The 114,027-nt window shown below is 41.3% G+C and overlaps 5 protein-coding genes across 10 annotated transcripts; 2 read left to right on the top strand and 3 right to left on the bottom strand.

Moving 5' to 3' along the window:
* Positions 1-1,520: 1,520 nt before the first annotated feature.
* Positions 1,521-29,520, bottom strand: ATP7B (ATPase copper transporting beta). 3 transcript variants are annotated; one of them, XM_086481923.1, is made up of 21 exons: positions 29,272-29,520; positions 23,271-24,498; positions 21,301-21,537; positions 20,005-20,168; positions 18,943-19,104; positions 17,442-17,518; positions 16,897-17,071; positions 16,103-16,336; positions 15,841-15,932; positions 15,574-15,701; positions 14,263-14,417; positions 13,912-14,046; positions 12,975-13,169; positions 11,156-11,338; positions 9,384-9,582; positions 7,893-8,039; positions 6,439-6,581; positions 4,398-4,601; positions 4,170-4,287; positions 3,270-3,372; positions 1,521-1,785 (listed from the first exon to the last, which is right to left on the bottom strand). In XM_086481923.1, the coding sequence occupies exons 1-21, from the start codon at positions 29,518-29,520 to the stop codon at positions 1,521-1,523; spliced, it is 4,593 nt and encodes a 1,530-aa protein (XP_086338049.1). The 3 variants fall into 3 exon arrangements, with proteins under 3 accessions (XP_086338049.1, XP_086338050.1, XP_086338051.1); XM_086481924.1 differs by lacking the exon at positions 29,272-29,520 and having other exon boundaries at positions 9,432-9,582; positions 21,301-21,497; positions 23,240-24,453; XM_086481925.1 differs by lacking the exons at positions 15,574-15,701; positions 15,841-15,932; positions 16,103-16,336; ... (4 more) ...; positions 21,301-21,537; positions 29,272-29,520 and having other exon boundaries at positions 7,893-8,030; positions 23,271-24,453.
* A 14,393-nt stretch (positions 29,521-43,913) lies between these two features.
* Positions 43,914-49,329, top strand: ALG11 (ALG11 alpha-1,2-mannosyltransferase). The gene is made up of 4 exons (XM_086481922.1): positions 43,914-43,951; positions 44,973-45,206; positions 45,943-46,874; positions 49,037-49,329. The coding sequence occupies exons 1-4, from the start codon at positions 43,914-43,916 to the stop codon at positions 49,306-49,308; spliced, it is 1,476 nt and encodes a 491-aa protein (XP_086338048.1). The 3' UTR covers positions 49,309-49,329.
* A 15,250-nt stretch (positions 49,330-64,579) lies between these two features.
* On the bottom strand, positions 64,580-76,960 carry LOC104342286 (serine/threonine-protein kinase Nek3-like). Of its 2 annotated transcripts, none has more exons than XM_086481920.1 (15): positions 76,791-76,960; positions 75,881-75,974; positions 75,565-75,662; positions 74,528-74,611; positions 73,801-73,868; positions 73,596-73,682; positions 72,463-72,517; positions 70,257-70,457; positions 69,838-69,907; positions 69,193-69,239; positions 68,199-68,298; positions 67,674-67,820; positions 66,485-66,619; positions 65,692-65,818; positions 64,580-64,750 (listed from the first exon to the last, which is right to left on the bottom strand). In XM_086481920.1, exons 1-15 carry the CDS (start codon positions 76,905-76,907, stop codon positions 64,684-64,686), a joined length of 1,497 nt encoding a protein of 498 aa, XP_086338046.1. In that variant the 5' UTR covers positions 76,908-76,960; the 3' UTR covers positions 64,580-64,683. The 2 variants fall into 2 exon arrangements, with proteins under 2 accessions (XP_086338046.1, XP_086338047.1); XM_086481921.1 differs by having other exon boundaries at positions 67,674-67,796.
* A 2,693-nt stretch (positions 76,961-79,653) lies between these two features.
* CKAP2 (cytoskeleton associated protein 2) lies at positions 79,654-92,053 on the bottom strand. Of its 2 annotated transcripts, none has more exons than XM_086481918.1 (9): positions 91,993-92,053; positions 89,788-89,875; positions 87,326-87,404; positions 84,510-85,324; positions 83,286-83,472; positions 82,532-82,699; positions 81,909-81,981; positions 80,789-81,182; positions 79,654-79,891 (listed from the first exon to the last, which is right to left on the bottom strand). In XM_086481918.1, the coding sequence occupies exons 1-9, from the start codon at positions 92,051-92,053 to the stop codon at positions 79,654-79,656; spliced, it is 2,103 nt and encodes a 700-aa protein (XP_086338044.1). The 2 variants fall into 2 exon arrangements, with proteins under 2 accessions (XP_086338044.1, XP_086338045.1); XM_086481919.1 differs by having other exon boundaries at positions 87,326-87,401.
* Positions 92,054-92,439: 386 nt separating this feature from the next.
* Positions 92,440-113,594, top strand: VPS36 (vacuolar protein sorting 36 homolog). 2 transcript variants are annotated; one of them, XM_086476462.1, is made up of 14 exons: positions 92,440-92,508; positions 93,779-93,847; positions 97,342-97,412; positions 98,881-98,995; positions 101,122-101,211; positions 102,524-102,610; positions 105,894-105,926; positions 106,037-106,114; positions 106,542-106,676; positions 107,590-107,655; positions 108,217-108,281; positions 108,726-108,810; positions 111,273-111,349; positions 111,432-113,594. In XM_086476462.1, exons 1-14 carry the CDS (start codon positions 92,440-92,442, stop codon positions 111,523-111,525), a joined length of 1,134 nt encoding a protein of 377 aa, XP_086332588.1. In that variant the 3' UTR covers positions 111,526-113,594. The 2 variants fall into 2 exon arrangements, with proteins under 2 accessions (XP_086332588.1, XP_086332581.1); XM_086476455.1 differs by having other exon boundaries at positions 92,440-92,535.
* Positions 113,595-114,027: the final 433 nt, after the last annotated feature.

Below are 114,027 nucleotides of genomic sequence, written 5' to 3'. Positions count from 1 at the left end.
TGAAAATAAGTGGTTATTTCACATTGTTTAGCATAGTAATTCCTCTTCTTTCACTTTTTAGATTAGACTATAAAACTCTGGTCTGCTTACTTCAGAGTCCCACAGTCGAGCAACGCAGCACCCAGGGACAGGATTCAGTGTGCCAAAGCTGTCAATTCCTACCATCCTGACTAAAACGTGTCAAGGGATGAATTTGACATTCACAGTGATAAAGTTACTTTGGTAAAGACATTAAAGTGAAAAAAAGGGTTGGTCAGCACCTTGATTTCTCATTAAACTAGAGCAAAGAGAGAAATTAAAACCAATTCAAAATATGAACACAAATTTACATTAAAATTCCAGCTATTACAAATCTTCTTAGTTCATGACCTGCTGTCATCAGAAAAGGTTATTTATGCGGTAGCAAAGGCCATTTTTTCTCCTTCACTATTTAAACTTTTGGCTCCATTTTAAGCAACCAGCAAGCTGGGGTTAACTTATGCAATAAACTCGCTCCATTCAGCCATGCTGGAGTCACACCAGTGCTAGATCTGCTCTCAGTCACACCATGGTAAATACCACGTTTGCTCACACTGGCATAAATTCTTCACTCTGTCAGAGGGAAATGTCCAACTGTCAGGGGCTTCACAGGGTCCTGCAAGGTATCCACAGAAAAATGGTATGCTAACTTGGACCAGGAATTGGTTTGCCTTTGGGGACTTCAACAGGAACAGAAATGTTCCTGGTGACTTAAAGGAGTTTGTCCCAAACAGGAATATCTGTAAACACAATAATAACTCACAGAAGATATCTTGTGCAAAGAAAGCAGAAAAAAGAGCTCATATGGAGCAAAACAGAAACTCTAGGAGAGCAGTGGGAATGACAGAACAAGTTTAGAAATGGAAATGTGCATCAAAAGGATGCAATATTTGAAAGCAAGTGAAAAATCTTTGAAAGAGACCTTTCAAGAGAGTTATAGTCAGTGAAACACCGAAGCATTTTTGGTCCAAGGAGATGCGTATGAATCCTAAATACAAAGTGCTCTCCCAGTGACATGACTAGTTAGGATTCTGTGTAAAAATACACTTTTGACCACAGAACTCCTTATGCCATGGCTATTTTCACTTGGACAGAGAAATTAATATTTGGCAGCTCTGCAAATACTTTCGCTCCATGTGGTCTTGAAAGAATAAAGTTAGAAAGAGTGAAAAGTATGAAATTGAGTGCCCAGCAAACAGTCCAGAAGCAAGAAACTCTTTTAGACTCTGAAAATTACAATTTTACATTGTTTCGCTAATGGCTGTGTGCAAAGGAGCCAGTTCATTATAGAGCCACAGATTCTTTCCATGACTAGAAATAACTGGTGACCTGAAAAAAATCCACAGTCCGTACAATCCGTACAACATCGAGCTGACTTGCAATTGTTTTGTGAGCTGAAGGAATGACTTCGCTGACAGCCTTGAAGCTCTTGATGAAATAATTCAGTCCCTCCCATCAGCGGTGAGGAAGAACGCTTCCTCCTCTATTCATAATACAGTGTTTCAGATGTACTGTTCTTCATCTCCTCCGTTCATGAGCAATGACCACTTGTCCCCTTCCTCCTCAACAAAACCATTACGTCTCGGCAGCTTGTCCGAAGTCAAGGAAGAGAGAGACACTTGGCTAATCTGATCCCAAGGAGCTGGTCTGGATGAATCCCTCCTCCTATCATCCATTCCAATATGAACACTGATTTGGGAAGGAGTAAGTGGCTTCATGCGGCCTTGAGCTTGTGCTTCATAACTTTCTGTGTCTGGCTTCTTATAACTAAGAAGAGAAAGAGAAAAGACGTTTAGTATCAAGAAATCAATGTGTAGAACCATCTCCGGCATTAGAACAAATCAGAAACTTCTGGTAACCTAAATGTTACCTGCACTTCAGACACAATGTTAAAGGCTAAGAATAGTGGTCACACAGCATTAAGACATTTCAATAGTAAAAAAGAGGGACTCTCAGAGTGAAGTTCTTTAAGAAGAATATGAGTTTGCTGAAATATGAAAGGGTTCATAGTACACAATTGCAGGGGAATGGACTTGATGACCCAAAAATTACTTTCTAGTCCAATGTATTCTAGGTCAAAAAAGCCCAGCAATGACAAGTATGCATGGTCTTCTTCACATATATATATTATCGTGTTCTTTGTAATCTGAAGTTCTGTTCAGCTGATGTGAAGCTTCAAGAAAGATTATTGTCCTACAGAGCATACTGTACCACAGCTTCCATATGTCTGAAGCCAAGTATATTTTGAGGGGTTCTCAATATCTAACCACAATGGTGTCGGATACTTAATGTATTCAGCACAAGATCTGGAAAATAAAGGAATCCCCTTACAGAAATTTCTCATCCTTTGGATAACTACACACAGAAAATTTTTAGGATGAAAATCCTGTAGAGGTAGGGCTGATTCTGCAAACAGACATGAGCATCTAGGTAGTTTTTATGCTAGACTGTGGTCTCATTGAGCATTTGCAGGATCAGACACATGATGCAGCAACAGGTTGCTATATTAGTTTATACTATACTGTATTATACTATACTGTATTATACTACACTACACTATACACTGCAGAAGACCCCAGCTACAATAGAAACATATGAAGGTTTGGACTAATTTCAGAGACCATAAAAAGTCTTATTTTTGAAAAATGTTTGATAACAGTGCTGTTAAAAACAGGTCCACTGTAACTGCACCCAAAAAGGGCGCCCAGAAAATGTAGCATAAAAAAAATTAATAGAATTTGAAAAATCTTGCTATAGTTCAGAAATTGGTTCGCTTCCGAAAAAACAGAGCAAGGTACTTTATCTGTAGCAAGGTACAAAAGAATAAATACACTGCTTCTCTGTTTCTCTTTGGCTAAGCTAAATAGAAAATAAAAACAGGTACAAGTCTTTTAAAACACATCTACTGCTCCACTATGGGGAACTCTCTTTTGAATTATTTGTTCACTTGACATTCACAGCAGAACCACTGCTGGTCACTGGGTACTGAACTAGATCTCCAACACAGGTGCCCAGGTGGCATCCAGTCACACTTTTAGCTCCTAGTTAAAGAATGCTCAGTACTGCCTTAGTCCGGTGTGTTCATAATAGTGACACCGGTCTCTTTTGGAGCCAAGGATTAGATAGAACAACCCCAACCTAAAGGACTGTCAGGTACTTTTACATATACAAACCCCAAAGTAACGTCTCACTTGAGTCCCAGCAGCAGCGTTGCCTACGGTTGCCCAACTGACTAGTATAAAACAACTTGCCATTTCAGCTGCAGGGAAGACAGCACGACAGACACAGAAGAAGCTGCCATCGCAGCTGATCCCATCCAAGGCTGAAGCACAAGGCCAACAGGCATGAACACACCTAGGAAAAAAACATATGGGCATAAGCCAGAGCCACCTGCTCCAATACAGACATTTCTGTCCCTGCATACCATAGAAGAGATCAGCAGCTCTACAGCACGACTTTCTGAGACCTCCATAAACACAACCAGATTGATATGTGTTTACTCACTTATTTTTTAAATATGTTCCTTCCATGGCAAGGGATGACCTTTGCACCAATTCAGCTACAAGAATGCGGCCACAAGGTAAGCCTATTTGTCTCTTCCAGCTATTCTGCACATATGAAACAAAGCAAAAGCAACAGAAAGACAAGGCAATAGTCCAGGCAAAGGAGGGAGAAGTTACTCACAAAGAAAAAGAGGAATGCTTGAAGTAAGTTTTAAGGAGGAATTCGGAGCATGAGAAGATGTCTGACAGAAGTGGAAAGTATGCAAGTAGTAGGAAAGAAAATGTATGATTCAGGGTGAATAAAAGAGGGAGCATCCAGAAGTGAGATGGTACCTCTGATTAGAGCTGGGTTTGAATATACAGAAACTAATCCCCAAGTACTGCTATGTGAAATAAGAGCATGGTTTTAACTTCATCATATAAGAATCTATTCCTAAGAGTTTAAAATTTGGGGAACAGAGATTTTTTTTTCTACAACATGAAAAAAAAATAAAATAAGAGAATGTACTTCTTTTGTCCTCCTTATGCCAAGTTTTAAATACTCTAAGAACATCTCTTTGGTTTCTGGAGAAGGAAATCCTGTGAGAGGCACCACAGAGCTCAACTGTACTGCTGTCTTCAACAAGCTAAGCTCTGGCAGTCACGTACCTGCTGCTATAGGTATTCCAAGCAGATTATAAATTAAGGCAAGAATCAGATTTATTCGTATTCTTCGAACTGTTCTCTTTGATAAGTGAATACTGGCAACTACATCCAGCAAGTCATTCTGCAAGACAGAAGAGCATTGAAAGTTTTCCACATGCAGCCTTCAGAATACCAAGCCAAAAAGAGGAGCGTCAGTGATGAAAGAGGACAGGTCAAGACTGTGGTGCTCACTCGGATAAGAACAACATCTGCTGCTTCAATGGCAACATCAGTGCCTGTTCCGATTGCAATTCCAACATCGGCCCTGGCTAGTGCAGGCGAATCATTGACTCCATCACCAACCATCGCAACCTTCCTCCTCCCATTTTGGAGCTCCTGGACCTTTGCAACCTTGTGAGAAGGAAGCACTTCAGCAAAGACTTTTTTGATCCCAACCTACACGAAAAGAAAGAAATATACCCAGTTGGCGATATGCTTCATGCTAAAACAAAGAGCCATTTGCTGTTTTGGGGGTAGGGGAAACAAAGGAAGATCAACCAAACTGATTCCAGTAGAGGTAACACTTGCAAGCTACACAGAAAGCTGAGAGCAGCATGCCTTTGGCATAAGAAAGGGACTGATGACAGCCCCCTCCATCTTCACTGCAGAGATGCTGTGAAACCATGCTCTCCCCTTCGTGTCATGCCCCACAGGGCTACTGAAGGTCTACTGCCTTGGAAACACAGGTTTGGTGGTTAAAAGAGCCAGTTTTCAGCTAATCATGCTGCTCAATGCACCAATAAAGGTATCAGTGAAATGCAACACAGGAACCGTGTGTGATCAAGCAGTTACACTAGGGGAAACATAGAAACACCATGTGCAAGTCTCAGGGGAAACTATGAAAATAAAGCAGATGGCTGGCTAAACGCTTGCACATCTCAACCACTATGGAGTTGCTATCAACGGCTTTAGTGCTGTAAATGAAAAACAGGTGTGCGTACTAAAGAGGGCTGGAATAATACCCCTGGTTTGGCTGCCTCACCAGGCAGAGATCAGCTTTTTACTACACAAGGTAGAAGCTCTCTTTTAACACTTCAAAAAGTAACATTTAAAAACGTTTTTAGGACTGGCTTACCATTTTTCCATTGGAAAAGAAGTAAGTGCCAAAAATTCAATGAAAATATTGGTTGGCACAGGTTTAGCTTGTTTGAAAACTTCATTTGAGTGCCCAGAACCATAAATCAAAGCTTGTTTCTGAAACACTTCTTCTCTTAACAAAGAAAGGTGGAGTGGGAAAGTGCTTTACCCCAATTGAACACAAAAGTGAAAGTGTGAATCAAAATGAGAGAAGGATTAAAGCATCACACTGAGAAAGAAAACAGACCTCACAACATGTGAGAACATGCATACCACAGTGCTGGCTGAGCTAGGGGTGTTGTGGGATACCTTAGGAAAGCAAGGTGGCACATGGTAAACTAGAAGTAGACCAATGCAAAGGGAAAGAGGGAAACAGAGATGGAGAGGGTGGAAATGTAGCAAGGTAGAGTGAGAATTTGGCTTTTCCTTTGGAGCAACATTTATAGTTCATGATCGAGGGCTTAAAGATAATGACAAATCCCCACTTCCCTTATTGGGAACAGGACTGGACCTTAAAGGAACTCTCCTTTGTCACTAACCAAACACAACTGCCCTTCAGTGAAGGAAAGCAGGAGGCTTCAGTTCAGCAATGGACTAACTACCGCAAAAAACTCTGTACCTCTGGAGAAGTACTGGCTGCTTGTCTTCAGTAGGATCTTAATGCAGCCACTGGCCTTTACTATGCCATTGTTCCTGACCTGATTTTCAGTCCAATTCAAGAAAAGCTAGTCTTCATTTAACATATCCAGGGAAACTCTGAATTCCTGCTCCAAATTCACTGAGGTAAGCAGAGTTTTAGAACCTCATTATTTGCGGAGGGACTTTTTACAAGGGTCTGCGGTGATAGGATCAGGGGTAATCGTTGGAAGCTGGCAGAGGGCAGGTTTAAACTAGATATAAGGAAGAAGTTTTTCACTCTGAAGGTGGTGAGACACTGGCATAGGTTGCTTAAGGACACTGTGGATGCTCCCTCCCTGGCAGTGTTCAAGGCCAGGTTGGATGGAGCCTTGAGCAACCTGGTCTGGTGGAAGGTGTCCCTGCCCACGGCAGGGGGGTTGGAACTAGATGACCTTTGAGGTCCCTTCCAACCCAAACCCTTCTATGTTTCTATGGTTCTATGATCATGTATTTTTCTGAAACACAAAAAAGCAAATACCTGAGTAGCAATGGCTTTTGCAGTTTTTCTGTTGTCCCCTGTTATCAGCACCACATCTATTCCCATGTTTTTCAGAGTGTGCACAGCAAGGGCTGCCTCCTGCTTGACAGTGTCCGCTATTGCGATCATTCCACACAACATGCCTGCACAAAGAAAGATCCTCTGTTGGAGAGCTGTGGGAGGCAAAGTGGCAGCAAGAGAACAGGACTTCCCCTCCATCACACCACGGCAGCTTGTGAAATAATGCATTCTGGGCAATATTGACACTCATAAGCTTGAACAACTCTCTACAGTTTTCTAAGTTATGGTTTCTTTCTTACATACACACACGCTTTTCTCATTTGCCTGTTTTAGATCGAACAACAAACACCCTTGATATTTAGGGACCAGGAGGAAGGGGAGAAGAGGAGGGTAGCTTTTAAATATGCCTGACTTCTAGGTTTCGTGGTATAGACAAGTACGATAGTGGGCCAGAGAAAGTTTTGGTATTTGTGCCCAGGTCAGATGTTGAAGCCTTTCCTCCAGGAGGAAGCATATAGAGTATCTGGTTTTATGTCCCCTCATCTTTCAGGGTTGGCTCTCTATTAAAATTAACTACTTTCATACAGAAGTGTTGCACCTGCCTTCAACTCAAAGGTGCATCCATGTCTCCTTCATTGATTTAAAAAAATCTCACATTGGTTTGTCATTGCATGTTACCTTTCAAAAGTAAGGGCTTAAGTAGGTTTTGCGCCCTGTATCTCTATTTGCTATCACCAGCAGTGATAGGAACACCAGCTGTACATCACGGTCCTTATTTTCATGTTAAGAGCACTTGATTTTGCTGGACTGCTGATGGGGCCCAGGCTGAGACATGCAAATGCCTCTCAAAATTGCTCTCTAGGAGCACCAAGAATATTTATTCAGTAATTGAATCAGAGGCACCGTTTCAAGATCACAGATGCACTGGCAACCCATTGCCGTTACAACAGTTTCTCATATCAAGGTATTGTCTGGGATCTCTTTCTGCATAGCACAGAACAGAACCCTTCCAGCAAAACTAATTTAGTCTAATCTATTATACCTGAATAACCTAATGAATCACCATGTTTATTCATGAAAGGTTTTGAAATCAGTGGTGGGATAGGTTGGCCTGTGGCCCTTAAGTGATGTAAAATCAGGATGGGACATGGCACTGCACTGGCACTGCTTTTCTGAGCAACAGTCCTAGACAACAGGAGGTTCAGAAATTAATACTTAAATTAAAAACTACCCAACAAAATCTTATAAACATTGTTCTGAGGTGAAAGCTTCTTTCAAGAACACCTTGATACTTTGCATTTCACAAGCAGTTCTGCATGAAAACCTGCTTCTTGACACTAAGCCACTGATCAATTTCTCCAGAGTTTGTTTTTATCTGTTTCATGGTAGGATCGATTGATATTTATTAAGTCACTTCAAGGAACAGCAGTTACCATCTATAGCCACTAGTATGGCAGTCTGTCCTTTCGTTTCATGGTCTGTCATTGCATCATTTACATCATTTGCAATATGCAAGCCATTGCGTCGCATCCACTCACGATTTCCAATCAACACCAAGTACGTATGAGAAGCTGATGGACCTTTGTGCACAGACAAGAAGAAAAATGAGCAACTCAAAAACAGTGAACACAAGCCAGAGATATTTGAGGATGACAATGTTAGGCTGCATTAGCTATAGAAAGATACTCTGAAGAGGTTTCCCTATTTTTTTTTTTTTTTTTTTTTTTTTTTGTGGCCCAAACTGGCAACAGTCACACCTGAGACAAACAAAATTAGTCTTGTTGAAGTGCTGCTGTCATGGCCAAACACAAATGCATAGGCACTGCCTGAAGACAGCCTCATAAAACTTTTCTCCTTCGACTCAATCTGTGCCTGTTTATACACAACACTGCACCATGAACTTAATGGCAGTATTTGCCTGTATTTGCCTTTGCCAGTTGGCATTGTTCTTCTGAGTGCAGCATGCACATTTCGTAAATGCCATGCTGCTTTGTTCTCACAACTAATGACTTCTTTCAAATATAGATGATATTTCTGGTAAGAAAAAAGTAGTTTTGTTCTAACAAACAATGAAACAGTATGTAGGGCAACTCATTATGAATTCAATCCAACTTCACAAGAGCTTTATGAAGCAGGTGAGAAAATATTACATTAACACTATTCACAAATGGCACAGTTCTGATGATTAAAGTTCTTATTTTATTTCATTCTTCTAATAGCTTTCTCAAAAAGGTCAGGGGAGCCACAGCTTTCTGAAAAGAAGTGATGAGCTTCTCAAGGAAGGCTTTAAATACTTTTTCTTTCTCTCCTACACTACAAAAGAGCAATGTGGCTTCCACAGAGCCTGAAACAAAAACAAATGTATTGGCCTAATCAAAAACATCAGGCACCAAAACTCAGTTTGCAGATATATGCTTTATTCTGCATCTGCTGAATAGATTTTTTTTTTTTAATTTAAGTGCCTTGAGAGATATATGAACAGAAAACAAAAGGTCCAGGTTAATATGGAACTAAAGGGTAGGATATAAAAAGTTGCAGTAAGAAAACATATGTTAAAGGTAACTGCTCTAAATGGGAAGAAAATGCTAATTGGCAAACTTTGCTGGACCATTCTTCTATCCAAAAGGAATGTTGCTGGGTATACCTTGTCGCCTCTGTATTGTATGGACTTTTCGAGTACCCATCACTGTAGCATCTAAATTCTTATTTAGGTTTCTGAATTGCAGAGAGATTGAGAGTAGGGGAAAGAAAGACCTTCAATTTTTGTTAAGGCGCATTTTTGTCCCTCATGTTCTTTGACTCCTTCTGCCATAAATCCACCTTTCTGTTGTTCCAAGTCCAATAGGATTGTTTTACAGTGGTCAGCACTGTTGATTCATTAGCCCTCTCATTGCGACCAGTAGTCACTTTGGGGACAGACATACCATGGGATTCCGAGAGCGTGATCAGCGCGTTATCTCCCAGAGGAGCACTGCTCTCCCTGCTCCTGTTAGCGTCCAGCTTATCGAGACCCTCCTCAGCTGTGCTCAGGACAGCCTCCACACCTCCGACTTTGCAGCTGATGCCACAGCCCGGGACTGCCTGGAAGTCGGTGCAGTATCCCAGGCTTTGAGTGCCAAGCTCCTGAGGGAGTAACCAGAGTTTATCATCAGTCTGTGCTGCCCATGTGGGGCACAAATATTAGGTAACTCCTGCCAAAAAGAAGCCTCATTCCTGCTCTTGACCTGAACAGCGGCATGGAGTATGAGTAGCATAGAACTAAAAATAAGGATGTTCTGGACATGCTATGGTTTAGACTTCTAGAAAGTGGAATCCATACCGATCACATCCAGGTCTCAGCCCTAGCACCAGCAAACCATAAAGGGCAACTTTTCCGGGTAGTCCAAGGGTGAAGCAGTTACATTGGTGATTCATGACCTCAGCCAAGACCAAGAACTAAAGAGAAAGACTATAACAATAAGCCCTACAGCTTCTGAAAAGATGCAACTTCTAGTTAACCTCACAGACAACTGGCTGTGGGAGAACAGGCCTTTTATATATGTGTAAAAGTACAGTGAAAAACCGTATCTAATTCCTGGAGTGATCTGGCTGGATGACAAAGAAATGGTGTCTCTCTATTGAGTTAGAGAGAGAAGCCAGTAAGTACCTTCAAGACGAGAAAAAGGATTACCAGGACCCTATGAGTTACAAATAGAATGGAGAAAATACTAATCTATAAACAAGTTATTCTGGGTTATCTCTGGAAGTTGTAATTACATGTACCTTTCAGTGACCTTCTTACAACACAGGGATGACAAGGCAGGTGGTAAGAATATTAGCAAACAATAAAGCATTGCAATTCATATAAGCCATGATGCAGTAATAACTGGTGCATGGGATGACCACAGAAGTATCAGGGTACTAAGACAAATTTGAAAGCAGAAAATGTAAAATATGAGAGGCAACTGAATTGTTACCCATACTCTTTTTTCTTCTAAATGTCTATGTTATCTTCTAAATTTTACCACTGAAAGATTTGTCACTTTGTTTGATATATTCTTGCTGATTAATTTCTCCATGAATCGATTAATGACTTGTCTTAGCAGAAAAAAATTTGTATTTAAACCAGGCTTTCTATTTTGGTTACTATTTGTGCTTTCATTCTTCCTGAAACATTTGAGGAACACCTGCAATATACAAGTGACCTTTGAGGATTTGCAAAATTTACAAAGACTAGAGCAATCTATCAATTCATTTGAGAAACTCACAAATATCACAGTTTAATACTCAGGTTTTAAAGTTTTTGCCTAATCTGTTCAGATAAGCAAGTGACTAACAGATGTGACTTTTTTTTTTTTTTAACCTGAATGTAAGATTTTACATTCAGGTAAAATATGAAACGTCACCACAGACATTTGCTTCATGATGCTATTTTAAGCATGAGTATTCCTCCTGTACATATTCCACAAGCCTTATCTTCCCACTAGTTCAGGAAAAACTTTGTAAAATCTTGCTTAAGCATTACCAAAAAAACAAAGCTTAGAATACGTCTTCTGCTATTGTCCAGACTAAGATGCACAAGCATAAAATCTCCCAGTTTTCCAGCCTGTTACCTTTCAGGCAGGCCTGTCCCTCTGGGACTTGCTTTGTTTTATACAACATTGCTGCATTTGCACAGATCCCTTCAGGCCTTAAATGAAATAGGAAGGCTAAGTACCTCTTTGCAATATTTAGTGACAGCCACACCTAAAGGATGCTCGCTGCTGGCTTCTGCAGTGCCAACCACTGCCAGTACCTTCTTCAGAGAGAGCACAGCCGTGTCTCCCAGCAAAAGCACCCTCATGACTTTAGGAACTCCACAGGTGATGGTCCCAGTTTTATCAAACATCACGGTCTTGATCTGCAAGAAATAAACCAGAATTACTGCCTAAGCCCTGCAAGCATAGGGATGCTCATATGCTTTAGGCAGGGACAAGACCTCAATAATCAGTTGACTATATCCACACCAAGACAGAATAAACCTACAAAAGTAGGGATGCCTGTATGTACCTTGAACTATCTGTACAGTAGGTCTCCTTATGCTTTCTTATTCATTCCCCATACAGTGATTTTACTGAAGCTACAACATCATCCGGTACCTTCCTGTACCTGCAAGTGTTCAAGGCCAGGTTGGACGGGGCTTTGAGCAACCTGGTCTGGTGGAAGGTGTCCCTGCCATGGCAGGGGGAGTGGAACTAGATGATCCTTGAGGTCCCTTCCAACCCAAACCATTCTGTGATTCTATACCAAGATCTCAGACAACAGAGTCATTGCAGGACTTGTACTGTCCTTTGTGTGTGCGTGTATGTATTCACATGCAGGATTCACATAACGGCACCTTAATCACTTTTACCAGAAGGTGTATGATGCAAGGAGGGCTTTTACAAATGCTGTTCTAAACAACAATAGCACTGAGGAAAGAGCATTCAGAAAGTCAGCTGGTGATAGAGCAGGTAGGAAGAGTGCAAGAAGCTGCAACATGTTCTAGAAACAACAACCTAACCAAAATCACCCTCATGCAACCTTTTGTTAGCCAGCCCAATGGGTCTTGAGGAATTGGCAGTGAACTACAAAACACAGCCCCACATATACTGAAACCCAAAGCTAAAGTCAATTCTAATCCTGAAAATAAACACAGCACAGAGAAACACAAGAAACAAAACAACTCAATGGCTTTTCCAACCCACCAACCTTGCAGAACCCAACAGGTCACCTAATTTTTCAAGCCCTGACCCTAGCCTCGCTTAGATTCAAAAGGAACAAAGTTCTGACACTAATTACCAGTCATTTTTTTGGTTTTTGCAGAGCCTTGGAAAAACTTCTGGTCTATGCTTTATAATGTCCGGTAAGAACAAGAATTATCATTCTGATTAACTTCTTCTTACCATTCCTTTCACTTAAAATGTTCTGCGTACATCTAATCCAGTCTGCCGTAGCATGGTTTAAACTCCTATTCTTTTCACTGGCTGTGGACGTCAAACCTCCTCCTCCTTCAATCCCCTCCTCCTCTTTTCATCAGTTTTCAGTCTTTGAAGGGCTTTTTCTGCCTCCCTTCCATCTTTTTTCTATACACTAAAACAACTTCAAGCATTCTGGTTTTCTACATTTAAACTGCCGGTCAGGAACAATACGCATATCACAACAGCCCTCTGAGGAAAGAAGGAAAACAATGGATTATTGGGCTCTTTTACAGAAGAGGTAAAGAGTGCAAGAGTCAGAAACCTCTGAGGTCATGCAGAATATTAGCAGCCTCACTGGCAGGAGATTGCAGGAACTGTTGGCTCTCAACACTTTGCTGTGACTGCTTTGAAGAAAGAAGGTCAGATCTGTCTTCTTTATCTTAACGAGCAGCAACCAATAGGAAAAAAAAAACCAACAACTAAACCACGTGCTGTAGTCTTTCTCTGGACCAGCAGGATTTCCTGGGAAATTGTATTTCATGTAGCAACAGCTGGGTAAGCTTCAAAAGTACAGAATGAACTACATGAACTATTAACCTTGTGTGCCATTTCCAGGGGTTTTCCGCCTTTGATGAGAATACCGTTCTGCGCAGCAACTCCTGTGCCCACCATCACAGCTGTGGGGGTAGCCAAGCCTAAAGAACAGGGGCATGCAATGCTCAGCACAGTGATTGAGGTCTGAAATGCAAACCTCAGTATTAGTTCCACTTTTGAAACGTTTTTGTTCTGATTCTGCAAGAAGAGGGAAGAGGCGGGGCAGGGGGAAGAAAGAGAGAGATGTACGATTGGTGATAGAAGATAACATAGATGTACAATCAATCACAGTCATTTCAAAAAACACATTTACCTGGAAACCTCCAGTATAGGAAAGCAATCTATTACTGTTACTGTAATGGCAGAGAAAGGTCAATGTTAAGAATTGTTTATGGCAGCATTTTCTGGATTTTTTTGCTGCTCAAGCACACATATGCTTGAATCTGCTCTCAGGCTCCTGGATGACATTATAATTTGTTGTCATTTCCTTTATAGCAAAGGAGAACCCTGTTTCCAGGTACACAGATCCCCACAGTTGCTGAGTACAGTAAATACATATCCTAAAGATAACAGATTCTCATCTTCTTTCTAAAGCCGAAACCACTATCTGCCATCAGGAACAAGGATGTCCAAAAAATTTCAGGCATGATAGGAATGGCTCAGCTCCTTACAATGCAGCTATGGATCATGTTTGGTCGAGAAAGACTGCCAATAATTTCAGTTTGTAGGAATCCCATGCACAACTAAGGGGTAAATGCAAAGGTAAATTTATACCTGCAGATAGATTTTAATTAGTGTAATTATCTGCTCTGTGTAGAAAACACCACACTGTACAAAAGTATTTGCCAGGTTGCAAAGTCAAACCCTACGCGCAGAAGGTATGTTAATTACACTGGAAGATATCCTAACACCAAAATCCACTTGTAACGAAATTACTTACAGGAAAATATTTTTGAATAACATCAAAATTTATAAAACCAATTGTGATCCATACTATCAATGTCACTGTTGAAATGATGATGATAAATGGAACAAAATATCCACTAAACTTATCTGCCAGTTGTTGGATGGGTGCCTATAAAAAAGAAAACCAAAAAAAGATATTTGCGTGTTTATGGTCAAAACACATAAATATGCAGAGTTCAAGAAAGTATCTAACAGAATTTAACAAATTCTTTTTCGAAGTCTGGAAAAACACAGTTTGCTGAACAAGTAAATATATCAAAATAGAGAATCTTTTTCTTATTTAATCAAAATCTGTGAATAAGGTTTTCTTTTCTATTATTTTTACCTTTGACATTTGAGCTTCTTCCACCAATTTCACAATTTGTGCCAGAGTGGTATCGTTACCAACATGAGTTGCATTAACAAGAACTGAGCCATGTGCATTTATAGAACCAGCAATCACTGTGCTCCCTGGCTTTTTAGTGACTGGCATAGCTTCCCCTAGAAAGAAAAGGTAAAAATAAATGAGCCAATACCCCTAATAACAGTGAACACAGTCCATCAGCACACAGCTCATTGTATGCTACCAAAATCAGTACGCTAAGCAATTATGACCAGATATCACATACTGTATATCTCTGTCTAGTGAAGACATGTATGTATAAGTGGTGCCATACTTCTATAAACGTTTTTCTAGGTTTAGGTTCAAAGCAAATGCTGTTTCCTCGCTCCTAACTCTCCAGTATGCCATCTCTCAAAAGGGCCAGGAGAAAATGGTTGTAAAAGGAACATCTAGGAATTTCTCCAGTTAACACTGCATAGCCATTGGAGTTTGAGCAATCTGTCTTTCTTTCCACCACCCTCAGTTTTCAAAGACTAGAAAAGTTGTGTCTGTAGCAAAGCTCCTGTTCTCATGCTGCCTCTCCAGGAATACTAACACTACAAAATCTTCATTTTCTCTATTTTTAGGGTTAGTGATAATGACTGGTTCTCTTAAACTAAGTGTGTCCCTGTTCCCCAAGCAAATACATAACTAAAACATGTAAGCCAATGCCAATGTAGAGTTTTTATACCCTTTACCTTATTTATAAGAATTGCACGATGCAGTAAACCTTATTATATGTACAAGGGTCCCATGACCATTACTGAGCATCAAGTTGTGAGGATTTCTTTCCCTCTCCTTGCTCACTGCAAGATCCCTGTCAGAAGCCCTGTTCAATGCCCATGCATATACATCCAACATTCAATAATATTTCCCCATCGGCCTTCAGAAGTTTTTTCTGAGAATCATAGTATCATTTATGTTATGTTGGAAAAAACCTTTAAGATCATTGAGTACAACCATAAACCTAGAAGGCACCATCTCTACAAATACATTCCAGAGGAAACTCCCACCAGATCTCCGGAAAATAGTGTTTACACTCTACCTATCCCATCGGCACGTCAGTAAAAGTGACCAAACTGAGGGGAAATTCTTCAGCTTTTTAGGATGTGTGCAGCTGTGGGATTTGGATTCAAGCTTACAAAGGCTGCACACAGCAACCATTAAGGTGGGAAGTTATTCAGACAGCAGCTTTTGTGTTGGGTCTGCTCTCTTTTCTTGTGAGAAAGAGTTCTAGAAGATTTCACTTCTTTGCATAATTGTAAGGGAAGTTACCAGTAATGAGTGACTCATCTGCCATAGAACTGCCTTCGATGACCTTTCCATCCACCGGGAACTTTCCACCAGGAACAACCTTTACAATATCACCCCTTTGAACCAGTTCAACAGCTACCTGCTCCTCCCTGAAAAAGACACAGGTAGAACAGCCAGATTATTTACACCATCAGCTTCAAAAGAATAAGAATGCTTTCACATTTAACTGCATCAAGCCTAGCCTGTGCATCCAGGCAGGCTGAAGAGTTTTGGTTCATAAATATATACCTGATGACAGAGTGGTCAGGTCCAAGAGTCACCACAGTGGCTTCTGTGGCTTGAAGAGATATAAGTTTAGCAAGAGCTTCTGAGGTCTTACTCTAAGAAACAGAGATGAATGTTTAAGATATATTGAGATATATAAACACAATGTACTCCTATATCTTGTATAATATAGGCTACATCAGAAACACCTGACTCAATATTCCTCTGAATAGTCTTATTCTACTCCCATCATAAATACACAATAATTAGCGTGAAGATGAGTTACCTTTGCAATGTGTTCCAGCCATCTCCCAAGGGCAATGAACACAAACAGCATTGGAGGAGTGTCGAAGAAAGTGACAGGGCTTTTCTCTGCCTTTTCAATTATTGCTACCATCAGGATCACACACGAATATACATAAGCAATTGTTGTTGCCAGTACGATGAGCACATCCATATTGGCCGTTCTGTGCTTCAGTGATTTGTAAGCTTGTATGTAAAAATACCATCCACCAAGAAACTGTTGGTGTTAAGCACGGACAGACTTGTATTAAGATCACAGCAGTGAAAGCAGAGAGTACACAATACTGCCTACAGCAGAATTATACACATGTAGATAAGTGAAGGCATTGCTGTCCCATACAAATTTTATATTGATACAACTTCAGCGGTCTACTAGGAGGCTGATTTCATTGTTATCCTCTCACTCACCCCTCCTTGTTCTCAAAACAGCTCTGCCAGATAAATACCATCCTTTTCCTCAGCAATGCAAAGTAAACAAGGCACAGAAGTTGAAGGTATTTACCTATAGCTACCCAACCAGTTTGCAGCTGATCGGGTATTTCTTCATTTTAACACTACCTTCCCCACTTGGAAAACTCTCTGAGGCAACTTTGGCAGCAGTAAGTGCTACGAGCAACTACAGAATGGATAACTTGCAGAAAAGTGCCCCTTCATTCTGCGTGGGTTGTACAGGCAAGAGGGCAGGGCTAATCCGCTAAACCTTTCCAGTCTCCTGTCTTTATCACATAAATGGGAGATGAATAAAAAGCAAACCCCTATGAAGCACCATGGACATACCTGAACAAAAGTGCACAGGACAAAGAAGAGAAGATTTAAAATAGATAATCCAGGAATGAGGTTCTGTTCCAGCACCATAGACCCATGGTGCTCACCGTCAGGTATTAGCATATAGATCATTAGGATTAAGACAGGGATACCAAACAGTAGGCTGCACAAGAAAGATTTCCTCCACCTGAAAAGTAGAAGCTGTAAATCCCTGGTTGTCATACACCCCACAGTACCCAGTGTGCTCACAGTGCAGAGCCTGGGGTATTAGTACTGTACTAACACTTCAGTGTTATTCAGCTTCGGGACATTTGGGAAAGATCCAACACTTTGGGTCAGTTTCAGTGTCTCCTACATGTTTAACTGTATAGACTTCTATCAGTTAAAAAGGGAAATTAACGAAAGTAATAAAAGTACTTGAACCAAATAGCAAATTGTAAAATTAAATATGCTTTACACAAGGATAAGCAAATTAACTGGGAAGAGTAGGAGGGGAGGTGAGTTACAAGAGATGATCTATACACGTTCATTAGAGAGAAAGAAAGAGAAATACTTACTGCTGTATTTCCTTTTTATGATCCAGGTTATGTGCATTTGGAACTCTTCTAGCCACAGAGGCATGAAAGCCAATTTCCTTTTTATTGAAAGGGGAGGGAAGATGAGTTAGTTTTGATTAAGCTAACCATATTACTTACAACATATTTAAATGACACTACTTTTAGAAGAAATGTCAGAAAAGGACACTCTTCCATATTTAATAAATGCCAACTTCTCATTTATTTTTAGATCGTGACAACATGAGAGGATATTTCAGACAGTACTCAAAATGTGGACTGCAAAGGATTTCTGCTACACATACATGGCACAGTGTATCGACGCAGTAAGTGCCCCAGGTTTCTTAGGCACAGGAATGTCCCACTGACAGCTGCCATCTATGCCCTACCATCTCCACTGGAGTAAGTATGAGAGATGGGAAATATCACAAAGAAAGGTAAAAATGTACAAGCCACTGGGCTAGTCAACCTTGTGGGCATCTCCTTAACACTACAGTTGAGTAGATACACCTGAAGTTGAAAATCAAAGTGGCTAGAATTAGTCTAAACCCGTAAAACAACAAACCACAGGGCAAAGCATCTCAGAAACAAGTAGAGGAAAAAGCCAGTTTTGACTGATGCTTCAGTGAGTTACTGCAGTAGAACCTGCACCCCACAAAAAACCCAAAGCACACTCACAAGCAAAAAACATTTAACAAAACATGCTCCTGTGGCAAGATACACTTTACAGAACTACTCTGCCAGCCTAAACAGTCTATTAGTTAACATGTTAATCACTGCTACTGCATCAATTCTGCATTCTAGGAGCTTTTTTCTGAGTAAATACTCTAGAACAAGAAAGGCAAACAGTCCCTGCTGTCCTCCTGACTACTCACTGCCTGCGCCTCATACAGTAAGTTCTCTTCCCTTTTGGCGGTGCAGAGAAGGAAGAAATTTTGTCCACACCTGAGCCATGATAATGGCAGATTTTATGATCTGTGTGGTTACTGGTAAGCAAGGATTTTTTCCTTTAGTGCCTGTATCACAAGCTCTTTTGGTTTAAAAAGTTCTTCTCTGAATTGAAGTGGTAATAAATGCCAGCGTATACAGAGATGTGTAGTACTTGTGGGATGAGCTGTTGCAAAACTTCTTTTACAGCCTCTTTCACTGGCAAGAGAAAGTAGTGTTTTTTTCTGAAGTATCAACACTTCACTGAAATGACTGGAAATCAGAGACACACATGATTCTACACACAGAACTGTAAAGAATGAATATATGAGATTTTTACCAGATATAGATAAAAAAGATTTCTTTTTCTAGTTACTAGGGTGTGTTTTTAGAGTAACAACCTGGGAGACTACACACTACTGTGGAGCACAGCAGCTTCACCACAAGGGCTTAAAAACACACGGCAACAACTATGTCATCTGCAAAAGCCAGTGAAACTTCTCAAATTTCAGCTGCTTTATTTCCTTTTTAACATGACCTAATAAATGTTCATACATAAAACATTTCTAAAGCCTACCTCAATTATTTTTATAATATCTCGAGGTCCAGTAATTTCAGGATCAAACTGGATGTGAGCTTTGCAAGTAGCAAGTGCCACTGAGGCGTAGAATATGCCATTTGTTCTCATGAGTTTGGATTCAATATTGTGAACGCAAGAAGCACAAGTCATCCCTGTAATCTAAAGAAAAGACAAGTTTAGGTACAGTTAACAGTCCCCCACATTTACTCAATATTTGTGGATGAATTTGAGACAAGGCTTCCTCGCATCACAAAGGTTCCAATGACTGTTCAAGCTCTGCTGGTACTGACCCAAGGCCTCAGTATGAAGATCTTGTAGAGCTATCTTAAATGAAACAAAGCTGAGAACAAACCCATCCACATTTATTATAAAATTCTGCAGTCAGAAGTTATAGTCACAACTACATATTTGTATAGCAGCACTCATACATTGTATTAACTGTAACAGTATAACTAATACAGTTCTATCAGCAGCTATATTAACATTGCCAAAGCCAAACCCTGCATGTGTAACTTCACCTCACTTGCTTAAATCTTCCTGTGGCTTCAATAAGTCGTGTTCCCACTTTCTGTTCTATTAGCACTACTGCAGACTGTTGTTATCATCTGTCTTGTAGTAGGTACAGGTCAGAGAATAAAAACAGATTTTTGAAGAATCTGTCCCTCATATAAACAATTTACTAATTTTACCCAAAGTTATCAGACGTCTATACAAACCCCCAGGCAGTATCAACACATATTTGGTGATATGTTCTCAGTTGCTCGAACTCTGTACTGTTGACTGAAGTGCCTTCACAGAAAAGTTCTGTTTCATTTCTCCTTGCTAAGAAAAGTCTATTCTGTACATACAACTACCACTTTCTATTTCAGCACCTTTGGACAGGTTCTTCTAACATAAATGGATTTTGTCTTTTCAGCAATTAGGAAAAAAAAAGTGTCACCAGCCAGAACTGACCTGCTGAAGCCACAACTCCTTAAACAAAAGCATTTGCAAGAAAATGATTCCTCCAGACCTGACTTTTCCAAAACCAACATACAATTTCAAATACGTATGACTTACAAGAAGCTCCACATTTCCTTCTGTTTCTGCATGATCTTCTATGACGGTAGCTTCAAAACCCAAATTCTGGATCAGCTGTGCTATTTCAAGAGGCTGTATGAATTCTGGCTTGTATTTTATCTCTGCTTTACCTGCCATCAGTGCTACCAACACCGAAACAATTCCTGCAGTGGCAATAATAAAAAATATTAGATAATGTAGCTCCTTTGAGGGGAAGAAAAATGAAATATTAGAAATTATTGTCAAAGACGGCTGTAACAACTTAGAGCTGTTATAAGCCTAATGATTTCTCTCTGTCTCCTTCTAGTGTTGTTCCCTAGTCACGACAGTGAAGTTTTTACTGAGATCCAGCCATGCTGCGGATCCCTTTAGCAATGACAGGAACCACAAGAGTTACACAGGGAAGGAGGTGAGTTTTGCTAGGACATAATGAGACAACAAGGATGTTCAGAAGCAATCTTTGCACTTATTGCTGCAAGCTCTACCCTGGGCTCTCTAAGTTTTGAAAGCCTTAAACAAACCTCACAGCACAATGCTTGGCCGCCTTCTTTTCTTGTTTTACCCTTTGTTCATTTTTTTTCTTCTTTTTTTTAATAAATAAAACCACAGAAATCTACATTTAGAATTGAAACGAAAAACATAACAATCTCAGGTAAAAAAATTGCTCTGAAGTGCTAATGGTTTCTCGGATTTTTCAATCAAGGCAGTGAGACCATCCAACAGGAATCAATAAGCAAAACCCTCCAAAGTCCTGCCTACACAAATTAAATCAGGCATTACTAAGACTCATCTGTTCATCTTCTATATGGCCAGAGGAAAGGCAGCTCCAGTCTGCAGACTTCTAACCTAATAAGCTTTGCCATGGCCAAGCTAATATAATTACCAGGCACTGGAGCCACACGTTTGTTCATATCTCGTTGTGCAAATATGCCCTGAAGGGTAAGTTTCACATCACAAACGTGTCAGAGCCCTCAACAGCTCTGGAAGAGATGGATTGCTCTGTAAAGCAATAAGGCCCTGAAAACTAAATGAGAACCATTTCTCTGTTATTATCTTCAGCCTTATTTGAAATTTTGATCACATTACAACAACTTACTGTTATAAGTATGTCCTGGACAGTCTACCAGTGCAGTAGGATAGCTAAACAGTGATGTAGTTACATTAGCACTAAGAAAGGGCATTAAGCTTATTTAACCTCCAGATGTTGTACCACAGCCTCTTCCATTAACCACATAAAATACCTTTTCTACCCCATAGTCCCTTATAGACTTATTATAGGAATCTCAAATTTATTACCGTCTTCTTTCTGCAAATTTCTTTCAATGGCAGACACACACGATGCACAGGTCATGCCTGTGATTTGTAAAAAACACTTCTCAGCTGTCACTCTGCCGGGCTGGCCTGGCCCATCAAGGTGAGGACTGTCTGGAAAGGCATCCGAGGCACAGCCTTGGCGAGGAGGCTCTGGAGCTCGAGGCTGCACGGCAGCATTGCTGGAATCAGGCTGGTGCCTATGTCCTCCAGCAGCAGCATCTTGAATAAATGCACAATAAACACTATTTACCGTGCGATCGGATGGCATAAAACTACAAGCAGGTCACATTTATCCATCATGGAAAGTCTCTTAGATGTTTGAAAGGCGACATGGTAATCCTGGTCTCTTCATGGAAATAATGGATTGTTACTGTGTGTATAACAGTATACACTCACCACTACCACTCACACGACCATTTAACTCTACAGAAATGGTTTTACACTTTCAGATGGCAAATTATTCCCTCCAGTTTCAATGCCTACACCTGACAGCTACCTCCACTCAACAAAGATATATTGGTATCTAGAGAGTCCTTATCCAGCACAAAGAACGTGGTCCAGTCATATCCATCCTGTCCTTGTCATTCTATGCAGGACTCATAGCTCTTCACCTCAAACAAGGAAAAGGACAAGTTTCTCAACAAGTTTCTCTTTATGGCACAATATTAACACTGCAAGTACCGCACAATGAGTAGTGGAATGATTTGCAGCACCCAGAAGACCTCCACACATACAGGCCTGTTGCAATCATTTTTGGTCTTACCAGATACTGAACAGGCACCCAGCAGCTCCAGTTGCATTCACAAACTGCCTCCCTTGGACAGAGGTTTGTGAAAAGGAGCAAGAGTTGCTTTTGAACATGTTAAACACAGGGGCTCCCCTTCTTTTCCACGCATGGATGAGGAGGTCTCCCACCAACAAATTATAAACCAAATAAATCACAATTAAATGATTAAATAAATTGTGGATGCTTCATCCTTGGAAGTGTTCAAGGCCAGGCTGGACAGAGCCCTGAGCAACCTGGTCTAGTGGGAGGTGTCCCTGCCATGGCAGGGGGTTGGAACTAGATGGTCTTTGAGGTCCCTTCCAACACAAACCATTCTGTGATCCTATGATTCTATGAAATACCACATACAGACCCCTCCTCATCTGTAGCAGTTGCACAGATTCAGAGGGACTGGACCCATGAGAAAAGCTAGTAGGATGTGGTCTATTGGGACCAAACTAATTAATTCCAAGTAAACTACATCAGTATCTCAAAGCAAATGTATTGAGTTGAAGCAGATGAATACTGCCACATTTGAAATTCACTAGAGAGGAGATTGTGCACCATAACAACTACTTAAACATTAAGCACACATACAAAATGTAGAAACTGTGCTGCAGTTGACATGTAAAAGCACCTGCTCCCACCAAAGAGCACCTGCATCTTGACACTTACCTCGATTAAAGTAAGTCTTAGTAAAGTAGGGCTAGTAAAAAAACTCAAGAAATAAAAATCAAATGATTAGGACAATAAAAAGAGATTTTAGCTGGGTAAAAAGCAGTCTTAAATGAAAGAGATTTCATTTGAGGATTTTAGTATTTTGGAACATAAATGAAAACATTTGGTTTGATAGACCTGCTTACAGCAGCCTGTAGACCTAGGAGGAAACCTACTTCGGTGATAAGGGGATCAGCTACTTGAAAGACCTTGTACCAACTTCCAAACCTTTTGGCTTCATAATGTAACTCAACTCTTCCACCCACTAGTGCAGTTATTAAGGGCTGAAATAAGGTGCTTCACAGCTGAAATCTCTCTCCCTTGCTAAGTGAGGTCAGATCAGGCCAGTCCCATAGAAAAGACAATGCCAACGTGATGTTTTAAGAGTTTCTCTCCAGAAGAGAGTCTCAACACCAGTGCCACATGGCCCAGCTCGGCATGCTACCCATGGAAGAAAAACCACTGTTACCTGTCAGCACAGAAGCATCAAACCCCATGTCTTCTATGGCAGCTCTTAACTCTTCTCCATTGGTAACAGCTGGATCATAATGTATGGTCCCAGTTCTGTCAGCCAGAGAAACTGCTATATGTTGCACTCCTTGTCGCTCTGATATGGTCCCTTCTATGGACTGTACACAAGAATTGCAGGTCATGCCATCAATCCTAATAACAGCCGTGCCTGTTGTGTCTTGCAGTGGCTCTCTGAAGAGGTCGCCCAGCAAAGCAGGTGATGCAGATGCTCCTTTATTTGCTTCTGAACCATTAGGGAGGCATACTTTAAAGTTTCCAGGTGGAAGGGATTCAATAGCTTGCTGCAAAGCTGACAGGGTAATTAAATTTGGGCTATATTGTACCACAGCACGTTTGTGCTCCAAAGAGACTTTAATACTTTGTATGCCGGGAAGATCTGATATATTTCCTTCAATGTTACTGACACAAGACTTGCAGTGCATGCCTTCTATCTGTACAGCCACCGTAGCTGTGCTACTCATCTCGGTGACCAGCGGATCCACCCCATCGCTCTCGAGACTTGCTGATGTCTCCTTGGAGTTTGCATTCTGCAAGCGCTCGAGATCGAGGACACCCAGCTTCAAAGGGGCTGATTTACTTTTAATGGTGCAGTCATACCCCAGGTTACTGATGTGGCTCTTGAGGTCGTCAGGCTGAATGATGTAAGGATAGTAAGCAATAATTGCTTCCTGGTTACCGAGTGACACCTTGATTTTTGCCACACCGTGCAGTTTCCTAATCTTTCCTTCAATGTTGGTGACACAGGACTGGCATGTCATGCCTTCTATCCGAAGCTTAACTACTGCTTCTCTCAAGCACGACAAATTTACAGTCGCTGCTGTCAACCTCTCTTCTGCTATGTTGGCATCAAAGCCCATATCCTGAATTTCCTGACAAATCTGTTCAGGACTTATTTCCGACTGCAGATACTTTATTACAGCGTTGTTCTGTTCAAGGGAGACTTTAATACTCACAATGCCCTTCACCTTGGAAATTCGGCCTTCTATTGACTGCACACATGATTGGCAAGTCATTCCCACAACATTGACTGCCACGGTGTGTTCTTGGGAAGATGAAGAGGGCATGGTTTCAAAGCTCTCCTCATAACCCATGTTGTCAAAAGCAAAATTGTGTTTCATTGTAGGGTCCAGCTCACAGCCAGGCGGAGAATGAGTGTTAGACAAAGCCTAAGGAGCAAGAGGAAAAACAAAAATAAAATGCACGTATCTTTAGCCCTGTAAAGGCAGCAATATCCTGCATGTGCTCTCAAGCACATACTAGAAGTGCTCTCAAGTCAGTCTATACTACTAAAACGCTTCACATCGTTAACTTAGGCTTTGAATATATTACCAGTGAGCTATGCCCAGGATGATGAATCAGGCTTCTGACACTTGTTTTGAGCAGTAATTTAAAAAATATTCACTAGGGATATAAAAGTAAAATTGTCTCAATATTCTCCACCCCAATTCAATCTTTAAAACTTCAGCTCTCTGCAGCCATGGGGTACTTCCACCATGCAGCCTGAGCCCTGCTCTTCAGAGCATGCTGCCACTGGCACAAAGGGTCAGTGTGTGCTGAATGCCTCTCCACAAGTGTCAGAAGCTGGCTCAGTTTGGTCAACCTGCTACTGCTCAGCAGGAGCTCAAACCAAACCAAACCAAAAAGCTCACAGAAAATAGAATCAAGAATTTCCCGTGAGCCTGAAACAAGCTGTCACAGGGAGGACCGGTTGCATGGTATCTAAAGAGCTATACACATGCACACAAAGGCCTGGGATGTCTGCATATACACAGATCTTTTAAGTTAAAATCTGTACCTGACAAAGACTTTAAAAGACACAGAACTATATGTAGATATTTCCACTATAGTTTAGTTTCATCTCCCTCCTCGTGAGGCACCTAAGAAAGACCACATACTGAGCTACAAGAACTCCCTGGTTTGATCCAACACCGAAGTTCAGGATGTAATGGCCAGTATTGAAGTAGATTGGCCAGAAGTGGACTATCTCTCAGTCAAATCACAGGATCCACAGTACCGGGACTCTACAGTTTAAGACACTCAATTGAAAATGAAATATTAAAAAAAAAATAGTGATAAAGGCAATGCTTCTCACAGAACAGGTAACTGGAGCACAGACTGTGCTGCCAAAGGAAATTGCTGGCACCTAGTGATGAGGAAGATTGAGGAGGACAGGGACAAGTCCCAGATTGTCAGATTTCATGGAAAGAACATCAAATTCACATATGGGACTTAAGGCAGCCTTAACCACTAAAGATCTAGATACAAACCACTACAACAAATCTATTCTCTTGCCTGCAAAGCTGTGGGCTCTCCAGCATTCAATAAAGCACCTGATACTGGGCATTACTGCAGGGAGGGGCTGGAGAAGGGGCCACTGAATCAGGCTCAGTACCACAAATCTTGATCCTACAACCGACAAGAAAACTCCCTCCTTGATACAACACAGATGAGAAGCATTCAGGCTGCTTATTAACACTAGACTGCATCCAGTTCATTTGATGCAGTATTCAAAATTCATTAACTTGATTTTGTTTCACGCTTAGACAGCTTGGGAATAATGAGGTCTGGGGTCACGACCAAAATGGCAAAAATTTAACATGAGAAATTTGCTTTCAGCCTTCTCCATACTGTATTTATTAGAACAGGAGGAGGAATGAGCAACTTCAATTCTCCAGCATTACAGTGCAGCCCCTCACTATCCTGACCCAGAGCTCTCCCCCCCACCCCTGTGCCCCCTCCCTCTCCACTTGGCCCCAAGGCTATGCTCTGGGGATGCTGCAGAAGAAGAGTCACGGGAATATTTTAGCCCTGATATCCTCTTTTACCTCCCTCTCCCACAGGCCTGGCAGCACCCAGGGCACATACCCCTCTCCTTGCACTTCACTTCCCAGAAGTTACTGAAATCCCCAACATACATGGAAATGCACAGCCAGCCCCTCCTTTCAAAACAAAGCATAAAGAGTTAATTGGACCTCCCTTCAGGAAGAGGCAGAGGTTTCTGCTCCCCATCTTGACTGTCCTCAGCCAGCAGGAAGGAAATCATCCAACAGCAATATGCCCTGGGGCTGCACTAACAATTTGGGAAAGGGTGGAGGTGGAGCAGGGCAGGGAGACACTGATGGATCGGAAGCACCAAGTCTCGAGCCCCCGCTTGGCACGCAGCTCTTGGTGTGACAGCATCCAGAGCTTGGCAGCAGGTCTGGCGGGAAAGGTGGTTGTTGCCCACGGCCTGTGCGGCTGGTGGGGCAAAACCGCCCCATGGAGGGCTGCCCTCAGAGGCCTTGCACCAGGCTTCCCCACAACCCCCCAAAATGGGCCGTTTCTTTTGGGTACTCCCATTCAGAAGTGCAAAGGCTGAAAGTTTAACACAGCAGTGGGGGGGATACAGAACAAATGTGAGAAAAGAAAAACTGAGAAAAAACCCCGAAGAAGAAGAAATGACAGCACTGGGCGAGACCCTCATGTACACACACATGGTGACTGGTGTCCTGGCAATGGATGCAGCCCCATGGCTGTGAACTCAAAAAGGTTTGTGCCCTCCTTGGCTTCATGCCTGAGCTGCCAGCTGCCCCTGGCTGGGTCCCCATGCTGCCTCCACCCCTGTGCTCCATGGTCACCTCGTGAAGCAGCTTGTCACCAGGAAAGACACCCCTCTCCCCGTCACCTCCCCTTCCCGAGAGATGCAGTCACCTCCAAAACACCAGTGCAACACTCAGCCTCTGCAGCACGAGGCTGAGGCCATGCCGGGCACACCCCACAGCTCCTCGAGCATCACCCACATGGAGATCCCGCACGGCCGCTGCTCCTCTCTGGCACTCCAGCAAGGCTCTCCCCGCAGGGCTGGCGCTGCTCTCCCGCCCTCCTTCGCCTGGCCTGTGGGGGTGCCGATTTTCACATCCTGAAATTCAAGCACCAGACTCCTCACCATGATGCCAGGCAGTCACCTGGCGAGGAGACAGGGCCTGGCCCATTCAGCGTCTTCCTCTGTGCCTCTCCCTGTCTGCTCATCCATGAATGCCGGATCTCACCGAACCTCTCACCCAGAACCTCCAGAGGTTTTTGGGCTGCTCTTCTCGCTGTACCTCCACAGGCGGGAACCAGCTATCGCCCTTTCGCCTTCGAGCACACAACTGCTGAAGAATTATCTTATCTGTGTTGCTGTTTTAGCTTTCCTGCTTCATTCTTTCACAACCCACTGATTCATGGCTTTGGATTCAGGCAGGCACTAACACACAACTGAAAAGCCACATACTATTAATTAAATGCTTCAGATGCTTTCCCAGTTTGTTATAGGCAGCTAGCGAACAACAAAATGAGGACAGAGCAGCCTCACAAACATCAAAGGTCCCGAGTCTTCAATTTTGTGCCTGTAACAGCAGCACTTTTGAGTGGCAGAAATTCAACCCTCATCCTCCTTAAATTTCAGTGCATCCATCTTGTTAGCGTGTATTGTATAAATGTATTAGATCTTAACCGGTTGTTCTTCCTTCCCTCTTCCCCCAAGCTCAGCTGAGATTAACAAATGTCAGTAGCTACTATTTTCAGGAACTACTTGTAACACAACCTGTTACTTTTCAAACAGTTCATGAGTCTTAAACGTTGGAAAAACCACCCTCTCCACCTGGATGTGAAGATTCAGTGAAAATATTACTTTAAAGCAGCCTTTATGACGCTTTTGTTTTCAAAACACTAAGTTAGTTTCCTTAATGCTTCTGCCAAGGGACTGGCGTTCCCCATCTGGGAAAAGGTTTCTCCAACAGTACGGATGATGGGGAAAGACTGAGGCAGTTGCAGCTGGTCTTACTGAAACGATACCTACACCGTAGTTAACAAACCTTATAGACCTTAATAGGTACTTTTAAATTAAAGGGAGGTAAGTAAACCACACTTGGTTTAGTGGGAAACTGGAGAGTCTTGTTGTAAATGGATTGTTTCTAATTTAGAGTTAAAACAAAGCAAAACACTGTGATGTTCTTCACGGCTCCAGTACAAGCGACGCATATATCCCAGTGAAATGAATACAGAAAAGAGATCCTTCAGCAGAACAAAGCCATGTATGTCATGATTGTTTTCTAGCAAACATTTATAATATAAGAAGTAACTCGAGGCAGAAAAAGCCTTCAGGTATATTTGGTCTGACCTGGCTGTTATTTCATTCCAGTCTGACACTAATTATTTAAGCCATTCTAAGTATATGCAGTTTCAAAGGACACAAAATTTGTTCTGTGAGTTTCTTTTCCTTAAATATTCACAATATTCAGTGATCCAAACTACATTACTGTAATTTACATACCTTTTAAACAGCAAAAACTCTGTTAAAAATAATCAACCTCATCATGTTTTCATCAGCATTGATCTTTCTAAGCCTCTTGTCCACAACAGTTAACCTCCAAAAATACCATCGTTATATACAACACTGAATAAAAAAAAATTTTAAAAAATGTTGCCACAGATCTACGATCAAGAATTTTCACTAGCATTCACTTAAGTAGTAGTTATACATAAACTACTTACCTACAATTAGGACCTTTTACAGTTTCTGCAATTTCTATCATTCCAGAGGATAACCTAGTATGAGCTGCAGTCAAACTACTCAAGCAATTGCAGTTCAAAAGGAGAAATACTAGTATGTTTCCTTACTAAGAATCACCACTCGGTACTATTAGAGGTGGAGCTGAAAAAATGCTCATTAGTTACTACAGCATAACTCATCATTAACATCTGCTTGCAAAGACTACTTTCAGAGGATCTCCAGAGGACTTTGCATTTGTGTACTGCTTGTTAGGGGGCAGGCATCCATGCTGGGGATTAAGACAATTTAGATAAAGAAGGTTTAACCTTCTTTAATATACAACCCGCATCCAACAAGCTTTGTTTTAAATTCTCCAGTTCAGAAAAACCTCTTCCCTCCCAACACACACACACACCAGCTCACCGACCTGTCTTTCAACTGCATTGACTTCTGGCATTCCCATGGAGTAAGTCTGCAAAAGTTTCTCTTCTTTCTGCAAGTTACTGCTTGCTTTTACTGGAGATCCTGTCTTGGACTTTTCACCAATAATCAGTAGTTCAGGCACATCATGAGCTGCCTGCCGCTTACGAATAGACACCAGGGTTATGTTTTTGTTGTTTAAAGTAGCTAAGCAGGAGAGTTCCCTTTTCGTTTTATTGTCCAGTTTTCTCTCCATTATCTTGCTGGGCTTTAAATATTGCAATGCCAAAGTAAAGCTTTACGAGCGCAGTTATTCAGTGTCTTATCAGCCACACTTCTTTCAGCTACATTTACAATGGCTTGAAGAGTTCTGGCTGTCTAATCAACATGCTCATTAGGCATTCATCACGAAATCCCAGATGTAACCTGTGATCCCTGTGTACACTGCTCGCTGCACTCGGCTACCTGCTCTTCCTGCCAGTTTAAATGCTTCCCACCAACTGGCATCCCTTGTGCTCACCGAGCTGCGTTCGGCGCTGCTAATCTTTGCACACGGCAGCGGCGTTGCAGCAAGCTCGGCCAAGGCTGCCTTTCACAAGCTAGTCAAACATGACCTGTGTGCAGCAAGCCAGCGCATAATTAACTCAGCCAGCCAGGCATCAGCTCCTTGTGGCCATGTGCATAATCACAGAATCACAGAATCACAACTCCTACAAAGGCAATGCTATTCCATTTCCTTCTATGAAATTACCAGGGATTTCTTGAATTAAACATGGTGCCATCTAACATTGAAAACATGCCTATGATTATATCATTAGATAAGGTTCCTAGACCAAAGGTCTTCCACTCATTTAGGGCACAAGAACATTCATTCTTTTTTATAACAGGGGGGATAAAAAGAGTGAGTACAATATTTATAGTTTTTAAAATGTGCCTCCCTACCATCAGCAAGCTTTACTAAAAAACAAACAAGCAACCAGAATTAGACCAGCAATTAGTTCCAGAAAGTAAAGCAAAAAAAAGAAGATATTGCCTTTGGCAAACTCAGTCCCCCTTAAATCCTCTGGGCAGCTACAGGAACATCTAATTTAGACAGCCACACACATGACAGGTACCACCACTAGAAGTGTCTTGAGCCAAGCCTGTATAGATTTCTCTATATTTCTCGCCCACAGCAAATTCACAGCACTGTGCTAACTTGGCGAGCGGGATCTCTGGTTCGCTAAGCCCACAGTAGTGCAGTCACTTCTGAAGACACCCCTAAACGGGGACACCTAAAGAACGGCCATGCAGGGAATTTATATAATACAGTCGATGTGTCACCAGTTCACACCCTCCCTGGCTATGCAGTGACCTCACTGCACAGGCAAGCCTTAAAATAATTGGTTTACATTTAATCAGAATCTCTTGAACTTCTTGGAAAAAGTCACCAAACTTTCTCCCATGCGGAGGTTAGCACATAGGGCCAAAATCTCAGCGTATCTCTGCCATGTCACAAAAACCTGAGGGAACAGATGACAGACACTTCACCTGTCTGGCAAGACAAATTCAGATTCTTTTTACTTCCAAAAGCAGAGGCACATCCCCCACACCCCTGCCACAAAGACAGTGGTCCAGAAAGCAACCATGCAGGACATTAGCATCCTGGCTTGTTTTCCTGTCATAACTTCCCCACAAAGATGAATCCTCCGCTCTGCTCACACCATCCAGTTCATGACTCCTCTTCAGAGTTAAGAACCATCTTTGGAAAAAGAAGGCCATCTGCCAGTGAAGCAAAACTCAAAATACTTTTGTAGCACTATTTTGTCTTAATACAAATGATCAGTGAAAACACTAAACTTAAAAAAAGGGTTATTTTGAAAACATTTTGAGAAATGGCCCTTGTAAAGAGTATTACTACAAAGAGTAAAGCAGCTGTGTTTGTTCTGTATTTATCAATGAAACTGATTAAAACCACACCTGAATTCAGATGGAACACTTCTCCGAAAAAGAAAACTGTGTTAAAGGTGAAATATTTTCAGGAATTACTGATTTTAACTGGTTTTGAAACAAGCAGTTGAAAATCATATAATTTGATTTACTTGAAAACATTCCATTACAATGTCTTCAAATACCAACACGACATCTACATACCGAAGATACATGTATATTTAAAATCTGGCTTTGTCTTTCTGAAACAAAACAAATCTAATTCCAAATCAAAAATATTCAGAAATTCAGCTTTGTGTCCTAACGCCGAATAATGGAAATTCCAAATTCTAGAATGTCTTAGGGAACAGAAATTCCCATTTCTGGGCAGCTCTAAAGTATATACTTGGTCCACTCATCTCAGTATCTCTGGTATTAAAAATATCCCAAATCTTACCTAGCATGTTTCTACAAGTAACTAATATTCATGAAATTATTATATGATGAAATACACTGTAAAAACACGGGTTTTTTGCTTCTTAATTTCATGTTCAAATGCAAAGCTCAACTTAGACTGACAGAATAAAGAGATGTTTAGTAAGTATCTTCTCTCCGATTCCGCTCACTCATCCTTTTTTTCACAACTTTTGAGCAACTCTAAGGTAAAAATCTCTTTGTTTTTAAAAGCAGCAGAGAGAAGTTCTTACTTAGAGCCCCACAGTCCTTTGCCTTTGTCAGAGTCCTGAATACTGATTTGGAGGTAGAGAAAAAACACATGAGGTTGTGCTTTGAACACATTCAGTTTACAAGGTATTTACCCACATTACCATATTACCACACAAAAAATTATTTGGCTGGGAAAAAAGTTTGCTATAGTTCTTCAGATGAAAGGGGCATAAGATAGATTTCAACCAGTCTAGCTGATTTAAAACACCCGGTTTAGCTGCAGGCTCAAGCAGAGCTAGATGGCAATGGCAAATGAAACCTGTGCAGCTGATCAAGTTACGAGCACCAGCTCTTGGAGAAGAGGTAGCATTCACAAAGCAGAAACTGCTGAGCACCTTGTAAGACCAGTCAACAATTTCCATTTACCTTAATACATCACACTGAAAGCTCAGAGGTCTTCCCCCACCCCAACCACTCCACAGCTCTTATGGTTCAGGAGGCAGTTCAGGAAGGGATCCTATGTCAGCACCTCAAGGGCAGCAATGTCTGCCAGGGGAGCGAGGCAGTTGCTTGGAGTTAACTGCTGCCATCGGCTGCTGCTGAACTCTGACAGACTCCTGCTAGCTTCCAAACTATTTTCCCAGTTCTGGATTAATTAATTGCCCTTTTAGAGTTGAGGCTAATTGTGTTAGCTATTTTGGTGAAGCCTGAAATAAGAAAGGCAATGTTGCCTGTCCCATCTGATAAAAAGTATCTTGCCCTGATTCAAGGCTAGATTTTGCACAGCTTAGGAGTTTCGCCAGGGAGTCACTTGGTAGCGTGGGGTTTAGATGGCAAATAGAAAACATGCCCACTGCCTTTGCAGCTCTCTGCTAGCGTCAGGCAGAGATTGTTTCATTTTCGTGTCAGAAAATGCAGAACATCCCAGGAAAATTAAATCCCTTTGACTTAAAAACTCAAGAGCTGATGAAACACAAGCTTTCCCCTTTACATTACCCACTACTATTGGAGAATATACTAAACACACAAGAACTATGTATCTTCAGATAAATTATGCTTCCTGGGTGCATTCATCCCTGGCTTTATAGGATGTTCTGGCCTGCTCTGGCTCCTTGCCCAAGGAAAACATCTTAAAATAGTCTTAACAATGCCTTGAAAGATGAGAAGCTTGGGTTCCATGAAAAAACTGGGGACCTTGAATTAAGGGGGTCATATTGCCTTACTCTGATAGACAAGAGGAACCGGTTCAGATGTGCACACCGTGTCACTGCAAATAGGTATTAGTATTAATACATCACTCTAGAAATCCAGTTTGCCTTTGAATGTTAATCACTTTCCTACTCTCCTCCTCAGACATAATTTTAAACCACTGAAATATAATCCATCCTGAGGCATACAAACAATGATCTGAGGCTAAAACCCAAGCCATTTCACATTTGACAGTATTTTGAAGGGTTTTTTTTAATTTGTCTTCAGGATGTAGTCAGCTAATTTTTTTAAATTTTTTCCTCATCATAACAGAGTTAGATTGGTGTTTACACATACAATGCAAGTGCAGGAACTGGAGCTTTAAGGGTAAAAAAAAAAAAAAAAAAAAGGAAAAAAGCAAAGTATTGTAAAGCTCCTAGTCACATCACAAACAACAGAGCTGATAACTCACAGTTATCAACAAATTGTTAACAACATTGCTCGGGTGGGGAACCCGTCAAACACCCAGCCCTTGTGTGAAACAAGTATTTCTCCTCTGTCAGTGCCCTCTTTAAGCCGAAAGAAAAGTAGTTAGTAAAGGTATGCACTTTTTTTTCAAGCAAATCCCTGCCCTTGCTCAGCAGTCATTTTTCAGTCCTATTAAGCAACACAAGCCTCACATTTCCCCCATGAAATCAATCAGTGGCAGCTGAAAGTTCAGTGGAAGCTTGTTCGGATTCGTGGTACGTAACCATGTCCTTGACTCCTTTAAACTAACTGACATACTTACTGCAGAAAATTAAAAAAAGGCCATACCTTTTTAGCATCGAAGAGGCAACAAAACTCCCTCTTTACCTACATTTGCTCCTAGTTTTGAGCCATGCAATCAGAAAGGTAACTCTTTGGCTACAGTCTTAAGAAAAAGTGGCAGCCGCCAGATACACAAGCGTTTCTATAGCATGAATGGTATACACATTTCTTTCAACAGATGAAGAGGCACGATCATAAGTAATATTCTTTCTCACGCTATAAGGAAAAAGGAAATGGTACACAACTCTGAAATACAAGGAAGCGAATTCCTACCTGCCATGAATAAAATTGTTTAAGAGTTGATGGCCTCATTTCAAATCAAATCAGCTCAGACTTTGGCTTCAGTTTTTCAGGAAGCAGACTCAATCTCCTCTAAATATTTAAAAAAGGTTTGTTTGCTCTAAACAAGCAAAACTCAACGGAGTATCTCTTTTGTAACAGGGTCCCAAAACATGTACTAATTTTTTTCAGTCCATGGCTTCTAATACGATTGCAAATTGTGTGGACTTGGTACTTTGTCTGCTTTTAGCAACGTTGATTTCATTATGATAATTTCTGTTATCTGTCTATTTATACTGCAGGAATTTGTTTTCAAGCGCCTGGGAACTACCAGGCTGATCATATTACCACAGGAAAAGGCACACCTTTTGGGTCAGGGTTTAAGTGCAAAGAACAATTGCAATCTGCATTAATTAATTTGAGTCCAGATTTCCAGTTCATTCACCTACCAGGTGAAGAAGGCTGGCAGAACTCGTCGGGCAGTGCCACAACAAAACCAGTATTTTCACTTCTGTGTTTCCAACTTAATTTTCTGATGTTGTTCAGAGCTGGTTTTGGCTTGTAAAGTTTGAGCAAAGGCTTTTTTGAATTCCATACAGAGAGAAAGGACCTACATTTTATCCATCTTAACTGCAGCATTTCAAATATAACTTGAGAATGAGTAATATTACAAAAGTAACTATTTTAAAGGCTAATTGGAGAAGGTGGAAAGACCTATACCTGTGAACTATATCGGTCATTGCTAAAGATCATAGCTCTTGTCACCTACATTTGCTATCCACATTTAGAAACTCAAGTTCTTAATTCCAGCTTTGTTTTGTAAATTCCTCTGTATTTGTTGTGGGTTTTAAAAAATATCTTTCACACTTGTTTTGAATAAAAGATGGGGCAAGTCTGAATTGTGATTCAAGTAAATGGGAAGACTGTTGGGTTTTTTTTTTCCAAAGTAAGCTGCTGTTTACCCTGTAGAAGGCAAACTAATAGCAGACCCTAAGATGCCTTGACAAATCTGTGATTATTTTTTTCCCTATCAGGGATCAGGAATGTAAGCCTGCGTATTAAGTGAAATTCATATATAATACATACCCTCTAAACTGTCCCTGACTGTAGAGACCATACCATTGAAGTCTACTATTAGTTCCTTGCCAGCACTTGTTTCAAATAATTCTCGTTTGACAGCCGGAGAGATTTCACTTTGATGAGACACCTGACACTGTGTAAACAACACAAAGCACATCATATTTGTAAAGCAATGCAACTCTGATTTAAGCCTGTATTTCTGTTTGCATGGCCAGTGTTTAATCCCAAACCAAACTGCTCTGTCTCTGAATAGGTTATTTCATCCCATTTCATTTGTATACACCACAATCATTTCAAGAAAGACAAACAGCATCTCGTGTTTGCATTACAGATGCCATGTCTGAAACACAAACATACTGCCTTTGTTAGGACAGGCTAGATACGTAAAGGACAAGCCCAAATTCAGTTTCTCTTAACAGCTGTTTCTGGCTATCTTATCCTGGTAGAAATCACCTTTATACAGAAAGAGAGAAGTTTCCAGCAATTCCCAAACCCCTAAGAAAGCTTGATAGCAGCACTCCTCACCACAGGACCTGGGCTTTTCCAACACAGAGTCCTGAGCAAAGTCCGAGCTGCTTCCTTGGTGTTCCAGGCAAAACTCTGCCTGGGAAATACTTTCCACGTTCTACATGATCCATTTGGTTCTCTTACTCCTTTTTTCCCCCCTCTTTCTGCAGACTGGTTGCAGCTACCGGTTATAAAAAGGCACGAGGGTGTTATGCCCTCTCTGCAATCTCACCCTTGCAGAGAGGGTAGACTCTCAGGTGACCCCATGGCCACAGGGGCTCAGCCACAGCTTAGCTGGGCCAGCACCAAGGCCCTTCTCACCTGTCCTCCACTACTTGCCCTTTTGGGCTCTGCTACATGCTGCCAAGACAAGGCTACTGCCCTCCCATGAGCGAACAAACCAGGGCACTGCTCACACACCACTGACCTCGGCATCACCATACTCACAGTGGGACTGGAGGGACAGGAGGGTCGAGTCATTCAGCAGCAGGGGCCTCCCTAAATACAGTGCTGCCCTTGGGTGGGTTTTTCTTCCCAGTTTGGAGATGGATGAAGATCTGCCAGCTCTCTGGCTGACCCCCTCTGCCACAGCAGACAAGAAGTAAGAAGGGAACCCTCTGATGAGGACTCTACAGGCACATGGGGTAGAGGCTTTGTTGTTCCCAGTTGTCAGAGGTCCAACTGTAATGTATGCGAGCTGCTCTTTAGCTAACATTTCTCTACAAAAATCCTGTTAATTATTTGCTCTTCAGGGCTAGGAACTATTACAGCACTGTCCTGTCCGGGTCTAATAATCTTGCATGAACTTACAGTCAACTCTCAGGCAAAAGCCACAGGCTGGGAGATGCCAGTTTCTATCAGTGGACAAAACGTACCTCCAAGTAACCATGAAAATACCAGGAGCTTGTCTGGATAGAACCATACTGATTCACTGCAGAGGCTTACAGAAACTGAGCGGAGAAATAAAAAAGAAAGATGAAAACATATCTGCTGTTATTTTTTTCTGCCAGAATACCTGATAATAATTCCCTATCACATCAAATAACATCAGCAGCCTGCAACAAGTAGAGGGGAAGAATTCAGGTGCAAATGTCATAACTAAAGCAACAGTCAGAGATGAAAGTATCAACACAGGAAACTCTGCTACTAATTTTACACTATCTCTTCCATACAAACAGATGCTTCGAGAAACATCTAAGGCAAATGGCTATACAGTGTAAACATCTTTCTGTTTACAAGGATTTTTACCTGAAATTAACAACTGGATTGAAATACACAGTTAAAATCCTCCTTTCAGAGGCAGATGGGTTTTCTTAGTTGCTGTCTGTGGCATGCATACTGGCTCATCATGACTCAAACCCACTGTAAAAACAGTGTTTGTTTATTGCATGAGCACACAGAGGAAACCAGAGACATTTGACTCCTAAAGAAAGAGTTCCTGGGAGTCTGCAGTTGTGAGAAAAAGGAAATACAAAAAAGCTTTCCAACAGTGAAATGGAGGTTTCTTTCAGCTCTTGGCAATCCTGTCATTTCCAGAGTTCACCTCAGTCTGTTCTCCAGACAAAGAATGTTTCTTCCAAGGACACATTTAGTCAAAACTGATGCATTCTGCAGCTCAGTATAAAAGAAGGTAACCGTCCTGAGAGTTGCTGAGCAACTGAGAAATAAATCTGAGATTTATTAACTGCCTTCAGTTCCTGGGAAGCAGAGATGCTAATCCATGGAAATTCAGGCTCAAGTCATTTATCATTCCCTCCTGGTACCTCTGCTTGATGAAAGAAAAGGTAGTGCGGCAGGGAACTACTTTTTAGCAGCCCTAGTTCACCCCCGAGAAGAACATACTTGATTGAATCTACCCCATGGGAAAACCACCGACCTTTCAAGCTTTCTTCAGCCCCAGAATAGAAGTAAGTCAGAGGAGGTGACAAGGCACAGTGCCTGCCTCTCTCATGTCTGGACTAGCCAAACAGTCTCCTCCAATAATTGTAACTGCTTTCTGTCCTGCTCCACAGCCAGTTTCTGGCTCCTTTCTCTTTCTTGAGCAGTGCCAAGGAGCCAGACATGAGCACAGAATGCAAATCCTGCCTCATCCTGGCTTCATGTGGAACGAATTGGATTTTCACCCAAATAGCACTCTCCCTTGCTTCCTGAAATAGGCAGAGAAGCACACACAAACATATGTGCGCAAATGCACCTTGAACAAGTTAGTGCAGGGTGTTTCTTTTTCAATATGTGAACCTTTTATAGTCTGATGATGGAGGTGCCTCTCTCAGTAAAAATGTCACACTGTGAAGTTTTGCAGCTTCCTGAGCAGTTCGATTTCAGATGTTAAGGTACTACTGTGAAAGAAGTGGTCCTTCATGATCCCCTTCATGTCCTGATTAGGTGCAGATGGCCATAGAGACATTAATATCTGCATAAAGGAGAAGGAAAAGCAAGAAGGGTTTGGGTCTGCTATCACAGACACTCAAAAAATAGTCCTCTCAGCTGAAAAAGCTGGGACTTAAGGGGAGTCTACATGTCTACAAGCTCAGAGATGTTATCAGTAGGGCAACATCATTTCTATCTCATTTCTGCCTGTGCTCCAAGATGCTTGAATATATTTCCTTTACCCACCCGAAAAAAATGGCAGACATTTTGCTTTTCCCTGCTGATAACTGTTTAGAAGTGAGAGAGGGAGGCTAAAACACTGGCACAATCTACAGGATTAAACTCCAACAGGAACTGGTTTGTTTTCCTATATGGTCCTTGCCCAAGCAGGACAACTTGTGTTAAAATAATCTTCCATTAATTAAAAGCTATAGGTTCAACCTGCTTAAGTTGCCTGGTCATAGAAATAAACATAGTTTATAGAGCTCTTGCAAAAATTCTGTGTAGATCCAAGATGCTTAATTCTTCATTACTTCTGCCAAAAAAGGGCAGTTTTTGCTCATAGATATGTGGTGCAAGCACCCATGCCCTACAGCATCTAGCTCAAAAGTAAAGATGACAATTAAAAAAAAATCAGTAGAACTGCTTGTATTTAGCAACTTTAATATTACAACATATCAGTAAAAACATCCCCGTAGTGTTTTTCCCTAGACATATTAGTGCCACAATTTATTTCCAATACTTGTTTTTCGCTTCTCAAATATTTAGTACACAACTGGTGCAACTTTATTTATGTCTCCTGTTACTATGCAATGAAGAACAAACGTACTGTAATGTTTAACAGCCTATCACAAGAACATGCGAAAAGGAAAAACTTACTGTGCACATGAATGATCTAAGATTCCTTCTGCTAAAAACAGTCCCAAGCATTTTGGTAGCTAAGACAGCAGCCCTGTACAAGAAACTCAGTGCTACACAGCGTGTGTTTCTGAAAGAAAGTAGTCAACTGTACAAGAAAGTATAAAAGACCACATGACTGTCATATGAATATCCTTACATAATATTAATCCAGTTTCTTTGTGTTATTACTTGCCAATGGTTTTATCTTACCAATCACTCATATGTGGAGTGCTCAGCAAGGACGAGATTTACAAAAATACACTTCAAAACTGCCTCAAATGCCTTGCAGGCTTGCAGAGAACACACTGTGAGCAGATTCTGCTATCTGTTCTGAATTCCACTCACTTCAGAAGGACTGTTGCATGGATTCTCCTTCAGAGTAAAGACCTTAATAAGGAAAGCAATTAAAACAGCACAAAAATGCTTACAGAGGCAGCAAGAGATTAAAAACTTGGTACATCTCTGGGAAGGTGAAAACAAAGCTGACTTCATGACAAGGCTATTTTAATTTCGTTGGCATATCAGCCACATGGAATTTCTACAGACGAGGTTTTTAATAGCATTCTCACTGCTGGAGTGGGAACACCACAGAGAGCTCAGCGCTGCTCTTCCTGAATCTATTGCCAATACCCTAAACGCACGCATACAGTATCTTCTGCTGCATATGCATTATGGAGGGGGAGTTGTTAAGTGGCGAGAACTCAATTAGTCTGTGTTGGACATTCACACATTAAAGGTATCCCTTGCAGCCTGTAAGCCTGTCAGCAACATGGCTTTCATATTGCTCACATCAGAAGCTGAATAGCCTCTGATTAAAGAAAAGTTAACAAAAGAACTTTGAAAGTATTAATACGTCTTTTTCTAATTACCACCAGACGGACTACAGAAAAAAATAAAACAACTAAGATGATTAAGAGACTGGAGCACCTCTAAGGAAAGGCTGAGAGAGCTGAGACTGTTCAGCCTGGAGAAAGCTCAGGGAGGATCTCATTAATATACACACATACCTGAAGGGAGGGTGCAAGGAGGATGGAGCCCAGCTTTTTCCAGTGGTGCCCAACAATAGGACCAGAGGCAATGGGCACACCCGAAACACAGGAGGCTCCCTCTGAACATCAGAAAACACCTTCTCACTGCAAGGGTGACAAAGCACTGGCACAGGTTGCCCAGAGAGGTGGTGGAGTCTCCATTGTTGGAGATATTCAAAAGCTGACTGGACATGGTCCTGGGCAACCAGCTGTAGGTGGCCAGCTTGGGCAGGAAGGTTGGACAAGATGACTTCCAGAGGTCCCAGCCAACCTCTGTGCACAACTTTTCTGTGATTCTGTGAGCTATAAATTATTAGAAATGAGAAAATAATTTGATACTCCCACCATCATGCAGATTTCTCCCACAACAAGCAAGTGAACACTGCTTCCAAAATAAAAATAGCCTTCCATGAAAAGACCATCTGAGGTGACTACAAAACACATAGGAAGAACTACAGAAACAAAACATCTGCTGATTGCAAGGTCAGGTCTGAGGAATTTGTACCAGGACTGGCAGAAGTTTCAAAACTATCATTTGAGCTTTTGTGATGGTCTGTGTCTGTAGCAAGTCTTGTAGTTTGGGGAAAAAAAAATAAAATAAAAAAAAATTTACACATTTGAACCATGGAGAGAGTACCAGCTGTTCTTCACATCCTTTTCTATCTAGCCTGATCGTCTTGTCCTCTTTTCTCTTGCTTAGCATTAGTAAGGATCTGAAAAAGTTATCCAGATCCAGAATACCTATTTGTTTATGCAGAAGCTTTATTACAATGTGTCTGAGCTACAACCTATAGGTCATACACAGCCTGCAAGGACGTCATGTTTCCTGGAATACTCCACCTGAAAGTACCCACCAAGAAACAAGTGCACACAGTAAGGAAAGGGCCATGAAGCTTAAAAAAAAAAAAAACAAAAAAACCCCACGAATATAAATCAGAGAGGGCAGCTCCTATCAAAATAATTCCTCTGGCCTATCTGTTGTTTGCCCTGGGAGCGAAAGCAAGACAAGAAACAGTACCTATGAATTGTTCTCCCAACAACAACTTCCTCAGTTTGCTGTCACTAGAAAAACGATGTGACTGTATATGCTGTGCAGCATTAACGCTGGACAGTCAATCTGCATTCATGCAAAAATTTCAGAATTTTGGGGAAGTGCCAGACCCACGTCTCACACTGGCTATGCTGAGCACGCAGAGTATGTCTGGCTGTACAGCCAGCTGAATAAAGTCTGAGGCTCACCCTGCTGGAAAGTTCAGGCGCTGCAAATACAGTACACTGCCACGAGGCAGCTGTTTCCATCGTGACTGTGCACATCAGACTTTTCTTCCCAGCTGCCAAATGCACAGACATTCGCATTCGTTAATAGGAGATTTGGGGAACTTCCGAGAAATTGATTAGGTGATTTCAGGAAAAGCAAGTTCTTTTGCTGGGCTCAAGATAAAACATACTGCTGACACTGAGGACTGAACCCTGAAGGAAGTGTAGGGCTTATGCTGGAAGCTTCATGGGTTAAATCCCGATTTCAGCACAGCTAACCTTGCAGTGAGCCTTGACTGGAAAGAACAAGTTGTACTCTTCTAGCCACATGAAGGCAAGGGCTTTTCTGAGTGCTGTAGGATTTACTGAATGGAGAGCCGAATCTAAACCCAAAACACTGCATCTGCCATTTATGGCCCAGGCAACTCAAAAGCCAGGTATGTAGGTGTCTCCCTCATTAATTACTCTTCTTGCTTCCTGGAACTGTTCAGCATTACTTAAGTCTCATCTTAATTGAGCCATGGCTAACCTGTGATCCTTCAGCTTCATAAAGCCACACAATCTAAGATTCATACCTTCCAAGGGAGTGCCCATAAGCTCCTTTTCAAGGCAGTGGGGAGACACACAAATTTCGTCATCTAAACCAGACCAGACTTCATGTTCCCTAGAAGAACTGTGCCTCTTCTCTGAACCCGGGGAATTATATTCAAATGTTGACATTATAAGTGGGGTGTCTTGAATTGAGAGATATGAATCCAGCAAAGGTCCCTTCTGCAAACATCCTAGATGCTGCTTCTCAGGCAACTGCTCTGTCTGGGAAGAGGAAAAGAATTAAGGGAGCAAAACCAGTGCTTGTGGCACCCTACTTAGGAGAGCTGTTGGTTCAGAAACTAAATGTTAGGTCATGCTTGCTGGACCCCCAACATAACTCTTCCAATTTACCTGCTTCCATAAAGGCAGAGATGCCCTGGTAAAACCTATAATCAGTGGCATTTAGGGCAGTTAAGATATTTTTTAAAAAACGTCAGTAAAGTAACCAACAAAACTCGTAACTTTGAGAACCTGACACATTCCCAGTTCCATTCCTACATGGTGAGTCCTGGAAAGTGGAAAACTCAGTCCAGGCAGATCAGCATCAAATGACCATTATGTAGGCTGGACTCTTCTCACTCCCACTACAGTAGAGATTTTGTCTCTTTGCTTTGGGCTATAGCAATGGCCAAATAAACTAACGACTCAGCATTTTCCAAACAGCACACTTCTGACGAAAAAGACACAGGGTGACTTTCATAAATATCCCTGACAGCTTCAAGACCTCAAAATGTGCAGGTGGCTACGACATGAAAGAAATCATGCTGACCTCAAAGAGGCTGAAAAGGTTCTGGAAAGGTCTTGTTCAAAGAAACAGGGCTTGAAATGCCCTCAAATTTTGGAGAATCTCAACTCTCCAAGAGGTTGAAGACCAAGTTGCCTGGATCAAATTTGCCACAGAAAGTTTTTATTATTTTTAAATGGAGAATGTGGTGGGGAAAAAAAAGCACCTAACAACATGACAGATCAGAAGTGGTTAGGCTTGTTCTGCCTAAGCTCTGCCTCACCTGCGGTCTGGTAGTTTCACTCAACACTCCCCAGCATCCAGCAGAGCAGCAGCTGTTTCTTACATGGGGAAGCCATTTTAGAGATACAAAGTCTTGCTGTTTACTGACACATCATTAGTAGCATTTTAAAAACCAGCACTGCTCAGTCTTATCTCAACCCTAATCCTCTGGTCTGTGCATGTACTCCCTACCCGACACAAAACAGGAGACACAGTGTACCAGCCAGAGACAGCCTGGACACCCTCCAGTGGAAATTGTCCCTGGTGAGCGTGTTCACGGCGCTCCTTTTGGAGACGGGAGCAGACGCAGGGTGTTTTGGACTCAAGAGTTAACTTGCACACATCCGCAGAGAGCAGATAGGCACCTCTCTATAAACAGGGAGGGATTCACTCACAAGCAGGACATAAGGCAGGGCTGGAAGGCAGGACATCGAGTACATCCTCTTCTGGCCAAAAAGATGGGGGGGGCACACACTCACAGAGACAAAATACGCATTTCGAGAAGAAACGCTCGGTCTCAGGGAAGCCTCCGCCTCCTCACACCCCGCACCGCAAACACCCCGCGGCGGAGGTCGCCGTGCCTGAGGCCGGGGCTCTGCTCGGAGGGACGGGCGGGAGGCGGTGACCCCTGAGGAGACCTGCCGCCGCGGAGGAGGGGGAAGGGGCGGGGGAGGGGGAGGAGGAGGGGAAGGAGAGGAGGAGGAGAAAGAGGAGGAGGAGGAGGAGGAGAAAGAGGAGAAGGAAGAAGAGAAGGAGAGGAGAAAGAGAAAGGGGGTGAGGAGAGGGGAAGGAGGAGGCGGCACCGGCTCCAGCAACACCGCCGCCGCTCCCGCCCCTCAGGGCGCGCTGCCAGCCCGCGCAACGGCCCGGCTCGCCCCGCCCACCCCCTCAGGCACGGCCCCGCCCCACTCGCCTCTCGCTCCTAGCCCCGCCCTTTCCCCTCCCCTCCGTCTATCTCCCGCGAGAACCAATGAGAGGGATGCAATGCCCGGCTGGTCCCGCCCCCGCCCCGCCAGGAGGCACCTTTTCCGGCGGAAAGGCGTGGCGGCGCTGTCCAAGATGGTGGCGGGAGGGTTGTGCCTGTGTGGGCTGATAAGGTACCGGAGGGGGTGGCGAACGCCGGGCGTGGGGGCGGCGCGGCGCGTCCTAGCAGCGGAGAGGGAGGGGAGCAGAAGATTCGGCGCCTCCATGGCCCCTGCCACCCCCGAGCCGCCCCGGGCGTCACGCACCCCCCGCCCCATGCCCCCTGGGGAGAGGAGGGGCCGGGCACGGCCAGGTGGGAGCGGTCCCTGCCCGGCTCCTTCACCCTCTGCCGCCGGCCTCGGATGCGTTAATGTGTTTCTCCGCTTCGTCATCCCGAAAATGAAAGTGTTTTCGTGTCTGACGTGTCAGTCGTGGCGCGTGGCTCGCCGTGGGCAACCCCTGTAACGTCGAGTAAATGGTGTTTATCGTAACGCGTAGCGCAGCTTCGGGGTCCAGGCCGTGGTGCCTGGGAAGCTCTGCAGGCCAAGGGAGCGGCGGTGGCGAGCAAAGGGAATGCCCCGTCGGGGGGTGCCCAGAGACCCGAGGGGACGGGTCTCGCTAAACAGAGGAACCGCTCTGAGCTTTTCTGTGTGATTGACGTAGCTCTTCAGATCTGAGGGGAATGGGGCAACTGCAGGTTGTGTGTCGTGCGCTGCAGGCTGGCCCAAGCAGCTCAGCTCCAAAGCTGTTCACACTGAGGCAGGCCAAACGGGAGCTTGGGCTGAAGAAAACTCTTACAAGTCTATTTAGAAATCACTTTGCTGGTTGTGTTTTGCCAGATCGTTACAGTCATGCAGGCTTTATAGTGTATATAGCACATGGAGACAGATAAAGATACATGGCATGAATAAACGATAAGAAATTATTGTCAGGTAACAGTAATAAAAAAAAGCTTGGGCTGAATGATGTAGACTGGTGATTTTTGTTTCTGTAGTTGTTGAAATGATACACAGATATTGATGATTTCTGAGATTAGAAGAACTCAAGAAGTCATTGAAGTCCCTGTTGCTCTACCTGTAAGCACTTCTCTCTCAAATTCATCCATAGTATTTCTTGAAAGCAATTTTGTATTTTAAAATTTCTGGCTTGTTTCAGATTGCTGTGCTCATTGTTACTCCCTGCGTTATTTCTAAGTGGAATTTTGTGTGTCTGCTTGGTGGTGCTGCTGTGTGGAATACGGCTCTGGATACAACAAAGGAAAAAACAGTTCACCTCAGCAGGAAAAGATGGGAAGCGGCCGTTGCTGGTTGCCTTTTTTCACCCATATTGCAATGCAGGTGGTGGAGGGGAGAGAGTCTTGTGGTGTGCCATAAGAACACTCCAGAAAAAGTAAGCATAGATGTTTATCAAATACTGTATTTCATTCTCATCTACTGATGGTGGTATTTATACACATTTTGGCATTTTATGTATTTACATAGGTATCATTAATCCTCCGGTCATACATTTTTTTTGCCTCTTGAGTTTCACCTGGTCACACCATTCCACTTCATCCCTTTACCTGGATTTTGATCTTTCCTGCTGTGGCGTCTCTCAATTCTTTCTCTCACTGGGAGAACCCCTCCTCCCTCATCAGTTTTTCCTCTACTGGTGTGGAACTTTGTACAAGCATAACTTATTAGTGGATAACTGATAATCTTGTTACTTACCTGTTGGTGCAGGAGGCAAACAAGTTAATACCTAAAAGCAGATTTAACATTGGCACATCCACTAGCTTGCCCAGTCTTCTGCGTTTTACTCGTGCTGTGCACTAGATAGACATCTCCTAATGTAGGGCAAGGCATTCTTGAGTCTGTAGAATAATGCTGAGCTCCTTTTATGTTTTACTCAAAAAAAAAAAAAAAAAAAAAAAAAAAAAAAATCCCCAAGTCCTCAGCCATGTGTTTTTCTGCAGATCAGAAAAAACTGGAAGTATAAGGAGAAGTATTGTTTAGTTAAAGTAATTTCAGAGCTAGGCCAGAGATTTGTTCTTACATACTTTTTGAGTAATTTTAAATGGATAATATTTTGGTTTCATGTGAAAAAATTTGAAGAGTATGAAATTCTTTTTTCTTTCCTCCCGCAGGTACAGAAATGTAACGTGTGTTGTTTACACTGGTGATAGAGATGCCACTGGAGAAGAAATAGTAGAAGGCGCTTTCAGAAGATTCAATATTAAATTAACTCGTCCTGTGAAGTTTGTATTTCTAGAAAAACGCTACCTTGTGGAAGCTTCTCTTTACCCACACTTCACTTTGCTGGGGCAAAGTTTTGGATCGGTGTTTCTCGGCTGGGAAGCGCTCCTAAAGTGTACTCCTGATATTTATATTGACTCAATGGGCTATGCCTTCACACTTCCCCTCTTTAAATATTTAGGAGGTTGTCGCGTTGGATGCTATGTCCATTATCCCACTATCAGCACCGATATGCTTTCCGTCGTTAGGAACCAGGATACCAGGTTTAACAATGCAGCCTTCATTACAGACAGTCCTCTTTTCAGCAAATTTAAACTTGTCTACTACTATTTCTTTGCTTTCATGTATGGATTGGTTGGTTCCTGCAGTGATGTGATTATGGTTAATTCTTCTTGGACGCTAAATCACATCCTTTCCCTCTGGAGAGCTGGGGCTTGCACTAGTGTTGTGTATCCACCGTGTGATGTTCAGACCTTCCTGGATATTCCACTGGAAGAGGAAAAGAGCACCACTGAATATTCCATGGTTTCCGTCAGCCAGTTCAGGCCTGAAAAAGATCATCCTTTGCAAATCAGAGCCTTTGCTAAATTGCTGAAAGAGAAGAGATTGGTGGGGCAGCTGTCATTGAAGCTTATCTTAATTGGCGGCTGTCGTAACCAGCAAGATGAAGAGCGTGTGAATAACCTTAAACGTCTTTGTGAAGAGCTGGGAGTTAGTAATGATGTGACATTCAGGATAAACATTCCCTTCGAGGAGCTAAAGAGACACCTGGCCGAGGCCACCATTGGCCTGCACACGATGTGGAATGAGCACTTTGGGATCGGTCAGTATCTTTCCTCGGTGTTCAGCTGGTTGTCCCGTCTGGGGAGGGCTTCAGTCCATGGTTAAGGCTCCTCAGCATAGGTGTCTAAGCATAGCTGTCGGCATGCCAAGCAGGTGTCCAGCTCCCATCCTCCTCAGAGGCGATCTGGCCGAGGTAAAGCCTGCAGGACCAATTCAGATGACTAACTGCTAGGTGCTACTGTAGTGCAAGCTGAAGGGCTGTAGACATCGTAGACTAATTATGGGCATCCTTCAGTCACCTAAACAGGCAGCCAGTGCCATCTGGGCTACCCAAGATGTCCTGCCTGACCTCCAGCAGTCACCCAAAGGTCCTGTGTTAGGTTTGACAGCCTTACACAGATGCCTTCTGTGCCCAACGGAGCCTCAAAAGGCAGCAGGTTCTTCTGTTTAGGCCCCTTAGATTGTGCCCTGTTGGCTCCACTGACTGCAGGGAGAGCTTAGATGCGGTTCACGTGTAGACATCCATGTGCAGAGCTTTTGATCGTGTTTCACCTGCCTCAGCTGCCATTTGAAATGTCTAGTATGTGTCATGGGGCTCTAGCTGCTGTTTCAGAGGTGTGAGTCTCCCATAGATCCTGTCTCTTATTTGTAGGCCCCATGTAGGTGCCACCAGGTACCCTTGGCCATCTCATTGCACTAGGCACCTGTGCTAAGGCAGTTAAACCAAATTCTTAAATCAGTCGCCGTAGCACAGAGCAGAATGCCGAAGAGGAGCTGGGACCTGGTTTGCAATGTGCTGTCATACAGAATTAAGGCATTTGGGCTCAGTTTATCGGGATTAGTTGAGTCCTGACCTTGAAAGGGAATGTAGGATTGCCCATCTGCCATAAATCGACAACTGGGTAAGTTAGCAGCCAAGCAGATGGATGCCGTGCTTGGCTGTAATGTGACTAAACTGCAGATAATGTCATCAGACTTTATCAGAATACAAGTTGAGTGGGTATCAGGAAGAGTAGTTTATAGTCTGTGGAACTTTGTGTAAAAAATTGACACTGAGGTGTCTTGCAGAAGCAACTGCCACAAAATGGAAATAATGGTTTCTCATCTTTTTCCCCCACAAAACAGTTTAATTAAGTAAATTTTTTTAAGAAGTGATACAATCACACTGTGCTTTTGAATTTCAGCATGATTTAACCTTCGTCTCCAACAGCTTTTCATCCCTAAATAACATGGTCCAAAACTTTGGAGCATTATTTATAGTTGGCAATTTTTAAGCTAGGAGAACTTTTTAAAAATCAAATCAGAACTGAGAGGAATCAGCAGCTATTAAAGGGATTTCTGAGGTCTGTTCTGGAACGACAAAGGAGAATTGATGTTGATGTGTACATTATATGCTATTCCTAACCCACTGCTTTTGGCTGAGGAAAGCTTGTTGTCAGATTCCTATGCCATTAGAACGTCTTTCATCAAAAACACAGATGTAGCAATAACAGTTTTTAGTAGTTTGTCTTGCTGAGTTGTCCAAAGCTATGAAGATTTGTTAATCTGCAAAATGCTGAACTTCTGAATATGACCTGATTGAAATGTGCATAATCAGCTTTCCTCTCTGTCTTTCCAAATGTTAAAATTCTGCAGTGTGAATGAGAAAATTAATAGTTGCGTTCGGCGCTAATTTTTAATTATTTTTTGCAGCTGCCACCGTACCATAAAACCAGCGTTGCAGTGTTCTGTCACAGAGCAGGATAGGTTGTTTAGATGTGGTGCTTGGAGATATGGCTTAGGGGTGTACTTGGTAGAGTAGGGTTGATGGTTGGACTTGATGATCTCAAAGGCCTTTTCCAACCTGAATGATTCTGTGCAGTGTGCTGTCACAGAGCTACCTGCCATGTTTATCTTTACACGTATTTCAGTATCTAGCTCTTTTTTCACCCTGTATACTGGTGATATAATCTATCTGAGGTAAATGATACACGTTACAAGAACCACAACTTAATCAATTATATCTGATTTCAATTTTATGTGTTTAAGAGAAACTATCATTTCAGTCCTTAGGACTGAAAAACTTAAATTTGTTTTTCTTATGAGACCTGTATTTTTCAAACTGATCTAGAATGGCGGTCTATACTTACTTACAATTCTGGGTGAATTTTACTGCGGTTGTGATGTGCACATTCATATCAACACGTTTTGTGTCTTTTACAGGAGTTGTTGAATGTATGGCAGCTGGCACAGTTATCCTGGCTCACAATTCTGGAGGCCCCAAATTAGATATTGTGGTACCCTATGAAGGACATATTACAGGCTTCCTAGCAGAAAACGAGGACAATTATGCAGAGACAATGGCTTATATCCTCTCTTTGTCTCCTGAAAAAAGGTTAGAGATCAGAGAAAATGCTCGTCGCTCTGTGCACAGGTTTTCTGACCAGCATTTTGAAGAGACATTCCTGTTGTCTGTGGAGCCGTTATTTAAATAAATTTATATGAATAAAAATGTATATGAGTAAAATTAACTTTTTATATTTAACTGTATTTCACCTGTAAATATATGTAATCCATGATCCCTTGGTCCCATTGAATAAAGAGATTTTCTTTCTGTCAGGCTGTCTGCTTTATGTAATAGAGATTTTTTTGCTGGGAAGGAAACGCTCCTGAAAATTTTCTGTGTTGACTACGTGACAGCACACTGCACTGCAAAACCCACTGGATTCACAAAACCGTCATATGTCCTTGGTAACAGAACTACATCTGGAAGTTCTTTTATTTATTGACTGCTTTCAGTCTCCACCCATTTCGTGACTCTTCACCCACAGTCACACTTTTTAAAGTTAACGTTTTTGTTTGAGAGCTTTTGTACCCAGAAGATTTTTTTTCCAGAACCTGTGGCACATTTGCAGTTTGCTGTCTCCCTTTGTGTGGCAAAATTCTGTTATGTGGGATTTTAATTGTGGTGCTAGAGATTTCATTACCTACAGTGGTTCCTTTAAGGTTAATCATATGGTGGTTTTGCTAGCTTGCTGCTTTTTAATAAGTGTAATAATTGCACTTGTCTGTGGTCCTCATATTAGCTATTTCCTCATGCCCTTTCAGAGTGTGACAACTTAATGGTATTTTTCCAATCCTATTCTATCGAATGGTTTTCTGTTCCTAGGGATTAGAAGGCATAATTAAATGCTATACAAACATGAACGTTAAAGCCTTAAACTGCTTCTTATTATAAAACTTTGAACATTTTGTTCACAGTGTTCTAAGATTGGACGTTGCTTTTGTATCAAAAATGGGAAAATATATAGTCCTTTTTTGAGACATCAAAGCAGTATTTTGTATTTTAGCAAACGAAAAGAAGTGCAAAAAGCTACTGAAATCAGGCTTTGGGATGTGGGTTTCCCTCTAAGCTTCACCTGGATTATATGAAATTTTGTGTATGAAAAAATATGGTTGGCAGAACCTACTGTCCCGTGTTTTATTAGGAATTGGGGAATGTACAATTCTCATGCTGCTGATAGACCCTTTTACTGCTACTGTATAAAACTGCTGAGCTGTTGGTGATGCTATGTAGGGTCAGTACTGTGTAAATGAAACTATGGATTATAAAACTGTATTGGCAGGACATAGAGATTATGAAAAGCTGGAAGGTCTTCTTAAGGAGTTGCTGGAGCCAGGGAAATGTAATACACTGACTAGGAGATTTTCTTATTGATACAAAAAATGGTTAAAATGTGCAATCAGAAATTTGCCCGAGCAAGTGTTGTCATAGATGTCCCAGGTGGTTTAGTAGAATAAAGATTAAGTACATTTCAGTCTGGGTGAGGATTTTTCAACATTTAGACATCTGAAAAGGTGCCTGCATTTTTTTCCTTTTAAACAAAATAGTAACAGCCTTCTATTAATTTTAATTGAGTGTTTAGCACTGTTGAAAAGCAGTCGATTTACTTGGCATTTAACATCAGCTGCCCTTAAATTTTGTTACTGAGGGGGCTGAAATTTCAAGGAAGTTGAAGTTTTGAAACAGTAACTGTGCTGGTGTTCTAGGTAGCTGTCACTTGCTGCTTGCCTTTTTCATTATGTGTGTCAACACTAAATGGCCTATCGTTATCTTCTAAATCATTAGCTTTTCCAAGTAGTTTGTGAGGTAAACTCATCTTTTCTTCATCTGTTTGACCTTCATTTATTGAAAGGATGGGAGATTCCATGGTTCTCTCTGCTGGAGAAGTTGCCACTTTTTCCAGAGATTCCTCCAGCTCATGTCTGAGTCCATCTTCAGAATCTTCAAAATTTCTGTAAAGTAAAACAAGATAATTACATTAATTAAATGTGTCTTTGTTACAAGCCTTTCTGAGATTTTTTTTTTAAACACTTTATAAAGAAGTGACACACATAATGTGAACTCTTTCTTCTTTCTCTGTGAGATTGTTTACCTGTATTTATAAGGTAAGGGAACAGGAGCTGCAAAGCCATGTTAAATACTTCTGCATAACATTTTTAATGACAGCAACGGCACGTGACATACTAAATTACAGAATTAAAAGTTAAATTAGCAGACTCGGTAAAACAAGTCAGTTTTCTTCATTTTTGAATTTAAAAGAACAGAAGAAAAGCTTTAGGCAATGCAACCTGTCATTTCATGAAAACTTCAGTTGTATGGATTTTTCTGCTTGATGTGCTTCTTGTACGTGTCTTCATCTGAGCTTGGCTGAAGTCTGCCTTCATCAACAGCAACCGCAGAGTCTGTTTCTGAATCATCTTCTTTGTTTTGGAGGCAACACAGTTACTCTCCCTTCTGGAAAGGAAGAGAAACATTCCTTTATTTGTAGATCAGCTAACTACAGAAGTGTGCCTAAAGTAATAGCAAATAAGTCAATGCTTGAATTTGTTGTTGTTCAAATTACAATAATGTAAATACTACGGCTGTCTTATTCTTGATCACACATGTTTGTGGCTTATGACTTCTGCTAAGTGGAACCTGGTGTAGACCGTAACCAAAGGACTATAAAAGTTAAGTAAGAAAGGCAATCTGATGTTAGTAGGTTTAAGTTCCCAGTACAGGAATCTGCATTTTCAGTGGAAAATTTAGGGAAGTATTTTGGGAAAGACTGAAGATTACTACTTGGATGTAGCTATGGTTACCTAAAAATGCTTGCTTTCAAAGGGTGAAGGGCAACCCTAACCTGAAGGTGGGACAACAATGCCAAGAGTTGTTGGTTTAGTATAAAGACTAAATTCTGCATGTCATCAGACAGAAATCTGTCAGTTTGGGTAACACTGTACTCCACAACATCAGCTGGAGTAGCAGGGCAGAACTGGGTTTTGAGAGCATGCTATATTCTAATAAATGTAACTGATAAAAGCAACAGCAATTAGAATACCTGTGTGTCTTATTCTTGCTTTAGCCGTATGAACTGCTGACATTAGTGAAAAGTGGTTTGAATTTCATTGTGGTTTTGTTTTATTTTTAATGCATGAGCAATAAAGCTAGTCTTAGGAGAGGAATTTAGCTGGTACATTTAGCTGGTTTAGCCTTCAGGAAGGGGTGGTTTTAGAAGAGCTGCTTATGCTATGAGAAAACTTGTATGTGAGGCTTAACTAGCAGGAGAGTACTGACTGCACAGCTGCAAATGAAAGGTATTTCTGACGATCCATTAAAATTGTTAAAACTTGGCATGTACAATTCAGCTGGCTTAAAAGTCCTGTCATCCAATTATACGTTCAGTAAATTGGTAATTGTGCATAAAACCACAATGTCCGGTAACATTTACAGCACCTTTCCGGGGAAAATACTCTGACTTGTTAGCTAACAACTTTGATGCAAAGTAAAGGTCATTTTTAAAACAGTCTGTTCCTTTAGGCAAGTGCGCTGCAATACAAGTGAGTTCGAATAAATTTCAGCGTCAGCTGTATCAGTGTGGACCATGCTGTAAAGTCAGTCACTCACCAGCGTAGTTTAAGTCGCCATGTACTACAGTCTGTAGAAATATAGCATCATAGAATGGTTTGGGTAGGAAGGGACCTGAAAGATCACCCAGTTCCAACCCGCGCCCCCCCCCCGCCATGGGCAAGGCCACCTTCCACCAGACCAGGTTGCTCAAAGCCCCATCCAGCCCGGCCTTGAACACTGCCAGGGAGGGGGCAGCCACAGCTTCTCTGGGCAGCCTGTGCCAGGGCCTCTCCACCCTCACAGGGAAGACCTTCTTCCTAATATCTAATCTAAATCTCCCCTCTTTCAGTGTAAAGCCATTACTCCTCATCCTATCACTACCCTCCCTGATCAAGAGTCCCTCCCACCTTTCCTGTAGGCCCCCTTTAAGTACTGGAAGACCACTATAAGGTCTCCCCGAAGCCTTCTCTTCTCCAGGCTGAACAACCCCAACTCTCTCAGCCTGTCCTCACAGCAGAGGTTCTCCAGCCCCTGATCATCTTAGTGGCCCTTCTCTGGACCCATTCGAGCAGGTCCATGTCCTTCTTGTGCTGGGGGCCCCAGAGCTGGATGCAGTACTGCAGGTGGGGTCTCACCAGGGCAGAGTAGAGGCAGAAAATCACCTCCCTTGACCTGCTAGCCATGCGCTTCTTTTGATGCAGCCCAGGATGCGATTGGCTTTCTGGGCTGCGAGCGCACAAGGCTGCCTCATACTGAGTTTTTCATCCACCAGCACCCCCAAGTCCTTCTCCACAGGGCTGCTCTACAGAAATGGCTGTTTCTGTAGAGCTGTTCCACAGAAATATAGAACAGCTGTTCTACAGAAATACATGTATTTGTATAAACGCTTTTTACAGGGTTCTTCAGTCTCAACAGTTGCAGGGGCTAGATCTGGGTTTGTGGAACCTGCCAACTTGCTGGCAGCAGTAGCTTACCTCTATCTACCCAAGCAAACGAAAGAATTGTATATGAATGTAATAGCCAGTAGGTAGGACTTGCCCTTTTCCCTGCTATTGAAAACAGCGACGTCCTGAAAGAGGCCTTTCATTGCTACAGGACAGAGCTGCTGGGACAGGCTGCCCATGTTTTTCTAGTTTACCAACTGCTTCAAAATGTTGGTTCTCAGCACATACTCTCTGCCAATAGTAGAAGAAAAAATACACTAAAGAAAAACCTGCAGAATTTATAGTAACAAACATCCCACCTATTTCTTCTTCAACATGGGTGAAGGAATCATTAGACAGCTCTGCTTTTGCTAAGATGTTCAGGAGTGTCTCTGGCGGCGTTTGTTTCCACTGCTTCGCGTTTTTCAGGATGTCTTCAGGCAGAATAGCATGGACAGCTGAAGAACAGCAAGGTTCTCAGGTCATTAAAGCATAACTGCAGCTTGGCACTGGTTTATATCAGATTCAGACTTCCTAGTCTTGACAATGATTTCTTCTTTTTGGGTAATGCTGCAAACTTGTGTGGTTTTTTTTTCCTCGTTTGTGGAATACTCCTGATTTTTTTAAAGTATTTGATCTGATCGATACTGTAGAGAAAAAATACTTTGTCACTAAAAAGTCTCACACCAGTTTTAGTGCTCAAGTAACTTCTGATTAAGCCTGCAACAGACAGGTGCAGCTTCATTGCACAGTCCTTGCTCTCAGAATTGTTGGCTTCTTGGGGGCTGAAAAAGCTTCGAAGAAGTCCCTGTTTCTTTTGTGCCGTTTGCTCTTTCATCTAAGGCAGAATGAACACCAAGTGGCATATTAATAATATCCTGCTTTGTCTTCACTCTCCATGCAAAGCCTTCAGGTTATTTCTTTGTATCTGGGGTACTGGCAGCATGCTGGAACGCTGGAAGAGCTCCTTGTTTGCAGCGACCCGTCACTGAAGATACCTGGCTGCCTGGGAATATGTGCACGGGTACTGTAAGAAACCGGGCGATTACTGCTTCTGACATGGAGCATCACCGCAGCCGCCCCTGTGTGAGCTCACACTTGCGACTGGGTACCAACACTACGCAGTGGTTTCGGCGAGGGACCATTGGCACCGTTACGCTGCCTGGTGCTGGCTCTGCCCGTGCCGCCTCAGCAGCCACCTCAGCAGCAATTCTAGTGAAAAGAAACAGAAATGTACTAAAACAATTTACAAATCAAATGTGGCGTTTGCAGATTAACTCAATTTTGGGATGAGTTCTTCCCCTAGAGCCCAGTTTACAAAATATAAGTATCTGCACGCTTTCATTTTTTACCACGTGAAAGGTTGACCCAGATATCATCCAATTTTCTTCTAAGCAATTATCCTCTTGAAGAAGGTCAGATATATGCAATATGTCAACAAACCCTCAATAGGAAGCTTCACTGTAACAACGGTAGAGGACAATGGTGATGGAAACAAACCTTAGAGCACAGAGCTACTGTCATGGTTTCAGGTCACTAATGTAAATGCTTTGAATATAACGACAACGTTCTTCTGCTGCTTGAATGCTGCCTTCCTCAGGAACACATGCATCTAAATCAATTTCAAACTTTACTCCTCCCTAAAGAAAATTTCACACACTTCATTAATTTATTTTATTAAATAAAAACGTTTAATTAAATGTACACAGATTATATGGAACTAAAAACTTTCTTCTACTGAAAATAACTTTGATTTAACAGGATCAACGTTGAACAAACTGAGCAAAAATAGACTTCTCTAAATATAGTATATGGATATTTTCAAATGATTGCATCCACTTTTGATTTTAAGGAAAGGTGTCTTCAATGATCATTTCATTAAAATCCTTGCAATAGACAGAGTTGGTTCTTACAGCTGGTTCTCCACAGTATTAAAATCTGAATACTGTACTTCTTCCGTGCAATATTTCACAAAAGACAAGGGTCTTATGGTCAGAGGCCTTCCTGATATCTTATGTGCATTTTCATTTAATTCCCATCCCCTTCTACAATTTAAAAAGCACTGTGGAAAATAATGTTTTATAACAAAATGTTAAAAAATTAGCAGCCTGACTTGACTTCACTTAAACTTTGGGTAAACATGAGCTCCCATACACTACTAATGCAGTGTGATATAAAGATGAGTAAGTGGAGACTGATTACCACCTGGCAATATCTAAAGAGAGTCTCCCTCAAATGATCAGAAAAGCTCATTTATTTTCTGTGATTCTATCTTCTCATATAAACTTTTAGCAAACAGTAGACCAGCACTATTAATTGGCTGTCGGATAACTTGATTTCCAGAGCTACCATGGTAACACAATCATTTGAAATATACAGACGTAAGAAGAAAATGGAAAAGAATACAACAATAAGAATGGCTACCTTTGTGTTACGTATCTTTTCTAAGATTTTTTGGTCTTGCCTATCCTAGAGTCTGATGTGTTTAAACTTGTCTTCCATGTCCTGGAAGCAGAAAAACCCCACTACTTTAAAATACAGTCTTTGAAAACAGAACATGCGTATACTCTGTAAAGAAAGACTTCTTTAAGTAGTAAATGTACTCACTGATTTCCTTGTATATATACGTATATGTATATATATATATCTCTAAGAATATTCCATTGGTTACCTTATTTAGACTCTAATACTAAAAGACATTATCATTCTGGCATATCTGGCAAAAAGAAAAATAGGAAACCTTGCATAAAGTGCAAACCTCTGGTTTTCCAAAAAACTCTGAAGATACAGTACTCTGTCAAGAAAGAAATAACACATCTTTTAGTTTTTATGATCATATGCAAGATTACTCAGGCTGATTTAATTCTGGAAAACATTGGAAGCGATGAAAATCACAATTGTAATGGAAACCTATGCCTGTAGAAGGTATAGCCATGTTCCATAGTATCTTATTTTCTGGTAACACCTGAAAAATACTTAATTACTCCTCTTCATATTCCTATGTCCTATGTTAGAACGTGTCAGATAAAACCAAAGTAAATAATTGTATATACCTCCTTCGGAGTTCTGCTGCAATTAGGGCATGTCTTGAAGCTCAGGTGAAACCACAACAACTCACTGATTTTACTTTTTTAGAATATCTATGCAGTTTCTCCAGTAGAGGGAGTGCCCATCAAGTAAGGTGACAGCAAACAGGTGCAAAATCTACTGTTTCCTTTTCATTATCATGCATTTCCCATTAAATCCCTGGGAATATCATTTCTGTCCTATCGTGGCTCTGGCTACCTACAACTTGCTTTATCCCGTCAAGTGATGTATGAATTCTTTTAGTAAAAGACAGATCCAGGGTCCATGTAAATCACGAAAGAGAATCCTACTAACACGGGCAGGTTTGGCCCAAGCGCAGGCTGCAATAGGGTAGCAATATCTGTCACTGGTTTATGTGGAAGTCTGCCCCTTGCTACTGAACAGTGCAGGAAGTCCTACACCATGAGGCAAATCCTGACTGAAGAATCCCAGTGGCTGGATCAGAGCTGTTTTCCCTTCAGAATACACGGGGAATTTGCACGCTGAGGCTAATTTTCATAAATTGAGTCTTTTGTTCATTTCACTTGAAGAAAAGTGGACTTCTTCCTGCAGAGCTCCATGTGGTCTGGAACCCTCATCTGGTGTTCACAGAGCCAGCATTGCAAAATAGACGTGGAACAATTCTCAAACTCCATTCCAGCAGCTGCTTTGGGAGCATTTCATGAGAAAGAAGTGAAGGAGTACTGTAGCTGGAAAGCTTTGGCTCTACCTCTTCCTCCCGCTTCTCCCAAACTTTTCATTAAGTAAGCGCTCCACATCAAACTGGAGTCTAACTTCCCACACAGTGCTACTCTGGGCTGGCCTGAATTGCTGTATCTTCTGCACAGAACTCTCATAAAGTCTTGTGCTCTGACTGGCTACTTCTTCCCTTCACTCAGAAAGCAAGGAAAAGAAACATACCACAAAAACAAATGAACTTCCACAAGTTTATTGCAGGTGCCTCCCATCGCTCCAGAAAGCAAACACCTGAAGAGCTCGTGCGGGGACAGAAGGTAAAATGAGCTAGCTTGCATTAAGAGCACACTGGTGCCAGTTTACCATGGCTTTACCTGCCTAACAATACTATTGAATGGAAAACTTCCCAGGCTCTTCACAAGAAAACAGAAAGAGAAAACCAAACCGTGATGAAGAGGGTGACAGTCAACCAAGCAGGAAGAGGGCAAAGCTGGAAACAGAGCTCTTGGGGATGGGCAACTGAGGAAATCCAAGCAAGCAAGAAGAACGAGAGGCCCAGGTGTGTAGCAGAATCTGCTGTCCATCTTTCAAAGCTCTGAGCATATGAAATATTTCTGAGGCGCACAGAGATGGCCCCAGACGGGAAGCACGCACCTGCCTTTGGGAGAACATCTGTGTCTGGAGAAACAAACCACTCCAGCCTTGGCAGTTTTCCTTCTGCACTTCTTGCAGCTCTGTTTGGGCACGGCTGAGCAGACAGCCTGGCAAGGTCACAAGACTCACAATTTTGAGCTCTTTGACCCGCTACCTGCTGTCTGAATCCCAAAGACACAGCAAGGGGTTGTTCCAAGCAGCTGTAGGCACTGAGAGATTGGCCCTTCTTAAAAAGCTCATATTTCACCTGAGGTAATTGAGGGAAGAAAAAAACAACCAACCATAAGAAAGAAACCTGAGTTTCTAGCAAGAGACAGTGAGGGATGCTGCTGCTGGGGTTTTGGAAAGGACCACATCCCAGCTCCCTGGGGGCTCCCTGATGAGCCCTACTGCCTGGCAAGGGGGCACTGCACATCTCTGTCAACTTGCTGTGCTCTGAGGGTGTCGCATGGGTTGAGAAGGGGCCAAAACAACACCGTAGTCGCTGCCGCTAAGGGTTCTCTCTCCTGTGCCAGGGACTTCCCCTTTCTCATTGGACTTCCCAAAGAACAGGGACAAAGTCACGCCTGTTCCTGCCCTCATGGTTTCACCAGTGCTTTCTGACTCTGTCCTTGCAGAAGCCCATTGATTGCTGCTGCTTGGATTCCCCAGTGGAGCTCTGATGCCTGGGCTTCGAGGGGCACGATGCAGCCCCAGCACCACCTTGGCAGCGGTGAGGAGAGAGACACCATGTCCTTCTGCTCCGGCCAGCAGATTTCACTTGTGCACATCCGCTGAAGGCTTCTCTGCCTCAGCTGAAAGGCCCATTGGGGACATTATTTCTGTTCTCCAGTAGCTGAATGATGGAACGCCCCAAGGAACACTAAATGTCCTGGGTTTGGCTATGATAGGGTTCACTTTCACCAGAAGCTGGGAGAGGGCACAGCCGGGGCAGCCAAACCAAAACAGCCAAGGGGTATTCGATACCATGCTGACGTCATGCTCAGTTTGTAAGGGGGAGCGGAGGCGGGAACGCAGGGGCAGCACAGTGCAGCAGGCAGTCCGGGCGGTGAGCCATTGCATGCCATGTCTCTCGCTGTATATATTAGTTCATTAGTATTGTTGTTGTTAGCGTTGTTTCTTCTCTCCTTTGTTGTTCCATTAAACTGTCCTTCTCTCATCCCCCCGGGGTTCTACCTTTTTCTCCTCTGACTTTCCTAGTCAGTGACAGAAACCAGAAACAGTGGAAGGAGGAACTGCTGTTCAGACACCAAAGCAGGAGCAAGTGAATTCTGGTTCCATCTTTGCTGCTGACTTGTGAACGTGTAGCCAAATAGAACCAGTTGCACTCATTTCACTTGCTTTTAGATGTCTACACTGTGGATGCATATCATCAAGAGTCACCGAGAAGCCAGTGGAGAGAAACAGTTACTCACAGAGTGCGATTCCTCTCACTCTATACTAGACGTCAATAAAAATTGTAAGTCACACTCTTTATACAGTAAATGGAATCGGAGTGCCAGAGGTGCCACAGACACCTAACTGCAAGTAAAAGTACTGGACACGATTTCATTTGGAAGTGGAGAACGGAGATGAAAATGCCTTTGTATAGCCCAGGGGAGAAGGAAAAGACAGCCTGAGAAACTTAATTCACTTGTTATATGAGGAAAAGTACTATTGAGCTCCAATTATTTTGGTGTATAAGCCTATTACATACTCTTTAAAATGTCTGTACTTGGACCTTCAAATCCTGAGGATTACTTCCTGTCTGCTAGGTACTATTCTGCCATGTAGGAGCAATCCTTAAAGCAATTATCCCCAGAACACTTCTGAAGGTAGGCACTTTCTGCACAAGTAGTTGACATGTGGAGAGTTGAGGCACTAACAGTAGGTCTATGCTTCACAAAGGAACACAGCACAAAGGCACGAGAGCTGGCAGAGACTGCGGCTGGAACAGCGACATGGCATATCCCTGGAGGTGAGCAGGCTTGTATCAAGGTAATATCCAAACATGCTAAGCCAATATGCTCCAAGCCTCAGCAAGACCTCCTAGCTCTGATGCACCACTGAACTTAGAAGGTTATGTAGACCTAAATCCAATGCCAGTCTGATGGCGCCTTGACAAAAATTACACGGGCTGTACGTCCATGTGAAGAACACATAGAAGTACCTAAGACATGCACATAGTTAAGTACATCTGAAGAGAATAAGCAAGTTGTCTACGCTGGTTAAAGTTTTCTCTTTACTGTTGCTGTGTAGACAGAAATGTAGTTAAACTTACACTGACTTAATTCAGGGAAAGGAAGAGTTTTAACTTTTGCAACAGGTGGAGTACAAAGCAACTGAAAAGGGCTGATATTAGAGGGACAATCTGTAAAATGATCAACAGAGGAAATTACCTTTCCACACCATACCAAATTGAATTGTGGAATGTCTTTGCCACGATATCCTGCATGGTCAAAGACAACCAAGTGGCTCAAAAAGTGATCAAATTCAAGCATTGGCCTGTTGTTAGCATGCCCCCCTGGCATGTTTTGGCCACACCACAAAGCCTCTCCCAGGCAACACCTGGCCACTATGTGGGATGGGCAAAGCTTGTCCCCAGAGTCAGTAAAGATAAGGCCACGCTCCTTGGGAGAACGGAGTTCAGCCATATGCATGCAAGCCATGCCATGCCATGCCATGCCATTTACTCTCAGGCTCAGAGGGTGGGTTCTGGCCCTTTTCTGAAAATTAATATAGGCACAGTCTGGGAGGACATACAAAGAAACTCTGTACAGCCTCTTTTCTTACACTCTCTCCTAAGCTCTCTTCACTTTCTTTTCTACGAGGCACCAGAAGTGATTCTCAATGGCTGCAAGAGCAGGAGCTGTGCCTCCAGAATCGCTTTATGTCAGTTCCACGGAGAACAGGGAAAGACTGGGCCTTCCCCGCTCTATGTCCTACACAGAAGTCCAGTTACTACTTAGTGGAGCCAGCAATGTGCCCTCATGGCCAAGAAGGCCAATGGCATCCTGGGGTGTATCAGAAGAGATGTGGTCAGTAGGTCGAGAGAGGTTCTCCTCCCCCTCTGCCCTGGTGAGACCGCATCTGGAATATTGTGTCCAGTTCTGGGCCCCTCAGTTCAAGGACAGGGAACTGTTGGAAAGAGTCCAGCGCAGAGCCACAAAGGTGATTAAGGGAATGGAACATCTCCCTTATGATGAAAGGTCTCTTTAGCTTGGACAAGAGGAGACTGAGGGGTGACCTCATTAATGTTTATAAATACATAAAGGGCGAGTGTCAGGAGGATGGAGCCGAGCTCTTCTCAGCGATGTCCAATGACAGGACAAGGGGCAACAGGTACAAGCTGGAGCATAGGAGGTTCCACGTTAACATAAGGAAAAACTTTTTCACTGTGAGGGTGACAGAGCACTGGAACAGGCTGCCCAGAGAGGTGGTGGAGTCTCCTTCTCCGGAGACATTCAAAACCCACATGGACACATTCCTGTGTGACCTACTCTAGGTGGTCCTGCTTTGGCAGGGGGGTTGGACTAGATGATCTTTCAAGGTCCCTTCCAACCCCTAACATTCTGTGATTCTGTGACACCTGAGCTAGTGACCCTGACCTGCCTCTGCAGTTAACAGAAAGAGGAAGCATGCATTTATGGCTTGATTCAGCTCATTCTAAACCAGAAGTCTAAAACACAATAATCAATAGCTTCCTAAAAATATGTATTTCTCTTGCTCTCCTAGAAAGGGAGTCTAGCCAAGCAGCTCAGATGCTGCCAGCAACAGAATGGAAATTTAAAATTAGATGAGATAAATCAAACTGCCATAAACATAAATGAGAATTGGAAAGACTCCATGGTGAACTACTCATGTCTGAAAATATGGATGTGGATTAAAAAAAAAAGGAATTGAAAAATTTTAGAGACATGTATCAAGATGTTCTGATTTGTTATATCAGTGGCAATAGTTTCATTGTAGTTGAATCATCTATTATAAAATTTGAATTAGGTAGTGTTATGCATTGTAGGTAGAGAGTTTTGAAAAGAACAAAAATGCAGTAAACACTGTTCATATCAAAACACATATTTTGCCTATGCTTGTAAAATCACTAAATTAGCAAAGAGTACAACCTTCGGAAAGTTTATATAATCGAGATAGAACTACAAAGGAGATAAAACATAACCCAAGTTCTTACCCTAGCTAAATGCAATTAGCACAATCAGGTAAACAACTACTGTTATCATCCAGGTTTTGTTGGTTTACCTTAGTTAAACTGATCTCTTTGACAAGACACTTTGCCAAAAGATCCTTCTCCAATTTTTTAAGGATTTCATATTTATCCATGATGTCTTTTGTCTTAAAGCTGCTTCTAAAAAAAAAAACTTCCCAAATTAGTATTGCACGTAGTCAGTGCTGTATCATCTAAGTTTGTATTACAAACCCAATACAACACTACATTTTAAGACTGTCATTTTTATCATCTTTTAACACACTTTTATTACTGCTGATGATTCTTCCACAAAATGTCATCGCCTAGAAGTCTGCAAATTATTGCAGATCTGAACTTTCAATAAGCAAGTTTATGAGTGTCTCATAAAGAAAAGCTTGACGCTTAGTCCTAGTACACCCTGAAGTTAAAACATGAGAAGGCAGTAAAAAGTACTATGTAAGATTATAATATGATTTTGGAAAGTCTGACTCATTCCTTCCTGACGTTAACAATACTGCAGACTTGTTCTTTTAAATGGAAAAAAGAAAATTATTATCAATTTCATGTTGATTTAGTTTAAATTAATGTGATCTATTGTTGGCAGCAAAAAGAAAACCATTGCCTTTTGCAAGAGACCACAGGCAAGCACAGCCAGGCCTTAGCAGCCATCTGGAAACCTCTGGCAGAAAAGCTAACATCTCTGGGTACTCCCAATGTAGCCATAAGCAAACTTACACAGCCACATATGAGCACACACTGTAAAACTGTTCCTATGAGTTGGCCTGAGTTTTAGCAAGGGAGGTTTGCCAAGATCTAGACTTTCCCTCTCAGGAAGGCCAGGCAAGCTCCGTAATGGGCTACCTCAGGAGCCCCTGCGGGCTCCACAGCGGGCAGTTTCTAAGGAGCACTTTGACAGCGCGCAGGCAGGGTGACCGTCAGGCATTTATAATTTAGGTGTTTGGGTCAAATCCAGCTCCTGGTAGCAGTCACTGGTGAGACCCAGCCACGAGGGACAGACGGGCCTCTCATACGGGCGAGAGGAGCTGCCCGGGCCCGTCCCCTCGCCCACCAGGCTGCCCTCGGCCCGCCGTGCACGCAGGTTCCCCCCGCCCGGGGCCTTGCCTCTGCGGGCAGCTCAATGGCGGCGGGGCGCTGGGGAGGGGAGGGCGGCAGGGCCGGACCCTGGGCAAGGTGGTGGCTGACACCCCTTCCCTCGCATTAAGACCTACACGACGTGACGGGCGTTGGTCTACTGCCTCTGCCCGGGGGCCGGCGGAGAGGCACCTCAGGCGGCACGGCGAGGGGACAGCCGGCGGGGCTGCCCCTCTCTCTCCTCGCCGCGCTGGGCCATCGTTCTCCGCCGCCCTTCCCGCCCCGGCTGTGGCGGCGTCGCCGCGGCTGCAGGGCGCGCCAGTCCGGCAGCCCTCGCCGGACCTCCCTCCCCTGCGGCCCGGCACGGCCCGACCAGCCGCTGGGGGACGCGGTACGGGCTCCGCGGCCCCGGACGGAGATGGGGCGTTCGAAGCGGCGCGGCGGCAGCGCCCGCAGCCAGGCCCGGAGCGGCGAGGCTTTTGCTCGGGGTGGTAACAGGGGTAGGGCGGCCCAAAAGGAAAGCTGGACTGCCGCGAGTTCTTGACTCCTCAGTGGAGCCGAGGCTCCGTACTAGGTCTACAGATTTCCCAGAGTTTTTCCTATTTATTATTCTCCAGTGTTATTTATTACACGGACATAGTCAGGAACAGCCTCCCCAGCAAAACTCTGCTCGCCCCTGCCACAGTTCTCTCGTAAAAGGCCTATTTAGTCCCCAGTAGCCAGCACAGAGCCCAGGCGTGGCATTGCCCGTAATGCTTTCTGCAGCAAAAGTGTGTCTCTATCAAAATCGGAAAATTTGTCCTTATTTATGAGCAAATTAGCTTCCTTCTGCACCTGCAATAGCACATACAAAAACGTCTTCATTGAGCTATGGCAACAGCTCAGCCTTAAGTCTTCAGAGGATAAATAATTGCATGAACTAAAGTCTCAAATACTTAGCATAGCCAAATGTTTTCCAAAACATGCCCTTCAGACAAGATCAGTTATTTCTACTATGTAGTACTTCCCCATGCAGCCAGGAAGAAAAACTTCACACATTCTTGCAGTGTTCCACCATCTCTTTGAAATATGACAAGGGCACGATCTGCCCAATGCTGTTCGCACTAGTGCTTTTGACTGAACATTTCTGCAAAGCAACTACCAACTCCAAATACATTTAATATTTAGACTTGTTTAGTTATTTGCAAGTGTTCTGGCTGCAAAAGTTTGTTACTCATTTTCCACCCTCAGTTTTGTGATACAGAAAACATGCCCACTCAGAATTGACTGAAATAATTTTATTAATAACTACAACTAACAACAACAATGATTTGGATTATAAATACTGGCAAACCTAACTTCAGTTATTGTAGATAAATTCAAGTTTTCAGTCTCTGCGTTTCAATACCATTTTCAGTTCCGACACCCAGTCTGGGTCATCTTCCTCAAAGTCCCTAAAAATAGATTTCAAAATGTTACTTTGCAAAGCAAAAAAAAAAACTTTATAAATATTTATTTGGGTTTTCCCCCCCTAAAATTACCCTACAACTAGGAGAAATTATGTTAGAAATGTCAACACGAGAGACTTGTTTCCTGTACCCTTGTGATACAGGAACCAATAGATGTTCTCTTTTAAATTCACCCAAAGAAGTTTTATCAAAAGCAAAACCAAATGCATATACTAAGAGGCTGCAGATGTGCTGATATTAACAGCTTGCAGCTGAACTGAAGCAGTACATGCCTGAGTAGCTCATCTCCAAGTGCCACAAAAATAAACAATGACATAGAAACTGAGATTCTGAGAATACAAGAACCCCCCCCAAACTTACACCCGTCTGTAAAATACAGTATTTCTGTTCAGAATGTGTTGACATACACTCTGCTCTTTCAAAACCAGAAGCGGGTCACTAACATAAACTGAACACAGAAGTTAAAAAGTTGCTACAAATATGTCTCCATAAGTAGGTACCAAAGTGATTTTATTGCACTATGCATGAACGAGTAGGAAGAATAATATGGAAATAAAGCAAACATCCACTAGGCAGGTAGATTTGCCACTGCTTATCTGATGTCAAGGTCAGAGTACAAAGATATTTCATGCACCTTTAACTGTGGATCTAATTTCATCTCATGCTTTCATTTTTGCAAAGTCATCAGCAAATTACTAGCATATCTGCTAATAACAAGCAGCCTGTTTAATCTCAACACCATCAATAACTACAAACATAGCTCAGAAAACCTGTAAGATAGCAAATGCTACTAAATTTCAATATCATTATGTAAGAGATTTAAATGCTGAGAAAAACACTGGGTTTTTTCAGGGGAATGTCTTTTTTTAAAAATCACTTTGAGGAACCAAAGGAAACAAAAATACAAGGATGTCATTTGGACATACGTGTCATCTTCATCAGATCTAGGCTCAAGTCTCTCGGAATCTATGACAATAGCTTCATGTGCGCCATCGACTTCATCAGATGCTTCAGTTTCATCGGAAAGTGGGCCTTTAAATATATTTGCAGCAGCTTTGAAAGTATAAAGATGGAAATGTCACCAAAATCCTTTAATTTTAAAAATAAAATTCTTAAGAATATAAATGCAATATAGTCTTTATAATCTGTCCCCGGTTCTTAGCAGATTCCAGTACAAGCTGTTACCTATTTTAAGCGGGGAGACAAACTAGTAACGCACCTGAAGTGCAGACCAAGTATTTACGACTGTGGCTTGTGCACACCCATAGACCACGCTTACCTTTAGCTGCGCCACCTCACCATCCTGTCCTCAACAAGGGGCACGACTGACTTGGTGAAGGTGGATTTACCTGACGGGCCTACAGCCTATTTATTGCTCCTCCCCAACACAACCACCAGGCCGCTTAGCGGGGTGGAGACTGGACGGCTCTGCAGTCGCTGCTTTTTTGTCGCAACCTTACTCGGCTACTGAGCTGCAAGTGAAAGTTCTTCATGAAGGGATGTAGTGGAGATGTACAATCACTCATGAATTCTCAGCTTGGGTTTTTGTAATCCCACATTTCATTTGGCAAACTTCAAAAAAACCCTGGAACAGCCTGTGGTGACAGGAACTCAAGCGCATCAGCTCTCTATATAGGGGCTACGTGTGTAAAAAAAACCAAAAAACCTTTATTAATAAAACTGTTTGCAAAAATGTTTGCCTGCAAACTGGGGATTTACCTGGTTTGTAAATTGTGTACGTTTTAAATGCTAAGCTGACATCCGCATTACTGAGAATGTTCATCAGGGTCTGAGGAGTTTCTTTGTTCCACTGCTTACGTGGCTTATTTTCACTGTAGTTTATAACACGGCCACCTAGGTATAAAATCATTATTAAACAGACAAAATTGCATCAGCAGTGTGGATTACAAAGATCACATTCAAGAGAGAAATACAGGAAGAGTCTAGGTGTGTTTTCATCTGTGGCACTACTGACCTCTCAACATGCTGAGGTTGACACCATCAGCATTAAGAGGAAAGAAAATTACAGAAGGCCACCGTGGAGACTTCTGCTATCAGCAGAATCTGGCTGAGGGGTGCAAGGAGCCAGGGTCTCTGCAAGCTTATTTGGTGGCTCTATTAATCTCACAAAATGGAGCCTGTGGCCATTTTTGTGCCTTTTAAAATTATTAATAGCAAAATACCTAAATACATGGATTCTTCTGTCCCCTTCCCTTGCCCTGCATACAATTATCTAACGCTCCTACCACAGCTTGGGAATTTTCTGACTACTCATATCTTGATTATTTATTTCTATAGCATCTATTCACATTTACTTCGAGTACGCATCCATAATCACATGAAATAATCGTAACAACTGCATACAATGTGGGGCATTTTAAAATTGAAACATTTTTCAGAAGAAACCCCATATTAAGTGTTCTAATTAAAAGCTGTTGATGTGGAAGAAGACTCTTTGCCCCACATCTGAGGTACGTCATTAATAGTTCTTGTCATCGGCATTATCTGTATGTTAAATGACAACAGAGGTACGGATGCTGTACGCTCCCAATAGTATGCTGTACTTGAGAGACCGGCAGCTGCGTTCTGCATCAAATGAGTTCCTCAGTGTTACCCCCACAAACAACATATCAAGAGGAGGGTTGGTAGGATAATTTCTTGGTGCTGATTACAATTTTAGGGTTGCTAATGTTACTTGTGGCTTTCATCACTCTTTGCAATCCTCCCGTCACACAAGACCACTAAGAAATTATCTTCAGCACAGTGGACTTTTTAAGCGTTTGTTAATAAAATGTTTTTAAATTATTTTAACATAATTTTAAATACGCCCTGTAAAGTTTTGGCTTTCAAAACCTGTAAAGAACCACTGATATTACTTGAATTAAAATGACATTTAATTAAATCTTACTTTTAGCCTCTTCATATGTAAAACTGGAAGAAAGCAAGGAAGCATTTTCCAGGACATCCGCTACAGTACTGGATATCCTCTTTTCCCATTGCCTCCTCTGGGGATGTGACAAGCCAGTAATTCCTGGGAGGATGTCCGAAGTTTCTGCTGTAATGGCGACAAAAAAAAAAGGATGATAACCAGTACCTAAGTGGATTCTCCGTCCACGCAAATTCATTCTAAGCACGCAGCACTCCACTGACAGTGACGTTTCATTCTGTGGGTACAAGTCTGAACTTGGTAAGAGGTTCCCATACATTTACTCTATACCAAATATTTTCAAACAGTCACTTTTTAACAATTTGGCCAAGGTTTTATTTTTTTTCTTTAATCTCAGAAGAGCCACTACAATTGCAGAAGTAACAGTGGCATGGTTTTCTATAAGTGCTGACTTCTATGCTCTACCTGTTTAAATGGCTGGATCACCGACACTTAGATACCACTACACACAAGGAAATGCATCAGCCTTAAAACTATAAAACTTACTCTCTTCATCAGATTTCCTTTGTTCCTTTGTGTTTTCACTCAAATGCTTGGTAATATTTTTCCTTTCTAAGGGGCTACACTTGCTTTCATCTTTGCTTTGCTTCAAAAGAATAAAGACTGTATTAATCATCATTGTCGAGAAAAACAAAGCAGTAATATTAACATGGCATGAGTTAGTTTAGTTTTGCTATTAAATGGCTGGCCTAAGGATTCGAAAACTAAACCACTGACACCATGAAACCAATTACAATTGCACTGTGTCTATTACCGCACTGCATTTAACCCTGGGTGCCCTTTTTGCAATCTGTTTTTGAAGCTAAGCACATATGTAGTTACTTGATGCAATTCGTGGTTTTATTTCTTTACATTTAAGAACAGTAGCAATATAAAGATAAATGAGTCGTATTCCCAGAAAAAACAAGATGCACCAAAATATTGAGCTTCTCATTTGACAGGTCTATTAAAGAAAAAAAGTAAGCCCTACTGGCAGCATGTTTTGAAAAATATACTCACTATGGCTGAGCCAGGCTGTGCTGTGATGTGCCCATAGGTGACTTCTTGGCCACCTGTGACATAATCCTCCTCACCTGAAATCTCAGATGAGCCCTAAAACCTAGTGAGAATTATGTCCAGACTAGACTGTTTTCACAACAGCTTGTTCAAAAGGGGTCCCTAAAGCAAAGAAAATGCATCAATTTTTGCAGTATCCTAAAACTTAAAAAACAGGAGAGGGGTTTCTGGTTTGTTTTTTTCTTTTTCCAACAGGGCTCTAAGGAAATCCACTTTGGAACTAAACTAAATGTGGGAAGCATCAAAAAGTTACAGTCGTGGGAAATGCACAGGGAAACTCTGCAATTTGAACACAGGTGACAGCTGACCTAGTAGGCTGATCTCTGGTTTAGCAAACTAATAATTTTCCACATGAACTTTTCTATAATACAGAACATTCTATATTACTAAAATACAAGTATTATATTTACATTTGAATACTTACCCTATTTTCTTTCCTATTATTTGAGCTTCCACCAGCCATGACATTACCTGATACATTAAGGAGCAGGTTCAAGAATTAGTTCCTTTAGCAAACATTTCTGGTAAAGTGGTATTCCAGAGGTGCGAGAGCAACACCGCTGAACCAAGCAATGAAAATAATGTGAAGGCTTCTTCACACTTCTGTCAGTGCAGCTCATTCTCAACAGAAATCCTCTACTATTCAGTTCTAAATGTGTACAAATTTTGGTGTAGCTAAATTTATGCAGAAGAAAATCCAACATTCTCTCTAAAAATTAAATAACGAAAATAACTTGCTTCACCATATTCTGAGAAAGAAAGCACTGTCATATTTAAAATATATGCAGCAGCTAAAAGTTCTGCTTATTTTAAAATTGAAAGGTTTAATTTCAGCACGTGTCTTAAGACTCACAATGTATATACTGTAGCTCTGCACTGTGCTTCTCATGCTGGAATATAATTTACGCCCTTCAAGCATTTTTCCATACAAGTTCAATAATATTAGATTTTGAAATAATTAAAATTAGATTTGAACATATAATACTGGCATTTTATAGCTGTACTTAAGATCTTACTTTTCCTAGTCATTTTGTCATTCCTTACGCGAAGAAAAATGTTGCTGACTTACCCTTTGGTCTTGCTGCATTGCCTTCATGTCTCTTGGTTTCCTTTAATACCTGCTCAAACTCATTTGTCATCTGGAATGGGTATGAAGAGATGCAAGTACTGTACCATTTCAACCTTTCTCAAATTATTGTATATGTTATTTGTTAAAAATAGACATACTATACAAAAAGCACTGTTACAGCTAACAATATCTAATTTTAGCAGCATCATGTCAGTATTCAACTTTTATTTTCAAAACAAACCCTTCTAAAAACTCAGTTTTCTGAGAAGTCTGCAACCGTATTGATGGCTTTTAGAGTAGGACCTACGCAACACTACATTTCATATTGTTACACACAAACAAACTACAAAATAAACTGATTTAGTATCTAAAACGTAGATACAAGTCTTTAAACATAGAGACAAACAATGATACCATACCTCAGAAGGCAAACGAGTTTTGATCAGTTTGGTTAAGCAACCTCTTGCAAGAATAGTACTGGCTGATGGACGGTTCTTGGGATTTCTCTTAAACATCTGTTTTATTAAGTAATGAAGTTCATAGGAATAGTGAGATGGTAGTGGATTGTAGGACCCCTTGCATATCTTAAGGATGAGATGCTTCCAGCTATTGGCTTGAAACTGCATTAAAATAAATTAACATTAGAGCACAGAGTTTAAGTATAAGGTAAAAAGAAGCTGACGTAGTTTAAGAGCAACTTTAACATTTATTGTATAAAAATGCATGGTATGTATCTATGTAGGCTCACGATTGCCATTCTGATTTGGTTCCCGGTTTGACACTTACAGAGCTCAAATTCAGAGGTGTGGAATAACAACCGTGAGCGAACACCTCAGTAACTTTCCTTTACATTTTGTAGGGCTACTACATAGGCATTTATTTTTGTTAACAATGACAGAAATGTAATTTGCTGAGAACGAAAACATCACAGTTTGCATAAAAAGTTTGACTAAAACCAGATCAAAATGGACACTGCAAACAATAGCCTGTAAAACTGTAAACCAGGTGGGAGTTACTCCTACAAATTTAGGATTGTTCAAGTCTTATTTTTGTAGGAATATAGCATTGGGAAAATTTGGATCATCTTAGTGTCCTTTGCTTCATGTACTTGAAATCAGAATCAAACTGCAAGAGTGAAACTGTAAGCCAGGAAAAATGCAGACTCTGGGTTTTTTTTTAAAAAAAGAATAATCATCAAAAGTAGCCTATCAAGGCACAAATACCCTCTTGCAAATCTACATGAAATGGCTGAAGTTGTTACTCTCCTCAGCTAACTGTTAACCAGCCTTCAGTCAGGAATTACTGCTTCCAAGGACGAGTCATCGGACGACTGCAATATCAGCAGGGGCAGCTACAACCACGGATGGCAACAGCCTGAGCAAACACGCTGAGAACGTCCATGTTTTCTTACCGTACCCCCTGCCGTGCAGAACGTTTTCTTATGGTACCCCCTGCCGAACTGGCTGCAGAGTGACAAGCAGCGCAGCACGCAGCATCCTTTAATGTCACCTCTGACAGATGATGCAAGAACGTATGTGACCATCACATAAAACCAGACACATACTATTTCACTGCTGCCAAGAAGGGAAGGAGACTCCACCCCTCGGTATCCCAGCTGCGAGCACTGCCCCAATGCCTGTGACCCTGCCAAAGCCTTGCCACAGACCTACCCAGGCTAACGCACCCCCCTGCACAGGCTCCTTTACCACGCAGTCACGTACAGTATACACCTATAAACTCTTGTCCCGCTAGCAGCTGCAGCTGTAGAGACTCTTTTGCTGATACGCAGGATTTCAAGGCATAGTATTAGCTCAATGAAAGGAAACGGCTGCTTATAAAAAACTAGGACAAAATGACCTCAAATTAGGATGACCTCATTTTCTTGCAAAATGAACAAGCCCTGATAAAGGCTCTCGTGTTACACATGAGTCTGTATGTAGAAGCCAGGGGAAGTTAACACATAAGCAGCCTAGCATCAACACTATAGAAGACAGTGTCCCAGAAATAACAGAAAGGCAGAACCATCCATCAAAAAATCTTTTGCTGTCCCAAAAGAAGGATAGTGCTTGGACAGTGACTTGTTTGATTTGAAGAATAAGCAAACAGGTGTGTCACTGATGCGAGGTACAAAACTGCTTATTGCTTACTACATTTTGCTATACTTGCACACAATATATTCTCATTAGCAAAGATTTTGAGTGTCCTTGCCTCCACCTTCTGTGATCATCTTGATCCTGTAAAACACAATGCTCATTGCAACGGCCCTGCAGATATCTGAAACCAGGCTGGCACCTGCTGGACTCGTTAACAAGCCCCAGATCACCTCACTGATATTGAGGAAAATGAACCAAGACAGGAAAAAAAACTTTTTTTTTTTTTCTAACAATTTAGAAAATTGAGTGTTTCACAGAAGGGCCCAGCAGGTCGCAAGAGCTGCTGAAAAGCAGAAGGCCCATAATGGAGGAAGGGTGGGAAGGGTGGAGCAATACTTCCCTCTTTCAGAAGCAGCAGCAAACACGTCAGTCAGATATATATTTGACTGTGAATCCATCAAACTACAGCAAACTGCTAATTACATTTCAAGGAATTCCAAAACTTTTCTGATAGCCACAAAGCTGTACTTACTGGATGTCTAAGAGTGCACAGCTCATATAGAATACATCCCAGAGACCATATATCACTGTGGGTATAAAGATGAGAAATTTTGAGCCAAAAATTACAATTTAATATCCTGCCTAGAAAAAGTGAAATTTATTATGTGTACATAACTGAATTGAATAAACTAAAAATAAATATAAGTAACCATAAAAGTCAATACAATTATGTGTTAACTTCTCCAGTGGAAATTATTTTGCTTATTTTATCCCACCCTGATGTAAAAAAGGATGACTGTCATACAGTTGTAGTTGGCTTTTTATTCCCAGAATGTCCCCTAAGCAACTTGCTGCAACAGCTCCTTCCACACTTCAAAGCCTTTGTTTTACACAGCCCTTAACATCAGGTGGCAGACACACTAATTCTGAGAGCTGGAATTCTGGCCTTGCCAATAAGAATTCTCCTACTGAGAAAAAACCATCATCCTCCATCCAAAGTGAGTACTGCCACCTGCACAAGAAGCACCTGATGTCTTTCTTGCAAGAGGAGCAGAAAAAAAAACCTTAAGCACTAGAAGGCTTTTTTCCTCCTCTGGAAAATGAGTCACTTGGTTCAGGTACAACTAGGGTCACAGAACCAATCTAACGCAGGGGATGTAAGATCACTTAGAATTTTGGAGCCTGGGAGGAAGCTGTAACCACCACACTATCAAGATGTTCTCAGAAGTTCTTGCATAAGGACCAGAATAATTTGGCTCTGTAAATGTAAGTCATCAGTTCCGTAACCATTATCCCTACCTTATCAGGACTGGCAAGAAGAGCTTAAAAAATAAGATCAGCCAAAAGACACAAACACATACATATGTATGTGCGTACATACACGTGTGTATGTTTGTGTGTATGTATTTACTCTCCCAAATGCACAGAGAGGTCTGCACACCAGTTTTCAAGACTAAAGATTCTGTACACTCAGTTACCTAAGTAAAGCAGAATTTAGGCCTTTTCATCTTAAAAAAACTGTAATTACCTCTTTCTAAATATTCCTCGGCTCAGTATCTTCCCCAAACCAAATATGGATAAGCCACAACACCAGATTGAGACAACAATAAGTTGTAAGACGTACATCAGTCAGGCATTACTTGTGACCACTGCAAACAGGAATACCTTTTGTTGTTGTATGGCATGCTTTCCCATATTTCTGGAGGTACATAATAAGGAGTTCCCACATATGTGCACGCATATGACACTGGACTATTGAAAGGACAAAAAGAAATGCCAGATGAAAACGAATTATTTAAGAGATCTCTACTATTTATCAATGGTAAAATAAAACTTTACACCACCGAGACGAGTGGAGATATCCACATACTGTGCAAGAAGGCGTGCTGATCCAAAATCTCCCAATTTGACTTTTCCACTTTGAGTGAGGAAGACGTTCTGCATTTCAAGAGGACAGATTTACATACTTAAATATTCTTCTAGGAAACACTTCTGTAGTTTGTATATACAGAAAACACATCGACAATCACTTCTGATATTTTATATTTGTATTTCCATTTACTTGTTTCTCCTAATCCTTCTAACAAAAAAAAAGTTAAGAACTGTGTCATGTTCAACGGGAGATGGAAAGGTTATATGGGCCTAAAGCGCCAGCATCAGTAGGAGAGAAGAATCAGAGCTTAGAAATGCCTGTAATCTCTATGCTGTACTCAAACTACTAAGGTCACACTTTCTTCTGAATTTCTGTCTTTCTGCTAGGAAAGAGTAAAAAAGAAAAAATGAGAGGCAACATATTTACAAATTTCATACTCCATACACATTTTATATGAATGTTATTGTTTTAAATTGTATGCAGTCTGCCCCAAGCAATTGGCACTATCAACAGCATGGCTATGAATGGGATAGCCATACTTAGATGATACTTAGACCCACAATATTACTTCATCCCATACACTCAACAATTTCATTTACTTAATATTCTTAAGCCTAAATTAAAAACAAACCATGTAGCAGTAACAGGAAATTATGAAAGAGGGAGCTGAACTTTTGCATGCAGAAGGCAGTGTATGAATGGGAAGAAATCTTGCTCTGTTCACCTTGGATTTGATATCTCTGTGCAACACACGTTTATCATGAATGTGCTTCACACCCAGGCACATCTGCACAAACCAGTGAAGGATCTGAAAAGAGTGACTAAGAGTTATAACAGCTCAATGCCGCATATAATGAATACACTTTACTAATAGATTCAAAACCATTAAGAAAGGGCAAAAAAAAAAACATGTTCAGAATACCTGGGAGTTAAAAGTAACCCTACCATAATGGCCTCCGGTCAGTGTGAAAGACTGAATTCTTTAAGAGAAAGCATATTTTACCACAGCAGAAGCAATGCTTGCTACCTCGTCTAGAAACTCCTAATAATAGGTAATAATAACGAAGCTAGGGAGTCACTACATGGCACTTTATAAGCACGCCAATTACAATTTCATTGTAAATTAGCAAATTAAAAATCAAAAGTGAGATAACATACTGTTCGTAAGAGGAAATGTATTCTTTTTATAAGTACAAAGTAAAATTCTTACAGATGCTTGGCCAATCTAAATATTAGATTAGGTGAGGATTCTGGTCTTTTCCTTTTAGCTAAGATGATGCTTCTAACTGTGGCAGGAAGTAGTTTTCAATCACTACAATGTCACTTTGGACCTTCTCCTAAGTGACTTTATAGCCTCTGTGACAAAAGCAGTTAATGATTGCTGACTGATTTAAACAATTAATTGCTATGTAATATGCAGGCATTTAGTCTCTTTAAATTCTGAAGGCTGAAGTTTGTGTTAAATTCTTACTTAATTGTATAAATTTATGCGTGCAAACCTGTTTTTTTCACATTGCCTGCACATTTCTCAGATACAGACAGCAACTTCTTTCTTAGTCCTTTCCGTCCAATTTTCATCTTGGTTCTGCTGGAAATTATCAAAGAAATAATGCTTCTATTCTATCTGTAAGTGACTTTGTTTCATTTAAGGTACTTTAAGGTGTTTATATATCTATAATTCCTTTTATGTGGTGTAGGGTGCTTCAGTTTCCACGAAAAAGGATTCCTAGGTCCTCGGTTCAAAACAATGTATTTTCTTACCGTATCTTCAGGGAACAACTTTCCTCTTTGGTCTTTAATCTTTTGCAGTAGATCTCCATCATCACAATATTCCATCACTATATACAGATGTCCATCAGCTACATTTCAGGTAATTTAAGAATAATTAGTAATTTCATTAGCAGGGTAAGTGTATGATTGTTACTATAAAGCTCTGACTAGATGCTACATATTATGTATTATAATAAACATGTATTTTGTTTGTAACATGTACTATAAACAAACCAAAAGCAATCCTGATCCCTCAGGAGTATGTGATCTTAAACAAAATAAAGATATTTTAAGTTTTTATATTTACCTTCAAACGATTCTTTATAAGCAACGATATTTGGATGTTTCATTTTAGCCAAAAGAACTGCTTCCTTCCTAGAGTTCTCTACATCAGATGAAGACTGAAAATGTAAGTACACTTACATAAATGTCACACTAACAGATTTTCTTATACACACGTGATGCACCTCACTTTCCAAAAGGAAAATCTTTTTATGAATTGTGCAGTTATTTTAAAAAGTCATTTAGAAACTTGAAAACCCCATAATTTTTTTAGTCTATGGTTTATTACTAGTTGAACACTTATTTGGTTTTTGTGGGGTTGGTTTTTTTGGTTTTAATTTGACAGGATATTTGCCTACTTCAGTTAATGAGTTTTTCTATTTTAACAACACAGAACTATGTAACAAAGCACCACACGCTGACTTTGGAACAGCGAACAGCCTACACTGCATGGACTCGGTATAAAGCCAACTGCTCAGGTATTAACTGAGCTTCAGCCTCGGTAAAGCCAGTGCCTCCCATTTGGGGATTTTTCGGTTAGCTAAGTGCAGAGAAGGTAACCTGAATAACTGATTACCAGCAATAATATGGGGCTAATTTCCTCATCAGGTGTTGGAGATGAAATCTGCGTTCTAGTGAAATCAATGGGAATCCAGCCTAGGGCATCAGGAGAACAGGGGTTTCATTCTAACTGTCTTCTGATATGCTACACTTACCAAAGTGTAACCACACACCTTCTGAAACAGATCAGATTTTTCCACTCTACACGTTATCAACAACATCGAGTCAGACATAGCTATATAGTAGGCATATCATGCAACTGTCTACTACACAAAACTCTCAGCAACTGTGTTCTGCATTTAAAAAATATATCCAGAATTATGATTTTTTAAAAAAAAAAGTGGTGGGTGAGGTGCTGCACATGTCACGCCTACCATAGGAAGTCTTATTTCCTTCATTGCATACTTCTGGTCACTGATTCTATGACGAACTAGGAGAACTCTGCCAAAGGATCCCTCTCCTAGTACTTTCAACACTTTGTATTCTTCCATGCTTTATAAGCCTAGATCCAACACTTCTCTTCACACACTTTCACAGGATCATCTTCTAAACTTTGTCATGACCTTGATTCAGTTTTTGAAATTTGTTGTTAATACATCTGCATTAGAAAAAAACCCTGCAAAATAACAAGAACAGGTAATAAATGTACCTACACTTGTTCAGCATTACCATAAATACAATTCCAACCACTGTTACTGTGATTTTGCTGAAAATGAGGTCCTCAGAAAATTCGACTTCAAGTATCATAGTGTATCTCTGCATTTTATAATGGTGAATGCTAAGGCTCTTTGAAAACGTAAATTATACACCTCCAACTTAGCATCTTTTTTTTGTCACCTGCGCTTCTGCAGGCAGCTTTCATAACGCTAAACAAAACTCAAGAGGCACAAGAGGATAAACAATAAGCTTCAAGCTTCCAGTGACAATTCTCCCCTAAAACAGCATAAGCAAATGGAAAATGTTAGCGGTGTTCATGCACAAAGACCTCAACGACTGGCAGATTTAGAATAGATTAGATCAGACCAGGCTGTTTCACTTAGAAGGGACCTACAACGAGCGTCTACTCCAACTGCCCAACCGCTTCTGTTTTATGATTCCATGACTCAGGGCTGACCAAAAGTTAAGGGCATTGTCCAAACAACCCGGAGCCCACTCCGAGCCCCCCCCTCAAGCCCCGCTGGGCCCTCAACGCGTGAGGCCGTACTCACCTCGGCGGGCCGCGCAAACCGCCGGGGCCTAGGCCTGGCTCCCTGAGGAAAGGCCCTGGGACAGGCCCCGGGGCAGGCCCCGGCGCTTTTTCCCTGGGCAAGCCGGGCAGCACCGCCAGCCTCACCACACAGGCCCGGGGGAGGAGGGTCGGGAAAGAGAACGGCGCTGCCTCAGAGGCCGGGCGGGACCAGGGGGCGCGGGCGGGGCGAACGCCCCGCCCGCGCCCCCTGGTCCCGCCCGGCCTCTGGGGAAGCGCAGCGGGCGGCCATGATGAGCGGGCGGTCCACGGAGGCGTTCCCGCTTGTGTTCCTCAGAACATGCCTATGCCCGCTATTTATTAACAATAAACAGCACCCCCGTCACGCCCAGGTAGGTTAATACCTTAAGAGTCTCCACGGTGCACAAAAGCCAGGGTACAAATCCCTGTCGACAGTTGCACAAGCAATTTTTCTGCTGTAATGAGACTAATTTATGCCACAGTTTAGGACTAGTGACTGAAATAAAGCCTTAGGCCACATGAATTGTACTTTAACCTTTTTTTTTTTTTTTTTTAATCTGTAGAAATGTAACTGGTAGGTAAGTAAGTGTAAGTAAAACTTTGAACTACCAAATATTTTGCAACAAAATTTCTCAAGACAGATAAAACCAGCTAAAGCTGCTTGCAAAGCATAGAAATCTGGGGCAGTTCTGTTGGCAGAATGATTTCCATCATTTGTTTTTTCCAGTGCTGAAAACATTTCCACTTCACAGACTTCCAGGTTAAAAAAAACCCACTGACTCCATGGAGTCCTGGTCACTGCCCATGACGGAGCAGAACTGGCAAAACACAGATGCCCTTGTCAGCACATGAACCACGAGAAGCAGCAGTTAAATCCTCCCTGACAAAGAACCAGAAGTGCCTGGCTAGACCATGTCCTGACCAGGACATGTTGGAACCTCTGTTACCCCTTGTACTACATGTGGATGCTTGGACCTGCTCATCAGTGATGGGGAGGGTTTTCTTAAGAAAACATAGTACAACAGTACAGTTAAAGTGTGGTTTCTTGCTAGATCACCTTGTTAGATGCAAAGAACATGGGCCTTCTGGCAAATAGCAGATTCTAGCTAGCTGTAAGGAGCAAGATCTGATTAACACTGAAACCTGAATGCTCAGCTAAGGTTTAAGTTACAGGTAATGTAAACTCTGCATACTGAATATATAGAAGCACTCAGCTTCTGCGGAATGTGAAAAATGTCACAGTGTTCTGCTCTGACAGTTCACATCCAAGAACAAACTAAAATAATTTTCAGAATTCCAGTCTCAGGCCTATAGCCACGTTCTACAATTAGTTTCCAGCCTAAAGCCCATAAATAAAGAACAAACACAACGCAGTTGATGAGTTTAATAAGTTTACCACATTACAGACTAATGCAAACCAACATTAAAACAGTCACATAGCAATTAGTGTATCAGACCTTATCTAAAGGAAATTAGTTACCAGGATCATTCATGATCAAGTACAGCGATTAAACTTAGTTTTGTTGAAATACCCCCTAAAAATGGATAGAATAGTTTAAACTTAGTGTACACCTTACTAGCTAGCTTCAGTTCTCAAAACTAAATGTTGCGGTAGTAGACATAGCCCTAGTGGAATGCCTACGTTATTTTTGTTTCTTAAACTAAAAGTTAGATTATGCAATTCTAAAGAATTTATAGGAATTGCAATAGGAAAACAGATATTAGCAATGTACTACAATCAAACTGTTATACGAAGTGTTAAACCTAGTCCTTAATGAAATATTTAATTACATTTAATATGAAGACACTTATGTTTATAAGTACTAAAACAGACTAGGTGTGCTGCAGTTTTAAAAAGGCAGAAACTTATAAATTCAAAACTTTAGTGACTCAGGCAGTCAAATGTCATCCTAAGCTATACATGCAAGTTTTAGATAGTTCCTCTCTCAAAGCTGCTAAAAGCAAACATCCCTCAACTCTCCATGAAAAGGATCCCGTCTTTAATCCCTGTGTAGCATTAATGCTACTTTTTACTCTTCTACTTCAGCACTTGTTTCTTTGAGCACATTGCTCTGTTCGTGGATAAACGCAGTGGCTTTTGATTCTAATTCTCCCAGCTGTTCCAGTGAAGAGACACATGGATCTTGATCTTTAACAATATCCGACAGCTTGTACATCTTCTCCCGAATGCGTTGAGAGTATCGCAGAGGAGTTACAATTTTCAGGTCTTTAGCACCAGAGTCATTTACCTCATAGTGCATCTTCACACTTAGGAAAAGAAAAAAAAAAAAAAAAAAAAAAAAAAAAAATCACTAAACATTGTCACACCATCATACAAATTACCTCTGTAGCATCTAGCAGAAACAGCAAGTCATGATCCCTATTCAAGTCTTTCCCATTCCCATAGCCCAAGAAAATGGGCAACAGGCCCTTCCCATTCATACAGTTAAAACCAGCTATACAATTCTCTTCTTGGGCAAAATACTGTAATCTGGAGAACATCCTAAAGAGTTTCCAAAGGCAGATTCTCCCCCCATTCCATCAGGAGGAAATTGTTCTTCCTGCTATGAAGGATAGCAGACAGTTGCCAGGAGTCAAGCTTCATCAGATGCCAAAGCTGAGCACAACTTTGCCAAGTCTGCTAGGTTAGAAGAAACCTTGTGGCAAAAAAGAATTTAAATGTTATCTGTTTTGCCCTGGGATTACTACCCAGATTTTTGCCTCAAGATATAATTATGATAAATCTTTACTGGACAGTTACATCTTGTTCACTTCTGTGTTGTATGCAGTACAACCACATCTACACTTGGAAGAGGGGAGGACTGGAGACACCTACTTTCTCTTTATCTAGCTCAGTGTAGAACTGTTACTGCCACATGGACTATGGGAAGAGATCCTAAACCTGGAATTTATGTCTCTGCCACAATGAAGTTTGATTACACTGTAGCGAGACATTCAAAAAGCAAGACAGTTTGAGTAAATAGAGGAATTTATTTTAAAAGACTTCCTTCTAAAGGAAGAGGAAGCAATCCTCAAAAACTGAGTTCTTGAGAGCTTTTAACTAGGTGTTCACAAATGTAGTGCTGTTCATGTTTCAACAGGACACGAACATTACTGTTGCCCCAGACACTGCAAACTTTCCGTAGTTACCTGAAGTAATCTTACCTTTCCAAGTATGGTGTGGTAGGTGGATTGCATGTCATTAAATAAGACGTGTTATTCTCCTTCTCAGAAGAATTAACTGCTTGGGCTATATCTTTTACCCCATCCTCATTCTGCTCTTCTGTTTCACATTTGCCTCTCTTTTTTGCACGTTCTTTATTCTTGTGCTTTTTATTCTTTTTTGGCAAGATCTCTTCTTTTGGTTTCAAATCTAAGTCCATTTCTTCCTTTTTGACCATTTCACTGCAATTCTCTGCCTTCTTGTCATCACTTTCTGCTTTTTGGTCATCATCAGAGCAGAGATCCTTGAAGGCCTCCTGAACTGGCTCTACAGATGAATTTGGTTCCTTGCTGACTTCCACTACCTCACTTAAATGAGCTTCTATCACAGTTCCGCCTGAAATTGAAATATTGAAGAAAGTACAGCTGTGATTAGTTAAAAATAAAGAGAAGTTAATGTTTTAGGGAGATCTCTAAAATCTTAAAGCTTTACATGAGAGTAAGAGTTAAGTATGTGTTTCGTCTGAGCCACAGCAGTTTAAGTTACTAATCATTTTAGTCCCCTTCAGGAACCTGCAACCTGAAAACTCAGGCTAAGTACATCCTGAGAAGTCATTCTCTTCCTTCCCAAGCGCAGCAGCTCTGAACAAGTATTTCAGTTTCTGGGATCAAATAATTGTCAGGTTATGTCACATTGAACAGGAATGTATATGGCTACTTTACTTCCAAAATTGGAATATTTACCACCCTTAGTTGACACTATGCCATAACAAACCCAAGCATCTGCTAGTGAAGGAATTCATCTGTTAGAGGCAACTGATTTTTAGCTCCCAAGAATGTTTTTATTTACTCTTTGATTATCAGGCTAAAATACCTGGACAACATTGGTTTGACAGAGTTTAAGTAGAAATTTTGAGTATGAAAGCATCTCCACAATTCATTTTTAACATGCCCACAATTGAAAATGTTAGTGTAGTCAAGGTTGTTTTCAAAGACAATTGAGTACAAAATGATCACTGAGAAGTTTCCATGAAATAGAATTTAATATAGGTACAAATAGTAATAAGCAGTTAGCTTGTGTTGCCTGGCAAGCCAGACATTTAACTAGAGTACTCTGACTTACCATCCTTAGACTTAAAAAGGTTTTCAGTATTTTTCATAGTATCTATTAGTGCGTGTCGTAGTTCATCTTTAGGCTGGGGAAAAAAAGTTGTTTTGTTTTAGAAAAACAATTTCAAAAGTAATGATCATTTCAGCTTATTTGGTACAACAGTTACAGGAAAGTGGTACAGACCACATGATGCTCATGTTACAAACCCTTTACTTAATGTTGTTCAGACATAAGTCAGAATACAAGTGAATCCTGTATTTCCTGTATTTGGTGCACTAAAACTCTATTTGATGCCCTGAAATCTTGATGATATTAAAGCACAGGAATTAAATCCCTCAATAAATGTAAAATTAAGTTCCGCTTTGGGTTTCTAGTGATACTAGAAGTCTCAGTCCTTAATTTCTTCTAGGTAGAACATCATGTGTTATTTTCATGATCCTAAACCTTTCTTCTTGAAAGTAGTAAGTATCTACAGTGGTTACAGAACAAACGAAACCCAGGTTTTTTATGTTCAAGTAGGTCACATGTCTCTCCTTCTACTATGATTTATTAAAATCTGAAGTAGTTGTATTTTATATACTATATTTTCATGCCTTTATATTTGTTAATTTCAAACTTCAAGACAAGCTGCTCACCATTGCTCCTGCCAAAATGGCCTCCTCATAGACAGCAATAAGCTTTTCGAGAGGGCCCATCTGTTCAAGACGCATACAGCAGATCCAATATTTTGCAAGCTTTTTAGCCACAGGAATGCTCCGTGTCAGATCTTCCAACATGGCACGTGCTTCTTCACCTTGACATCCCTAAAGTCAACACAACAGCAGAGATTTAAATGCAGTGAACATTTTGAGGTGCTGTATTTTAGCTGGTTTTGAACTAGAAAGCAAGTATTTTTTCTTTCTTTGGAGAGTAACCCTGAAGGTTGAAGATGGCAAGAATTTACAAGACTGAACTATGAACTTGAGCAGAATTGTCATTCGCCTGTTCTTCCAAGTGAGAATTATTTATGCAGTATTGTGAGTAGAAGGGATAGTAGAATGCATAGATGTCTTCAGAACTACTTAAAACAGACTCTCTCAAGAGTCCAGGCAAGCTTCTGCAAATGCAAACTTGTTTTAGAGTAATTACTTCATAGCTACTTTTGCTAACATTATAGGTTTTCTAGTTTGTTATGTGACCATTATTGCCTAATTTTACTGAGTAATTCAGTAAGTTAGTGAAGCTTAAGTGAGAACTAATTTCTTCAGGTGGCAGCAAAAAGCTATGATACTGCTTACCGTAGAGAGCAATTAGTCCCCTGCATCTGATTCATAGGCCCAGCATGCCCGCAGGACTTGCATGTTGTAGGGACCTACATGGTTAGAACTTGGTAGGCAAGGGACTAAATACCTGCTCAGTTAACTGCAGACATTCTGCAAGAGTCTTGTTGACCTTTTCACTGTGTAATACACGCTCTAAATAATCATCAGAAGAGAATTCTTGTTCTTCGCTTTTAGATGGGGGTCCCAGAAGCGCAGATATAGGAGGTCTCCTCATCACTTTTCCTCTAGATGCCCTCCATTTATCCAGGCGAGCTCTGCATTTAAGAATATCATTAGCTGAAGTTACAGATGTTTTAAGTTTTTTACATCAACTAACACTAACTAGTGTTATAAAGACATACTTTCCGGACAGTCCTCTGCCTTTAATCCTAAAAGGAATATAGCAGCCATTTAGACCTGCATGGAAATTTCATAACCATGGATATCACCATCTGCTTTAGCTATCTTCCCAGGTCAGAACACTTTAATCTCTCCCTTTCCAGCAGCAACAAGACTTAGGCTACAGACCCTTTTTTTTCAAGGGAGGGTAAAAAATGCTTCCGATTTATTCATCTGTGCCAGCTCTCTTCCCTTCAATCCCACTTCAAACCAGGAAACTAGAGACTATCTCTAAAGACACAAGGCATGGAGAGCAGCATAGAACAACCCTATCATACACAGCTTTTAAAATCTCTATCTAATGTGTATAACCATCGTTCAGTCTTCAGGTATGTATTTCATTTCAACCCCATCCCCCTAGACCACCAACTTTTAGTAAATGTGACTTTCTACAAGAAGCTCTACCAAGAATGCCAAATAACCTAAATTATGAATCTTCACCCAACCATCTAAGCTGCATTCACCAAGCTGAACTATGTAATTGACAAATGCTGTCCTTCAGTCTATAAACATGCTCACTTCTATATACATTCTGCATCAGTTTTTTGTTTGTTGGTTGGTTGTTTTTTTGAAGCAGGGGCATGCATGTACAGTTCACTTACAGGATTATCTGTCATGCTTAAGGCTGTCACAACACAGCCTAAAACCTAGAGAATTCGAGCAATATACATTTTCTACTTATAACTGCACAGGACAAGCTGTAAGCCTGAAGAGCTGCTGCAATTAGTCTGCATCCCAATTTCTCAGTGTTAAGTCTAGTTTTAGTCTGCTGCCCTTGGGTATCAAGTTCAAAGACTCAGTTCTGTTATTTTTCAGTACATCTACAGCAAGAAATAGATCAAAGTTGATATTCTTGGAAAGAAGGCCTAAATACATCCCAAGGTCAAGTGATGACAGTGAGTAATTCAGTTACCTTCTCTCTTCTGCTGACTCTTTTGGCAGAACAGATTTTCTGTTGCCATTAGTTTTAGAGTTCTGTCCCAACTTACTACCAGCAACAACAGAAATTGGTTTTGTTGGAGCTTCTGGTCTTGCATCTTCATAAAAATCTACACATTTCTTCACTCCTAGTACTCTGCGGTCAGAATTGTTAGAAGCAGCCTTCGGTGGCTGTGGTCCCCCTCCACCAGTCATTTTTTGGATTGTTTCTTTCTTTGGTGCTACAGATGTCACTTGCTGTTTCTTCAGATTGGTCTGTGAGTTAATAGCAGCTTTGTCAGATGGTTTGCTCTGGAATGGGAGGACATTTGGTTTTACAGAATTAGGGTTGTTTGTGACTTTGATGGTCTTTAGAACTACACCACAGCTGCTTGTGGACAAAGAACTTACTGGTTTCGTGGCAGAATGAAGAAGCTTCTTGTCTGGCAAAGAACTTTTTTCCCCCTCACTTTTTGGTGCTTTTCGGAAGGAGTTTATCTTGGATTGGATAACTTTGCCACGATATGTACCAAGCGCTGGTTTCTTTTGTAGGCTGATACTTGAATTTTGTTTTTCTGCAATCAATTGCTTCTCTTTTATGCTTTTTAGTTTCAAGAAGCACTTGCTAAGTGACGCATGCTGAGATTTTGTTTCAGTAACTTCATCCTTGGAAGCATGATCTTCAGGATTATACTTTGACACCGATATGGAATTTGTCAGTGTGATTGTGGAAGAATTTAAAGTAACATTTTTTTCTGAGGTTCTGCTTGTCTCTTCCCATGACAGTTTGTTAGCATTCTCTTTATTTTCCTGAAATCAAAAGTGTATCCATGGAGATGTTAGAATTACATTCATGCTGCATGTTACTTGTTTCCAAAGAGGCTTTCACTCATTTACAGGACTAAAGTGATTAACAGTAAATGCCACTGTAAAAGTATCTACAATAGTGTAGATATACAGAATAGAATATTTCTCAATTATTATTGTAAGAAGGCCTAACCTGAGGCCTGTTCTTCTTGCAGAAACACCACTCTCAAAGCAACTGCTGGCTTTTAACTGCCAAAATCACCTTCTAAGAATAGTCATAAAGTAGAAACTTGCTTTAGGCTGTATGTAGTCAGAAGCAGTATCTCAGTTTGAATAGCCCATGACTTAATGGCAGCACCATTCGTCTGCTTAGTGTGGATAGCCTACTAACACAAGGTAGTGAGTAAAGACTTTAGTTAGGGCATTAGGATATGCTACTGGAAGAGGAAGAATTTTTCTTACTAATGAGGTGTAGGATGCTGTAGCTAAGAGTAGACACACGAGTTTTACATGGCTGTACTACTCCCTACAACTCTCCACCACGTGTTCTCAGCATAACACTAGCCCGGAGGCCATGAGTAGTGGGACCTAGTCTTTTCCTCCAAAGCTGCTGCTCTACAGCAACCAATTCAGCATTGTCCAAGCAGCAGCTTATGGAAAATGAAAGATACAAAGGCAGGAGAGAAAAAAAAAAAGTGAATGACACATGGAAGTCTGCAGAAGCTGATACTCTTCTTTATGGAAGATACTTTTGAACTGTAAGAAAACTACACCACATCTCATTTCCTGGTCCATCATTCAGGCTTAGAAGTTACATTTGACCAAGCCAATACCTAGTGCTTGAGTACAGGGGCTGCTATTTAAGGAAGCTATGTAGTTAACTTTAAAATGACGTGAGACATTAACACAAGACCAAAATATCTCCTGTCAGGAAACTTCTAAAAAACCCCTTTGTTCTCACTTTCAGAATTTCCCCCCCCTCAACACTCAGTTTTGAAGTTTTAATGTTTTTGTTTTCTTCCTCAAATAACCACAGGTCTCCAAAACCTTTCAGAACCCAAACTCAAAACAGTCTAACATGAACAAGGGTTTTGTGTCTAGTTGTTTTCCTTCACCTTTCCCTGAGAACAGGTCTGGAGAAGAATCTATATTTTGCTATTTCTAAGCAGCACAACCATGTGCCTCCTAATTCTGGAAAAGTTAGAGAAACTGATATAGGGAAAATATTCCCTTGATCTCTGATTAGGTATTAGCATCTCTTTCTGATGAGGATGGCCAGTGACAGGACAAGGGGCAACGGGAGCAAGCTGGAGCACAGGAGGTTCCACATTAACATAAGGAAAAACTTCTTCACTGTGAGGGTGACAGAGCACTGGAACAGGCTGCCCAGAGAGGTTGTGGAGTCTCCTTCTCCGGAGACATTCAGAACCCACCTGGACACGTTCCTACTCTAGGTGGTCCTGCTCTGGCAGGGGGATTGGACTAGATGATCTTTTGAGGTCCCTTCCAACCCCTCACATTCTGTGATTATATTAGATTTACCAGCATCACAACTGAAAAACCACACACATTCAACAGTTAGTTTTGCTAGTAGTTTAGTTTTTTTCCAAGTAACAGAGTGCAATAGAAGAATTCTCTACTCTGACAAAAGACCTTGCTCAGATTTTAAATAACTTCCCCAAAGACTGAAAATATATTGAAAACCTCCTGAGAGTCTCAAGAAAAGTTGTTAAAATTTAATAATTTTTTCAGCAATAACAGTATCCTCTTTAACCCCCTCTCCAGTCAGGTACAAACTGAGTATCAATATGATCCATTACATACAGTAATGCGACAGCATATAATAATCAGTCACTGAATAAAGTTTTAACAAACTGCACCTCTGCACCTGCTAACTTCTCATGCTCTGGAAGTCATATAACTTAAGTACAGTTTAAGTGAGTGGAATGTTGTAGCCACAGAAACAGTGTGACATTAGTATTTGAGTATCAGTCAAAAACTTACCATTTCTGGCTTTAGAGATGTTGAGAGCTGTATTTTGTCTTGCAGTTTACTGCTAGTTGCTCTCCTAGTTCTGCTGCTGCTTAAACAAACAAACAAAAAACCATCTTAAATCATCCTGAAACATGACAACAGAATGTATTTTTAGAGTAAGTTCACGTGGTCCAGGTGGCAGTCTGCAGGCTGAATTCACACTGAAGCATTTCTGTTCAGCTTGTACTCTTCCTCCAGAAAAAATAAATGGCTAAGCAACCACTGATCAGGGCCCAGGCTGCAAAACATCCCTTCTTAACACCATAAAGAGCTTGCTAACAGGCAGGAAGAAAAGAGAACAGACCCTATTTGCTGCGGGTGCTATTCTCATGTTTAAGGATGAACACCAACCTGTCTGGCCTGACATATCTGCTACAGAAGGTCAAGTTTCTAAATGCTGCAGTTGAGGGGGAACAGGGAGCAGCACAAGGAGCTGAAGCTCAGCTACCACAATCATCACAGGCCAGGCCATTTGATGTGAGTCTGAATAAGGATAGTAGTTCCTACTGCCCTGACAGGTTCCAAAACCCGCAGTCAGGCACCAGAGCTGGCGTCAGACTACCCAGTGAGTAACAAAACCACTAAGACCAGCATTGTCTCCTAGCAACTATGAAAATGTATTGATAGCTCAGAAGAACAACAGCTCAGTTCAAAGTTGCAAATCTGATTTCTTCCTCAAGTGCTTCATGATGCATTTTATGAAACATGGGGCCTCATCGCATGTGACTGAAAATTAACATTCCATTTAGCAACTGCTGTCTTTGCATGAGATTATCTTCTGGAAGCCAGCCAAGTTGAAAATGAAGGTACATCAGTGAAAAAGATAATGAGTGACCTTGAAATGCTGCAGAAAGCAGTCTGCATCATGCTATCACCTCCATGTCACCTATGATAGAGAATACACATTAAGGGAAGTGATCAGAAGTTATAGAATCATAGAATCATTTAGGTGGGAAAAGACCTTTGAGATCACTAAGTGCAGCCGTTAACTTTGCACCAGCAAGTCCACCACTAAACCATGTCCCTTATGCAGCACATCTACACGTGTTTTAAATACCTCCAGGGATGGTGACTCCACCACTTCCCTGGGCAGCCTGTGCCAATGCTCGACAACCCTTTCGGTGAAGAAGTTTTTCCTAATGTCCAATGTAAACCTCCCCTGGTGCAACTTGAGGCTGTTTCCTCTCATCCTATCGCTTGTTACTTGGGAGAAAAGATGGACACCCAACTCACTACAACCTCCTTTCAGGTAGTCAACAATGTGTAACAGTGATAGCTTCACAAAAGGGAAATTTCTGCAAAGTAAAAGCATTAGTCATACACACACGATGGCTTTAAACAATGAGTTAACTGGAGACCATGAAAAGCCCTAGAATTTAATAGCCAGAGAAGAAACTGAAAGCAAGGAAAAATAAAATAGATCAAATGCTAACCTAAGAGTATTGCTACAACAGAAGTCGTTTGCATTGATTTTCTAACACAGGGTAGCTTCCTACAACATGAAAGCACTTGCCTTTTCCTGCTACACAGAGCAAGTCTTTGACAGATTATATTTATCCTTGTCATTTATGCGTATTTTATATTCAAAAGGTCATTGTTCAGTTAGATTTGTACTACCAAGTGGTTCTGTGCCATTGAACACACGACCATGCCACCTCAAGTATGGCAAGCAAGACTTCCCATTTAGATGGGAACAAATTTCAGACTGAAACTTACCATTTGCAAAAACATTGATACACCATAAACTAATGTTGGAGCTAGAACCTTCTGTACTCCTTCACATTGCTCTCTTCTCTGAGAAGCTTCTGCAGCTTATTAGAAGGTCTTATACTAAACATCCAGGCTTTAGACAACAGCAGGAAAATTTAATACAAGTCAATAAAAAGAAGCACTACTAATTGGTGATAGGTGCCCACATTCTGTTTACAGGACATTACGCTTAACTGCTGGCCATCACACAGGCTGGGTTTTATTACAGTATATTTGCTTTTAGCAGAAAAGAGTGAATTAGCAACTATAAAAACACAATGATGCTAGATCAAGTGGATTGTGAACACACACAGCATAGCCTGAGTAGAAAAGGGGGTGGAGGGGAGAGGAGTTATTTGCAAAAGGAAGGTTGTAGAGGCAAACAGCAAAGCAGCGTCTGAAGTAAGAGCTCTGCCATGAAGGCATCCTGTCCTGTCTCCGTCCCCAGAGGAGCACATAATACGTACTTCATGAATTGCATCTATTATGCCTTTGGTTAACAAAAACTTAGTATTTGCTGACAATAAAAGAACTTCAGGAAATCCATGTGGTCACTAGTCTCATCGCGTGGTCTCACCTTTTGGTTGAGGTTCTCTGCAAGAACTGCTGTTTGTGTCTTTCCTACCCACATGGGTCCACCGTGGACCCTTCTAAAGGAATGTAAGCCATAGCAGAAATACTACCTGATCGATGCCTGGTTTTCTTGAACAGGCACGCCAGAAAAGGTCTTTTTTCTTGATAGATATTCTTCAACTTTTTGTCGTCTTTGTTCTAGTGGGTTTAAAAAAATACAAAAAGAGTTGTTACATCTTCACTAAAATAGTAATGCCAAACTTTGTCTTTTAGAAAAAAGAAAAAGCAATTAGAAAAGCATCAAGACATTATGAAACATAGATGCTGTGGATTAAGAAAATCTTTAATAGTCACATTTTATGATGTCTTACACATTCTGTTATTTCTTGAGAAAGGCTATATTAAAGGGGTGGTTGAATGTCGTTTCACAGCTATACAAGATGGCTGCTTTGCTGCACTAAGCTGAAAGAAACACGATTTTGTGATGGGAAGAAGTCAGGCTCACTCTTTTACCTTCTGGATGCCCGTCCAGTATTTCATATACTTACTGTTGGTTCAGCAAGCGCACTTTTCACTGGTGACAGTAAGGTAAATATAGCACACATGAAAACCACCATGCACATGAACCCAACTGACCACGTGCAAAATAATTTGCTTCTCTTTGTTGTTGCCTGGGCATCGGCACAAGCGTCAGGAGTATTAATAACATCACAAAGTGACCCTGGAAAGGTCTTAGGACAGCCATCACTATCTTAATACAGGAAGTCATTCCAAGACAGGATACTATTTCCCATGTTTTCACTGGTTGACTGTGTACCACAGACTTACATCCTTCATAGGACTATGCTGTTGTCATTTTCAGAGACCTTTCCTTGTTCCTGTAGGGAGCTAGTGACCTTGGCTTGCTGGAAGAAGCTAAGATAAGGTGGTCTTGCCACCCAAAGCAAGCTCAAGCATCGACACAGCCAGTCTAGACAGTTAAGAATCCAAGTCTTACAACAGTTTCATATGCAGTGGGATGCGAGAGGAAGAAGTTAAAGCATTATTGTTGACTCAGAACAACAATTCCTTTATGGCATTCAGGAACTCATGGCATTGCACCATCCTCCATCATAGACAGGCTCATTCAGCAGCAGAAGCCTTCAATGAACTCACATATAAGACCCAACTTCTGCCCCTCCTATGCGGGCATGAGGCCCCTTTTGAATCTCTTCGCACGTGTTCTCTGTCTTTGATATTTGTCTTGTCCATTGTTCTTGATTCGCACTTCAGAACCCCCTGCAATGTCCATCAACATGTTTCCTCAACGCTGAGACATTTCTGTATTACTGAAGTTCAGACTGTAGAAATTGCTACAACATTGCTGCCTTTGAGGACCTAAATGCTAATCCCAAAAAGAATTAAGCACTTGGATTGCATGCTCTCTGTGGTAAAAGGTTGTCATCCCACAGAACGAGGTAATTACCCTCAGAATCTCCTGGTAGCACGGGAAAGCTGAAATAAGGCAAGTTCTTTCTCACACAGCGACACACCAAAGCCCGCAGAGTGGATTGAGACAGGCTTCCTGCAACGCTGTGCTTTTTTAGGACGGCTGCCCAAGCCCGCGCTGAATGAAGCCCGAGAGGCAGCCAGCACACATCCCCTGCTTTGGAGGGCCGTGCCCCAGCCAGCGCACCAGAGCTGTGCCTCCCAGGAGGTGCTGCACAGCAGCAAGCTCGCTGGGCATCCTAGAGCACCCCCCGCGGCGCCTTCTGCTTCGGAAATTCGGGTCCTACCGACTGTGAACAGCAAAGCCCCATCAAAGCAAGTCAGTTCGTTTAAATAGCCAGAGAAGAAACTGAAAGCAAGGAAAAATAAACAAAAGCCAAACCGGTCAGAAAGAACTAAACAGAAGAGCGCAGGGCCAGATCGGAGCATTTGCTTGTTTCAATAGGATGCTCTTAAGTTACGGCGTGCCTTTTTGTCATGAAGAAGGGCTTTCGCTCCAGAAGCCCTGCCTGGGCGGGAGCGGGGGGGAGCACCGGCCCCAGCCCTGCGGGGAGCGGGTGAAGTCTCAGAGAGCCGCTCTCACCGCTCAGAAGCTCCAAGGCCACCATAACGGACCCGCCCGATCTCCGACCCGGCCTGAGGCGCGCCTGTCCTCGTCTCCCGCTTCCCGGGGAGACCGACCGGCTCCCCTCTCCCACCGGGCTCCCCCCTTACCCGGAGCTACGCGGGGCGGTAACGCCAGCCAGCCTCGGCAGCGAGCGCCCCGGAGCTGAGGGCAGCCCAACCCCTCAGGGCTTTGTCTGCCGGTGCCCGCCCCGCGGTCTTACCTCGGTACGCCGGCTCGGACCTGCGGCTGGCCGGGAGCTGCGGAGGGGGCCGCGCCGCCATGGCGGTACGAGAGGGGCAGCGAGGGCCGTTTGAACCGCCCGCCGCGCGGGGCCGCGCCGCGCCTTCCCGATCGGGCCCGGCCGCGGCACTTGAATGGGCCAATGGCGAGCGGGAGGGCGGCGCCGCCTGCGCGGCGGCCGGCAGGGGGCGCGCGGGGGCGGCCTCGAGGCGGCCGCCGTTGCCGGCGGCGGTGGGAGGAGCGGGGCGGTGCCCCCCCGCCGCGGCGGGAAGATGGCGGCCGTTCCGCGTGCCGCCGCTAGGGGGCGCGGAGCGGCCGCGGATGGGGCCCGCTCGCCCGGTGGCTGCGGGTGGGGAGCAGCGGCCGCGGCCTGGTCTGGCGACGGCGGCGGCAAGGGAGGGGAAGGTGCCGCGGCCGCGTCCCCGCCATGGACAGGTTCGCGTGGACCAGCGGGTTGCTGGAGCTGGGGGAGACGCTGGTGGTCCAGCAGCGCGGCGTGCGCCTCTGCGACGGCGAGGAGAAGGTGACGGGAGCGGCCCTGCGCGGGGCCTGGCGGCGCGGCGGGGACCGGGGGACAGGGGCCGGGGGGAAAGGGTACGGCCGTGGGCCCCAGCCGCGGGGGGCGGCAGGGGACTTGGCTGTGGGTGGTATCGGGCCAGGGAGGAGGGAGACGAGGGGTGTGAAGGGGCCTGGGCTGCAGGCGGGGCGTCGGTCAGGAGTGTGGGAGGAGGGGTACGTTTTGCTCCAGGGCCTGGCAGGGTTTGTCTGTGTGAGGAGGTGATGAGGGAGGAGATCGGGGCTCTGTGGGACTGCGGAAGGCCTTGGGCGGTGCGTGCCACACGGAGGGAGGGTCGGCACCCCCGAAGGGCGGGTGTGGCTGGTGTCACTGTCACGAAGCGTGATGTCCCCTGCTCGGGCTGTGCCTTCCCGTGGCAGGGGCCGAGCAATCCCCCGTGGTGCTCCGCCCAGCAAAGCTCTTTTGGCTTTGATGTCATGTGCAGGGTACGTCATACAGCTCACACTCGAGTCATCCTGGTAGCTGGAGTCATCCTGGTAAAATGCTCTTTAGCTCTGGTCGTGAAGGGTGCTCTCTTGCCCTCTGCTTTTATCTGAGCCTGCCCGCTTATTCCTTCCCTTCACTGCTGGACTAACTTTCGAGCTCTTCATTTTTCCGCACCACAGTAGTTGCACACCATCGTAAAAGACTGTGAAAACGTGCCTCAAGTTTTACAAGTGGAAAGTAATTTATTAACACGGATTTTCCACATACTGATTGCTGCCTGTTAAATAAAGAACTTTTTAACAGTGAAATGGATAGAAGCAATACTCCTATGTGATAGGCTGGAAGATTTCAGACTGTGCGTAGCATCTTATTAGGTTGCTTCGCTTTTTTCCTGTAACTTTTACTTTCTTCGTCAGCAGATAGTTTTCCAAAGCCAGTAGCCCTGTTTAAAATATTATATTTAAAAATGTTCGTATATCTTGCACAGCATATGGAGGGAGGATCCTTCAGGATTTCCTGGGGGAAAGTTTATACAGTTGAAAAAGGAAGTTTGTGTTTATCCATCTCATCCTTTTATACTAATTTTCTCCTTTGTTCCCTAAAGTTCATTTGTTGTGTTTTCTGAAAAAAGAGAGGGTTCTCAGAATACTGGCTTATTTAATCTGATTGCTATGTTGTGGTAATATGTAAGGTTTCCAAGATCAGTATTTATGCAACTTACTGGTTAAATTTGTTGTTGATCTGTCTTATATTTCCTATTCAGGTGAAATTTGATAGTGGAGTGTTACTGCTTAGCACACACAGACTAATCTGGAGGGATCAGAAGAATCATGTAAGTCCCACTTTTGTCTTTTTTTATGTGATTCGATTGTAAATTCCATAATAACAGGTAGCTTGCAATGAAAAGACTGCACACAGAGAGGAGATTTTTCTTTCCTTTGTGTGTTTTGTTTTACAAGTATAGTCCATTTTTTGTCTCACAGTGGAAAGAAAATTATGTACAGGAATGTTCTTTCACCCAATTCTGCTTTAATAAAATAATGATGCAGAGATGAGGAGGGGTTGGAATGAACCATATCAATTTTCCTTTTCTACAGCACAAAAATAGAAGAGAAAAGAACATTGGTTTTGAGACTGGAGTTGAATGTGTCAGGCAAACGATGATGTGAACTCCTCTCCCATACTCCTTGTCTAGCAAGACCTTTTCTTCCTCATAGTTTTCAAGTCAAAGTTTCGCTGTCTTTTGCTCTCGCCATATAGTCCCAGCCCATGAGTTGATAATAGGATCTGTTTGGTGGCAGTATCGTTTTGTACAGGTCTTACCCTCCCAACTGCCTGTTCCTGTGCTGAACCATCCCTTCAACAAGCCAGAACATTTGTCTGTACTGCTATGGAGAATTGACTCAGAGGTTGAGTGATAGTGTCAGAACTACCGTCTAATAATACTGCTGAATGCTTTGCATCATCGAGGCACAGCCTGCAATTGCAGGCTAGAAGTGGGTGAGAAAGGCTACAAACACATACAAAGCTCTAAGCATAGACTGAGACAATGTGCTCTTTACAGCTGCAATTGAAGGAGAAGTCCTCCTTGGAACGAGGTTGGATTATGCTCATTTTGGACACAATCTTTTAGAAATTTAGCCCTGGAAGCCAAAGTCTAGAGGGAGCATGTTCAGATAATAACTTTTCAAAAGCCTGTTATATTCCACTGGACTGGTTTTGCACAAGGATAGCTGAAGCACCTCTCACACCCAAAGACCATTCCTTACCCAGTATCACATCCTTGCTCCAAACCAGGGAGCTACTAAGAGACTTCTAAAGGTACGGTCACCAAGGATGTTCTTAATTTGGCAAAGTAATATATTTTTTCCTTAGGGAACATACTATATTTTTTCCTTGCAGGAACAGCAGAAGTATTTTTAGTACAAATTTTTCAAAATGTTTTGAGAGCTGGTCCCCAGGATGAGGTTACTGTTAAAGAAGTCAGGGGTTGATTGTCCAGATCATGAACTATTCTGAATAAGTTAACTTCTTTTTTGGCACAGTCAGCGTGAGATAATTTAGTTGTGCTAAAGTATCTGTGTAGTTCATCTCTTTATTTCTTTGTCGCCATCCCTTCTTGACAGGTGGCCATGTACTGCAATGTGCACTGTTTCTGATCTTCCCACTTGGACATTTTACTTGCTTGGAGGAACATTAAGTGTTACGGCTTCAGCAAGTCCAACAACTGTCCATATCCCCATTCTCTCCTTCCCAACATAAGGATGGCATTCATCTCTTGTCCCTGACTTCCCCTGCCTATAGGCTACGTGATTCCTTGTATCAAGATCATTGAATTTGCTGAATCAGCAGAGAAGAAAGCTGGAGAATAAGAAAAATAGTTTTCTTTTAACAAATTCATTGAAGTTAAAGATTCTGACAAGCTCCAGGCTTGATTAAGAGAAGGGGCAGAAACATATGGCCAGCAGATGGGCAAAAGTTACTCAATTCTGATCTAATACAGACAAATTCTGTCTCAGCAGAGCCAGGTTTGGGGTTTTAATTTTAAATCTATGGTGCACAAATATCTTAGTGGGGTAGATGAAGCTGATTCTGTCTCAAGCTCTTAGGCTTAAAACATGAAGAGTACAATGCCCTTTTATTTTCGTGGCGAGTTGTTGGCTAAGCTCAGCTGTGATGTAACATCAGCCTTAGCAACCTTAGCTAGCTTACCTAGACTAAACTTGTAGAGAGTCCCCTTTTATTGTGTCAGCAAACTTCAGTAATAAATGGGGCCCTTGTCAGTAGGTTAACATAGCAGACCTTTTTACAAAAACAGACAGCTGTGTTTTACAGCTGCTGTTGTTACATACCCTCTGCAGTTGAACAGTATAGAAAATACAGTGATTTCCAAAGGAAAATAAATACGTAATTCTTTAAAGTTTGTTACATAGCTAGATTCATACAACATTTTAAATCATAAAATCATGCGTAGTTTGAGTATGAAACATGAGGAAAAAATATCCAAATAAACTCGCAGCATTTTAAATAAATCTCTTTTGTATCCCTTCCTCTTGCTTCTCTCACCAGGAAGGGGTGATTCTGAGTCTTTGTGCTTACAATAAGTTCATAACTTTCTAGGTGTGAACTAAATGAATCAGTCATTTTGACAGTGTTCGTACGATATATAGTTGGACTCTTTTGTCATTTTCAAAACCTTTTTCTTAACAGAAGTGTCATTTTGCGTATATTTAAGGTGTCCAGAGCTATGTGGGTGTTGTACAGACGGTAACTGTTCTGTATAACGGCTGTAGAATCTGGAGCCACAGAAGGATCAAGATAGCTTGTGTTAGGAGTTTTTAGAACAGGAAGTACAACCCATGTTTTTTCCCAATGAGAGATTTACTCATTAGTCGGAATTCCTGCATGTATACTTCCCTAATGTCCAATTTAATGAGTATTTGATCATTTCATGCAAAGGGGAACAATTTTGGTAGTAGGGACTGGAGGGCCCTGTAGTGGTGTTCAGTGTTACCTGGTGTTAGGCACACCCTCCTGGCGGGTGGCAGAGACGTCAGTCACTGTGCTGTTGTGCAGAAGATGATGCTCACCAAAGGATATTCACCAAATCAAGACCAGGCACCTGATCAGGTGCTTTGAATTGCTCCCTTCAGCAGTTTCTGTCTCAAATGCATATAGAAAGTGTTTAGCCTGGGTAGGTTAGTCTCCCACAGATGGATACAGTCTTGTTTCTTGCTCTCCTTTGTTTTGTCTAAAGCAGAGTCCAGTTAATGTGTTGAGATGCATCAACTGCTGGATTAAGTCCTTGGGTGTGGGATAGATGGAGAAATTCCTGTTCCGCTTGGAGGATAGTCTAGTTTTTTAGATGTTCAACACTTCGAAGACTGGTGCTTTTGGATATTGTTTTAGCTCCCAAAGTAACATCGATGCGAAAATGTTAAGAACCTGTGAGTATTGTGCTCCTACAGGGATAAGCTGCAGTAGTGTGGAAATTTTAGTGTTTAAATGTTGAACTTAGATACTAAAGATTTGTTAAATTCCTGAGTCCTTCTATGGATCTAGATTGAGGTGTCTAAAGTTGACACACTGACACTTCAGTTTTGGTTTTTTTTAACTAGAACTCAGTTTCAACTTCGTATTAGTTTTCTACTTATATTTCTCTTTAATAGATTGTTTCTATTGTTACTATCGTGTTTCATAGGAAGTGTCTTGGGCAGCACCTGTAGAAACCTGTGCTGTTCGTGAAGTGAAAGAACACTTGGTTTTATAGAATGAATACTCAAGACATGGCTTTAATTTCACTTGTGTTTGCATTGATTATTCCAGGAGTGCTGTATGGCTATACCTCTGTCTCAGGTCGTCTTTATTGAAGAGCAAGCGGCTGGGATAGGAAAAAGGTAAGGTGACAGTCACTGTCTTTTTCAGATGGATAGTTTGCACATGCATGTTACGTGAGGTACCCAAGATTATCTGTTAATTCATGGTAGGTTGTTTGCAATCTAAGTTTCCAGATTGACAGCCACAAGGACCCGCTTTCCTCATTTGAAGTCAAATGTGTAAAAGAGTCATAACAAAGCAGTGTTTGATGTGCTTTGTTAAATAACTGTCTTGTAATCACTAAACAGGTATGTGTTTTGGCTTGCCATTTTCATTTGATTAGTCATAAAATCTAAATTTTGAAAGATAATTTTAGTCTTCTGTGCCACAGAACTGGTTAGGGATAGAAATTCTGTCAGATTCCGTACTATATCACTTTTCATGACCATATGATTGATGTAGAGCATGGAGATGCTAGCAATGGTTAGAAGGAACTTGGGTGTTTCCATTCACTTGAGTGGCTAATTCAGTATGGTATATGCATAAAGAAGTTTCACAAGAAAAAGAGAAAAAATTTATTAACTGGAGACGTTTGGATTGGACATTAGGAAAAATGCCTTTACTGAAAGAGTGGTCCAGCATTGGAGCAGGCTGCCCAGGGAAGTGGTTGAGTTACCATCCCTGGAGGTGTTCAGAGAACCTGTAGACATGGCACTTCGGGACATGGTTTAGTGGGCACGGTGGTGTTGGGTTGATGGTTGGACTTGATGATCTCAGAGGTCTTTTCCAACCTTAATAATTCCGTGGTTCTATGTAGTTGACATCTGCTTGCAGCCAACAGTCAGATGGGTAAGGTAATATGCTGGGGGTATCCAGAAGAAATCAGGTAATTCACTAATGCTGGAGAAGTCAAGTGAATAAAGACCCACAAAAAAGGTATCAGTAAAATGAAATGGGAATGGCAGACTTGCAGTTATGCTGTGATAGCAGTCTGTTATGTTCCTAAAATAATGCTATCTCAGGGTTTGTTTTGGTGGTAGGTGTCATTTTAGACTGTTATTTCCATCCAACCTTTGAATGTTGGTTTTGGACAAATTCACGTACAGTGTTCGCAAGTGACATACACAAGTGGGACAGATTAAACATAATATTGAGACCTTTGGTTTTCCTGTGACAAAGATAGTGTATTTTGGCAGTAGTTATTGCAAGTCAAAAGCCAAATCAAATAACTACTTGACAATCAGTTTTTGTCTCAACTAAAAGATTTTTCAGAAGTTATTGCTTCAAATGTTAAAATCTGTTATGTTTATTTCTTAAGAGTTGCTGGTTCAGAGGTTGTAGCAGTTTTCATGCAAGATCCACTGTAATATTGGGTCAAAATACTTATATGTTGGTGCACAAACGTAAAGCATTATTTGATGTACTTTAGCACTTTTCTGAGATAAAGTTAATAGAGGTTTTGATTAAATGGTTAACTTTGATTGTAGAAATAATTTTTTTAGATATTACAAAAAGCTGCCTCTTCTCTTTTCTTTAACTTTTTCTTAGTGCCAAAATAGTAGTTCATCTTCATCCTGCTTCTTCAAACAAAGAGCCTGGTCCATTCCAAAGCAGCAAATATTCCTACATCAAACTTTCTTTCAAAGAACATGGGCAGATTGAGGTAAGTTTTGTACCCTGCAAATCTGTGGACATGCTTTTCTCCTCTTGCTGCACTAGTGATAACTTCCCGTGATCTTTCCATGTTTACTTTTGAGGTGGAGCTTTTTCAATACATCCTTTTTGAAGACAAACACTATGAGCCTTCAGGGTTTTACACTTTTGTTAAATAATGCAAACAGAGTTCCAAAAATGTCAAGAGGTATTGTTAAGCTTTGTGCTTATTTTAGTGGTTCTAATATAATCTTATAGTTCCTTTTTTAATCTTTTAAATTGAACACAGGGTTTTCCAAAATGACATCTCTGAAATCTGTTAAATGTTTAACAGAGTAAAAGACTGTTTCTTTGTGTCTAACCCTCTATTGAACAGGAATCAAGCAACTTAATCCTAATCAACTCTCTTAATTTTATTGCTGAACATTTTTTGTTGCCTCAGAGCTTTGTTTAATTTTATGTTTTATAAATCTTTATTTTTTTTTAACTTACACCAAATCTCAAAGGTTTTGAGCATTCTAAAAAAAGGTAATATATTTATAAAAGAAGGCTTATCCTAAAAACCAAAGAAATTGCACTCTGTAAAGAAATTTTACCATTTAAGATCCTCTCTTGAAGAGACTGAGAACTTTAACTTTGAACAGTGAAAAAAGCTGCACCTGTTCACTGCAGAAAATCAGATTTTCAACTTGAAGTAGTTAGAAATGTCTTATAAATGCATGTGCTTGATCACTCACTTCCATTTCTTTGTGAGCAGTTTTTAGCTTAGGAAGAAAGGCAGCCAGGCAGAAAGGACCTGGGGGTTCTGGTTGACAGCCGGCTGAACATGAGCCGTCAGTGTGCCCAGGTGGCCAAGAAGGCCAACAGCATCCTGGCCTGTATCAGCAATAGTGTGGCCAGCAGGAGTAGGGAGGTGATCGTGCCCCTGTACTCGGCACTGGTGAGGCCGCACCTCGAGTACTGTGTGCGGTTTTGGGCCCCTCTCTACAAGACAGACACTGAGGTGCTGGAGCGTGTCCGGAGAAGGGCACAAAGCTGGTGAGGGGTCTGGAGAACAGGTCTTGTGAGGAGCAGCTGAGGGAACTGGGGTTGTTTAGCCTGGAGAAGAGGAGGCTGAGGGGAGACCTTATCGCTCTCTACAACTACCTGAAAGGAGGTTGTAGTGAGGTGGGTGTTGGTCTCTTCTCCCAAGTAACAAGTGATGGGGCAAGAGGAAATGGCCTCAAGTTGCACCGGAGGAGGTTTATATTGGACATTAGGAAAAATTTCTTTACTGAAAGGGTTGTCAAGCGTAGGAACAGGCTGCCCAGGGAAGTGGTTGAGTCACCATCCCTGGAGGTGTTAAAAAGACGTGTAGATGTGGCACTTCGGGACATGGTTTAGTGGGCATGGTAGTGTTGGATTGATGGTTGGACTTGATGATCTCAGAGGTCTTTTCCAACCTAATGATTCTATAAGTGTAGATTTATGCCTAATTATAATTGTGTAAGTGTTTTGCCTAATTGTAACCTTATTTATTTTGATGTTAATGTTCATGTCTGAAAATTAAACTTACTGGTTACCTAGCATATCAATTACACACCAGATCTTTTCTTTATAACTTCAGAATGCTTTCCTGTGAACTCTGAACAACCGTAAGAATGGAATAGATTTTCCTTCTGGATTTTGTTCTGTGGGATACACTTACTGTTAACTAATTAACTAATGCCGCCTTCTGGTATTAGCAATAAACAAATAAGTGTAATTGATCTGTGTGGTTGTCTTTATATTGTTGAATTAACAAATCAATAGTAATTGGATTGTTCACCTTTTCTTCCTTTTAAAAGCATGTCTTTGAGCAAACCTCAACGTTTTTAACTTTAGCATGTTTTGGATTTTTTGAATATCTGAAAAAAAAATCTTACAATAGAAGTACTCATGCAAGTTTAACTAGTAACGACATGACTCCTCTTCTAATACGTATATTTTTGAAGATGGGACATTAAGAATTTCCAGATAATGAATGTGGTACTGTGGATGTGTAGGTGTTACCATGCTTTGTCTTACAGTGAAGTTTATTTCACCTGCCACCAAGATGCTAAAAATAGCCAGAGGTACTCTGCACAGTTTCTGAAACGTCTGTTGTAACTCTTGCAGTTCTATAGACGATTATCAGAAGAAATCACACAAAGGAGGTGGGAGAACATGCCTACTGGTCAGACCATTCAAGTCAACAGGGATCCGCAGGTATGTGCAGAGCTTCTGAGCAGACTCTGTGTAATCTCTTGCATCTGGCATGCCTCTAACCAGCACCGTGGGCACGTGTGGGAATTCAGCTTTGCCGATTTCTTCGCTGGCCTAAATCGGTTTCTCCTTTACAGTTTTCACCTGCTATAGAATACTATGGCCTCTCTTCCTTGAGTGTGTTGATAATGAGCTCTACTTTTTTTTTATGTAGTCAGACACACATACACACAGTTATGCAACTATTATATATATACTTGCATGTAACTTTATTCAGCATGGAGAGATCTAATGAAGCTGAAAGAGTTTTGGTCTTAATTGTGATTTCTGTTTTATTTTTTGTAGCTGGAAGTCAGATATATAGCATGTAACTTCTATATAACTCTTTGGAACCTATATATGCTTGATTTAAATGTATATTCTAAATGGACAGTTGTTACGGAGAATTTCTGTCATATGTCAGATTGACTTCTTTGCGTAATTGTAGGTTATAAACTCTGATAAACCTGTAATTTTTTTTTTTGTACATGATTATGTTGAATATGTGACTATATTGAACATATAGTACTATATGAGTGAAATACGATGATTTAAAGATTGTTCAACGTCAAATCACGTTATGTCCTCCTTTGTAAATGTAGGATTTGTGAACATAGTGGCATGTGGACTAACGGGGAAGCCTGTACCCTGCGTCAAGAATCACTTAATGAAAATGCCTTACTTCCTGTTTTTACTCCTAAGTCATAGCCAATCATTAAGGTCAGCACTAAGCTTTGCAGTCGGAGGTTTGAGGGCTGGCACCCCGCTTAGGTACCAGCCTTTCAAAAACACATTTGCCATCAAATGAAAGGTTCACCTCACCTCCATCCTGATGCTTCTCAGCGAGGTACATCAGACTGCACTTAGCACTGGGTTTCTGTGGCTGTGCTTCTTCAGGCTCGATTTCTTGAGGTGATCGTGTTTACTCTCACGCCTTTCGACAGCCCTAGTATAGATGGACTCGGGAGGCTTTGAGATGAGCAGGAGCGCTCAGTCTGGATCAGGCTGTTAAGCATCTTCATATTAATAGCTTCAATATAATAATCTTATTATCTATCTACTACAGCAAACTTATACATGCTTTACACTTACTGTTTATTTTTTTTTCCACTGGGTTAAAAAATACTTTCAATAAATATATATGAAATATTGTATGCATGATACGAGCTCTTTGGGGGAATGTTTCCTGTCTTCTCATGTAAGGTTTTTCACAGTTAGGCGGATGAGAAAACTTAGCATTTCCTATTTTGATTCCTTTCATTATTTTCTTTTGCAGGCAGGAAGAGTAAGGGCCGTAGGAATTGTAGGGATCGAAAGGAAATTAGAGGAAAAAAGAAAAGAGACTGACAAAAACATTTCCGAGGTAAATACTACTGAAGTTTCAAGGTCAACCACCTGTCTGAGCCATTTACATTCATTCACACTTTCTTTTTGGGGCGGCCGAGACTATTTGTTGTTTTTATTGAGAAGTCTGAATTGATTATGAGTGTATAATTTAGTTATTTGTGTTGTTTAACTGGCTTTCCTGTATATGTAACGGTACTTCATTGAAAGTTCTTTTCAAGAAGACTGGTCTTTGAAATCAATGATGTGTATTTATGAAATTAATTTTGGTAGAAATCTGAGGGCTTTTTGTCAGGGGAAGCAGAACACAAAGGCGTCTGCAGAAAGAGACTATTAGAAGTTTGGGGTTTTTTCCTTCCTTTTTTCTACAGCTAATTTTATTTTGAGTTGAAAATTTAATATATATTAAGAAGAATATGCTGCTCCAAGTGTCTGCGCGTAACTGTGGTGAAGTTAGATTTTCATCTTCTGAATATTCAGTTTTTAAATGTCAGATTTAGGTTTATAATTACAGTAAAATGTTCTGCAGTTCAGGCTTCAGCAAGATGTTACAGGTATCTGCAAAATACCTGAGCTAGCTGGAGACCATCCTTTTCCCCAGAAACAGCACAAGAGTTGAATGCCAGGTATCAATACTGATGGACAACAGAGGCAATTAATTTCTTCATGTGTACCTGGGAGCAATATCCTCAAAAATAGTCTGTTTCTTTCTTGGTAGTAGATATTCATTCAGAAGTACTCATAAACTACATGCAACAGATTCTTTCTTGTGGTAAAGCCTTATGGGATGCAGCGTGCCACAATAAAAAAAGGCATTCACTGCTCTGATACGTAAGAACATTATAGTACCTTTGCAGGCCACTTGGTGTTTCAGATACTGGTGGCATTAAACTTTTTCCTTTCTGTTTACGTGGAACGTAATGAATGAAGTTCTGTGTGTAGTTCAAAAGGTATTGTGGTTACATACGTGTGTATGTAGTTCAAAAGGTATTGTCTGGTTATTTTTTCCTTTAGCAGCTTTGTCGGAGAGTAAAAGAAATCCATTTATATGTGTTGTATGAACGGAGGAAAACCATGACTTGTAAAATCCTGCCTTCCTCCAGCTTTAAATGTTGTAAATGACTTAATTTAAAAAATGGTGCCCTGGCTTCCAGGAAAAGGCTTCCTGCATCTGCTGTTCACTGCTGATAAGAATCCAGTTCTTTAGCCTTTTGTTTATCTGAGGAAGTTCCTGTTAGGTGTGTGCACATTCCCCTTTGTTTCCAGGCCTGCCCTCGGTGAGTCAGGCAGAGGAGGAGTTAGACACAGCATGCTGTTTATTTAGCTAAATCAAGAGTTCTTTTGATGAATGGTGTTTTCATGCAGGTTATAGAGATTAGAAATAAGCTGGGAAAAACCTTGTTAGAAAACTTTTTGTTGATATCATATACAAGTACTGTAGAAGGACTTTGATTTACACTGGAGATTGGGAAATCTATTGTAAATTTTTGAATTTGCAGGTTAGGAATTAAGAATTATTCCAAAGAGAAGCTTTTGTGCTGATAGTGCTAGATTTTTGTTATGAAGTGGTGTATTTTCTTTTCTCCCCTTGGACCTAGCTTTGTCCCGTTTAATTTTGGATACCTAATTTGAGTACCAAGTGTTAAGAGGCTAGACTTCTCCAGTCTCTGGAAAAACACTGGCACCATTAGGAGGGATTCAGATGAAAAACAAACCCTGTCCCTTCCTGGAGGCATCTCTTTTTCTTCTTTGCATGTTGACTCTCAGACCAACAAGCTTTTAAGACACCTAAATGTAGGTGAGAACAGTTGGGCCTTTCTGTGCAAATTCTGCTAAAATGTGGCTTTCCAGTGGGGGATTAGTCAGAATAGGATAGGAATTGCAGAGAAGCAATGGCTAGAAGCTGTAGGCAAGATGTATCTCTGGCCATTTGACATACTCTAACTGAACAACCTTCTTTACTTGTGGCTACAGGGGTTGGGTGCTGCTGTCAGGAAGGCTTTAGCTGAAAAGGTTCAGGAATTTTTCTCACACCAGTTGTTCAAAAAATGTTGTTTGAAAAGGTTGACCAGCTGGGCATGTTGTCATGTATTTGAGAGAAGTGGGTGAGAAGGCTGAATGTGAGTTGCTGAGGATGGGGAAAATGAGAGTTGCTTTTTAATGTAGTTGCGTTAATATAGTTGCTAACATTTTTTTATTAACATGTTTTTTTTTTAGTGCTAGTTGGTTATCATTGCTAAAACTTTTGAATTTCAGTGTATCTTCAGCTTTTTTAAAGTACGTTTTATCTGAGACAAAAAATACTTTTTGTGGGTTGTTGTAGAATTGTTGCATTTAAGACTATAGCAGTTTACTAAGCTTAATAGGCTTGATATAATTGTGGTCCTATGATGGATGTCCAGTTTATTACATATTTTTTGTGGAAACAAAACGTTTCTTAGACTAGAAAAAAAGTGGTTTGTACAATTTTTTTTTCCCTTGTTCTCACACGTATTTTTGAAAACTGGAGTTTTAAGAGGATGCTTTTTATCTAGTTTTTATCTTCATTTAGTTAAAACTGATAATTTGTCTCATGGACCTTGTTTCATTTGGGGTTTTAGCTTTTTTTTATTATTATCTTAGCACCACTGTTGCTATGTATGCGATACTTAAGTGATGTTGCTACGCGTCTTCAGAGGTTTTGTCTTTTCACTTAAGCATACGTGTGAAAGCGTATACCCTCTTCCTTGCTCATTTGAAATGACTTTTTCATGCTAATTTAGTAACATCTACTGATTAAAGTAAAATTGCCTTATCAGGTGGACTACTTTTGTACATTTATAGCTGGCTTGCTGCTGGCCAGAAACAATAGATCTCCTTGAGTGAGGGTTAACTGTTGTAAGACAACCTACCATCACCACCACCAAACCTTTCCCGAGCTTTTAGGAGAGCATAATAAACTGGGACAGTTCAGTCTTTTCTGGGCCTCAATAGCTCATTGTTCCTTCCTATCATATGGACTTCATAAATCGTATTGAACGAGTGTTCACGTCCTAGAAGAGTGTGTAATTGATTCTTTTCTTCATTCTTTCTTGTTTATGGATTGTATAATTTTGATTTTAAGACCTGGTATAAAACATATATATCAACCAATTATATATAATACCTCACGTTGTAACATACTAATCTAAAGGGGTAGCAGCTCTTATGAATAGCTTGGAAAGGTGAACAAAGGCAGCTCACTGTGTCCATGAAGCTGAGTGCTGTAATTATACTGATCTGCAGTAATTATACTGATCTGCAGTGTCTCCTTTTTGTTTCAGGCTTTTGAGGATCTTAGCAAACTAATGGAGAAGGTATGGCATGTGTCACGTACTCAAGTACATGTATGCTTGGTTTCTCTGTTTTAAGCGTGCTTTCCTCTGCTGAGCTGGCAGTTGACTTACCTATTTGTCTTTCTTGATAGGCTAAGGAAATGGTGGAGTTATCCAAGTCAATAGCTAATAAGATTAAAGAAAAACAAGGTGACATCACTGAGGATGAGGTAAATTAATTTGTTTTTAAAGTCAACAGAAATGTTCCTATGCAAAGCAAAAAGCTGTCTGTTTAATACTAATTACGAACACTTCACAGTTGGGTTTTTTGCTTTTTAATTCTACATAAAGTAAAAGTGACTGACTTGTTTAGTGTTAGCTTTTCTGTCGACCCTTTCTTAAAAGCAAAAATTCTAGTGCCTTTGTGTAAATGGTTGTATTTTTGACCTCTGCTCGTCAAAAATAAATTGTGTTAAGTCTTGCCTTCTCTTTGCTAGTAATTGACTTTATTGGTAGTAAACTGAATGGTTTTATACTGAAAAATAAAAACTGCCTTATATTAATACGAACAAAAACTGCCTTATAGTAATAAAATCAAAGACTTTTAAAAAACAGAATCATTCACTGGCTGATGTACTTCTAAATTTATTTGTTTAGACTATTAGGTTCAAGTCCTATCTGCTGAGTATGGGTATAGCTAATCCAGTTACTAGGGAAACATATGGATCTGGTACACATTACCACATGCAACTGGCGAAGCAACTGGCTGGAATACTGCAAACACCATTAGAGGTAAACTACCTGATTTTGCACCAGCATTTTCCCTGTGTTGCTGAATTTTGAAGTAGATGTGTTTTGGCTGTAGTACTGTCCTTTTTTTTTTAAAAGGATTTAGCAGCACAGGCTCATACTCAGTGTTCATGGAAGGAATATATATCCTCTTTCTGAATAAGCAAGTTTAAATATAAGTAAGAATTTTTCTTTGGAGTAATGGCATCTCAACTTCTAATTTGCAAAATATTGATGATGTCTAGAAAACCACACTAGCAGTCTTTCTTCTGTTTGAACAGCCCTGTATATCTCTTGCTGCAGAATATTACTTTTTTAAAGAAAGAGTGAAACAACATGGACTTTTAAAATATAAGTAGTCAGTCTTTAAACTGCTTAAAAATTATATATTTTGCAAATATAGCACAGAGTTATTACACAGATTACCCTCCCCTTAGTAATAGCTCATATTTTAGTTTATCTGAAGCTCTTACAGAATTCAGGATTGTCAGCAAAAAGTTAAGATTTCATGTTGCAAGTTATATGTGTCTACTAAAAAGCATACATATTACAGTGTTTTTGTGAAAGCTATATGTGCTACCTGCTGTGGTCAGAATGGAGAACTGATCATGTCTGAAAAGTACAAATGGTAAATTGATTGATAGATTTAATATATTGAAATTTCTTCTTCCGGTGATTTATTCTCTGCTTTAAAATCAAAGTGATCAGTATTTTGCATTTGAAAATGAGAGAAAGAAACAATATAACAACTTACCTCTCATGCTAGAAATACATGGTATTGCCTGGGTAGGTTTTTTCATTAAGGCCTATCATTTAACTTGTCTATTTTACCTGTTTTAATCAGCCAAATGCAAGTTGAGATACTGTGTTTACTAGATTAATGCTATTTCTCTTACCAGTCTTGTGCTTAACACAGGAGCGAGGAGGGATCATGTCACTTACAGAAGTGTACTGTCTGGTAAATCGCGCACGAGGGTTAGAGGTGAGAAGTTCGTTTTATTAAACATCTTATAAAATGTACTTCAGTGATAAGGCAATTAAAGAAAAAGGGTAAAAATGTTCCCTACTGATTGCTCACTCTACCTGTCTAACAGCATGAAGTGATCAGACTTGTATTAAAATTAGGGTGTTTTAACTTTTTCCTTTCTCCTTCTTCCATGTAATGTTTGTGTATCCTTCTCTATAAGTAGTCTGTAATGTTTGCGGCTTTTTATAATACCATATAAAAGGGAAAATCTGTCCTTATCTGGAAAGAAAACTGAAAGGACAAAGAATACTAAAGAATGGTGGATGTTTGCTTTTTTTACAAAATACATCAATTCTTTCTGTAAACAGGGCAAGAAGGGTTGTTACAGAACACATAGGAAGGGAACAGAAGGGAGCATAGAAGCCAAGAAAATAGACTGCACAATAAAAAGGAAGAAAATTAACAATATTATGTACCCTGGTGTATTTTATAGCTGTAGTTATTAAAACTGTTTTGGTGTTATGCTTTATACTCGAAATGCAAGCTGCGAATAAATATATTTTACTATTTTAATAGTTGCTGTCACCAGAAGATTTAGTAAATGCGTGTAAGATGCTGGAGTCACTGAAATTACCACTAAGGTAAGAGCTTTACAGATGTATTTATAAAACACGGCACTTGCAACTCAGACCATGGTGCTTGGTTGACCTAATATTTTACCTGCAGTAGATTTTTGGGTTTTTTAAACAGAATCATCCTTTGCTTAAAGGATGCTGCTGTATGCATCAACATCTACTCTACATTAAAGTATGAATTTTTAACCATGGTTCACTCAGCTAGGGGGACAATACTATTTTCACCTCAGATACCATTTTTTCAGACTGGGAAAAATTATGCCCTGCTCTTTTCAATCCCTTCAGATTTTGAAGATGCTTTTAATGTTGAGTTCATTTTACAGAGCTTTTCTAATTTTTATCTTTTTTTTCTTTTTGTAGTGTGGTTATAGGTGTGGATGCATTAGAAATGTGACTGTAGGTGATGTACACAGGGTTTTTAGTTACTTTAACTCTCTCTTTTGACTTTAGACTTCGGATATTTGACAGTGGTGTGATGGTGATTGAACTCCAGTCTCATAATGAAGAGGAAATGGTAGCTTCTGCTTTAGAGACAGTAAGTGTACTTCATTTCCTTCAGTGTTCCAACCATGCTGGGGAAATTAAACACATTAGGTATAAAAACTTGAGATACAGGATTTCCTTTTGAGGTTTTGAAATACAAAATATTCCACTTTCAAATCTTTTAACAGTAATACTTAAATAGCACTTTTCATCTTCAAAGTGCTGTGCAGGCAATAATCTTAGTCACTGCTTTCTCCTTAAGGAATAAATCACTTTTCCATCTTTTTTCAAACTTTGTAACCTTCAGCCTTCCTCCGAATCTTTCGTGCTGTAGGATGAAATTCGTAGCATGTATTAAGCACTTAATTTAACAGAAGTGGACTGCAGACACTGTACACAATGTGCTTGAAGGCAGTGAAAGTAGCTCATAAATGTTGATATAGGCAGTTGTTTGGTTGGGGTTTATTTCATAAAATAGCACGTTGTATGTGTAACATCTTGTGCTGAGTTTGCTGCTGCGAGGAGTGTGCAGTTGGAGAGTAGTTCGTATAGAATTAAGCTAGCTTCATCAGGGAAAAAAGTATGTATAAATTCCTGAGTAAACCTTTGTGGTCTTCTACCTCTGGTGTCTTTTAAAGTCCTGCTGTGCCATTATTTGGTGCATTTCCTGTGTCTCTTTCAGTGGGATGCAATTTTTTGTTTTTCATAAAGTTGAGTAAAAGCTGATTCAGTGTATCCAAAGTTAAATGTCAAAGAGGGCTTTGACTTGTGCAGTCAAGAAAAAGTAGAGCTATCACAGACACCTTCTCACTTGATACATGAGGTAGGCTCTTCAGTGCATTTTGCATGATTGTTGCCGTATAGCTTTCTCCCATCAAAAAGATTTTTAGATAAGAGAAATGTGTATAGCTGTCTAAAAGATTCCATCCTAAATGAACAAAACTAAAGTGCTTAAATTTTTCAATATATGTTAATCCTTTCAATTTATTTTCTTATATTTGAAAAAAAATGCCTAGTCCATTTTAGGTTTTTTTCAATTCTTTTTGGCTTCTAATTAATTTGCTGCCTTCAGTAAGAGTGCTTATCTCTTTGAAAGGAAAGGAAAAACCTTTTCTTGATAACAAATGAGGTCAACTGCGAAAAGCAACAGATGATGGATTTATTACTGAAGTGCCTTTTTTCTTTTATTTTCATAATATGAGAGTTGGACTCCATAGAAAAATGTAAGGGAGAGGCTTGGAATGAGGAAGGCTGGCCCATAAGGGAAAGGGAAGATGAGATCAGACTTGTGGCCAAAAGCACCCTGTATTTAATGTATAATGTACAGTAACACGAAACTTCTGAGAAGTGAAGGGAAGTCACAGGGTTTCAGACAGGAGAGAGATGCAGCTTTGAATGGCTGGTGAAGACAGGAAATGACATGGAAGTCCAAGGAGCCCAAAGTCACACTTGATGAGAGTAGTGGTTTGGGAAGGAAAGATAATTAATCACCCATAGGCATATTAGATTGCATAGCTGACTTCCATTACTCAGATTTGATCACTTACCTTCAAAAAATCTCAAGTTAGGACTAATTTAATCTGAGTTTCTGTAAAAAGACTACTCCTGAGAATGACACAGGACAGACCCTTCCCCACCCAGTTATGTGGGAAGCAGGAAATGGCAGAAAAACATCTGGTTTTACAAATTTGCGTGGACCTGAAGCAATGGAGAAATGGAAGAATTACTAATTTTTAGGGTAATAAGACATGTTTATCTGGGAAAATTCAATGCAGTACTAAGTCTAGACTTCATATCTTGTATTTTAAGCATCCACATGTCTAACCTGTGTGAGAAAGTTTCATTTTAACTAGCGTGGCTGAAACAATGGGGCCAAAGTTTTGAGTCCCACGACTGAACCTATCTTTTGTGTCAACTGAATGCGATGGTGGCTTTTACTCATCCCTCTAGTATGCTGAAATACAGGGTGGAGTACTAAGGTCTGGGGATTTTTCTATAGGCAGTGGGGATATTTTAAATCCCATTAAGCTCAAATTCTCCACTTCCATCTGAGATGACTTAAATTTCTAAATCGGTGACCTGCCCTGAACAGGTCTTTTATTTCCTCATTCAGGCTTGGAGTCGCTGAGTGTGGTTGGGCTGTGTCAGTACTGGTTGTGACAGTATCCTGCTGTCTGAGCTATTCTAATTTTGCCACTTATTTTGTCCTAGGGCATCTTTTAAAAAAATCCGAAGGGAAGGATACCATGTGATTTTTTTTTTTTACAGTTTTAACTCTTTTCTACGTTCCTTTTTTATACTTGGCAATTTTCCCAGGACACAGAAGAGGTATTTTTAAGGGGAAATACTCATAATTATTTATACTTTTTTAAATGCAAACAAGCTAGTTGTCTTCACAAGGGATTTACTACCAATTTGTCACTTGACAAGGCTAGACCTGATTCAGTGACTGAGAGAACTTCATTGTTCTTTTAATGCCATTGTTTGTTTATTTGTGTGTTTCGTTTTTGACAGGTATCTGAAAAGGGTTCTCTCACAGCTGATGAGTTTGCTAAGCTGGTGGGGATGTCTGTTCTCTTAGCCAAAGAAAGGTAAGTAATAATTGCTGTGTTTAGTACTTCTGTTATCAGTTGTCCTCAAGTAATACAGCATGTCTTCTTTTGCTTTGTATAGGCTGCTTCTTGCTGAAAAGATGGGCCATCTTTGCAGAGATGATTCAGTGGAAGGCTTGAGATTCTACCCAAATCTATTTCTGACGCAAAGCTAATGTAGTTTGTGTACAATTTGTTACGTAACGGTTGAACAAGAGAGCAGGGAGCAGAACCCTTCCAACAACTGACTTTACAATTTTTATTTTGTTAGTCAGCTGCAACAGTGATGAACATTGCAATGCTTTACGGTTCTCAGGTATTTCAAGTGCTGAATCCTCTTACGTGGAACTGAAAGGAAATAGGAATCGATAAGTCAGAATCATGTTAATTGTCTCACGCCAGCTAGCTCATGTTTCAAGTTTTATTTGATGTGCTCTGTAGTTTCTCGTTTCAAGAGAAGTCAGATGAAGATTCCACATCAGTGAAAGTGGAGAGGATATCCCTATAGTCTGCCAGGAGGGTCGGCCCCCAGAAGACAGGTTACTTACTGCATACTCCAATTTCAGTTTGTTTATGTCTAGAGCAACAAAGCAGACAGATGTATCCGTAGTGATAAGAAAAGTGACTTTGGTGTGTGTTGAGGTATAAGGAACAAACCAGTGTAGAATAGCCCCTTCTTCCTGAAGTGATGAACAGTTTTCTAAGAGAGGATCTTGGGGTTCTTGTACTTTGAGACAGAAAGAACCTGCTGCAGGAATGATTAACATATGTTATGTGAATATGGAAAACATAGGGTTCGTTTTCTCATGTCTTATGCTAGTATCTCAGATAGAAGCATTGTTAGCACAGGCTTCCTCCCTTCTCTTTCCTTGCCATCTTCCTTCCTGTCTCATTACGTTGCACTTTGAGTGCCCTTTCTCTGTTCTCTCTTTACATAGCAGTGTAGTAGCCTCCTGTCACCCTACCAGACTCTGTGCTTTAATGTGCTTGGGTTTTATCTTGTTCTTCTAACAAAAGATCATTTGTGTGTTTCATCAGCCTATTATCTGTTTTGGAGAGACAGTTCATTTGCTTATATCACGTATGCGAAAATTAATATGGTTTCAATATTGAAGGGAGGAAAAACCTATCACCCTGTGTTTAATAGTCACGAGGTATCATACTGTTTGGTATTCCTCTTCCTGTGTTCACACTGAATGCAATTTGATAGTCTCAGTTTTCATAACTCCAGTGGAGTTGTTACATTACTTGAAGATCTGTTGTCATGGTAATAACGGTAAGTGGATGTTTAGGATCCACGTCACTTAAATTTTTGGCATTTTGAAGTGGCCAGTTTTAGTAAATAACAAAACTCACTCAAGGTACAGGCAAGGACAACATATAGGCAACTGCGTAGTGGTGTAATGGCCAAATGGACATGACAAAAAAAGGAGAAAAAAGCTTTTAAAAGCCTGAAAATATTTTCAGAACTATTTCAGTGTTACCCTAGCTTAAACAAGGGTTAAGAGCCTGTGAGTAAGGAGTTCGGTGCAGAGATTCCTACAGTGATGATGCCTTTAGTTTGTAGGATGCTCCTTTGGATCCAGGGAATTGTGTCCTCTTATCCTTGTCACGAGCAAACTTTTATGCAGTGCTTTCTTTAGGGCAGTTTTCCTCTGTTTCATGAAGGTGCTAAAACTAGTGTGTTTGACACAGCTGAAGGAACCGGTACAAACTGTTCTTGCTGTGTTAACCATCTAGTATCATCTCTTCAAGAGCCTTATGGCTTGCTGCTTTTCTTCAGCCTCCCCACAACCCACAGAAGAGATCTATGTGAGTGCATCTAAGGAGGGACTGAAAAGTGAGAAATTCAGAAGCAAAAAGCTGCTTTGTGACAACTTTCTTTTGCCCAATACCCAAACCTGTGAAAGGAGACCAGTGGTTTGCGGGCCTGAACCTCTCCCCACAAGGGGGCATGTCTTCTGCAGAAAGAACAAAACCAGAAAGGAAATGTCAAGTGTAGACTCCCAGCCTCCCTGCATCCAACCCGGAGCATTTCATTATTTTAAGCAATAACAATATACAGCCTGTTTAGAATGATGGTACCTTCTTAAGCTTTTCTTTCCCAAGATTTTTCCTTGACTTTTTTTTTTTCTTACAGGGAAGAAATCTATAAGGTAAATTGTATAGCTTGTTTAGAATTTAAACACACATGAGAAAATGACTACTAGAAAGTAATAAAAATTAAAAGATTTTCTTAAATAGATTTTCTGCATTTTTTTTTTTCCTAAATGTTTTGGGCAGCTTTAAAACCTTTACGCAGTAAAATCTTGTGGTCCCATGGGGCAGGTTTTTAAAGCAGGTTTTAAAAAGACATTTTAAAGATGTCTCATTTTGTACCAAAAAGGGTACAAGATAGTTTTGTTTTAAAATTAAAAGGCAGAATTAAATAGAATTAGAATGCTCTGATTCTGTTGCAGAGTAGCCATGGCCCATCCCAGCCAGAGTCACAAAACTGTAGATGTCAACACAAACACCCCTTCCAGGAGGGAACCAGTCTGAGTCTGAGCCAAGCGTATATCCTGTGCTAGCGCTGGAAAGGTGTTCGACACATTCAAATGTGTTTTCCCAGCTGAAAGACCACAGAAATCGTACATCTGATACCGTACTGAGAGCCAGCTGTTGGGTGAACAAATGGA

This window comes from Leptosomus discolor, chromosome 1, assembly GCF_034619465.1.
Source record: "Leptosomus discolor isolate bLepDis1 chromosome 1, bLepDis1.hap2, whole genome shotgun sequence".
Classification (NCBI taxonomy): domain Eukaryota; kingdom Metazoa; phylum Chordata; class Aves; order Leptosomiformes; family Leptosomidae; genus Leptosomus; species Leptosomus discolor.
This window is presented reverse-complemented; position numbering and strand designations above follow the sequence as displayed.

Coding starts and splice junctions, on each gene's coding strand:
- ATP7B (XM_086481923.1), bottom strand. CDS start 29,520: ATGGAGAGAAAACTGGACAATAAAACGAAAAGGGAACTCTCCTGCTTA. Junction 17,519..18,942: donor ATATTATAAAAATAATTGAG/GTAGGCTTTAGA, acceptor TTCAATAAAAAG/GAAATTGGCTTTCATGCCTC. Junction 14,047..14,262: donor AAGAAGCTCAAATGTCAAAG/GTAAAAATAATA, acceptor TCTTTTTTATAG/GCACCCATCCAACAACTGGC.
- CKAP2 (XM_086481918.1), bottom strand. CDS start 92,053: ATGGCGGCGCGGCCCCCTCCGCAGCTCCCGGCCAGCCGCAGGTCCGAG. Junction 89,876..91,992: donor GTCCGAGCCGGCGTACCGAG/GTAAGACCGCGG, acceptor TAAACCCACTAG/AACAAAGACGACAAAAAGTT. Junction 81,183..81,908: donor CCTTTTTAAGTCTAAGGATG/GTAAGTCAGAGT, acceptor TTTCAATTTCAG/GCGGAACTGTGATAGAAGCT.
- VPS36 (XM_086476455.1), top strand. CDS start 92,440: ATGGACAGGTTCGCGTGGACCAGCGGGTTGCTGGAGCTGGGGGAGACG. Junction 105,927..106,036: donor TTAGCAAACTAATGGAGAAG/GTATGGCATGTG, acceptor CTTTCTTGATAG/GCTAAGGAAATGGTGGAGTT. Junction 111,350..111,431: donor GTTCTCTTAGCCAAAGAAAG/GTAAGTAATAAT, acceptor TGCTTTGTATAG/GCTGCTTCTTGCTGAAAAGA.
- ALG11 (XM_086481922.1), top strand. CDS start 43,914: ATGGTGGCGGGAGGGTTGTGCCTGTGTGGGCTGATAAG. Junction 43,952..44,972: donor TGCCTGTGTGGGCTGATAAG/GTACCGGAGGGG, acceptor GGCTTGTTTCAG/ATTGCTGTGCTCATTGTTAC. Junction 45,207..45,942: donor ATAAGAACACTCCAGAAAAA/GTAAGCATAGAT, acceptor TTCCTCCCGCAG/GTACAGAAATGTAACGTGTG.
- LOC104342286 (XM_086481920.1), bottom strand. CDS start 76,907: ATGGAAGAATACAAAGTGTTGAAAGTACTAGGAGAGGGATCCTTTGGC. Junction 69,908..70,256: donor AAACTCGTTTGCCTTCTGAG/GTATGGTATCAT, acceptor TACCCATTCCAG/ATGACAAATGAGTTTGAGCA. Junction 66,620..67,673: donor TACATATGAAGAGGCTAAAA/GTAAGATTTAAT, acceptor TTTTATACCTAG/GTGGCCGTGTTATAAACTAC.